At 33.8% G+C, this 144,179-nt stretch overlaps 17 protein-coding genes, 1 long non-coding RNA gene and 1 pseudogene across 20 annotated transcripts; 8 read left to right on the top strand and 11 right to left on the bottom strand.

Annotated features, from left to right (window-relative positions):
* Window positions 1–2,098: 2,098 nt before the first annotated feature.
* LOC11420167 (probable carboxylesterase 18) lies at window positions 2,099–3,484 on the bottom strand. Its single transcript, XM_003619690.3, has one exon. The coding sequence runs from the start codon at window positions 3,336–3,338 to the stop codon at window positions 2,316–2,318; it is 1,023 nt and encodes a 340-aa protein (XP_003619738.1). The 5' UTR covers window positions 3,339–3,484; the 3' UTR covers window positions 2,099–2,315.
* A 189-nt stretch (window positions 3,485–3,673) lies between these two features.
* LOC112422646 (protein FAR-RED IMPAIRED RESPONSE 1) lies at window positions 3,674–7,902 on the top strand. 2 transcript variants are annotated; one of them, XM_024785944.2, is made up of 5 exons: window positions 3,674–4,649; window positions 4,772–6,915; window positions 7,003–7,128; window positions 7,270–7,362; window positions 7,558–7,902. In XM_024785944.2, the coding sequence occupies exons 2-5, from the start codon at window positions 5,197–5,199 to the stop codon at window positions 7,606–7,608; spliced, it is 1,989 nt and encodes a 662-aa protein (XP_024641712.1). In that variant the 5' UTR covers window positions 3,674–4,649; window positions 4,772–5,196; the 3' UTR covers window positions 7,609–7,902. The 2 variants fall into 2 exon arrangements, with proteins under 2 accessions (XP_024641712.1, XP_024641711.1); XM_024785943.2 differs by having other exon boundaries at window positions 7,267–7,362.
* A 403-nt stretch (window positions 7,903–8,305) lies between these two features.
* On the bottom strand, window positions 8,306–9,391 carry LOC112422647 (uncharacterized). The gene is made up of 3 exons (XR_003013142.2): window positions 8,998–9,391; window positions 8,697–8,762; window positions 8,306–8,601 (listed from the first exon to the last, which is right to left on the bottom strand). It is a non-coding gene; the product is annotated as an uncharacterized lncRNA (long non-coding RNA).
* A 2,687-nt stretch (window positions 9,392–12,078) lies between these two features.
* LOC11408959 (probable carboxylesterase 18) lies at window positions 12,079–13,261 on the bottom strand. The gene has a single exon (XM_003619688.4). It carries the CDS (start codon window positions 13,184–13,186, stop codon window positions 12,164–12,166), a length of 1,023 nt encoding a protein of 340 aa, XP_003619736.1. The 5' UTR covers window positions 13,187–13,261; the 3' UTR covers window positions 12,079–12,163.
* A 9,048-nt stretch (window positions 13,262–22,309) lies between these two features.
* On the bottom strand, window positions 22,310–23,662 carry LOC11419294 (probable carboxylesterase 18). The gene has a single exon (XM_024786642.2). It carries the CDS (start codon window positions 23,653–23,655, stop codon window positions 22,891–22,893), a length of 765 nt encoding a protein of 254 aa, XP_024642410.1. The 5' UTR covers window positions 23,656–23,662; the 3' UTR covers window positions 22,310–22,890.
* A 15,610-nt stretch (window positions 23,663–39,272) lies between these two features.
* On the bottom strand, window positions 39,273–40,475 carry LOC11418357 (probable carboxylesterase 18). Its single transcript, XM_003619682.3, has one exon. The coding sequence runs from the start codon at window positions 40,443–40,445 to the stop codon at window positions 39,414–39,416; it is 1,032 nt and encodes a 343-aa protein (XP_003619730.1). The 5' UTR covers window positions 40,446–40,475; the 3' UTR covers window positions 39,273–39,413.
* Window positions 40,476–51,272: 10,797 nt separating this feature from the next.
* LOC112422832 (pentatricopeptide repeat-containing protein At4g02750-like) lies at window positions 51,273–58,157 on the top strand (annotated as a pseudogene).
* A 3,362-nt stretch (window positions 58,158–61,519) lies between these two features.
* LOC11420285 (CCR4-NOT transcription complex subunit 9) lies at window positions 61,520–65,650 on the top strand. The gene is made up of 9 exons (XM_003619675.2): window positions 61,520–61,696; window positions 63,338–63,409; window positions 63,590–63,679; window positions 63,894–63,936; window positions 64,017–64,123; window positions 64,708–64,803; window positions 64,984–65,174; window positions 65,303–65,372; window positions 65,525–65,650. The coding sequence occupies exons 1-9, from the start codon at window positions 61,520–61,522 to the stop codon at window positions 65,648–65,650; spliced, it is 972 nt and encodes a 323-aa protein (XP_003619723.2).
* An 11,774-nt stretch (window positions 65,651–77,424) lies between these two features.
* On the top strand, window positions 77,425–77,829 carry LOC11409078 (glutathione S-transferase T3). Its single transcript, XM_024786515.1, has one exon. It carries the CDS (start codon window positions 77,425–77,427, stop codon window positions 77,827–77,829), a length of 405 nt encoding a protein of 134 aa, XP_024642283.1.
* A 938-nt stretch (window positions 77,830–78,767) lies between these two features.
* On the bottom strand, window positions 78,768–80,271 carry LOC11422930 (probable carboxylesterase 18). Its single transcript, XM_003619670.4, has one exon. It carries the CDS (start codon window positions 80,106–80,108, stop codon window positions 79,077–79,079), a length of 1,032 nt encoding a protein of 343 aa, XP_003619718.1. The 5' UTR covers window positions 80,109–80,271; the 3' UTR covers window positions 78,768–79,076.
* A 3,929-nt stretch (window positions 80,272–84,200) lies between these two features.
* Window positions 84,201–85,229, bottom strand: LOC11415177 (probable carboxylesterase 18). The gene has a single exon (XM_003619669.1). It carries the CDS (start codon window positions 85,227–85,229, stop codon window positions 84,201–84,203), a length of 1,029 nt encoding a protein of 342 aa, XP_003619717.1.
* A 2,161-nt stretch (window positions 85,230–87,390) lies between these two features.
* LOC11422929 (pentatricopeptide repeat-containing protein At2g40240, mitochondrial) lies at window positions 87,391–88,392 on the bottom strand. Its single transcript, XM_003619668.3, has one exon. It carries the CDS (start codon window positions 88,390–88,392, stop codon window positions 87,391–87,393), a length of 1,002 nt encoding a protein of 333 aa, XP_003619716.1.
* Window positions 88,393–89,398: 1,006 nt separating this feature from the next.
* Window positions 89,399–93,347, top strand: LOC112422719 (uncharacterized). Its single transcript, XM_024786314.2, has 5 exons — window positions 89,399–89,551; window positions 90,698–90,952; window positions 91,420–91,904; window positions 92,024–92,255; window positions 92,538–93,347. Exons 2-5 carry the CDS (start codon window positions 90,703–90,705, stop codon window positions 93,008–93,010), a joined length of 1,440 nt encoding a protein of 479 aa, XP_024642082.1. The 5' UTR covers window positions 89,399–89,551; window positions 90,698–90,702; the 3' UTR covers window positions 93,011–93,347.
* A 1,797-nt stretch (window positions 93,348–95,144) lies between these two features.
* On the bottom strand, window positions 95,145–103,542 carry LOC11418356 (uncharacterized). Of its 2 annotated transcripts, none has more exons than XM_024786135.2 (12): window positions 103,402–103,542; window positions 100,958–102,227; window positions 100,190–100,197; window positions 99,648–99,829; window positions 99,046–99,106; window positions 98,840–98,938; window positions 97,403–97,497; window positions 97,046–97,159; window positions 96,580–96,647; window positions 96,243–96,353; window positions 95,621–95,852; window positions 95,145–95,503 (listed from the first exon to the last, which is right to left on the bottom strand). In XM_024786135.2, the coding sequence occupies exons 2-12, from the start codon at window positions 102,094–102,096 to the stop codon at window positions 95,393–95,395; spliced, it is 2,220 nt and encodes a 739-aa protein (XP_024641903.1). In that variant the 5' UTR covers window positions 102,097–102,227; window positions 103,402–103,542; the 3' UTR covers window positions 95,145–95,392. The 2 variants fall into 2 exon arrangements, with proteins under 2 accessions (XP_024641903.1, XP_003619714.2); XM_003619666.4 differs by having other exon boundaries at window positions 103,354–103,490.
* A 7,886-nt stretch (window positions 103,543–111,428) lies between these two features.
* On the bottom strand, window positions 111,429–113,256 carry LOC11410484 ((3S,6E)-nerolidol synthase 1). The gene is given in 5 exon segments (XM_003619664.4): window positions 111,429–111,794; window positions 111,908–112,165; window positions 112,258–112,396; window positions 112,537–112,755; window positions 112,853–113,256. Coding segments are annotated over 5 exon segments (1,314 nt in total). The 3' UTR covers window positions 111,429–111,500.
* Window positions 113,257–114,551: 1,295 nt separating this feature from the next.
* Window positions 114,552–121,636, top strand: LOC11422347 ((3S,6E)-nerolidol synthase 1). Its single transcript, XM_039827075.1, has 4 exons — window positions 114,552–114,755; window positions 120,515–120,785; window positions 120,938–121,313; window positions 121,411–121,636. The coding sequence occupies exons 1-4, from the start codon at window positions 114,552–114,554 to the stop codon at window positions 121,634–121,636; spliced, it is 1,077 nt and encodes a 358-aa protein (XP_039683009.1).
* Window positions 121,637–121,779: 143 nt separating this feature from the next.
* Window positions 121,780–122,779, top strand: LOC120576152 (probable terpene synthase 4). The gene is made up of 3 exons (XM_039827180.1): window positions 121,780–121,908; window positions 122,001–122,258; window positions 122,372–122,779. The coding sequence occupies exons 1-3, from the start codon at window positions 121,807–121,809 to the stop codon at window positions 122,663–122,665; spliced, it is 654 nt and encodes a 217-aa protein (XP_039683114.1). The 5' UTR covers window positions 121,780–121,806; the 3' UTR covers window positions 122,666–122,779.
* A 7,889-nt stretch (window positions 122,780–130,668) lies between these two features.
* On the top strand, window positions 130,669–134,355 carry LOC11420281 (extradiol ring-cleavage dioxygenase). Its single transcript, XM_003619657.4, has 3 exons — window positions 130,669–131,020; window positions 132,846–133,213; window positions 133,943–134,355. Exons 1-3 carry the CDS (start codon window positions 130,784–130,786, stop codon window positions 134,136–134,138), a joined length of 801 nt encoding a protein of 266 aa, XP_003619705.1. The 5' UTR covers window positions 130,669–130,783; the 3' UTR covers window positions 134,139–134,355.
* Window positions 134,356–134,810: 455 nt separating this feature from the next.
* On the bottom strand, window positions 134,811–143,809 carry LOC11420280 (vesicle transport protein SFT2B). The gene is made up of 6 exons (XM_039835175.1): window positions 143,455–143,809; window positions 140,658–140,711; window positions 139,485–139,558; window positions 136,682–136,799; window positions 136,528–136,586; window positions 134,811–135,546 (listed from the first exon to the last, which is right to left on the bottom strand). Exons 1-6 carry the CDS (start codon window positions 143,605–143,607, stop codon window positions 135,468–135,470), a joined length of 537 nt encoding a protein of 178 aa, XP_039691109.1. The 5' UTR covers window positions 143,608–143,809; the 3' UTR covers window positions 134,811–135,467.
* Window positions 143,810–144,179: the final 370 nt, after the last annotated feature.

The following is a 144,179-nucleotide window of genomic DNA, read 5'->3' as shown; positions in this document are numbered from 1 at the left end:
AGCCCGGCCCGGTGGGTCGGCGTCGTCGCGCACGCGTGTGGCTTATATAATTTTTGGCTAGCGCTCACTCCGTTCATAGTTATGAAAGCTGGTTGGTTTCATGTCTTGTGAGAATAAACATGAGTTTATGGTGTACCCTTAAAGAAGATCCAATTTCAAGAAAAGAAATTTGAAGGGGATAGTTTGATGCATCCAATCACAAAGGAATCAATAAAGAAAGATAAGAAGGAAGAAGGTCAGAGTATTATCACTTTAATAAAATTTCATTCCACAATACCTAAATCAACAATAGTAAGAGATTTTGGAATGGTGATTAATATCCATTTATGGTGTAAACTTTGAAAAGACAATTTTTGATCCGAGATTAAATATGAAGGAGAGTGTGAGAGTTAACTTAAAATCAGGTTTTACAGAAATCGTGCCACGATGGGATTGCAATGTGGTATGATGGGGCGCTGGCAGCGAATAACAGAAACATATTTTTCAGTGCAAATTTGTTCCAAATTTTAAGCAATACATGTTGTTTTTGTAATTTGAAATTACGACAGAGCTTATGAAGCTATTACCGGGGTGAGTCACGACCAGGTCGCTTTCTTTAAGACGTTTCGCGGCACTACCTGAGTTGTGCAAGGTAGACTAGTAACCGCGCCGTCTCCAGGATAAAACAGCCCAGATTCTAACTGTAAGATTAAAGGCTGCACTGCCAGAAATCTCTCGAGAATAACACCTCAGTATGGTTTCGAAAAGTTTCGAAAAACCACTCTAATATGGCACGTAGACCACTCGAGAAACCAAAGAGGGAGGAAAGAAAAAAACGGTTCGTCAACACAAACCGAGGGAGATGAGAAGGGGAGAAAACCAGAGAAGAGGATTCGATTCTTGGTTTTGGAGTGAAGAATCCCATTCCCGAGCTCTCTATTTATAGAGAGGTTTCGACCTCGTTTTCTTCGTCGACCCGGTTCGCGACCCGGCACCCACGACCCAAGCTTGCGCGTGTGAAAAACGTGTGAGACTTGGTCCTCCGCGTGCGGGAATCTCGGAGAGCAAATAAAAAATTATTTTTTTATTTTCTGAGCACCAAAAAATATATTTCTATAAGGCCCAGCCCGAGCCCGGCCCGGCCCGGTGGGTCGGCGTCGTCGTGCGCGCGTGTGGCTTATATAATTTTTGGCTAGCGCTCACTCCGTTCCCAAAAGTGGGTACCCCAAGGGGACACCCTTGGAAGTGATTTCCCACATATATAAACACTACTAGAGTGTGTGATCTACCCAATGTGGGACATAAAAATTTTCAATTCACACTTTACACTAGTTTCTACATCATTGTGTTTACATTCCAATGTCTCCTCATAACAACTAGTATACTCCAAGTTTTTGCCAATATACACTAGTGTTCCAACAATACATATTTTAGGTTTCGGTACACGAGTGAACTTCTGTTATTGAAAGATATTAAAAGATAAATATTACATTATTTTCTAGGTTTTCGAACTACTCTATGTCTGCTTGTACCACATCCTTTAGGTTTTGGTACACGAGTGAACTTCTGTTATTGAATTATTGGTTCTTCATCTTCTTGGTCCTCTTTTTCTTCATTGAAGAGGTAGACAGACAAAAGTCTACAATAAAGATCATCTGAGAGGGAGCCATTCTGATTCCTAATGGATGGATGATGGTGTCATCTCAGATGACGCCATGTAAAGGTGAGAAGTAAAGTATAACATTTTTTATATTCATTTTCAATGGAAGGTAGATTCGAATTTTTTAAAAGTAGGTTAGTTATAAAAAAAAAAATTATTCCAAAAGCAGATTGGTGATTACTACAAGAGAGAAGATCTTGGAAATAAACTAAGTCATACTATCATCTCCAACTGTTCTTGTAATCAAATTCTTCTTGATTTGAATGTTAGAGGATTCACCTTCCCAACCAACCTAACCTCGTCCAAAAGTCTTCTAGCCAAAATGGTCACTTCTACGGTAGTAGACTTTTGGACCACACAACCAAGTAATTCACTATTTTTGCACAAGGGTAAAACCTATATTAACACGTATACCAATTCCAAACCATAAAAAAACTGCTCATCATCTGGCATATCAAATTATGCAAACCCATATTTATTAAATTCAAGACATGTATACTTCCAAAATTTACCCTAAAAACATACTCATATAGGATAAAGATCACTCATATTATATTTATTAAACTAAAATAAAACATAAACATACCAACTTGTACGTTCTAGCTACAAATAATTTATCACAACTATGAATTTGTTATTATCATAACAATATCATTACAACAATAATCAATAATCATCATTTAGAATTGGACACTTTGTTGATAAAATCCTTGACTTGCATAATCAACTGAGTAGATTCAGGAAAATCAGGAAAAACATGAAAACCATGAACCATGTTTGGATATTCAATCAACTCAGCTTTTTTTCCACATTTTTTCAACCAATCATAATACCTCTTTTGCCAATCAATCAAAGGATCAAACCCACCAACAAAAACAAGCGTATCCGGATAATCCAAACCCGACAAATCCTCCGCGTTCGGCCCACATACATTAACCGCGCCATGATCCCGGTCCGATCCCTCTGGTAAAAACACTTTCCACATCCAATCAGTCCTTGCCACTGACACAAACGGCATCCCAACTAGGCGAATCTCTGCCTCCGTCCGTTCTTCTCCTCCGAAAAACGGTTGGATCAATATTGACCCGATAACACAGATATTCTGGAGCCCCGCTTTGCATGCCCTAACCGCAACATGGTGTACCAAATTTCCACCGGCGCTATCTCCGGCTAGGAAACATTTTGACACGTCAGTATTTTCCGGTAAAACTGTTACGTTCTCGTCAAGGAATCTCAGTACTGCTTCTCCGTCTTCATATTGCGACGGATAGCGATGCTCTGGTGCAAGTCGGTAGTTGACGGAGACAATGACAGCGGAGATTTCCCGGCAGAGTCTACGACAAACCGCATCGTAGAGGTTTGAGGAAGAAGAAAGAAAAGTGAAGCCACCACCGTGGAAGAAAATGACGACGGGAAGGGAGGTAGTTTTGGTGGAACCACCATCTTCGGTGACTTCTCCGGCAACAGTTGGAGTAAAGAGACGGAACCAAAGGTTGTTTTCGGAGTTAACGGTGACGTCTTTAGTGGAAACGCCGTTAATCGGAGTGGCGTTAGGTGAGGATTTGAGATCGAAGAAGTTAAAGAGACGGCGATTGACGGTGCCGTTTGCGCGACATGAAGAGTCCGTTAAAACTGTAAGAAGTGAAATTGTAGCGCGGACCTTCCAAGGAAGAACAGGTTTGGGTTTATTTGTGGACATTGAAATTTTGGGTTTCTTGATTTAGCTAAACTTAGAAGATACGTAATAAATAAACCATGCTTTCAAAAATAATAAATAAATTATAGAAGATAAGATGATGGATATTGGATACCTTATGATTTTGGGGTAGGTAGACGTTGTGGGTTTGACTAAGTGCGTGTTGATCGTTAATTTGGCAGCAAAAAAAAAAGAAAAAGAAATGAAGATTAGGTAATTGGTGTTTATGTGGTTATATTTTGATGTTATTCACTCAGAGGAGGAAAGAAAATTCAGGGGACAACCTCATGACAGGATGACTTTAATCATTTTAGAAGGTTTATTGATGATAGTCTATTAGCTGATTTTCTTCTATGTGAGAGACGGTTTACTTGGTTAGATTTAGGCAAGTGCATCAAGTTATTTATCAAATAAGAAAGTGTAAGTAGAGTATTGTATCATGTAAATAGTAGTTTCAACTAAACAATCCGCGTTATTTATTTGGGAACAATAAAAATAAATAATGATAAAGGGTTTATAGTTTTGCAATTTAATCTGTTTGCAACAGAGCAAAGTTTATCTGTTTTGATTGAAAAATGTTAGCGATAGTTAGGATTTTTTGAATCCCCTCTATTTATTTGTTGAAATGACTTAACAATCAAGTCATATTCGGCTTTTAGTGTTTTTTTTTTTATCCAAGTGATGAGTTTATTGGGTTTTACTACCTATCAGCTGTCGAGTTGCACCTGCTGATCACACGGGTAGGTACATGTGAGGTCTTACTCTCTCAGAGGTATGAGTTCATTCTCCTCCAACTTTCAGTTGCAACCATTACACCAGAGTTCCTACAGGTTTCAGTGTCCAGGGTTGTCACTCCTAAATTCAGAGGTATTTAAAACAAGGAAAATGCTATTTTGTACGGAAGTGTTGTGCAAGAATACTCACGGGAGCGTGAAAACTTTCTACTTCCACGCGCTACACTTTCTCTGTCCAACAAAAATAAGATTAAATTAAATATAAAACCTGCAGTTTGTAACTAAAAAAAAAAACTGCAGTTCAGCCAAAAAAAGAATGGAAACCCACGATCTCCACTCCCGCGAATCAGATACTCTTTCCTGCGAATTGTTTCCTCATTCCCGCGAATCAAATACTCTGATTGGAGTTCAATCTCATTTGTTGCGAAATAGCGTCGTGGTCGTTTTCTCATTCTTACGTCTTGCCTCTGTGAATTTGATCTCATATTCATCCTCACATAACTCTGTTTCTGCTTACTATCATAGCTTCCATTGATTCATAGCCTAAAGCAGAGTATTTCAGATTTCATTTCACTTACAAGTAAGTATTTTGTGTATTTGTTGTTTTTATATATCATTAGCAGGAAATTTGTGTATTTTGTGTATTCTGTGAATTTGGTCAATTAATATAGGTTTTTTATTTTATTTTATTTGTTGTATTAGTGCAAGAAGGATTTGAGTCTTGTGATGAATTGGAAACTAATGATTGTTTAGAAGCAAATGATACTTATGAAGAAGAAACACCTTGTGATGGGATGTCATTTGGATCTGAGAAGGAAATTACTGAGTATTACAGGAATTATGCTCAGCGGGTGGGTTTTGGAACTACTAAAATAAGTTCAAAAAAAGGAGATGAAGGGAAAATGTATTTTACTTTAGCATGCAGTCGATCTAGAAAGTATGTGAGTCGCTCAAAGAATTTGTTAGAGCCAAATCCTGTAACAAAAACGCAGTGTAAGGCTAGATTGAATGCGTTTATGTATTCAGACGGAACAACTAAAATTTCAAGTGTTTTTTTTTAGCATAATCATGATCTAAGTCCAGGGAAAGCACGATATTTTAGATCTAACAAAAATATTGGGGCTCGAATGAAGAGGAGGTTAGAACTTAATGATCAAGCTGGGATTAATGTGAGTAGAAATTTTCGATCCTTGGTCGGTGAAGCAAATGGGTATGAGAATCTCACATTTGGAGAAAAAGACTGTAGAAACCACATAGACAAAGTAAGACGATTACGACTTGGGACAGGAGATGCTGAAGCAATACAAAAATACTTTGTTAGGATGCAAAAGCAAAATAGTCAATTTTATTATGTAATGGACGTCGATGATGAAAGTCGGTTACGAAATGTGTTTTGGGCAGATGCAAGATGTAGGGCCGCATATGAATATTTTGGCGAAGTCATATCTTTCGACACCACTTACTTAACAAATAAATATGACATGCCTTTTGCTCCTTTTGTTGGAGTAAACCATCATGGTCAGTCGATGTTGCTGGGTTGTGCTCTGTTATCAAATGAGAATACTGAAACTTTTACTTGGTTGTTTAAGACTTGGTTAGAATGTATGCATGAACGTTCTCCAAATGCCATAATCACTGATCAAGACGGAGCAATGAAAAAGGCAATTGAGGTTGTCTTTCCGAAGGCTCGTCATCGGTGGTGCTTATGGCATTTAATGAAAAAGATTCCAGAAAAGTTTGGTAGACACTCTGACTACGAGTCTATCAAAACACTTTTGCATGATATTGTATACGATTCTTTTAGCAAAAGTGATTTTATGATGAAGTGGGAAAATATGATTGAGTGTTACAAGCTACATGACAATGAATGGTTGAAAGGGATATTTGTTGAACGGCATCGTTGGGTTCCTGCATATGTAAGGGACACATTTTGGGCTGGAATGTCAACTACACAACGAAGTGAAAGTATGAACTCATTTTTTGATGGATATGTGACCTCAAAGACAACACTAAAGCAATTTGTTGAGCAGTATGATAATGCATTGAAAGATAAAATTGAAAAGGAAAACATTGCCGACTTTCGTTCGTTTAATACGGTTATTGCTTGTATTAGTCACTTTGGCTTTGAATTCCAATTCCAAAAAGCCTTTACCAATGCAAAGTTTCAGGAATTCCAATTGGAAATAGCTTCTATGATGTACTGTCATGCATGTTTCAACAGATTGGAGGGTTTGGATTCAATATTTTCTGTTACAGAAAGTAAGAAATTATATGACAAGATGAAAGATATTGTGTTCATGGTGCTCTTCAATGAAAAAGACTTCATGTTAAAATGCACCTGCCACTTGTTTGAATTTAAAGGCATTTTATGTAGGCACATCCTTTGTGTGCTTAAGCTCATAGGGAAAACAGATTTCGTGCCATCTAATTATATTTTGGCACGGTGGAGGAAAGATATAAAGCGGAGGTATACACTTATTAAATGTGGTTTTGATAATTTGGCTGGAAAAACTGAATTGCAACGTGTTGATAAAGCTTGTGACGCCTTTTATGAATTTGCTTCAACAAGGATAAATAGTGAAGATGATTTAGTGAAAGTGATGAACTGGATTCAAAACATGAAAATTGAGTTACCATGTAATGAAACATCTCCTAGAATTATAGAAGAAGATTGTTCAGTTCAAAGCCAAGCTACCATTCTTGATCCTAAACTGGCTCGAAGTAAAGGGCGTCCTCCTTCGAAAAGGAAGACATCTAAATTTGATCAGATTGTGAAGAAGAAGCTTGCACAAAAGAAAACTAAAAAGAACAACCAAAATAGTAAAAAAACTCAAGGTCCTGAAGAGGTGAGTATGAAATTTATAGTATTTATTTATTGATATTATAGATATAATAGTTGACAAGTCTAATTTAGGATTTTTTTTTTATGGCAGGGCCCATGCATATCTAGAGGTCAAGAAATTGAATATGAAGTGTGTTACAGATCTCAACTTGGTGATGGAATTGGCACACAAGAGAGCATTCAAGTAAACAAAGAATATTCTAGTCGAGTAAATCAGGTGCAGATATAAGATTCGTTGCTCTATCTATTTCTATTTGATAATTCATATTCTAGATGATTCCATACTTTTATTTTAAAATGCACCTGATATTACATTGCATACTAAGCATCCATGTTTTCTATGTAAATATTTTAGCAGGAGCAGAACAATGTATGGAGTGGTGAAAATGGTAGTGTAAATACTGTAGCTCCCTTCAATCCAAATCAAGAACATCTTGGTGAAGAAAACAAGGTGCAAATATAGATTTTGGTGTTGTTTTATTTTTATTTAAAAATTAATATCATTTTGGTGTTGTTCAGATCTGTTACAGATATTTGTTTGAAGTTTTCTTATTGTATGTAAATGCAATCTATTGGTTTTTTATTGTGTGGGAATACAATCAGATTTTAATACAAAAAAGACCAATCCCTTTGTCTCTTTTTGAAGGAACGACACCATATGAAGGATCAACACAATCATCACAGAGACATAAGTTGAATGATCCAGCCATCAAAAGCCAAGATTAAGACACTGTTGTTACGAGTTTTTTTTTGTTTTCTGCAGTCATGGTATGAGGGTCTGCATGATTTGCAGTTTGGGTGATGATTGGCTTTTTGTTGTTATGCTGTATAGCCACATGCCTTTTGTTTTCCCTGTTTCGGCCTTTGGTGCCTCCCAGTGTTTGTTTTCATCAGTGCGTGGAGACTTGTTTGTTTGGATTTGTTTGTAAACTCTAGCCTTTTGCACTCCTTGTGCTAGGTTTTATTGAATGAATTAATCAGTTATAAAAAATGACACCGCTCTTTCAACTTTTTAGCTTTATTTTGTGATCAAACTGTAATATTTTTATTTGGAAGGAATATCATGTTATTGATGCCGAAAGAAATACTACTAAAGAATATTAAAACTTGAAGTACACAAATTGATGTTCCTGCACTTTTCATTCATTGACATGCATAACATAGACATGAGTAATATTACATTACATGGATAGTCTTAACACAGACTTCCTAAAAGCCAAATGCTCATTATTATTTTCTCTCTTTTTCCTGAAAGTCAAATGTTTGTCCTTGGATACTACTTGTGTTAGTTTCTACAATCACATGAGATACAATAGCAGGATTAGTCTGTAACTGTTTCTGTTCATCAATCCAATTTAAGCACCATCACAGTCATGGTGCTAACGATCAGACCTCAACATGTGTGTCCGCCTTCAAAGCATCCCACATCAATATTAACCTTCAAAACACCCAAAGCCGTCTACAGGCTGCATTGAACACTTCAGCAAAGGAAGAAGCATAATGCACTATACTAACAGCCTCTAAATCCTAAGCCACCTTTGTTTTTACCTCTTCCCAATCTGTCCCAGCTCGTCCAATAATACATATATGTAATTACAAGCCTTCACACAGTAACAATATTTCAGTTTGATATGGCCAACAGTGCTTGCACGCTTTCATTCAGTGCCAGAAGCCAACCATGATCAATATCCTGTAACCAAAAACATATTTAGAGCAGAACAAAACATATTTTACTAAGTTGGTATACTTCTAATTATTGTGATAATTAATCACTTTCTTTCTTACTAAGTTGCACTCCTTGGTTACGACTCCAGATGCTCCAATTGCATGATTGATCATGGTAATTACAGTCTACATGGTCATAGAAACAAGATGGTCAAAAGCATTAGTCAATCTCTTTTTTTTTCTTTTCTTTCTGTTTGATATTCTAACAACTTCGTTATATAACAGAGGCATTACAAGAGACAATAACATCATTCAAAGGAAGGGGATATCCAAACCAAGATTTGTTCCCTACTTGCATATCATAACCTACAAGTCTATGCGCTAAAACATTCAAATCTCTACCAATAAAGTTAACAGATACCTTACTAAAGGCATTCATAAGAGTTTTACAATCTGCCCTAATGCATTCCACTAAAACCAACACATCTGACTGCACAATGATTTCTTTTCTTTAATTCTTTGATCCTTCGTGTGCTGCATACACCAGCGGATGCCAAGAGCTTCAGCAATTGTAGGTTCAGCTGTCATTTGTTCCTTTTTGCAAGCTGAGAATGTAGTTACACCTGTATAGTCATTGAACACGCAGCCAGATGCAGTATAGCCATCCGAGAAACAACCTGCATCAACAGAAATCACATGAGCATGAGAAGTTTGAATTAACTCCTGTCGTGCGCCCTGCTTCCAACTCTTCGTCTTCTTTGAGACATCTTCATTAATTTCCACAACAAAATCCCTTGCTGCATTGGCTATCTCGGGGGGGGGGGGGGGGGGGGGGGGGGGGGGGGGGGGGGGGGGGGGGGGGAAGGGATTGAAAATAATTTGATTTTTACAACATGTTAAAATTGTACTGCATATTATAGTTAGACTATAACATTTTAAAACTGAAAACAGTTTGAAAAGTAATAGAAAGGAAGAACTTCTTAAGCATACTGTACTCCAAAAGTGGTGAAGAACTTCTTAATCACTATCCCCTGAATGACGATAAGAGCCTTGACTTTCTTGAGATCCCTAAGTATCAAGCACAACTTAATATTCCGCTGAAGCAGTGATGCTACAACTAGCTGCCCTGAATATTAAGTCAAGTCAATTAATTTACAAACTCCCCGAATCAAAACTATTGGCATGGATTAATATGCACTTCTACATTTTACGGTTGTTTTCTGAATGCGTAAAATAACATTGCAAAGGAATTCCTTATTCCACAATTACATATTAGCAACAACAAGGTTGTTAATACTATTCATCAACAATATAGGTTGACTCTATGTCACATAAGCTAGTATAACTCACATGTCCTTGGATCGTAACTAGACTCTGATACCATATGAAAGTAAACAATGCGAGAAAATGAGCGAAACATTTGTCATTGATCTCAACGGAATTATTGAATATTGAGTCAAACATGTCTTATTTACAAGATCAAAAAGTTGAACCAAAACAAACAAACCGTAACAGAAATCTAACCAACTGTGACAGATTGCTAGCCAGTAACTACTAACTGTATAACTGATCTACTTTTATTTTTTTTTTTTTTTTGATATAGCAGATCTAACATAGAGTCAACTTAATAAACAACACCCATAAGTCAGCAACTACTCTATGAATTGGCCGCGATCGTAAATGCATCTAGAGTGACTAATCATTATATTTTTTCTATTTAGTTAAACAATATGTAAATATTTATGAAACATTAAGAACTTGTTTGGATTTACCTTCAACATTTTTGAGACTGTTTTGGAGAACTTATGAAAATAGCTCATGTTCATAAGATGTTTTCAACTTTTTTTTATAAGCTCTTGAAGATAACTTCTGAAAACAACTTATTACTCATACGAAGACAGCTTATTCATAAGGACTTATCACGACAAACACTTATAATTTAAGCTGCAAATTAATTTGTTTATCCAAACAGGGCGGGCCTAAAGCAAATTCAAAATCAAACTAATTACAAAAGAAACAGAAGGAAGAAGAATAAATGAATGGTTACCAACACCGCCTGAACCACCAAGAACAAGGACAATTTGATGATGAGGGAGTATTTTGGTTATTATCAACAAGAGGTTTATGTGAGTCAGCTGAAACAGCTTTTGCGTAAAAGCGCTTATAACCGGAAGTCCGTTTAGAAGGGTAGTTATTAGGTAGTTGGTCAAACCAATGAATTAACATTTATGCTAACATAAATCTACACATACCAGTGGATTTACCATCAATAATTACATCTCCCATATCAAACTGTAAAGAAAGAAAACAGAGAAGATGGTAAGAAGGAGAAGATGACTTACCCCGAAGAAAAGAGAACTCGAATATGAAGCTATAGTTCCGTCGCGGTGGCCAGAGATGATGGAGTAGATGTGCTTTTCATTTCCAAACGGCTGCGGAAGGAAGAGAAACGGTGGCTGGAAAATAAGCTGCGGAGGAAAGAGAAACTGAAGTGCTATGACTGATTTTATCATTTTTTATTTTAAAAAACTACAGACACTGTAGCGCGTGGAAAATAAGATTTTAAACGCGCCCGTGAAATTTCGTATGCGACCGTCCGTACTAAATAGCAGTACTGTTAAAACAATGACGGATAATAGGGTTCCTAAATTCAAAATATCTTAAAAGGTTCACTTGCCTATTGAATCTTAGAAGGGCATTAGCACACTCTCCATCTCGATAGTTCTATAAACGGGTAACCCTATCTCGTCTTCTTTACCAAACCTCTAACCCTTGATCATAAACCAACTTTATCATTACAGTGTTTGTAAGTAAACCCCCCCCCCCCCCCCCCCCCCCCCCTCCCCAAGAGACACTGTCATCTTCATCTTCCACCGCATCACTTCGACAGTTGAGCTATGTTGACTTTGGATCACTTCCAAAATATTTCAACATAGTAATTTGTAAAATAGTCAAACATGATGATGTGAGAGGTCAAAAGCATTTTTTTTTTTTTTTTAACTAACATACTTTTGAAGAAAAACATCCAATCTACCCCACATTGAAAATGAATATCCAAAATGTCTACTTTTCTTTTCACCCTCACAAGAAACCATTTGAGATGGTACCATCATCCTTTCGGATGGCGCCATTCTACTACCTTTTTTGCTTCTTTTATTTTTAATTTTTTTGGATGATTAATTTATATTTCCTTCGTCATGGCTCCATATTATCATCTCCAACTGTTCTTGTAATCAAATTCTTCTTGATTTGAATGTTAGAGGATTCATATTCCCAACCAACCTCGTCCAAAAATCTTCTAGCCAAAATCGTCATCATCTACCTCTACCCCACAACCAAGTTATTAACTATTGTGCACAAGTTGGGTAGTAGCAACACCTATTTTAAATTTCTAACACGTATTCCAATTCATAAGCAAATTAATCATCCTTTGGCATATCAAATTATGCAATTAAATTCAAGACAATGTATAATTCCAAAGTTTACCCTAACAACATACTCATAGGTACGAAGATCACTCATATTATATTTATTAAACTAAAATAAAAACATCATAACAGTATCATTACAACAATAATCAATAGTCATCATTTAGAATTGGACACTTTGTTGATAAAATCCTTGACTTGCATAATCAACTGAGTAGATTCAGGAAAATCAGGAAAAACATGAAAACCATGAACCATGTTTGGATATTCAATCAACTCAGCTTTTTTCCCACATTTTTTCAACCAATCATAATACCTCTTTTGCCAATCAATCAAAGGATCAAACCCACCAACAAAAACAAGCGTATCCGGATAATCCAAACCCGACAAATCCTCCGCGTTCGGGCCGCATACATTAACCGCACCATGATCCCGGTCCGATCCCTCTGGTAAAAATACTTTCCAGATCCAGTCGGTCTTTGCCACCGACACAAATGGCATCCCAACTAGGTTAATCTCCGCCTCCGTCCGTTCTTCTCCACCGAAGAATGGTTGGATCAATATTAACCCGATAACCCGGATGTTCTGGAGCCCCGTTTTGCATGCCCTAACCACAACATCGTGTGCCAAATTTCCACCGGCACTATCTCCTGCTAGGAAACATTTTGACAGGTCAGCATTTGCCGGTAAAACGGTTACGTTCTCGTCAAGGAATCTCAGTACTGCTTCTCCGTCTTCATATTGTGACGGATACCGATGCTCTGGTGTAAGTCGGTAGTTGACGGAGACAATGACAGCGGAGATTTCCCGGCAGAGTCTACGGCAAACAGCGTCGTAGAGGTTCGAGGAAGGAGAAAGAAAAGTGTAGCCACCGCCGTGGAAGAAAATGACGACAGGAAGGGAGGTTGCTTTGGTGGCACCACCATCTCCGGTGACTTCTCCGGCAACAGTGGGGGTAAAGAGACGAAACCAAACGTTATTTTCGGCGTTAACGGTAACGTCTTTGGTGGAAACGCCGTTAACAGGAGTGGCGTTAGGTGAGGATTTGAGATCGAAGAAGTTAAAGAGACGGCGGTTGACGGTACCGTTAGCTCGACATGAAGCGTCCGTTAAAACTGTAAGAAGTGAAATTGTAGCGCGGACCTTCCAAGGAAGAAGAGGTTTGGGTTGGTTTTTAGACATTGAAATTTTGGGTTTTTTGATTTAGCTAAAATTAGAAGATACATAGTAATAAATAAACCATCCTTTCAAAGAATAATAAATAAGCCATAGAAGATAGGATGATAAACCACCCTTTCAACGAATAATAAATAAGCCATAGAAGATAAGATGATGGGTTTTGTCAAAGAAAGTAGATAGATAATGTGATGGGTATTTATTCTTGAGAAAAGCTAACTTATGCTATTAAGATACAAGTTAATGAATTAAATATGGTGAGGTGTACGTTACCCTCTTTTGTTTAGAGGGTAATTATTCTCTCATAATATCAACTAATCAAAATGTAATATACATAAGTAACATTAAATGTCAAATAGATTAGAGAAGGGTACCAACTTAGTTGGACACCATTCTTTTTTACTTCCTCCGACCCAAATTGTATGACGTTTTGGCCATTTCACACGTATTAAGAAATGTAATTAATATTGTGTGGGGAAGAGAAATTATGAGTTGTTTTACAAAATTATCCCTAATAAATGGTATGGAAAAGATAAATGAAATAATTGAAAGAAGAGAGAGTAATTAATAGTTAAGGATATAATAGGAAAAGTAACATTAATATTTCATTGGTATTGTAAAGCGACATATAATTTGGGATAAATTTTTTTTCCAAAGCGACATACAATTTGGGAGAGGAAGTATGTCATTTTACTCTTGATTTATAAAAAAAATCACTCCAACAACATAAACAATTTAAATTTGTGGTAAAAGAGCTTTTCAATAATGAAATAGATTCAATTCATATTTTTATACTAACAATTGAGGTTATTATTAGTAAACTATTTTTTATTTAAAATTAAATTGTGCATAAAATACATAGTTTTTTTACAAGGCAAGAGTAAATTGACATAAAAAAGAACAGTACCCAACTAAGTTAGTAACTTACTCTAATCTTTTGCCAATTGCTTATATATATTATTAAAAACAATGAAAAAATTACATATAAACTAGGGGGACATAAAACATGACCCAGTCAATCCATGTGAATCAACTCTTTTTTTTTTAGAGGAATAAATCTATTGCATTTCATTAAACAAGATGTGTTCAATACAATTTGGTATGGTAACCAATATTTGGGAGCTAGCTGAAGATAAGGCCGCCTTAGCTAAACTATGGGCAACCTCATTTGCTTGCCTCCGTACAAACTCAACACAAGAGTTTTCATAAAATTGACTAAAGAGAGTTTTACAATTAGAAATGATATTTCCATACTCAGTAGCATCATTATGACTGGAGTTTATGCTATCAACTACTCTTTTTGCATCCATCTCAAAGTCAACAGTTCCCAGTTGCAACAAATGAACCCAATCCATAGCAGATAAAAGACCTAAAGCTTCTCCAACATGTACTTCACACATAGGGCTGAAACAGTCCGTTCTAGCCAACACAAAGTGACCGTTCTCATCTCTAATGCACATCCCTACTCCAACCAGATTCGCCGTCTCGGAAAAAGCTGCGTCAATATTACATTTAAACCTCCCTAACCTTGGTTTTATCCACTTCACGTTGCTAGCTGGGTATTCTCGTCTGACAGTACTTCCTTGAATGGACCTTGCTGCCTTCCAGTCTTCTAACAGTGATTTGGCACGATCAAAAACAAAGCCTTGCGCATCAGTTACTTCTTTCCAAATCTTATTGTTTCTCTGCTTCCAAATACTCCATATAATACAGCCAAAAAGAGAAGCATCTTCATGTTGCAGTGCCTGAAGTGTTTTGAAGATAACTTCCTTGATATCCTGATATCCCTCTAGAATATGGTTGACAGAATAGTAAGCATTCCACATACTCCAAATATTCCTACTGCCAGCACATTTGAATAGCAGATGCATGCTGTCCTCTTCATCCAAATTACAAAGTGCACAAACATTAGTGCAATTAACTCCCTTGTCTCTCAGCCTTTTACGCGTCGGAAGACAATTCCTACAAATGCGCCATATGAGATTTTTAACTCTCGGTGGCACCTTGAGTTTCCAAACCAAATCCCATGCGCCTTCTACTTTGAAGTGAGATGTGTCCAATAATTCATTTAGACATAAGCGGTAAGCACTACGAACTGAATATTCCCCGTTATTCTCCTTTTTCCAGATGAGTCGGTCTTCACGCACTGAAGAATATAAGGGTGTCGCAACAATATGCTCCACTATTTGCTCACTAAAAATTGAATGAAGAAAGGGGACATCCCAACTCTTCTGATTCGGTAATAAACAGTCTGAGACTCGTAAGTTCGCCAAGGTAGTTGCAACATCATCAAGAGGGAAGATGGTGACATTGTCTTTCATCCAATAATTGTTCCAAACTGAAATGGACGTACCATCACCAATTTTCCATCTACTACCTGCTCTGAGAATGAATTTTGACTTACAGATACTTCTCCAAACGAAACTTGGGTTGTGACCTAGCTCGGCTTCAAGAAAATTACAACGCGGAAAATATCGAGCTTTATATATTCGAGCGATGAGTGTGTCTGGTTTTGTCAAAATTCTCCAGCCTTGTTTTCCCAACATTGCCATGTTGAAGGTGCCCAAACTTTTAAAGCTCATCCCTCCATCTTTCTTGTGCATAGATAATTTATCCCAAGACATCCAGTGTATACCTTTCCTATGTGATCCTGAGTGACCCCACCAAAAAGAATTCAACATACATTGGATCCAACCCTAATCAATTTTAAAAAACAAAAATACTACATAATTTTAAATTGTCTAATTAATAAGCATGTACTTTGTTAACTCAACATAACACATTTTATTTTTTTCATTGACAGATCCCACCAAGGATCAAAAGTGACGATATTTGAGATAATAGAGATTGGATAAAAAAATTGCATGAAAGAAAACGACATCCAAAAATTTATTATTAACATAAAAATAAAATAAAAAATTAAGCATATAACATCCAAAAAAACAAAATATTATAGTTCATCATAATGTTCAGAGTTTTGAGGGAGCATACAATGGGTTAGATCATCATAATATACTAAGAGAAACCCCACAACTAAGATTGACACCACATATGTACCCAAAATCTTAAGATATTATGCATATTGATTATCTCATTTATATGTTGCTCAATATATACTCTTGCATCCAATATAAAAGTAAACTAACGCATGACACATTAACATCTCTCCCATTAAATGTGAGACTTTTTGTGTCTATATCTGATGATATATGCAAATAAGGTCAAAATTACAACATTGTAAAAAAATATATGGGTTGGTCGTAGTTTCATAGAGTGATACTTTTGTTCCTTTCTTTCACGAGAAGAGAGAAAGTAAATCAGAGAAATAAAGAAGATGAAAAAGGAATTTGAAGATGAGAAAAATGAAAAGAGAAAAAAATAAAAAATAAGGAGTCTGTGAAGAAATTGCTGATAATTTTATGGATTTAATTTGTAGAAGAAATTAGAGACTACTGAATAATTATGCTACCAAAATATTAGACTCATTAAAAAAAATGTCACATCATTTAAAATGTCTAACAATCATGTATTTTGTCAACTCTGCAGGACACGTCTATATTTGTCCGTTATCAAATCCCACTAAATACTAAAAGTGAAGAACTTTAAAATAATAGAGGTTTACATCCTAAATCTAAATTTTAAAGAGAATAAATTAAACAAATGACACAAAAACTAGCAAAACCAAATCATCATAATGTTGGGACTTATGTGGGAACCTACATTGGGTTGTATCATCATATTAGTGTATTAGCAACCAAACAAGTATGATTGACATCACATCTTCACCAAAAGTCTTAAACATTAGGTATAAGGGTCATCTCACTTATATGTTGCTCAACATATATTATTGCATACATTACTGAATTTTAATTCACACTTGACACATTAACAACTATCCATTACTCCTTAAAAAAAAACCTCTTCATTAAGCGTCAAACTCTCATTGTTCGTTATTCATCACCATGAACCACTCCCATTACCCCCACAATGTTGAACTGAGTTATGATACCATTGTTGGACCTTTTGGAGGAGCCAACACCGATGTGGATTGACACATTGGAGAAAGAGCAGTCATACAAGTAAGAATGGAATCACATCTTCATCCAACATTTTAAGACTTAAGTATATAAGTTTTTCTCTTATTTGTTGTTCAACTTACGCTTTTATATTCAATGTTGGACTTTAATTCACACTTGATACATCACAATATTCTAGATTACTTCTCTTCCCCTGCACTTTCGCTCGCACCCAGCTGAAATACCCAAACCACCCCTAACGCAAGTGTAAAAATGTGTGCATATTAAGTGACGTTGCATGACTTAAGTCACCCATAGTTACTTAACTCACTTTTTTTAATTTATTTACTATATTCAAATTATTTTATTGACTTTATTCTAATTTATTTTTTCACTTTATTCTAGTTTATTTATTTTCTAATTTATTTGTTCACTTTATTCTAATTTATTTACTTTATTAAAATTAATTTATTTACGTATTTACTTCATTCTAATTTATTTATGAACTTAAAATAAATATTGATTCGAATGCATTCATTAAATAAATATAAATATAAATAAAAGGAAATAAACTAAATTAATATTTATTCATTAAATACAAAATTATAAAATAAAAGCAAATATAAATAAAAAGGAATGAATAAAATTGAGGCATATAACAACATCTCATTTTTTTGTCAAAAAAAAAACATCTCATTTTATTAATAGAATTCATAAAATACAATAATTGATACAATAATTTATTCAAATTCACTAAATCTACTTATTTTCTTTTTACTCTTTTGGGGTAAAAAGTGACCAATCATCTTGGGGTAAAATAGTGAGCAGCTTTCTTGGGGAAAATATATCATTAACCTTTGGGCTAAATTTAAATCTGGTTCTTTTTATACCCTAAGAAGATTCTTTTTACCCACGGTAAAAAAAATTTGGGGGTAAAAAAAAGTAAATTTAATCTTATCCCAATGGTTCATCACTTTCTCAAGTCGGCTACTCACTATTTTACCCCTAAGAAGTTTGATCACTTTTGTCCCGAGACTATTGAAAAAAAAAAAAAAAAAACAGAGAAATAGAGGGAGAGATGAGGACGGGGAGAAAGTGATATGGTGTGTGGAATTAGGGAAATATGGAGGGGTATTTGTAGGTGGGAATTGTAGTATAGGTTGTAAATACCATTAACGTGGTCAAAAAAACGTGTAAAATTTGGTAAAAAAAACGCGTGGATTGAATGTTGAAAAACTGACCAAAGATCAAAAAATGTTTGTTCTTCAGTTCTGACAGCCGGCCAACATGCGTGAGTTAACTTGCAGACAAGTCAGTGGTGCGTGACTTAACTAACGCAATGGCATTATTGTATTTTCAGTTGGGTGCAAGCGAAAAGTACAGGAGGAGGAGCAGAATTATATTCTCTCCCTCAAGTATGATGAAATTCTAGTTTACTCTTCAAAGCCCATAAAAAGACCAATTGATTGAAACAAAGTCAAAACACATATATGACACATGCTGAGTCCAACGGTAAAAGAATTAAAATTGATCATTATGTCAATCTGCCATTTTGAAGAAGAAAAAAAAATTGACATGAGGATAATTTAAGGTCATAATAGCAAATAAAATGTAGTAGTTGACAATTTCAAATCAAAAAACCGATCATGCCAAAATAATTTACATAAAAGAACAATTATGATATAGTATTATATTATTTAGTCGGTCATGGAAATCAAATTGTTAAAACCAATATAATCCACTACGAGATATTGATTGGGTTGTATGTATATAAGAACACAATGAAACATTAAGTATATTATGCAAAAATATGCTGAAATATTTCTATGAGCCAAAAATAATTATACAATTTCCAATGATGCATTATGGCTTTCATGCAAAAGTATACGATGTAAAATTACTTGAGATGAAAATTATTGTGAGTGTGTGATTTATTTTAATGAGAATTTTTTCAACTAATTACATAAAAGTTCTAATACAAATAAAAAACAAATCCAAAACTTGAAAGTTTGGATCTTGTTTTCCATTTTTGTCGTTGATTTTCTTTTAGGACCTCTTTTGTCGATCATCAAAACAAAATATTCTTGTCAAAATATATATTCACATTCCCCCTCTTTTTGATGATAATAAACATCTCATGGAGCCGGATGGATTTGCTCCAAGAAAGTGTTATAAGCACATATTTAGTCCTCCGCTCGTTATATGCAAATAATTAAAATTAACCCCCCTTCCGAAACATATAAATCACATAACTCTCCTCTCCCTTTTGGCATTATCAAAAAGTGAGAAAAAATAATCATGGCAAGACATATATTCAGAAAAATTTAAAACAAGAATAAAGAGAATTAAGTGAGAAAATTAAACCATTTTAGCTTTTCTTGAAATTGAAATTTCTTTTCGGAGAAGAACATTTGATAAAGTCACCATCATATATGGCAAATCTTTTGGTGATAATAAGAACTTTTTTCCTCCCCCTTCCATGTGCTTTGAATAGTCTCTATAATTAGACAATTTTTTTGTTTTTGGCATTCAATCACACCAATAAAACAAATTTAAGTTTTAATTTTTGTACCCAAATCATCTTGGGTCATTGTGAGTTAGTTATAGACAAAGTGTCATTTGAAATTCACTTTCTTCTCTCATTCATACCATTGTTCTTTCTAATATTACAAATAGAAGATGTATGATCTTCTCTTCCACAATAAAAATATTTAACAATAGGGAAACTTCAGGTTTTGTTTGGGAAGAAAGAACTTTCTAATAAGTTTTTCATGATTTTTTGGATGATAGCCCAAATCGGTTTTATTATATCCTCAATGATGTTCAAATTTTCTCTTCCCATTGTAGATTTTGCAAGTATGTTTTGCATATCCTCAATTTTAATATTCAAAATATTGCAATCATTACACTTGAAAATATTTTCTTTTCTATTTTTGCAAGAGGTGCAAGAAGAAACTTCACTTACAAAAACTTGTTTCTCTTTTAAAATCCGTGTTTTAAATATCAATTGTTGATTCAAGAGTGGTGATAGTTTTGTTTATAGGAAGAAACAATTTTTCTAAGCTTAGTTAATTCATCATTTAATTCTTTACAGATATTAAATAACTCATCATAAGTTAATTCACATTCAAATTCAAAAGAATTGATCTCATCTTCCTTATGGTTTGCCATGAAACATAAACATGCTACTTCATTTTCTGATTCATCATATAAGTTTGTGTCTTTGTCATCCCAAGCGATATAAGCCCTCTTTCATTTTGTATATATCTTTTGACTTAGTGGACAATTGGATTTTATGTGACCATTTTTACCACACTTGTAGCAACTTGGATTGAAGGAAATTCTTTCATTGATCCTAACTTTGAGAGCAAAACTTTTCTTCTTCTTTTCACCTTTTTGGCTTTCAACGAGTCGATTCAAATCAAGTTCATGTTCTTGCAATTTTCCAATTAAAGTTGCCAAAGACATAAATGGTAAATCTTTTGATTCACAAATTCCAGTAATTTTCGGTTGCCAACTTCGACTCAAGTATCTAAAAATTGTATTAGTTAAATCCTCATTATCAAAAGATTTTTGAAGATCAGCTCGGACATTATATATTACATGGATAAATCAATTTTGCATATCTTGGATGCTTTATCCCGATTTCATCCTAAATAATTTTTACTCATTAGTTAATGTGTTCATTCGAGCCCTTTTGACCTCGATCGTACCTTCATGGGCCAATTTAAGGGTGTCCGAGATTTCTTTGGTGGTTGCACGTTTGATACATGATAGAACTCATCAATGCTTAATGAAGTTGTGATAATGTTCTTATCTTTCAAATTGTATTGAACCTTTTCTTTTTCATCTTTGGTCGAAAGAGATCTTGGTTTATTCACCACTACATTATTGACTAAATAAGTGGGAATAAATGGACCATTTACTACAACATCCCAAATGTCAAAACCAACTCCCTCGATGAAAATTTTCATTCTCTCTTTCCAATAACAATACCCTTCACCATTGAAAGATAGGAGTATATTTATTGAACCGTTGTTTGAAGTCATCTTGGCACTTGAGAAGATTAGTCTTTAAACAAGATTTCAAGCTCCGACGCCACTTGTTGAACAAGCGACTTCAAACACACAAGATGAGGGGTGAATTGTGTTCTTTAAAAAACAGTTTAAATAAGCACTTAAAAATGTTAATAAAATAAAATAAAGTGCTTATAAAAAGGTTAAATAAATATAGAAAATGTAGATGTTGAGGTAAAGTAAATAACATATAAAGTAAAAGAGATAAAAGGATGAGGAAAAAAAACACCAAAAAGTTTACCCTAGTTCGACCCAAAACACCATGGCTACGTCTAGTCCCTAAAGGAAAAACCCCTTGAGATTTTCACTAACCAAACTTTTAAACAAGATAAACTATAGTAACCTTTACAAGATAGCTAGCACTCCCCAAACAAAATTATCCTTTATAGAAGAACCTTTAAACCCAAGATATATCACCTCTTTTGAAACCTTAGGATCGCACCTAATACAAAAAAGAAAGAATAAGACAATTAAAAGATTACACCAAATATGTAAAGGTAACAAATTGAAACACAAGTACTTCAAAATAAACTATGTAGTATAAAAGGCTCGTTTTGGTGCAAATATGACTTGTTAACAAAATGCTAACACAAGGCACTTATTTATAGTGCAAAAGATGAGTGTGTAAATTAAATCAGTCAATGTACACTACTAAAAAGCAAATTACGTTACTCTTCAAAGTTTATAAAAAAATACCAATTGATTGAAACAAATATATTCTAATTCATAAAAATTCCAATTTATCAAATTACGTTAATCTTCAAAGCCCATAAAAATACCAATTGATTTCTACCAAAAAATAAATAAATAAAAAATACCAATTGATTTTGTGGTAGCACCAAATTTTGGCACCCAAGGGAAATCCCTACAAAAGAAAGGTAAACACTTATCTTCTAATCACAAAACCAAGTAATCGACTATTTGTGACAAGTGGGATAGTATCAAAACTTATTCTAGGACGTATATGAATTCCAAACCATGCATAAGCGACTACTCATCAAATTTGGCATATCAAATTATGCAAACCCACATTATAAATTCAATACAAAATGTGAACACTAAACATATGTCATAGTCATTAAGATCACTCACATTATACTTATTAATTTAGCATTCTTCTTAAACTAAAACATCATAAACATGTAGCATTGCATCTCTATGTCTAGGTTCTAAATGTTAATAGTTCTTTCTTTTCCAAAGAACTCAAACCATTCTGCCGAAATTGACACCAGAATCTAACTTGAGACTTTGAAAAGATCACATTCTAAGATCTCAATGTAATAATATTATGAATTTATTATCATAATATTATTACAACAATAATCAATTATTTAGAACCGGAGACTTTGTTGACAAACTCCTTGACTTGCACAATCAACTGAGTAGATTCAGGCAAATCAGGAAAAATATAAAAAGCATGAATCATATTTGGATATTGAATCAACTCAGCTTTTTTCCCACATTTCTTCAACCAATCATAATACCTCTTTTGCCAATCATTTAAAGGATCAAATCCACCAATAAAAACAAGCGTATCCGGATAATCCAAACCCGACAAATCCTCCGCATTCGGCCCGCTTACATTAACAGCACCATGATCCCGGTTCGATCCCTCCGGTCAAAACACCTTCCACCACCAATCCGTCCTTTCCATCAACACCAACGGAGATCCCTCAAGTTTAATCTCCGCCTCGGTCTGTTCCTCCCCGCCAAAAAACGGCTGAATCAATACCAACCCGATAATCCGGATTTCCTGGAGCCCTTCTTTACAAACCCTAACTGCAAGGTGATGTGCCAAATTTGCACCGGCACTGTCTCCGGCGAGGAAACATTTTGACACGTCAGCATTTTCCGGTAAAACCATTTTATTCTCCTCCAAATATTTCAAAACAGCTTCTCCGTCTTCGTATTGCGACGGATAGCAATGCTCCGGTGTGAGGCGGTAGTTGACAGAGACAACAACAACGGATATTTCCCGGCAGAGTCTACGGCAAAAAGCATCATAGTAGATAGAGGAGGGGCAAAGATAGGTGAAGCCACCACCGTGGAAGAAAATGACAACGGGAAGGGAGGTTGTTTTGGTTGCACCACCATCTCCGACGACTTCTCCGCCAACAGTGGGTGTAAAGAGACGGAACCAAACGTTATTTTCGGAGTTAACGGTAATGTCTTTGATGGAAACACCGTTAACGGGAGTGGCATTAGGCGAGGATTTGCGGATGAAGAAGTTAAAGAGACGGCGGTTGAATGTGCCGTTAGAGCGACAACAAGCGTCGGTTAAAAATGAAAGAAGTGAAATGGTAGCGCGAGGCTTCCAAGAAAGAAGAGGTTTGGGTTTGTTTGTTGAGTTTGAGTGTGACATATTGTCCTCCTCATCTATCATTATTTTGTTGAAGACATAATAATCGAGTAAATAAATAAACTAGAAGATAAGATTATAGGTTTTTTCAAAGATAGAAAAATATAGATGATGGTATTTATATAAATAATATTGAATTTGTGATTTTTTTATGTTTTTTTGTCAAGATATTTATGATATTTCTATAGGTGACAACTAGGGTACCCATGGAAGAATGGTGGGTAATTTACCCCAACCAATACACATTAGCCACATAAGCACATTTTTAAGTGGTATCCATGAACTATCTTGACCCCACCAACAAATTGCTCATTTTTATTGGTTGGTGGGTAAATTATCCACCATTCTTCAAAGGTAATCTAGAAAAAACCATTTCTATAAGGTTTTTTTTTTTTGTGACTGTGATATTTCTATTAGATGGTATTTCTATAATCTTATAGAAATATTTATGATATTTCTATAAGGTTTTTTTTTTTTTTTTTATTGTGTGATATTTTTATAAGTCCTTGTGAGCTTAACTCAGTTGGTTTGTACAATGCATAAAATATGCAAGATCCATGGTTCAACTCATGGCCACCATAAAAAATAAAAGATGATATTTCTATTAGGTTTTTTTTTTTTTTTTTACTGTGATATTTCTTCAAGGAATTTTGATGGGTATTTATATAAACAGTATTAAAACTTTCAACAATATTTTGATGGGTATTTTGGAGATATTTTGATGGGTATTTATATAAACAGTATTTTGATGGGTATTTAGGAGATATTTGCAATATTTTATGGTTTTTTGTCAAGATAATGACAGTTTGATGACCGACGCAAGGTTCAGTCAACAACTAATGGTTTTCTATAGTTTCATGTTTTATGGTGCAATAATGACACTGTTCTCGCAGCTCCGTTACTTCTATCGCATCATCTTATCTCTCAAAGGTCAACTGACAATAATTACTTCTATCGTATCATCTTATTTCTCAAAGGTCAACCGACAATAATTTATCTCTCAAAGGTGTAAACAAACACGCAGCTCCGTTATTTCATGATGTGAAAGAGGAGACTAAGGCTTTGTTTGGATACACAAAGAAAATGAAAGGAAAGAATGAGAAAGGAAAGATTGTCTAAGGAAAGAAAGAGAGTAGAAAGTAAGATGATTATTTTGGTTGTTTGGTACAAGAGAAACTGGAATAGAAAGTTGGAGGAAAGAAAGACATAAATTTAGTAATTGACATTAATACCCTTAAACAAAAATAATATGTTAGGATATATAAACTAATTGTCTATAGTTTTAGTGGAAAAATAAAATTTGGATAAAAACAATGTGCTAACAAAACGATAGGCAGCATTCCTAAAAAAAAAAACGTTAGGCAGCAAATTATTAAAATAAAAAAAAAAGGATTAGCGTTCAATTGAAAAATAAATAAATGAAAAAAGACACCAACTGCATAAGTAAATGAATAAAGAATAAAAATAGGGTCATTTTGGACATTTTGAACAAATCTTAATATATAATCCTAAGGTACATTTGCAAACACTCCTTTCAAAACCCTAACCACACTTCATTTGGCGCTAACCACACTTTAATTAACCTAACCACACTTATTACGGTACTTCTACACTTTCATTTATGTTTGTAGTTCCAACACAAAAAACCCTTGATATCTTCCAAATCCTATCCCTATTTAACAGTATGCCCTATTAACAATTTACCTCACCCGCATCTCTAATTCAAAGGTAAAACAAAGTATGGCTCACAACAATGTTCAGACTCTCCTCGCATACCACAACATGACTGGTATTAAAAACACCTCCATCTCAATATGTAGCTTTACAACTATTTTCATTGCATCTAATTTACTTCAAACAATTGCAACATATTATTCTAAGTTGAGTGACATCTAATTCTATGTTTTAATATTTGATAGATGTATGAAGAAGAAGATGAACCAGATTGCTATGATGTGTTGTTAGATGTTAGTCCTAATGTGACACCTGAGGTATATTTACTTTAATAAAACATGTGAGAACTATTATACTTTCATTTTCATTCTACAGAGTGCATTTCACTTATATCTTTATAATCAAACAGAAGCGACTTATTGAGGACGGTGGTTCGTCAAAGACTGCATTTATTCACTCTTCAAGATGACGACATGCTTCTTTCCACCCAAAACACGCTCAACGCAACTGATGGTGAAGTCACTCCATCTAGCAAAGTGGTTCGAAAAATGTCTGCTGAGGTTGCTATTGGTGACAACGATGCTGCTCAGGTTGGGGAGGTGTCTGTCACTAAGCCTGTTAAGCTCAAAGCAGTGAAGATAGAACCAACTGATTAGGCTGTTCTTTGATTGTAGCAGTTGACTTTTTGAATCCTAATACTTCATGTAGTAGTACTTATGTAACAAATTATGATAATAAGTTTATCCATCTTCAGCCATCATTAATTAATTAAGTCTATTTTGAAAGCTTTTTATTTCGTGACGAATTATCTTTGATAAACATAGGTCTCTAGGTTCTAACATGATATCATATTCAATTATAATATGATGACTCGATTGAGTTTTGTTATCCCATTATAATTTCTTCATAGTTACTGATGTCTTTAACTGATACTTTGATCAAAATGAATAAATATTTGCAGACTTTAAAATTCAGTTCTTTCTACCCTAATTCCTTATGCTTCCATCCCAACCAACAACATATACACACATGATATGTAAAAATGTGAAGAGTATTTTGTGAAAGAAGTTGTGTCAGCTGGTATCTAAAATTACACATGTGAGTGATTCCAAACTATAACAAAAACATACAATTACATATTTTCAATGTAATAAGCAATAGGTTTAGGCGAAAGCATCATATCTCAGCCTGTTATATCATATGGTACATTAATTACAACATCACATAATGTATTGTGGTCCATGTTTCAGCCAAAATCATACCTCATATAGTACTAATTTTGGATACTATGTTGTATTGAGTTAATCCAATTATCTGATTTATCTAACGGCTTGGAACTAAAGTAGATTTCTTACTACAACTATATTTCATAATTACATATCTAAGGATTAATTTCCATAGATGTTTTGGAAATATGATGATAATTATTACTTGGGCACCTAAGTACTCAACAACCACACCAAATGATGATAAATGTTGTTTAGGACAAGGTTCATTAATATACACTGCGCTCCATGCCTTTTTTATGTTTTCAATGCAGCTACAACCACTATAAGCCAGAATTGTCTAGATAATGGATCTATTTATATAGAGAGATTGTGACCTCCATGAATTTTTACTTCCATATATCATATAAACAATAATCCATTTATAATGTATATGACCCGTGCGTCAGCACGGGTGATAAGTCTAGTCACTTATATTCCTCAAGCTTTCCGTTCATTGATGGGTAGAAAAGTTTCCAACGTGGGTCCCACAAAAATTCTTTCTTTCCTTCACCTTTTAGGGAGATCCAAACAATAGAAAGGTTTTCTTTCCCTCACCTTTCTCTCCTCATCACTTTCTTTCCCTTGAAACAAACATACCCTAAATGCTGAACATGGGGCACCACGATCCCCTTTGTAACGGAAACTCACGCATTATGTAACGCCCCGGATTTTGATCCAAGACATTATGCCTAATTCATTTTCATTTTTCTAAAAATGCCACTATTTTTTTTTATCATCAATAATAAATTCTTAGCAAAACATACAAAATTCTTAACATAATTTAATAAAAATTCTTAAACTAAATATCCTTCAAAATTATTTCTAAAATTACAATTCAATTAAAAAAACCCAATTTTGTCCCCGCACGCGCTTCAAAGCAAGCATACACTATGTCTTATTTGGTACCTAAAATGTTGGTGTAAGGGGTCAATTTCCTTATCCAAATTGGTTCATACTCAAAGCACAAGAACAATGTCATAAAATAGATAGTATCAAAACTTCTCAATCAAGAAAAAATAAGAAAAATACATTAAAGTCATATGCTTCAAGGTAAAGTTTACACACATTTCTTTTGCATTATAATAGTTTAATCAATTATCAACACATAAATGTATAACAGACCAAATGCAATGCAATTATGTGTAAAATACATGCTCTTAAATACTACATGATCCAGATATAATCAGTCCGCCACTAAGGGTCTGTTTGGAACAACAGACAGTATAGGAAAAGAAAGGTAAGAGGAAAGAAAGTTTCTTGAAACTTGAGCTTCTATTGTTTGGATCACCTATGATTGAGGTAGGAAAGATTGCATTTTGTGGGATCCACAGCCAAATTTGTTTCTGTCCAGAATTTCTAAAAAAGTGCACGGAAAGGCATTGTTCAATGAAAGGTCCAATATAACCTTACTTTGAATGGTGGGTAGTGCTATTTTTTTTTACATATCAATGAACCAATAAATTAATAATAATATTAATATTAGAACTTTTTTACTGTTATGTTTACCATTTCATTTATATATCCATTCATTTTTATTTTGTTATATTGTTACTTTTTTCAATTTTACTTGATGTCAAGAAAAAAAATATTGTTTAGTTAAAATATACTCCCTCCGTTTTAAAATGAGTGTCATTTTAGCCAAAAAAATTGTTTTAAAATGAATGTCACTTTCAGTTTCCAATGCAATAATAATTTTTTCTTTTCAATTGTACATTTCAATTAATACTATGTTACACTACTTCCAAAGTATTATTATTTCTTTAATGAAAAACAAACTAATAGTTGATTTGGATAATTTGATAAAATTGCTATGACATTTGACTATTTTATTTCATTTCTTAATTATGTGTGCAATTGGCTAAAACGACACTCACTTTAAAACGGATGGAGTATTAGTTCATTTTAATGTGGGGTATTTACGTCATTTACTAAATTTATATCTTTCTTTCCTTTCACTTTCTTATCACTTTCATTCATTCCAAACAACTAAACAATCATCTCACTTTCCATTCACCTTCTACCCACTTTCAATCCTTTATCATTCTTTCCTTTCACTATCTTTCCTTTTACTTTCTATTGTTGTCCAAACATACCCTAAGACACCACACAGAAATAATCTGTCACTAAGACACCACACAGATACATATGCTAATGCATAATCATGAAAAATGAAGACTAAATCCCGCCACTTAAACACCACAAAATAATATGATATTAACCCATCACTAAGACAACCACAAAGAAAATAATAACACATTATCATGCACATGACACAATAATCCTTTATGAGATCTTATTCCTCTTATCATTTCGGTTCCTCAACAATCTCAATTTATGTTCAACAGCCCAAAACATAATACCGATTACCGACACATTAAAAGAATCTAATGTTCATCATCTGAGTTTATCTATCAAGCCATTGCCCACGTATATTCATGAATAATAGACCACTTCATTTTATAGTCCATCAAACTTTCTTTATCATGACCGTAAAGAAAAATAATAATAAAACTATAGTTGGTTTGCTCTAAACAATAATTAGGTACCGTTTAGCCAGACTTTTTTCGATCTAAAAACTACTTTAAAACAAAGTTAAAATAAAGTCCGTTAAGGAAAAAGTTAAAGCCGTTTGGTTTCTTTATTTTTTTTTAGTTCTAAAGTTATTTTTAAGTAAAAAGTTGTTTGGCAAAATATTATACAAAATTTTGAATTTATTATTTTTTTAGTGGTGTCCGGAGTTCGAACTCGCAACCTTGCATATATTTATGCATTGTTTATATCAACTGAGCTTAGCTAGATAATAGTTTATTTTTTTTTTCCAATTATACTGTATAAAAATTTTTGTTATAAGAATATCATATTTTTGGTATCATTTAAAAAGTTTGTAAATTGGAAAAAGAAGAAAAAGAAAGAAAAATAAAAAATAGAATAAGTTGTCAAGGTTATTGGATAAATTGTTAATCACCAAGGGTTTGTAATGATTGGTAGGGAAGATTATGGATTTTAATTGTTGTTACGAAGAATGTTCCTCTATGATAGACTTTCTGATTTCAATTATCCCACTTATGACAGTTCTTTTGTAGCCCGGCCAAGTTATAACTCTAGAAAGACCTTTTGATCCATGCTTCTGTGCTTTTTGAGACGATATTTGGTTGGACAAATAACTTAATCAGGATGTTAGCATGATTGTTGGATGTGTGTTCGTTACCCTCATTAATTGGTATTGTTACATTCTATCTACTTTTAAAGAAGTGTGTTAGGTGTGGTTCATAGACAGTCATGTTGTGATTTGAACTTTGTGATGTAAATTTTGTGCTTAGGACTTGTTTCACATTCATAGTTTGTGCTTAGATTAGTGGAAGACTTCATGGTTGCCCGCGCAATTACAATTGAATTACCACCTGAAATTTTTGTGTTTGAACTGTTTGACACCGTGTTAAAAACCTTGTCCAAAGCCTTGTAAGTTTCCTTTTTGATTCTTTTGTTTGAGGACAAACAAAAAGCTAAGTTGGGGAGTGTTTGATAAGTGCTCAAAAGTAACATTTTATGTGTTAACTTAGGCAAATTAGAGACTTGTTTTGCAAGTTATATAAGGAAAAGCTACCATTTGAGTGTATTTTTTACCATTTATGCTTTACATGCCTGATTCTATCCAATTTATGTAGGAAATGACAAGCAAGGACCAAAAGAAGGAAGCTCCTGAACCAAGGTCAGTTCGCTTAAGCGAACAAGTTCCAGAGAGCAACCAGCATGTTCGCTTACAAGCACGCCTTCAGTTCGCTCATGAGAAAAGTTCAATTCGCTTAAGCGACCTATGGTTCGCTTAAGCGAACAAGTTCTAGAGAGCTCCAGGAAAGTTCGCTCCCAAGTTCGCTTGAGCGAAGTTCATCCAACTTCAGAAGATAAGGACCACGTGACAGCTCCTCAATGGTCAACATAAGATTCCCTGGAGGTTCGCTTAAGCGAATGTTGCTTCGCTTAAGTGAACGAGCACGTTTTCAGCCCATATAAATAGTTTTCTCTTCTCTTTCCAGATATTCCATTACATTTTTATTTACATTTTTCTGGTTTTTAGAGAGAGACTATGGCTTTTCTAGAGAGAGAAACACAAAGCAAGGTAGTTAGGAGTAGATTCAAGCAAAGATTTGTTGAGACATCATGGATCTTGTCATGGAATCTTCATCTTTTCTTCATTCTTGGCAAAGCTATCATAGACATATGTAGCTACATCTACTCTTGTGGTTTTGAGGTATTCAAACAAGCTATTATGTAATATTTTGATCATTTAATATATGGTTCTAGTTATTTATTCAATATTGTTGTTATTCTTGCATTTAATGTTTTATTGAGATTCAAAATGATATGGACACATACTTTTGAATCTAGAAATAGAATAATAATCTATCTTAAGTTATCACTCTCGACATGGATGTTAATATTTGATAATCACTTTTAATCAAGGACTTAATGCTTTTGGGTAATTTAATCGGTTGGGAAATCGTCGATTAAACTATCCAATCGACTTTGTGATCGTTTAAATGTTTGGGGAATCGATGTTTAAACGATCCCTTAGAAATAACGATATCATTTGGACACGAATGATATTGTCGAATGATTGTGATAATATCGTTTAAAAAGCTAGAATCCATTAATCGATCGAGAGATTGCAGCTGTTACGCTTGGTTGATGTCTTTGATCGCAAGCGAAATAGCCCTATCTCTTCTCGTTTTACTTTTATGTCGAATAGTTAAAAATAGTTTTACACAAACAAATAATTTATACCCAACCACTTAATATGATAAATATTGTGAAAATGCTTATGAAATACGCAACTCCATGCGGAAACGATCCTATTATACTTACATGTTAATAGTTTTATGACATGTAAAAATCTTACATCACATTCTAAAAAAAGTACTTTTTTTCGAAGGTACTTTATTGATATTGCGTTTGGTCTAGCTTTTCCTTAAAAATGTAGAGAAACTGAAAAAAAAGCCGGGTCAAACGGTACCTTAGTCACCCAAAGTTGAAAGTCACAACTGTTGCATTATAAGTGTGAAATGGTAGCAATCAAGTCACGATAGTAGTGAGAAAGAAAAGAAAATGAAAAATCAATTCAAGAAGAAAAATCAAGTCATGATACCTGATGTGATTATGGAAACAACACCGATTCTCACAATGTCTGGAATCAAAAGGACGGCAACGATTCACACGATAATTGGAAACGACAACAATTCTTGAATGAGAGAAATGAACAATCAAGATGAGAAGAAGAATGAAGAATAAATTTCACGTTATGTGTGTTCTAGATTTTGGAAGGGAACAAAATTTATGAACGTATATGGGGTGTGTTTGGTAAAAATAAGCTATAAGCTAGCTTAAAGCTGAAAAACTAGCTTATAGCTGATGTCTTATAACTGATAGCTTATACCTGAAAAGATGTTTTATTAAAATTGAAGTGTTTGTTAAAATTAGCTGTTGAAGTGGCTAATAAGTATAAAAGGACATCTCTCAAAAAAAAGTATAAAAGGACATGTTTATATATATATATATATATATATATATATATATATATATATATATATATATATAGAGGGTGTATCAAGTGAGAGGATATGTTATATATATATGACAAATTCTATGGTACACTAAAAAATTTGAGTGTACTGGTACACCAAATCATCACATTAATATTGAAACGAGTTGTTTTTTTTTTTTTTTTGAAGAAAAATAATTGTTTTCTATCATTAACAATTACAATAATTAGATCTTATTTATCAAAAGTGTCGACGAAATAAAATTTATTTTTTTTGAATTTTTGTTACATATAACAAAGAATATTGATTATTTTTTATGAGAAAATGTTAAAAATTTAATATGATTCTTATAAACAATGAAATGATGTTTTATAAAATATAAATATTGATAACTCTTATTTCATAAAATAATCGTTAAATTATAAATTTTTAAAGTAGGAGTACCGGTACACCGTAGAAGTTCCCATTAAAAAATAAGTTATGAACTTGGCTGTTATTTTTTAAGTCATGAACATGGTTTATTAAAATATAATTAAATTAAATTAATATGTTAAAATTGAAAGAAAATATAAAAGACTATCAGCTATAAGCTCAAAAACTACTTGAAATAGCTTCTCAAATAACGCTATAAGCTAGTGAAAAAGCTTTTTACCAAACACATCTTATTATATCAAAACAAGCTTATAAGCTAGTCCAACAAACTATAAGCTACCTTATTCGTGTTACCAAACACATCCATGATGAGTTGAATTTGATGTAAAATTTTAATTGTTACAAGCCCTATAATGTAAATTAATTAAGATTGTATATATAAATATAATTAAATAAAAATTAAAAGTTACCTTATTAAAATTGATTTTTTTTATAGAAAAATTGACTCATTTATTTGACATTTAATGTTACAATTGTATATTATATTTTGATTGGTTGATATCTAGAAGGGGTAAATACCCCCTAAACAAAAGAGGGTAATGTAGAAAAAACCTATAACTACATATTTTAATTGTTTTTCTTTTCAAATACAAGAATTGCTACCACTAATTAATAAGACAGCCCTAGCACGTAGTATGGATGTATGGAAGAAGAAGAAAAAAAAACCCTTACCTTGAGAGTTGTCTTCCTGGACACAAAATTTTCCCGAGACAAATAGTGGCTGTCATGAACTCTCACAAATATTGGTTCAAGGTTCCCTTTTGGTGCTACATGAATTTGAATTGATACGATTGGATTGTATCACTTTCAATCAAATGATAGCCTCAAGGCTCCATAAAAGATGCGATTGGATTGACAATTATTTGGCACACTTGAATTCCCAATAAAACAAAACCGTGGCCATATATTGGTTGGAGGGGATGACAATTGACTTCAGGTATTGTAAAGTAGGAACCAAAATAATTACTATAAAAATTGATCAATGAAAGTAACTAAATAAATAATTATAATAAATGAACTATGGATTCTAATTAATTAAGAATAGATAGTTACAATTATTATATCATTTTTTTAAAATAATTTTCCCACAAAATAAATTGGTAAATAAATTATAAATTGAAAATTACTTCAAAACATGGATAACATACATAAAATATTGGGTTGTTACACACTACCCATGACCTTAGTCGAGCAAAGGTTTAACATTGTAGGCGAAGTTGTTTGGCTAATAGGAAATAATTTTACCATAAATACTCAGTTCATATAATGTAATTGACACTTCTAATCAATCAAATCTATTTTGAATTTTTTTTCTTCTTCCTTTATATTTATTTTATTCTCTGTTGTTAATAGCAGACACTCCCGGCGCGGAGCGGCCAAAAATTGGCTGTCGCGTCGCAATGCCACCGCGTAGCGCGTTAGGGGAAAGAGGGTTTCACGGCCACGAAACCGTGGAGCAGAACGGGCCGATAGCAGGTCAAAGCGCCCGCTTTTCCGATTGGAGCACAAAGCAGTTGTGTTTTAGTTTTTGGTGGTTGTTTCCGGTTAGATCCGTTGGGGAGGAAGAGGAAAGAGAAAGAGAAAAGAGAAGGAAGAAGAAAGAGAATTAAGATCTAACGGTAGATCTTGTTTTGGTTTTGTGGTGGAATACAGCTGTATTTTCCTTCTAACAAAGTGGGACACACACACAACTCTACTACTTTGAATTCAGTTTTTTTTTTTTTTGGTTACACAGTTCCTTTTCCTTAGATTATTATTATTATTATATGTAGTAAAGTTTTGTAGGTATACGAGTTGTTTTTCATAATATTTTTCAATAAATATTAATAATTTTTCAATTATACTATAATATGAATAAATATTAATAATCATATTTTATTAGTCCTTTATTAATAACATAATGTTTTGTTTGTGTCCGCGTCATGAATTAGCGCCCTCTACGCATCTGCATACCGCGCCGCGTCAATTTTTGGGGTGGCCGCGCCGTTTTTTTCGCTTTGACAACATATATTTTATACATTTCTTAGTGTTGATTAAGAAACCCTAAAACATTTGTACCTAACACTCTACTAGAGAAGTTATGGAACCACAACTGAGTGACAAAGTTCCCTTCTCAGCGTCAAATCCTTTACGTAAAGGGAATCATAATTGAGGACGTTCAGCCAAACGTTGGCTAAATTCTTGAACAATCACCATGAAAGAAGTAGAGATTAGTTGTGTAAGATAGATATTTTAAATATTAGGATGGGTGATGAATGGAGTGGATGGAGATGATATGGTAATAATATGTCGAAGAAAATAGGGAATGGATGAAAACATATGTTTTTGTATGAGCATTGGTTGGGTAGAAAAGTGTTAAATTGTTGCTTTAGTAAATTACTTAATCTTTTTATTGATAAAATTTTTTATGTGACACATATGGTGATTTCTAGTGGTTTGGAGGAAGCGCTGAAGATGGAGAAGTTTTTTTTTTTTGGTGGGAGAGAAAGAGTTAGTTGAGGGATGTAGGGGTATGTTTTCTATTTTTTCTCTGTAGGATGATGTGGAAGATGCTTTGCAATGAGACATCAATCATCGTGGCATATACTAGATCACTGAAGTTTATGAGTTGTGGCTTTTTCAGCCTTTAGTCTTTCGATTTGTCAAACTCTATGAGTCAGTTGAGCCTTGTCCCTTAAGTGTTGAGTGTCTAACTTCTTTCTAATAGAATAATCTAGGCCTCCAACGGCCATTTCAACTAGCTCATCCTCAGGAACTTGAGTAAAACATCTAGCCTTCAGCAATCTGAATCTATTTAAATAATCATCAATATATTAAGGTGTTTTCCTTCTAACACTAGCCAATTCTTCCAAACTTATCATAGTTTGGCCCATGTAGAATTGTTCGTGAAATACCTTTCGAATTGAGTCCAATGCTGAAATGAATGTGGTGGAAGGGTAGTGAACCAAGTGAAGGCATTCTTTGTTAGAGAATTTGGAAAGAATTTTACACTCAAATTCTCATTATTTCCTATATCTCCTGCCTCAGTCAGATAACGTCCAATGTGCTCGACATTAGACTCACTAGTATCACCGGGAAACTTTGTGAACTTAGGGATTTTCCAACCCTTGGGAAAGTTCAATTTGTAAAACATACTCTAACAAAGGGGAAACAAAGTTTGGCCTATGTAACCCTATATTTAGGTCATTTTGAGTCATAATGGTTTCGACCAAATTGGCTATGTTATTGTGTGCCCCCAAGTTTTGTTGTTGGACATTCCTAACAACTTCATCTGCATCATAATTCCTATGTACCAAAACCACTTCTGGATGTGCCTGCATTACTTGTTCAAGAGGTTTGGGTTGAGACACATGTTGTTGCCTTTGAACTACATGTTCGACAACTTGAAAAGGTTGAGGATTTTTTATTTGTGGGATATTTTGGATTTGAGGAATTTGTTGATAAATAGGTTGTGGAGGGGCAAATAAATATGGTATTCTCAGCCATTTGAGTGGCTAAGGCTTGGTAAATTTGGTTTGTGCTTTGAATCAAAGGATTAAAACTGTATCAATTTATTGTGTTAACATGTTAACTATCTCATGATTACTCTCATCCATTTTTTACCTGAGGGAAATCATGGATTCCGTAGATAAGGCTGGTGGAGCATTTCGACCAAAAATGCTAAAGCTTGAAGGGCTTTGTATTTTTTGCGCCGCTGCCGGGGACTGTTGATTTATTTCAACAAGGCAATTGCGTTTTAATTTAGGATTTCTGCAATTTATTTTCTGTTTTAAAAATTATTTCTTGTTTGAGTATTCATTAATTATTTTGTATTGTGCAGTGCTACTAAGGTATTTTGTTGTTTATGCGAGGTAGACGTAATTCCAACGACCTCGAGTACGATCCTGAAATCGAAAGGACTGCAAGAGCTAACCGGAAAGCTGTCCGGTTGTCAAAGTCAGTTCCACCGGGTACACGCACACATATACCAGATCCGACACTTATTGAAACTGAAACAACCACCTCTCCTAAGTTACTCACAATGGAAGAGGGTAACCCACCATCAACAGGAGGCCTATGACCGGGTCTTTTGAGAGATTTGATGGGTCTGAGGAGGCTATGGATCACTACTTTGTTAACTATCGTAAAACTAGGGACTCATTCACAAGAATAGGTGCAGTATACCAATTAGGGGAACATATATGATTCGAAAGACCTAAACTCATCTCTCTCTTATTCTTTAAACCAATCTTTATTTTCTGTTATTGCTTATGCAAACAAACCAATCAACTGCCTAGCGACAAATTAAAAGAACCTTTATACATCCTAATTTACAACGTAATTGAATTATTGAGATTAAAACCAATCCTTATGGGAACGATATTTTTACTACTTCGATAGTATTTGGTACACTTGCTAAAAATCTATAAAGTTTTTGGTGTGAATGTATTTGCATGGTATGCAAACGTAGATGCATTATTACGCAAACTTGTCATCATAGAAATTGGCATACCATAAGGTTGTTTCCATAAAGGTTTTGCATGGTTATAAACCTATCGTCAAGTCTAGTCCTAACTTGAGGATAGGGAGATATAGGAATACTAGAAGGCACAAGCATACCAGTAGTGAATGGAGGCACAAAGGTCCCCATTTCTGGTTGTGTCACTGCATCAACAGTTGTTGAAACATTTGCAGAAGCGGTTACTCCCATTTCTATCGAAACTGGCATAGCCATGGTTGTCCCCATGGTAGTTGAAACATTGGCACCCACTGTAGTGGCAGGTGCATGTGTAGATTGTGCTTGTGAAGAAGACTGTGACGATTGTGATGATGCAGAAGTGCCACTATTGGTGGGTCGAGCCATTTCTTTCAAAGCCTTACCGGTTCTTAAATGCATGCACAGACAAATATCTTTCTAGAAAAAGGTTTACCAAACGTAGTTATAATATTCTCCGAAAATATTTTCACAAGTACACTTAGAAAAAATTTGAAAATTTATGGAAGTTTCTTCCAAAAATATTAAAAAATTGCACAAATAGGGTCTAACCGGGCGTGCCAATTTGTTTAACAGTTTTTTTGGTAAACTACAAGGGCTAGTTTTGATTATTACAAGTAGGATCAAACCATAAATCCTAGGACTTGTTGTGCAATCTTTTTCCAGAAAATTCATGAGTGTTCATCATATTCATAGGTTGCTTTATGAATACAACGGTTTTTTGTATGAAAGTAAAAGTTTTTCGACTGAAACAAGTAAGGAAATATGTAAGTAAAAAAGCTTAAGGGTTCAAATGCAGAAACTTAAAGAAACGTAAATAGCATTGCATTTAAATGTAAAGGTGGTTCGACAAATCAGTTTACATACATTTTGTATGACTCTTTTCTTTAGACGTCGGTACTTCGAGTGCTAGAATTCTACAAATGATTTGCGACCTGTTTTTCCTATAAAAAACTATTATTTATACATAGGAGAAATAACTATAAAATGCTAAACTGCCACAAGCTGCACTTTTCCATCGAAAGCTGATTGTCCCCCACATCTGCATGAGAAACTATTGCCTTTGAATTCAAATTCTTTTCTGTTTCGACAACAACCTCTTGACTTCAACCAAATCCCTCTCTGAATCACCTCTTGTCGAACTTCACAACTATTGAACTCTTTCAAATGATAAGTCCTAGACTGTATCGAAATATTCATGCTAGAGACAACATTTTAATACTTGAAAGAACAAAAAGTCAGCTCTCATTGATGACATTAATTGAGCGTATCGAAATTACAGGTTAACAAATTCATCAATGCTTAATGAAGCTGAGATAATGTTCTTATCTTTCAAATTGTATTGAACCTTTTCTTTTTCATCTTTGGTTCAAAGAGATCTTGATTTATTCACCGCTACATTATTGACTATATGAGTGGCAATAAATGGACAATTTACTACAACATCCCAAGTGTCAAAATCAACTCCCTCGATGAAAATTTTCACTCTCTCTTTCCAATATTAATATATACCCTTCAGCATTGAAAGATAGGAGCATGTTTATTGAACCGTTGTTTGAAGTCATCTTGGCTCTTGAAATGATTAGTCTTTAAAGAAGATTTCAAGCTCTTATGCCACTTGTTGAACAAGCGACTTCAAACACACAAGATGAAGGGTGATTGTTTTCTTTAAAAAACAATATAAATAAACACTTAAAAATGTTTAACCATATACAATAAAATGCTTATAAAAAGGTTAACTAAATATAGAAAATGTAGATGTTGAGGTAAAGTATATTAAGTAAAGTAAAAGATATAAAAAGATGAGGGAAAAGACACCTAAAGAATTATCCTAGTTCGGCCTAGAATATCAAAGCTACATTTAGTCTCAGAGAAAAAATCCTTTGAGATTTTCACTAACCAAACTTTTAAAAAAGATAAGATAGAAAAAAAACTAATATAATTCATATTATCATCCAACTATTTTTGTAAACAGAATTTTCAGTTGCAGTTTCATCTATCGACTCAACCTTGTCCAAAAATCTTCAAACCAAAATTGGCATCACCTACCTGACACAAAACAAGTACTTAACTATTTGTGAACAAATAGGATAGTATCAAAACTTATTCTAACACGTATATGAATTCCAAACCATGCATAAGCATAAGCAAATAGTCATCAAATTTGGCATATCAAATTATGCAAACCCACACTATAAATTGAATACAAAATTTGAACACTAAACATATGTCATTAAGCTCTAACTTGAGACTTTAAGAAAATTACACTCTATGATCTCAATGCAATACCACCTCCAACCTTGCTAATAGTTTATCAAACCTCAATTACCACACAACTATCAATTTATTATTATTGATGTTATTAATATTATCATAACAATATTATTACTACAATAATCATAATCTAGAATTGGACACTTTGCTGATGAAATCCTTGACTTGCATAATCAATTGAGTAGATTCAGGCAAATCAGGAAAAATATAAAAAACATGAACCATGTTTGGGTATTCAATCAACTCAGCTTTTTTTCCACATTTTTTCAACCAATTATAATACCTCTTTTGCCAATCATTTAAAGGATCAAACCCACCAATAAAAACAATCGTCTCCGGAAAATCCAAACCCGATAAATCCTCCGCATTCGGCCCGCTTACATTAACGGCGCCATGATCCCGGTTTGATCCCTCCGGTAAAAACACCTTCCACCACCAATCCGTCCTTGCCATAGACACCAACGGCGATCCATCAAGTTTAATCTCCGCCTCAGTCCTCTCCTCCCCGCCAAAAAACGGCTGAATCGATACCAACCCGATAATCCGGATTTCCCGGAGCCCTGCTTTACAAACCCTAACTGTAAGATGGTGTGCTAAATTTGCACCAGAACTGTCTCCGGCAAGGAAACATTTTGACACGTCAGCATTTTCCGGTAAAACCGTTTTATTCTCTTCCAAAAATTTCAGCACAGCCTCTCCATCATCATATTGCGACGGATATCTATGCTCCGGTGTAAGGCGGTAGTTGACAGAGACGACAACAGCGAAAACTTCCCTGCAGAGTCTACGGCATAAAGCATCGTGATAGATTGAGGAGGGGGAAAGAAAACTGAAGCCACCACCGTGGAAGTAAATGATGACAGGAAGGGAGGTTGTTTTAGTGGCACCACCATCTCCAGTAACCTCTCCGGCAACTTCTCCGGCGACGGTGGGAGTGAAGAGACGAAACCAAACGTTATTTTCGGTGTTAACGGTAATGTCTTTGGTGGAAACGCCGTTAACGGGAGTGGAGTTAGGTGAGGCATTGAGACTGAAGAAGTTAAAGAGACGGCGGTTGACGGTGCCGTTAGAGCGAGAAGAAGCGTCGAATAAAAGTGAAAGAAGTGAAATGGTAGCTCTAGCTTTCCAAGGAAGAAGAGGTGTTGAGTCTGACATTGTTATTTTGGGTTTCTTGATTTAGCTTAATACAAAATAAATGAATAAATAGATAAATCGTAGAAGATAAGATGGTGGGTTTTGTGAAAGATAGAAAAAGATAGATGATAGGCAAATTGTACACCCAACATTTTGAGTGTACCGGTACACCAAACATTACATTAATAATTAAATTGATTGTTTTTTGAAGAAAAAATAATTATTTTCTATCATTGACAACTATAATAATTAAATCTTATTTAGCAAAAGCGTCGATGAAATAAAATTTACTTTTTTTGAATTTTTATTGCTCATAATGAAGAATATTGATTATTTTTTATGAGAAAATGTTAAAAATTTAATATAATTCATATAAACAATGAAATGATGTTTTTTTTTCTCATGAGATCGTGTTTTTTAAAATATAAATAATGACAAATAACAACTTATTTCATAAAATGGTCTTTAATTTATAAATTTATGAAGCAGAGTATCGATACACCTCAATTTGTGAGGTGTACCGTAGAAGCTCCCTAGATGATAACATTTATTATTTATTATTAGGGTAATGTTAACTAAATACTCCAATCGTTTCAAAATATAAACAAATTTTATTTTTTAAGTTCACTCAATTAATGATGTATATGATTTATAATACTCCCTCCGTCCCTTAATAAATAATTTAGTTGACAATATGCATTATTGACTTGATATACTTTGACCATACTTTTCTATTAATTCACAAAGATAAATAATATCATGTAAGATGTTGTTGGATTCGTCTCGATGAGTATTTTTAAAATATTAAATTTTTATAATTTTTTTTAGTAGAGAATTGAAGATATCAAAGATAAAATATATGCATTGGTATGTGTGTCAGAGTCAACTAGGTCATTTATTTAGGAACGGATGGAGTATTGACCACATACATCATTAATTGATTGAATCTAAAAAGTAGTTAAAAATGAAATATAGTATATGTTGTGTTGGAAATTGTGTTGTGAATCTCGTAAAAGTCAATAAAATATCTTTTATAATTTAAAACTTTTTCTTTATGATTTTTTTAACTAGTGCTATGAGGCATTGGTTAAAATGATCCTTTATTATTATAACATTACAAACGTGTATTATAAGGAGATATTTGTGATTTTTTAAGTTTTTTTTGGGGTACAGTGATATTTTTTGTTTTTTTGTCAAGATATTTGTGATATTTTTATAAGTTTTTGTTTGGACCGGGTGATATTTCTATAAGGTATTTTTTTTACTTTTTTTGAAACAGATATTTCTATAAGGTATTACTGTAGGTGGTGGATATTTTTTATTTTTAAACAACTAGGTGGATATTTTAAAACACATGTATCACGTAAACCTGCGAAAATTAGCCAAATAAAGAGTTAGCCATATATACTACTAGATCACATTGTTTGGTTAGAGCATCCATGATGAAGACCCTCAATCTCAATCTTGTCTTAAACGAGTCTTACATTGACACGTCACTTTTTTATAGTTTTTTAATGATAGTACTTAATAGGTACTTGTCATACCCCAATTTTTGACCTAAGGTCCCACTGACACACGTCTCCGAACTCGGACCAGACTCACATTTCAGTGAAAAATTCGGCAGGGAGGTATTTTGAAATACCTCATAAAGTTCCGAATCGGGCCCTCTTCTCTCAGTCTTTAATTATTTATTTCCATCTTTTAATTTAGAACTCTAATTTTAATTTTAGTCCAAGTTAGACTAAATTTCTTTTATTCCCATTTTAAATTTTTCTTTTTATTTAAAACCAAAAATGTAGATATTATCCTTTTAATTAATTTTTCTTTTTTTTTTAAGTCCCAAAAAGTCCAAAAATCCAAAAGTGTCCAGGTTCAGAACAACAGCATCACGCGTATGCTGTTCCAGTCAAAATCCAGTTCACGCTTCCTCTGAAGCAAATCCAGTACGCGTTTTCTTTCTTTCTCCATCCCAATCCAATTCCCAGCCTTATCTGCAAAAAACCGGAACAGAAACAAGTCCCTTTTCTCCTCCACAAGCTACTGATTTTCTGCTCATTCTCAACAAACCCTAGTCCCAACCCAGTGCTATAAATAGAGACCTGCACAACACAAGAAAGAGAAGAGAGCACAGCAGCGCGCACAAAAAGCCAGAAAGAAACACAAAGAAAAACACGAAAAACAGAGGACGGCATCGCAACACAACACACAACAGAAGCCAGAGAGACGCGCATAAGAAGCAGAACCGCAACCGCACACACAGGCGGTAACAACATCGCAGCAAAGCCAAACAGCAAGCATACAGAAGCGACGCACACACAAAGGGGGTAATTTTCGCACCTTTTTTTTGTAGATCTAGAAATTTAGGTGTAGTATTTGAGTTTTGTGAGTGAAGAAACGAAGTTAGGAGAGCAAGCCGGTCTTAAAACCAAAAAAAAAATCAAAAAAGGAGAGCTTTTTAGCTCCGGCGCGGCGGCGCAGCCGCGATGGCTCGCCGGCCACCGCGCCGGAATCCCACCGGCCCCTCACCTTTCCGCCGGAGAAGGAAGAAAGAATAGAGAGAGTTTGAGAGATTTAAGGAAGAAGAGAGAGAAAAGGAAAAGAAAAATGAGGAAATTAGGGTTCACATCCTTTATATACCTCTCAAATCCGGGTCGACCCGCTAGGCTTAACCCATGACCCGCTCCGTTTCTATCTAGGCCCAAACCTGTTTTCTTTACTTTCTGCACACCCCATAATACTGCTACACCTCCCACCTTGTGATTGAACCTTTTATTTATTTCTTTCAAGTCTTGCATACATTTTATTTATCGTTTAGCATTGTAATTATTAATTTATGTTCTCTCATGCATGTTAGAATGTAAATTAGGCCTTGATGTAAATAATTTATTTACTTTTTCTTGTCATTTATTTTTTTTGCAGACCTTAGAATGTAAATAGGTTTTTTTGTAATAGTTTAGGTGCATGTGTGCGTGTGTGGGTGCATGCTCTACTTTTCTGCTTAGGTTATTACGTTTTATTTTCTTGCTCCGTTAGTTTAGCAATTATTCAAAAAAACAACAAAAACATGCAAATAACCAAAAAAAATCATAAAAATACTTTTTTAAAATAAACCTTGATCCTAAATCAAGTGATCGTCCTTTTTATTTTATTTTCTTAATCAAAATTGCAATCAACTTTAAATCAACTTCGAGTCATCTCTCTTTTAATAAAAAACACAAACAAATTCTTATTTGCCACTTGGCTTTTATTTTTAAAACCTGTTTCAAAACTAATAAAAAACACACAACCAATCAAATGTCAATTTTTACCCGGAACTACGAGGTTTTGATCCCTCACGGGTACGTAGGCAGAGGACCATGTCCTTTCAAACAATAAAAAATGTAGATAAATTAGGTCTCACTTTATTTTCTTTTTTTCATCATATTAATTCCTTCTTTTCAAAATAAGCAAGCAAGTTATAGCACATTGAATTAAATAAAACCAAGAGGTTCTCGTAGAGTACTACGAACATAAAGGGTGCTAATACCTTCCCTTTATGTAACTAACCCCCGAACCCTAAATCTTTTCAATATGGGATGTTTTGAACTTTTTTCCCTTTTTCCTTAAAAAATAAATGTTCAGTCGTGAAATAAATTAGTGAGTCAAAAGCTAATCAAATAGCCTTGATCTCCGAAAAATGACGCGACACTACTCATCAATATGCAGCTCATGTTCCTCCGCTTCCCGTAAGAGCTCCTCCAGTTGTCATGACTTATTCAACACCTATGATGCATACCATTCCACAAAATGAAGAACCCATCTTCCATTCAGGGAACATGGAGTCCGATGATAGAATGAATGACTTACGGGAAAAATATGATGAAATGCATCGAGAAATGAGGGCTCTCCGTGGGAAAGAAAAATTTGGAAAGACCGCTTATGATCTCTGTTTGGTGCCGAATGTCCAGATACCTCACAAGTTCAAGATCCCAGATTTTGAGAAGTATAAAGGGAACTCCTGCCCCGAGGAACATTTGAAAATGTATGTAAGAAGGATGTATGCATATGCTCGAGACGATCAGGTCCTCATTTGCTACTTTCAAGAAAGTCTGGCTGGTCCCGCCTCAAAATGGTACACGAATCTAGAGAAAACGAGAATCCAAACTTTTCGTGATCTATGTGAAGCTTTTGTGGAGCAATACAGTTATAACATGGATATGGCGCCGGACCGAAGTGATCTTCAGGCTATGACTCAAGAGAGCAAGGAAACGTTCAAGGAGTATGCCCAGCGATGGAGGGATACCGCTGCCCAAGTCAGCCCGCATGTAGAAGAGAAAGAAATGACCAAGCTCTTCTTAAAAACTCTCAATCAGTTCTACTACAAGAAGATGGTCGGAAGCACGCCCAAGAACTTTGCTGAGATGGTTGGTATGGGTGTACAATTGGAAGAAGGAGTCCGAGAAGGACGATTGGTCAACAATACCCAAGAAATTGCCGACTAGGTGGAGACAGGATCTCTCTTGCACCTTCCATCAAGGGGCACAAGGTCATGACGTTGAGCACTGTTTCTCCTAGGAAATTGAAGTCCAGAAGCTGATCGACGACAATGTGTTGCATTTCAAGAAATTGAATCCGAGTGTGTAGCTGCAATTGGGTCGACGTTTTGTCTTCTGCTATTCAATTTGTTTCCAGTGATGTGTTTGTTCGTTTATTACCTTTTCAAAAAAACATCCTTTCATCCCGCCCAGGATGAAAGTGAACTAGTGTAGGGCTTTTTGCTTTAAGATTTGTCATCATTAATAAAAAGGTCGTTTTGATCCCGACTTTATTTTCATTTTGTGCTTTTTCTTGGAAAAATGGTAATACAAAAAACCCAAAAAATAATTAATCATTCACAAATATCTGCATAATCATAACTTTTGTTTACTTGTCAAAATCAACAATAAATCATGCATTAATAAACCCGTTGAACACATTTACCAGGTACTCTCTTCCAACTTTGAGTTCCTTGTATCCGAAGCTGAAAGAGACATGGATGAAGAGACTCATGACAAGATCTCTCGCCTACTGGGGCATCTAGCCATCAAAGCTACCAAACAAAAATCATGAAGATAATCCAGAAGATGGCACTCACTTACAAAGACTAGTTCGAGGTGCTGCCATTCGCTTTGCTCGGATATCGTGCTTCAGTACACATTTCAACAGGGGCACCCCCCCTCTTTCCCTCAAGTATACAACAGGGAGGTGATGCTTCCCGCACGATCAAAGTCCCAACAATAGGAGTTATGTCAAAGTCCAAGCTTGAACAAACTTAAAATGCATGACGACCTTGTACAATCATGTCAAAAAAGTTTGAAAACAAACTTCCAACAAGAAGGTTCGTCCCCGTGAAATTCAAGAATGAGACTTTGTGCTCAAAAGGATACTATATTTCCAAATCAGACTCCAGGGGCAAGTGGACGCCTAACTATGAAGGATCGTGTGCAATAACTTCTCCAACTATGGATGACGAACTCGCACTTCCTATGAATGCCGGTGCGGTCAAGAAATACTTTATCAAAAAATAATAAAACTCGATAAGTCGCAAACCTTAAAGTACGGCTTAGGCAAAAATGAGCGTCTCGGTGGACTGAAAACCCAAAAGGGCGGTCCGGGCAAAAGTTAGAGACATGAACAAAAATGATTATCCTGATAGATTGAAAACCCGATAGGGCGATCTATGCAAAAGTTAAGGATCAAAAAGACAAAGTAACTGCATCCGGTCAAGCACAATCCACTTGGGGCATCCAGCTATCAAAAGACCTCCGACTCGAAGCATCTGCAGATCAAAGACTCGGAACAGGGGCATTCAAAGTTGTTAGGGAGAATAATGGTTACTGTGTTCAATGTACCCTCCCCATTACATTTACCATTTTTCCAAAATTTTCAAAAAAATCCGTGGAGCCATGCCCTTGGCAGGTCACCACTCAATTCATCAAACTTGAGCCTGTGCCCATTTATTTGGAACTCTCATTTATTCTATTTGCATAATTTCTTCTTAAAGCAAAAAATTTCAAAATACAAAACTTTTTTTTACATCTCTTGAAAAGTGTGAACAACAAACACATTCTCTTTGAACTCGTGAGTAGGTGAAGTATACATCAGCATCCGCCTCGAGAACGGTTACACTCCGGAAGAGAAACATGACTAAGTACTATGGAGAGGTCCTATACTTTGAACAAAATGCTGTCACAGTCAAAAAATACAAAAAATAATACAAAGAAGCTCGCTAAGTTGAAAACCTGAAAAGGCGACTTAGGCAACAGAGAGCGTCCCGGTGGACTGAAAACCCGAAAGGGCGGTCCAGGCAAAAATTAGGGGCAGAAAAAAGAATATATTCCCGGTGGACTGAAAACCCGAAAGGGCAATCCAGGCAAAAGTTAGGGATTTTTCAATAAAACAAAAGGCATGACTGCTGAAGCATACCAATGGAAGGACACTCTGTGCCGGTTTACAAATGGCGACTTCTTCCAGACTTCTTTCATCAACAATGGGCTCACCCCCCAGGAGGCATCGGTGGCTACCTAGTGCCAGGTTCTTACACCATCAACGGCTCGATTTGCTCACAATAATATCATCTCCAAGGAAGGTTGCCGAGTGTTTGTAATGCAATGTCGGTCCGACTCCCATCTTACCTGTCTTGTCTCGGTTCATCGATTCACGTGTCATGTACATTCATATATCCATACATTCATACAATCATGCATTCACCAATATTTTCACATAATCATACGTTTATGCGTACACGACATATGCATAACATCAATTCACACATAATTGCATCAGTCAAAGCTTACCATTGTGTCAAGCCGCAAGTTTCTACAAATGAGCGTCTTCCATTTCAACTTCAATTTCAAAAGTGTCATCCCCGGCGTAAAGCCGTGCTAGTTATGTCACTAATCAATGTCAATTTCAATTTCAAATTCAAAAGTGTCATCCCCGGCGAAAAAGTCGTGCTAGTTATGTCACTAATCAATGTCAATTTCAATTTCAAATTCAAAAGTGTCATCCCCGGAAATAGCCGTGCTAGTTATGCCACTAATCAATTTCAAATTCCGAAACGTCATCCCCAGTGTAGCTGTTCCAGAGATGTCACCAATCAAACATTTCAAGCGACCAAGTCCAACCAACGAACAGCTTGTGTTTTATTTCAAGCGACCAAGTTCCAACCAACGAACAACTTGTATCTATCTCTTTACCTTATAACAAGTAACCAGTTCCAACCAACGAACAGCTTATGTTTCAAGCGACCAAGTCCAACCAACGAACAGCTTGTATCTATCTCTTTACCTTATAACGAGTAACCAGTTCCAACCAACGAATAGCTTATGTTTTCATTTCAAGCGACCAAATCCAACCAACGAACAGCTTGTGTCTATCTTTTATCTTTATTTCAAGTAACCAGTTCCAACCAACAAACAGCTTATGTTTTTATTTCAAGTAACCAGTTCCAACGAACGAACAACTTGTGTTTATTTTTTTCCCTTCTTTATAACGAATGACCAGTTCCAACGAACGAACAACCTATATTCACCTTTATCAAGTCACCAGTCCACCAACGGACACTTGAGTTTACTTTTTATATTGTTTCAAGTCACCAGTCCACAAACGGACACTTGAGTTTACCTTTTATTTTGCTTCAAGTCACCAGTCCACAAACGGACGCTTGAGTTTACTCTTCATTCTCTCGCAAGTGTCATCCTCATTATGTCTAATCTATGTCATTTTGCCTTCATACAGCTATTTTCCAGATAGTAGACAACCCTTTTCCCCATTGAAACTGTATTCCCCTAGCAGAGTCGGATCCCTTTCTTCAAAGAATTTGGGTATCCCAGTGTTTTTATCCCAGCCAGGTCACCGTTGTCATCATGCATTCATAATTACATCATGAACATTCATAGTATCTTAGGTCAAAATTGGTGCACTTTTGTATTTAAGTCTCTTCGGCTCATCGAATCAAAGATTCCATCTTCAAATCTCTGAACGAAGAAACTTAAATAGGGGCATCTGTCATACCCCAATTTTTGACCTAAGGTCCCACTGACACACGTCTCCGAACTCGGACCAGACTCACATTTCAGTGAAAAATTCGGCAGGGAGGTATTTTGAAATACCTCATAAAGTTCCGAATCGGGCCCTCTTCTCTCAGTCTTTAATTATTTATTTCCATCTTTTAATTTAGAACTCTAATTTTAATTTTAGTCCAAGTTAGACTAAATTTCTTTTATTCCCATTTTAAATTTTTCTTTTTATTTAAAACCAAAAATGTAGATATTATCCTTTTAATTAATTTTTCTTTTTTTTTTAAGTCCCAAAAAGTCCAAAAATCCAAAAGTGTCCAGGTTCAGAACAACAGCATCACGCGTATGCTGTTCCAGTCAAAATCCAGTTCACGCTTCCTCTGAAGCAAATCCAGTACGCGTTTTCTTTCTTTCTCCATCCCAATCCAATTCCCAGCCTTACCTGCAAAAAACCGGAACAGAAACAAGTCCCTTTTCTCCTCCACAAGCTACTGATTTTCTGCTCATTCTCAACAAACCCTAGTCCCAACCCAGTGCTATAAATAGAGACCTGCACAACACAAGAAAGAGAAGAGAGCACAGCAGCGCGCACAAAAAGCCAGAAAGAAACACAAAGAAAAACACGAAAAACAGAGGACGGCATCGCAACACAACACACAACAGAAGCCAGAGAGACGCGCATAAGAAGCAGAACCGCAACCGCACACACAGGCGGTAACAACATCACAGCAAAGCCAAACAGCAAGCATACAGAAGCGACGCACACACAAAGGGGGTAATTTTCGCACCTTTTTTTTGTAGATCTAGAAATTTAGGTGTAGTATTTGAGTTTTGTGAGTGAAGAAACGAAGTTAGGAGAGCAAGCCGGTCTTAAAACCAAAAAAAAAATCAAAAAAGGAGAGCTTTTTAGCTCCGGCGCGGCGGCGCAGCCGCGATGGCTCGCCGGCCACCGCGCCGGAATCCCACCGGCCCCTCACCTTTCCGCCGGAGAAGGAAGAAAGAATAGAGAGAGTTTGAGAGATTTAAGGAAGAAGAGAGAGAAAAGGAAAAGAAAAATGAGGAAATTAGGGTTCACATCCTTTATATACCTCTCAAATCCGGGTCGACCCGCTAGGCTTAACCCATGACCCGCTCCGTTTCTATCTAGGCCCAAACCTGTTTTCTTTACTTTCTGCACACCCCATAATACTGCTACACCTCCCACCTTGTGATTGAACCTTTTATTTATTTCTTTCAAGTCTTGCATACATTTTATTTATCGTTTAGCATTGTAATTATTAATTTATGTTCTCTCATGCATGTTAGAATGTAAATTAGGCCTTGATGTAAATAATTTATTTACTTTTTCTTGTCATTTATTTTTTTGCAGACCTTAGAATGTAAATAGGTTTTTTTGTAATAGTTTAGGTGCATGTGTGCGTGTGTGGGTGCATGCTCTACTTTTCTGCTTAGGTTATTACGTTTTATTTTCTTGCTCCGTTAGTTTAGCAATTATTCAAAAAAACAACAAAAACATGCAAATAACCAAAAAAAATCATAAAAATACTTTTTTAAAATAAACCTTGATCCTAAATCAAGTGATCGTCCTTTTTATTTTATTTTCTTAATCAAAATTGCAATCAACTTTAAATCAACTTCGAGTCATCTCTCTTTTAATAAAAAACACAAACAAATTCTTATTTGCCACTTGGCTTTTATTTTTAAAACCTGTTTCAAAACTAATAAAAAACACACAACCAATCAAATGTCAATTTTTACCCCGAACTACGAGGTTTTGATCCCTCACGGGTACGTAGGCAGAGGACCATGTCCTTTCAAACAATAAAAAATGTAGATAAATTAGGTCTCACTTTATTTTCTTTTTTCATCATATTAATTCCTTCTTTTCAAAATAAGCAAGCAAGTTATAGCACATTGAATTAAATAAAACCAAGAGGTTCTCGTAGAGTACTACGAACATAAAGGGTGCTAATACCTTCCCTTTATGTAACTAACCCCCGAACCCTAAATCTTTTCAATATGGGATGTTTTGAACTTTTTTCCCTTTTTCCTTAAAAAATAAATGTTCAGTCGTGAAATAAATTAGTGAGTCAAAAGCTAATCAAATAGCCTTGATCTCCGAAAAATGACGCGACAGTACTCAATCACTACAATAGAGACCTCTAACAAAATGTCTAAATAGAACCCATCAATAACTCTTTATCATTTACATTTCAATAAAAGTAACTAAACAATGATTATTTTATTAAAAAGTTGTGTGGAGACCACTTAAGAATGAAGGTCTTAAGTGAGACCCCGAATCTTAAGAGACCGCTAAATATTTTTCCCGCAATGGTGAAATCCATTTGGCTATTTGCAATATCAGTTCACTTGAATTTCTTAACTTGGAATACAACAATTTGACCGGTATCATTCCACAATGTCTTTCTGATTCACCATCCCTTCGAGTTTTGAATCTACAAATCAACACATTTCATGGCACTTTGCCAAGTAACTTTTCAAAGGACAATGGAATTGACACTCTGAATTTCTATGGTAACAAGTTAGAAGGCCATTTTCCGAAATCCTTGTCTCGATGTAAAAATTTGGAGTATCTAAACCTCGGCAACAACAAAATAGAAGACAATTTTTCTGATTGGCTTCTAACACTGCAATATTTGGAAGTATTGGTTTTGCGAGACAATAAGTTACATGGTCACATCACCAATTTAAAGATGTAGCATTTATTTCCAAGGTTAATCATTTTGATATCTCTGGAAACAACTTCAGTGGTTTTCTGCCAAAAGCCTATTTAAAAAATTATGAAGCCATGAAGGATGTTACTCAAGTGGTTGGGGATAACAGTTTGCAATACTTGCCCGAATCGTATAGAATATACCGCTCAAAATACTCAAATTCTGTGACTGTGGCAACAAAAGGGACCAAAATGACACTGGTGAAAATTCCAAAAAAGTTTGTAAGTATCGATATGTCAAGAAACAAATTTGAAGGAGAGATTCCAAATGCTATCGGAGAGCTTCATGCACTCAAAGGGATTAACCTTTCCCATAACAGACTTACTGGTCATATTCCCCAATCCATCGGAAAGTTGACATACTTGGAATCTTTGAATCTTTCATCAAATATGTTAACCGGCGTGATTCCTTCGGAATTAACCAATATGAACAGTCTTGAAGTCTTGAATATTTTTTAGGATGGAATATTGATGCAGTAAAACTAAATCTTTCTAGTGCATCAGAAAAGGAATTGTCCTGTCTTGAAAATTATGCAGAACAAATGCTAATGTGGTGTGATGATAGCTTTGATCAAGACGAGACATTGTTAGATACCGGACCCGCGATTTTATCACGACAATGTTAAAGTAAAGGGATTAGGATACTATCTAATAACAACAAGATTAGCAAAATTGTTACTACCCGATTAATAATAGGAAAATTGTTTTAAAGTCATTGGTTATGCTAGGAGTAATAACAGCAAATTTAGTTTCATATGTAACTCCTTAGAGACTTTTTGTTCAAAAAAAATAATAACTCTTTAGAGACTTGCAAAGATATTAAGAAAATAATAAATGTTTAGAGAGTAAATTTTGGGGTTTGACACCGACTCGAAGAGTGCACTTTACTTTATCATATCATGTGACGGGCTACTGCATGAGATGAACATTGGTGCACTTTACTTTGAATGATTCTTTGTAATGTAGCATTATGAGAAGGCATTAATACAAGACTAATTTTTCAATTAACATTTGATACTGATACTGCTGGTATTGATGGATATGATGTAAGTACTTTGCTTATATAATCTTAGCATGTCTTATGTTGTGATTATATTGTTTAGTATTATCTTTGTTGGACAATAATTGTCATATTTGGTTAATTCATGCAAATTAATGAGAAGATGGATCCCTAGCATGGCTAATCTCGTCGGGCTAAAGAATTCAGCAAACTTAACCTTTTCTCCAAAGCCAAATTTGCCAAATATCAATTTTGATCCTTTTAGTTGACATAATTCACAAATTAGTCCTTTAAGTTTCGAAAGTTTTAATTAAGTCCTTTTAGTTTGATAGAATTATCAGGTTAGTCCTTTAAGTTTCAAAAATTTCAAATAAGTCTTTTTAGTTGATAAATTATTTCACTGTAACCCCTGTTGTCAGTCTCCGTTTATCTGATGCTGATGTAGCCATTAAGTTGTTGACTTGGATCAAAACACTACATTTTAAAAGCTTCAGGTGTTAAAACGCTACGTTTAATGGTCACAGATGATTATTTATAATGCTAGAAAGACATCTATTTACAACAACAAATGTCTTTCTAGCACTATTAAATAGCATTTATGGTGCTAAAATGATAATTTGTGACCATTAAACATAACGTTTTAATATCCTAGAACTTTTAAAATACAACGTTTTGATCTAAGTCAACAACTTTAACAGCTACATCAGCATCTGTTAATTATTAACTGATATTAGGGGGTAATGGTGAAATAATTTATCAACTAAAATGACATTTTTGAAACTTAAATGATTAACTTAAAATATCAGTGAAACTAAACGAATCTATTTAAAACTTTTAAAACTTAAGAAATAACTTGACAATACTCTCAAACTAAAATGAACAAATGTGATATTTAGCCTTTTTTTTTCTTAGTTTGGCAATTTGAGTTGCAACAATTCTTACTTTTGCACAACGAGGGTCCTACCTATCACAAAACCTCTAACCCAACCCTCATTCACAAACTAACTTATCTTTAAAATGCTTGCAAGTAAACCCTTCAAGAATCATCGTCGTCTTCTGCCATGTCACTTCAAGAGCTGACATAGGTCCACTTTGGATCCCTACAAAATTGTTTTTTTTTTGGGTTACACTACAAAATTGTTTCAGCATTTAATTTGTAAAACGGACAAACATGATGATGTGGAGGAGGTAAAATACAGATTTTTTTTTGGTAACAAGGTAAAATACAGATTGGCGATTACTAGAAGAGAAGAAATTGGAAATAAATAGTCATAAAATCATCCCCAATTGTTTTTATCTTCCAACCCAACCTTTGTACAAAAATCTTTTAACCTGTAAAGCACGGACACTCTTCGGATTAGGCATGTCTCTGTGTCAGACACGTGTCATGTCCAACACAACACCGATACATATAAATACACTTAATTATATGATTTTTTCAAATTATTAGCAGTGTCCAGGGGCGGAGCCAGCATACATCCAGGGGATGCAGCTGAACCCCCTCAACTTTTTAATTTACACCTACTATCCTATATTTTATCTATCTTGAATCCCCTCAAGTGTATATCCAGCACCATGCACTGCACCACTAGCCCAAAGCTTGTCTCTCTCACCTCATATTATATTAGTTTTCAATGCTAGCATGCACCCTATACCCACTTATTAAAGTATGTGTATGATATACAAATGTACGTATAGCTGTATGAATGTGTCAGATTTGGACTTGGACCAACATGAGTTGAGGATTGATGAGGAAGAAATATATAAATTCTGACTATTAAAATAGAGAAAATAAAATGGAAAGAGATAAAGCTAAAACATCAGGCACATGATAAATTTAAAAAAGATGGTTAAAACATATATTTAGTCCCTATAAAATTACATGTTTTTAAGTTTAGTTTATACAAAAAAAATTATTTACTTTTAGGACCTATTTGTATTTCTATTTTAGAGATTTAAAAAGTATCGATTTTTTGTAAAAAAAACTTTCAAATTAGGGACTATTTTACATACCGCAATAATATGTAGGACTAAAATTAGCATTAAATTTTATAGGGATCAAACCTGGTGTGTGTTAATTATCAAGTAAAATTCAAAAGTTCGAACCCCCTTATCCGTGCTTCATTTTAACCAAAATTGTCATCACCTACACCTCCTTCAAACAGTGCGCGTGAACTATAATCTGAGAGGGAGAAATTTAAATAACTTCAGTTTTTTAAGTTCAGAAAGCATGAGACCCATATATTGTCAAATGTACCAATTCCATTTCTATTCACATGCGCAATGGCCACTGCGACTTGGCTCTTCGTGTCTTCAATGCCATGCCTTACAAGAACTTGTTTGTTTTCCTTGAACTTAATGCTCATTGGCTACGTCAAAAACCGCAGACTCATCGATGCCCACAACTTGTTTGATTTAATGCCTCAAAAGGATCTTGTTTCATGGAATGTCATGTTGTCTGGTTATGTTTAGAGAGGTTGCGTTGACGAGGCTAAACTAGTTTTTGATAACATGCTTTATAAGGATTCCATCTCTTGGAATGGATTGCTTGCAGTGTATGTTCAGAATGGGAGACTTGAGGAGGCTCGTCGATTGTTTGAGTCGAAGGTGGTTTGGGAATTGATTCCGTGGAATTGTTTGATGGGTAGGTATGTAAGAGGAAGATGTTGGGTGATGCTATTAGACTTTTTGATCATGTGCTTGTTAGGGATGTAATTTCTTGGAATACCATAATTTTCGGTTATGGCCCAGATGGAGATTTGTTTCTAGCTGGGAGATTGTTTGAGGAGTCTCCGGTGCAGGGTGTTTTCACGTGGACAACAATGGTGTTTGCATATGTGCATAGTGGAATGTTGGATGAAGCGAGAGGAGTTTTCGATGAAATGCCGGGAAAAAGAAAGATGACATACAATGTGATGATTGCATGATATGTGCAAAACAAGAAAATGGATATGGAAGGGAATTGTATGAGGTAATGCCTTGTCAGAATGTAGGTTCCTGGAAACCATGATCAACGGCTATGGTCAGAACGAAGATATTGCTCAAGCTAGGAAATTGTTTGACATGATGGCTCAACGCGATTGTGCATCTTGGGAAGCAATTATTGCTGGTTAGGCTAAGACTGGTCACTATGAATAAGCTATGGACATGCTGGTGAAGATGAAAAGGGACGGCAAAAATTTAAATAGATCTACCTTATGTTTGCCTTAAGCACATGTGCTGGTATGGCTGCTTTGGTGTTAGGGAAACGACTTCATGGACAGGTGGTGAAGACAGGGGTACGCTATGTTGTCCTTTCCGCCCTTCACCCATTCCTTTTCATATCAGGAGCATCATGTGTTTACATAAACATCAAGTTACTTAAGTAAGGCCTGTACTAAACCTTTATATTTAAATTATTTATAATGTATTTGATTCAACCAAGATATTTAAATCAAGTTACTTAACTAATTTGTTTTGAGTCCCTTTACAATTTCAAACAATGATCATTTAAATATTTTATATCATCATTTTTTTCTCTCTGTTTTTAAGTTAACACATGTGTGACATTCATATTTCTCAATTAGTTTTTATAGACATATTTAAAATATTATAAAATTGTGTCCCACTAAATTTCAGAAATTTTTAACAAGAGATAAATTAAATATGAATGTTTTTAGGGATTCATATTTAATTCATTTTTTGTTAAATTTTTTGAAATTCTGCAATGGATATTTCTATAATGGGGGTTGTCTAATATGGACGAACAATGGACCCTCTTATTTTTAGTAAATTTCAATAAAATATTTTTTTTATTTTTTTATTGTTATAAAACTTTTTTTTCCCTAAAAAAGTAAAGCCCAACATTTTAACTATTCCTCCTTAGAGATCCATATTAGATTAACCCTTCTATAATGTACTTGATTGTAAAAATTAATTCAAAATTTTGAATGATATATATGTGTTCACATAAAAACACAAGCCAAAAATGTTGATAGAAAATATTTGAACGATCACTGTTTGAAGAATTTTTTAGACAAATTAAAATAAAATAAAAACCAATATATTTATAGATACAAAAAATTATTTAAGTCTGTATTATATAATATTATATTATATTATCATCACACATAAATAAAAGCAAAAGTAAAGTGATAAAACTGAATGCTTATTGTATTGTATCATTTCCACCCCGATCGATGGTAAAAAAAATTCTCCTCATTCGCTCTCAATGAAGAATGAATCTTCGTCTGTAGCTCCTCTAGGTGCTTCTACTCAATCAAGAACCATAGCTCAAACGATGACCTACATGGAACACCTTGTTATTGAACTCAACAATCCAGATCTCAAAGAAAACGCTCTTCGTGTCCTCTACAAGGTCCATACAAATCTATCTTCGATTATTACTTTTTTGTCTATTTTTAATGTCTTTCATTAAAATCGCAATTAATCTGAATTTTGGAAAATTTGTGTCTAGCACTAAATTTAATGTGCTCATGTTAAGTTGAATTTACTGTTGTTAGTCATTCTAAATAGTGGGATAGAAATTATGCGATGCATGCTGTGACATCGGAAAATCAAGAACTTAATATTTTAATTGTGTAATCATCTTCAACAATCGAGACCATTGACTACAATGATGTTGATGACATCAAACCAATTTATGATAAACTGTGCAAAATCACATTTAACTTTCTGATTATCATGGTTATATTCACAAATATTATTTTATATTTGACTTAAGAATTTAAAATATATTTTACTAATTAATGTTAATAATTAATAAATAATGAAATAATCCTGAGTTGATTTCTTTTTTGTCTGTCAGCGTGTATATATGCTAATAGCAAACGCCAACAAAGACCAGCCTAAGCAAAAAGAAAGAGTTCCAAGTCAAAACATTATTGACCCTTAACAAGAAGAGGGAGCAAAATGTTTTGACTTGAAACTCTTTCTTCTTGCTTAGGCTGGTCTTTGTTGGCGTTTGCTATTAGCATATATACACGTTGCTAGAAAGAAAGAAAAAAAATCAACTTAGAATTATTTTAATATTTATTAATTATTAACATTAATTAGTAAAATATATTTTAAATTCTTAAGTCAAATATAAAATATATTTGTGAATGTAACCATGATAATCAGAAAGTTTCATGTGATTTTACACAATTTACTTATGTATTTGTCTAGTTATGCTCAGACTGGATGCGTTTGATGAGGCTAAACTAGTTTTTGATAACATGCCTTATAAGTATTTCCATCTTTTGGAATGGATTGCTTGTAGTGTATGTTCAAAATGGGAGACTTGAGGAGGCTCGTCGAAGGTGGATTGGGAATTGATTTTGTGGAATTGTTTGATGGGTAGGAATGTGAAGAGGAGGATGTTGGGTGATGCTAGGAGATTTTTTGATCATATGCTTGTTAGGGATGTAATTTCTTGGAATACCCTGATTTTCGGATATGCACCGAATGGATATTTGTTACAAGCTAGGAGATTGTTTGAGGAGTCTCCGGTGCGGGATGTTTTCAGGTGGACAACAATGATGTTTGCATATGTGCAGAGTGGAATGTTGGATCATGCGAGAAGAGTTTTCGATGAAATGCCGGGAAAATGAAAGATGACATACAATGTGATGGTTAAGGGAAATGTGCAATACAAGCAAATGGATATGGCAAGGGAATTGTTTGAGGCAATGCCATGTTGGAATGTAGGTTCGTGGAATACCATGATCAACGGCTATGATCAGAAAGGAAATATTGCTCAAGTTGGCAAATTGTTTGACATGATGGCTAACCGCGATTGTGTATCTTGGGTGGCAATTATTGGTGGTTAGGCTCAGACTGGTCATTATGAAGAAGCTATGGACATGCTGGTGAAGATGAAAAGGGATGGCGAAAGTTTATGTAGATATACATTATGTTGTCATTTGAGCACATGTGCTGGTATGGCTGCTTTGGTGTTAAGGAAACAACTTCATGGATAGGCGGTGAAGACAGGGGCCTGGTATGTTGTCCTTTCCACCCTTCACCCATTCCTTTTCATATCAGGAGCAATTATTGATGGTTATGCACAGACTGATCACTATGAAGAAGTTATGGACATGCTGGTGAAGATGAAAAGGGACGGCGAAAGTGTAAATAGATCTACCTTATGTGGTGCTTTGAGCACATGTGTTCGTAAGGCTGCTTTCATGCTAGGGAAACAACTTTGTAATATACCACCCATCAGTTATTGGAGATTTTTCAGTCGAACGTTTCCAAGGGCGAATGCAAGTCTGAAATTAGCTTTGGCATTTGGAATTATGACCATACCGGCTGGCAAACCAATGCGTGTCATGAAAAACTTACGCGTGTGTGAACACTACCATAATGTCATCAAATACATATCCAAAATTGTTGGAAGGTTGATAGTCTCAAGGGATTCTCATCGCTTTTCCCACCCTTCCCATTCTCGCACGCCCTGCGTACTTTACTAAAATACCCTCTATCCAGATTATAAAATCCAGACACGTTTAGGATTGTGAAATCCGAAACAAAACAAAAACTGTGATGAGCTATGTCTGGTTCAATCTGGGGCAATAGAAGGGTGTAAGAACTTCCAAACTATATACTCCTAACAAAATATACATGTTCCAGATTATATATTTCGAAAGCCCTACTTTAAAAAAAAAAAGCGGGAAAAGTAGCGGGATATTTCGGATTACGTAATCCAGAAAGCTTGAATATATAAGGTTCACCAGAACCTAGCTGCAGTTCACCACCTTTCTCTCCAAACACTCCCTGCACCTCTAGAAACCGCCTATTTTGGGTGAAAATGTGATTTGGAGCAGCAATCTGGTCATCAATATGTGTTAACATCATCATTTTCGACTGAATTCAAAGGTAATGTGTATATAAACCTTCCCTCATTCGATTTCTAGGCGCTTTCCTTTTGATCATGTCAACAAATCTGTACTGGAGCTATTCAGATTACGAAATCCGAAAACTAACAATGTAGTTTAGAATATGTAATCCGAAAAGCAATAGTACAGAAACTATGTGCATTTTCGAACCCTGCTCGCGCACTGTTTCAGTAATGGATGTTCCTGTTGATGCCTCTATTGAATTGCCACCTGATATTGAACCTCATACTGTGTTGCCGGTTGTTTAACTTGAAGTTGTTGATGATCACGGAAATGCCAAAGTCGAGATAGTTCCTTTGGTGATGCAAAAGTAGATGATGCTCCTCCTCCTATTCCTCGTGTTGTTTGTATTGATCATGGAGAACATTTAACCACCAAGAAAAAGTTTACTACTCGGAATGATTTGTTGGAGTGGGTTCGAGGGAAAGCAAAGAAATGTGGATTTACATCCGTCATTGCTAAATCCGATAAAGGTGGCAATGGAAGAAGTGCATTCGTTACCGTGATATGTGAAAGAGGAGGTTCATACAAGGAGTACAAGAGGAAGACTCAGCGCAAAATTGTTGGTTCAGTAAAATGTGAGTGTTCGTTTCGGCTGAGAGGTTATTTGTTGATTGTTGGTGATTGGAGCCTCAAAGTTAGTGACGGTAAAAATAACCATGGCATGGAAAATGTGTTGAAAACTCAAAAAACTGTCGGACGTCTAAACCCAAATGAATGTGTGCATCTTTATGAGATGGTTGAGTCAAATGTTCCTCGAAGGAAAATTCTTACCAAATTAAGGAAAAGGAACAAAAACACTTCAACTACAATCAAGCATGTTTATAATGCTTGTCACAGGTTTAGGAAATCCATTAGGGGTTCGAGAAATAACATGCAACATCTCTTGAATTCATTGGTTGAGAATAAGTATGTGTATCATTGTAGGAATTATCATGATTCTGATGATGTCAGTGATATATTTTGGGTGCATCCAGATGGTATCAAGTTGTTTAACATGTTCTCTACGGTGCTTGTGTTAGATTCCACATATAAGACCAACAAGTATTGTCTTCCGTTGCTTGAGTTTGTCGGTAACACTTCTACCCAGCTGAAGTTCTCCACTGGATTTGCTTATATGATGTCTGAGAAGGAAGATAACGTTATTTGGCCTATTGAGAGGTGTCGTGAATTGTTGCATTCCAAATATCTTTACCCCAGAGTAGTTGTCACAGATCGGGACAATGCTTTGATGAATGTTGTGGATACCGTTTCCCTGAGGCTACTACTATGTTGTGTAAGTATCATATTGTAAGAAATGTAAGAGAAAAATGTAAGACGGATTTCAAAGTGAAGGATCTCAAAGGCAAGAATAGCAAATATATAAAGCCAAATTCAATGGTGAAGACGATCATGCGTGCATGGGAGGATATTGTGGATTCTGATATGGAAGAAACATATGTTGATAATTGCAGCCGGTTCAAAGTTGTTTGCGAAAAATGGCTCAAGTTTGTGGAATATGTAGAAAGTACTATTTTGGGTCTAATCAAGGAGAAGATTGTGAACTTTTGGGTGAATAAAGTCATGCATATGGGGAATACTACAACAAACATAACTTTTGAATGAACTTTTGGATGATATAAAAAAATGAATTATGATTGTGGTTTCCATAAAACAAAAAGTAAAACTTAAACTAAACTATATCATAGGGTCAAATAAGTTTTTAGTATCTATAAGCATATCGAAATTTGTTTTTAGTCCCTCTACAATTTCAAACAATGGCCATTTAAATATTTTATATCATCATTTTTTTCTCTCTGTTTTTAAGTTAACGCATGTGTAACATTCGTATTTCTCAATTAGTTTTTAGAGACTTATATAGAATATTTTAAAATTAAGTCCCCAAAATTTCAGAATTTTTTAACAAAAGATAAATTAAATATGATTTTTTATAGGGATTCATATTTAATCATTTTTTGTTAAAATTTTTAAAATTCTGAAAAGGATATTTTTGTAATGGCGGTTATCTAATATGGACCCTCTTATTTTTAGTAAATTTCAATAAAATATTATTTTCATTTTTTATTGTTATAAAACTTATTTTTTTCCTAAAAAAAGTAAAGGTCTACCTTTTTTTTGACTATTCTTTAGAGATCCATATTAGATTAACCCTTTTATAATGTATTAAACATGATTGTAAAAATTAATTCAAAATTTTAAAGGGTATATATGAGTTGACTTAAAAACACAGGCCAAAAATGTTTATAGAAAATATTTGAAGTACCACTTTTTGAAGAATTTTTTAGACAAATTAAAAACAAAATTCAATATATTTATAGATACAAAAAATTATTTAAATATATATTATTTAATATTATATCATATTATCATCACACATAGATAAAAGCGAAAGTAAAGTGATAAAACTGCATGCTTATTGTATTGTATCATTTCCACCCCGATCGATGGAAAAAATTTCTCCTCATTCGCTCTCAATGAAGAATGAATCTTCGTCTGTAGCTCCTATTGGTGCTTCTGCTCAATCAAGAACGATTGCCCAAACGATGACCTACATGGAACGCCTTGTTATTGAACTTAGCAATCCTGATCTCAGAGAAAACGCTCTTCGTGTCCTCTCCAAGGTCCTTATAAATCTATTATTACTTTTTTGTCTATTTTTAATGTCTTTCATTATACTCGCAATTAATCTGAATCTTGGAATAGTTGTGTCTAGCACTAAATTTAATGTGCTCATGTCGAGTTGAATTTACTGTTGTCAGTCATTCTAAATAGTTGGTAAGAAATTATGTGATCCATGTTGTGACGTCGGCAAATCAGGAACTTGATGTTTTAATTGGGTAATCATGTTCAACAATCGAGATCATTGACTACAATGATGTTGACAACATCAAACCAATTTATGATAAAATTATGATTATTATCTGACACGTGGATCATGAAATTTTATTCACTAGAATATCAATATTTAAGAAAACCCTATTTGTGTCCGGTGGCGGAGCCCTTCATGGGCTGGGGTGGGCCACTGCCCACCCGGAAAAATTAAAAAATCAACGATTATAATTTTGCGAGATTTTATGCAATTTTGTGTCGGTTTTATGTTTTGGTTGATCCAAATTCCTGCAAAGTGGTGTAGTGGTCCACCCGAAAATTTAAATAATTCAATTATAGGTCTATTTTGCGAGTTTTTATACGATTTTATGCCGGTTTTAGGTTTCGGTTGATCCAAATTCCCGCATATTGGTGTAGTGGCCCACCCGAAAAATTTAAATAATTCAATTATATGTTTAATTTGCGAGACTTTAAACAATTTTTCAATAGTTAATTTTAGTGGTCCACCCTGACATTTTTTTCTGGCTCCGCAACTGTTGTGTCCTCTTGAAAGTTTCTACCAATCTATCTGTAATTTTTTTCATTCTTATATTTTTAATGTCTTTCACTAAATCCATAGGCAATCTTACTCTTAAACGAGTTGTCTAGCCTTAAACTAAATGTGCTCCTCCTCACCATATACTTGAACTGATACACGTCATTGTGAGACCATACCTTTTATAATTTACTTGATTATACTTGGTTGTAATTCTAACATTTATATCTTGTGTTTTTTCCTTAGATATTTTTATAAAAAGAAAAATATTTCTATACAATGTAAAGCTTTGTTCCAGTTTTAATGTATGTTAGTCATTGTTAATTATATGTGAGTAATATCTTGTTATGTGTTATAGACTTAAAAGAGTTAAGATGTATTTTAGAAGGTTTGATATCATATCATTTTGTGTTTCATGAGCAATGTTTATATCATACTCCATGACTCTGAGAGGTATACAAATGGGGTAAGAAAGAGAGATTATTAGAAATAGAAGAGGATGAAAATGAGAGTTTGATACTTAAGATGATGGAAAGTAAAGAGAGAAACAATAGTGGTAAAAGGTGGTGCAATTATTTTATTTTTTTTATCAGGTAGCCTAATGGCTGAAGCTCACACATTTTTAATGTGGAGAAGTGGGATGTCCAAGGTTCGAACCCCGGCCCATGTATATATTATGTATTTGTCCCTACCAACTGAGTTAATCTCACGAGGACAAAGATGGTGCGATGATGTTGACGACATTAAAATCTACTTATATTAAATGGCTATTACTATCTCAAATGTGTATCACATAGATTTATTATGTTTTGGCATTTTTTATTACAATTTAGTTGATGATGTTTCTCGAACTTTTACAATTGAGATAATTTTGTATTTTCCTTCATTTATATTTCAGAGGAATGAATTATCTCAAGAACTTGCACATTTATTATGGAATTCTTTTGGCACTATTGCAATACTTTTACAGGTATGATATATATGAATGTAATTATATATTATATGAGCAATATTATTCTCTAACTGTTTTTAAATTAACTTATTAATACTATTTGTTCTTTGATAGTTTTAATTTTTAAACATTCATATGTTTTAAAAAGTGTTTATTGGTTGCCCTGCACACACTAAGTAGTTTTTTTTTTTCCTTCAGGAAATAACTTCAATATATTGTACTCTTTTACCACCGACTCTTACTCTAGCACAATCAACTCGAGTGTGTAACGTTCTTGCACTACTTCAGGTGAGATGAGTTTATTCTAACAAGTTTTGAATCATGTGTTTAGTATATGAACACTTTTATTATTATACCCCCAAATATACCTTAAAAACAATCATGTTAATTACAAACGAGTTCATCCGCAGATGATAAAGTCTTTTTTCTTGCTTTTCTTCATATATGAAAAATATGAAATTATTAATTCCTCTTACACTTTTCTATCATGTTTTTACTATAGTATTTGGCATCTCACTCTGAAACAAGGATGTTGTTCCTAAATGGTAACGTCAAGTCTTTTACTCATCATAATTACTCTTAATTTATATTTACATTATTTAAACTTACATTTTCTTGTTTGCAGCTAGCATGCCTTTGTATTTGTATCCCTTCCTTAAAACAAAAGAAAAGTCACCACAGTTTGAGTATTTAAGGTTTGCAAGTCTTGGAGTCATTGGTGCTTTAGTGAAGGTATTACATGAAAATAAAGTCATTTTAATTACAAAAAATATCGTCACAAAAAACTTACAATGTTTGATTGTGCCTTGAATGTTTCATTTACATAAAATTTGTACCAATAAATTATTGATCATATTCAAACAAAAAACACTAATCACTAATTATTTTTAAAACTATAGAAAGTAGCTAGTTATGAGCCAAATAATTGGTTGACTTGCAGTTTTATCATGCTCTTGGTGTGCTTTCAATTATATATATATTTTTTTTTTTTTTGACAGATTTCAATTATATCTATTTAAGTTTCAAATTCATTCTTATAAAAGTTTCATATATTTAGTATCTGAGAGTTACAAATATAACTTGTTAGGATGAATTCATATACGTCATTAATTAATTAATTTTTTTCTTCTATTCAAACTTTTACATGATTTTAGATTATTTTTTTTCGAGTTTGGCGGCATAGGATGGAGGTTTCTCGAGGTGCCAACCTAGCTGGGATGTCGATGATACCTCTTGATGTCTGTCCTCTCTTCTTGCTTATAAAAAAAAAATATCACTTGTAATAATTTCCTTTTGTTGATACTTGATATTCACAGGTTAACACCAAAGAAGTCTTGGGTTACCTTATTTTAAGTGAGATAATTCCACTCTGCTTGAGCAACATGGAGATCGGCAATGAAATATCAAAAACTGTTAGTTTCTCTATTTTTATTTTTTAAAGAGTATTTTGGTAAATGAAATTTTATTTTTTGCTATTCCATTCTTTAATTTTATGTGTTCCATTTTTGTTGGGTATGTGATTAACACCATTTCATATGTAAGTTATCTTGTTCTAAATTTAAGTATATATATTTTCTTGTTTATCTCTGTAGACTGCAACCTTTATATTCCAGAAAATTTTGTTCGATGATGATGGTTTGGCCTACGTTTGTGCTACAGCAGAGCGGTTTTTTGCAGTACGTCGAGTTTTGGACATGATGTCCGAAAGTCTTGACAAGCAACCTACATGTCGTCTTTTGAAGTATATTATTCCTTGCTATGCTCGTTTGTCTAATGATCGCTGGTTGGTTGAACAATTCCATCATCTTAAATGCTCTTGAATATGCATTTTCCCTTAACAATGTGTGCAACTAGTATGAATGCGTGTGTAATTTTCTAATTTCTAATCAAACTTCTTTCATATTAAAGCAGGGCTGGCATTGCATTAGCAAACTCTCTTCCTAGTGTGTTTAGAGACACCATTTTTCTTAATCGCGTTCGTGTAAGTATTTCCTTTCACATAACTATATACAAATTTGATTCATAACTTGTTTCATATAGATAGGATATGATTTAATGTTACAAGACCTGTTTTTATCCACAACAACAATATCTTTTGAAAGAGTTGATTGTCATATTTGATATTATTTTCAGGAGGACCCAACAACTTGGGAGTGGGTAAAACACTTGCAGGAGAATGTTAGAAAGAACCAGGAACCTTTAGTAGCAGGTGGAGGAGAAAACAATGATATTGTGGAGTCGTCAACATCGGGACAATGATATGTCGTATTGTATTTACTGGGCTTGCTACACTAGTACTTTATGGTGGCATTTAATTTGGGAAAGGGGAGTTGTTTCCCATCATGGGAAAGTTGATCTTAACTTTTGGATTAAATGAAGAACATGGTATTATTATGGACTCTTAACACTAGATATTTTTCAGACTCTCTCCTACCACTCTTCTCTCTCCTCCATCCCCACTTTCCTCTCTCCACCACCGTCTCAAACTTTGCATTCCAGATCTAAATTTTTGCAATACAATTTCAGTCCAGCCCATGATTTAACCATTCCTCAATTTTAATGTTGAATAAATAGTCAATGTTAAAATAGGCTGTATTTTCATCTCTCCCACCAAAGGACTTATTTATATATGATTTCAACATTGGCCGTTAAACTTTTATCCAATTATTCCTTAATTAGTCTACATGGTCAATGTCAAGTTGGATTGTGATAAAATAAGTAGGTTGTATTTTCATCTCTCCCACCAAATATCAATGAATGTACGGTTGCAGCACAAATCAATTTCTGGATAGTGGATTCAAAGTTACCTCCAGCTTTATAGATCTTCGTTTCAAAGATGCTTATAAAATTGTTGTCGCTATTAGTGATATCCAGAGGTGGTGGAGGTTACGTTACCATTTGTGGTGGCGGAGGTGACCACCGGAGTTGTTCAGTTTGCTGGTTGTGGTGAAAAGATGGAAATGGTAAAGGATGAAGACAAATGGAAAAATATAGTGTGGATAGACTATAATAAAATTAATGTTCCTCTTAAATCTAATGGCTGAAAATAACTTTCCCATGGTGGGAAACAACTCCCCTTTCCCAAATTAAATGCCACCGTACTTTATGGACCACTTATCTTTCTACTTGAAAACTTGAGACAAGCCAATAATTGCCTATATCATCATATATTAAGCTATAATGATTACTTTTAATTTAAATATATTGATTGGTTGTGCTAATAAATGTGTATGAATGATCAATTATGTAGTTCTTTTCATCGTTTTAATGAATGTTCAGAGTGCTTACATCCACTCTGAATGAGCAAAATGATAGATATATAAAGGACATGACTTATATATTGAATATCTTAAGGTTTTAGACGGCAATGTGGTGTTTCCGTCTCTTCTGGTCGCCGCTCTCCCGGATCTCCAACAAAAATAAATGGTAGTTTTTTACAATTTGATATAATTTATGTGTCATCTCTTAGCAAACGTTATTGGATATACTTTCCACTGGAATTAATCTTTTTCTTACGAAGGTAATTGTTGAATCTTCAGTCGCATCATGTGCTCTCTATAGGACACATGTGGAATCAACTTTCCACTTGTTTTTCTTTCTGAAAATGGTTCCGTTGAAGAAAAAAATCATACATCATGTACCTATTATGAGTGGAAATTGGCCTTGATTTTATATTGGAGCTAATAGAGTAGGGCGATGGGGGGTGAGTCTAGGTCAGACTATCCCTGGAAACAAGGACCTAGTTTTTGTCAACCCCACCCGGGAGTGTTCACTTTTCTTATTTTGAAAGTTTCCAAATGTTCTTTTCAGTTAGATTGCTTATCGGGCGGATGCTAGGGTGGATGATTGAAGTAGGTCATCTACGGTGGGCGAGTAATGTGAACCGTCGGATAAGTGATGTTACGATACACTATCAGTAGAATATACATCTCTCTCTCCATCATCATCTGTCTATGTTTCTGCTCCCTTTCTCCCAATTTATTTTAGTTACCAACTTTGGAATTTGAATCTTCCCTTTCTAAGATCTTATGTTACTATCATTATAGAAATATAAAAAGTTTTGATTTTTCATCCCCCCAAATTGTCCATTAAAAAATATATTGGAATTCCTACCATGAATCCTTGTTGTAGAATCCCAACTAAAACCTATTGACTTCTGTGTTTTCTTCAATTAAGTTCAGTGATTCAACAATGATGAGTATCTTGTCCGGATCAAGTTATTCTAGATCAATCATAGTCATGGATAATATGATCAAGTATTTATCTGTGATGGGAAGAGAGGGAATGTAAAGAGGATTTGGTTATGGTGTAGAAGGAAGAAAGGAACGGGTAAAGCATGGAAAGATGACAGAGATGGTGGAAAGAGAGAGAAAAGAAATGTATAATCTACTGATGGTGCATCATAACATCACTCATCCAACAGTTCACATCACTCATCCACCGTGGATGACCTACTTCACTCATCCACCCTAGCATCCGCCTGCTTATCGGAGGTGGTGCTTTCGGGAGGCCAAAGGTCATTTTTTGGCGACTCTTGTATCGTATCTCTTCTTTGTTTTATATATATAATAATTTTCTATTAAAAAAATACTTACACATTATCTTCACAGTTTGGTATGCAATTTATGCATGGCTACGGATGGTGTTGGTTATATTGAATAATCTTTCTTTTATTTTCTCAATACTTATTGAAACAGGTGGATGATGTTGAATCAAGGATATCGTTCATATTATATCTTGTGTTGTGGGCAATTTGAAAACTCTGAAATTACTGCATCTTCCTCTATAAGGCTCCAGATAATGTGGAGATGGTGAAATATATTAAGATGTAAATTTGTAAGTGATTTTGGACCAATCCAAGTCTCATCAAATGTCAATGCATCTATTGTGAATGAAGTGTGTATCATGGTGTGCATTTCGAAAGGAAACAAATTAAATGCTTATACGTTACAAATTATTTTTGAACATATATTTTTTTGAAAATAAATTAATCTATTTTAGATGGTGGCATGACAGGGTTATGGCTTCTGTGGTGGAGTTCCATCCGTGTTATGAAAAACTTGCCCGTGTGTGAACATTGTCATATTGCCATCAAGCACATATCCAAGATTGTTGGAAGGTTGATAATATTATGGGATTCTCACCGTTTTCACCACAATATTAAAGCATTTTTCATATTTTAATAAAGTAATTAATTTTTTTTTTTTGTATTGATATAAAGTGCTAATTTTAAAGGTTTCACTACTGTCTGTATGCACAAATTCTAGATAGCAAATGTGTAAAAGGGATCTTATTGCACAGAACCTATGAAGCACTAATATTTGCATTGTCTTCACCTATTGTATTGTATGAAACAAATATTCTTATTTGTTAACTACCTACAACAATACTACTAGGACCCTTTCATTTGAACAAGCAGCTCTTTAACTCCTCCGGCTCTGGCTCACTGTATTCTTTCTGCTTGTAGTTATATATATTGCTTTGCTAGACACAGGAGCCGAATAATTCTATCCAATGAATGAAGAATACAATGTAACACCAACTTCAAAACATTATACTTGCATGATTGATCTTCTTGGCAGAGCTGGCCGCTTGGATGAAGCGTAGGGCTTAAGGAGAAACATGCCTTTGAGCCATGCGCTGCTTCATAGGGAGCTCTGCTTGGTGCAAGCCGGGTATATGGAAATACTGAACTGGGCGAGGAGGCTGCTGAGATGGTTTTTAAGATGGGACCTCAGAACTCAGGAATGTATGTCCTCTTTTAAATCCATATGCAGCTTCAGGCAGATGGGTCTATGCTGATGAGATGATGAGATCAATGATGAGGGATGTTGGTGTAGAAATTTGGTGCCCAGGTGATTTTGGTGCAAAGATGAGAAATGTTGTTTTCTGTAATGTTATGATTAGAAGCTATTGAATTTACTTATATGTACTTGTAGTGAGTACAATATTAGAATCTAGGGTTTTGACTATTTTTGTGATGCCTTGAGAATGATCCTAAGAGGGGTATTTATAGCCCTTTGTGGGATTGTTTCAGCGTAACTTAATCCCCAAGCAAGTTGGGCCTTAAGTTACCAAGCTCTAGATGCTTCTAGGAGCTGGTTAAGGCGGTGCCTCTGGAAGAGCGTGCTTAGACCTCAAGAGCCCTTCTGGAGGGCGCCTAAGTCTTTCTAGAGGGCTTGCATGTCCTTAGGAATATATTGACGGTCCACAACTGTACTTGCAGTGAGTACAATATTAGAAACTGTTTATGTGATGCCTTTATAATGATCCCAAGATGGGTATTTATAGCTCTTTATGGGCTTGTTTCAGCGTGACTTAATCCCCAAGCAAGTTGGGTCTTAAGTCATTTTACCAAGCTCTTGATGGAATTCTGCTCTTCACCCAGCAAGATTTGCTCCTGCCCAGCATATTTTTCATTTTTACACATAGAGTGCAATTGAGACATTTTATCAAACACATAGAGTGCAATTTTCAAACAACTAAGAATCTAACAATTTCTAAACCCTAAACTACCACATTTCACTCTAAACAACATTTAAAGTACAATTCCTAAGTTAAATCATCACTAACAATCCTAAAAACTAACATGCAAGACAAATTTCAAAAAACCTAAAAATGTAAAATTTCTTCAAAAAAATCCAAAATTTCAACAAAAAAAATGGAATGGAGTAGAATAATCATCACTTACTTGATATTGTGGTCGAAATTAGCTTTGAATGGCGCAAGAATCGTGAAATTCGAATTTGGGGGTGAAAAGTTCGTGTTTGCTAAAACTTGAAAATGGTGGTTCTGTGTTGTTGTGTTTCAGTTATATGATTTAAGTTACGCTGCGTCAATTAACTGCCGCAACGTTACTTAAGTCACGTATCATGAACAACTTGCGTTAGTTAACTAACGCAACGTTAGTTAACTAACGTAGGGGTAAATTTGGAAAAATTGATTGGTGGGAGCAAATCTTGCTGGGTGAAGAGCAGAATTCCTCTTGATGCTTCTAGGAGCTGGTTAAGACGGCACCTCTAGAAGGGCGCGCCTAGGCCTCATGATCCCATCTGGAGGACGCCTAAGCCTATCTAGAGGGCTTTCAGACCCTTAGGAATATATTGACGGTCCATTATAAAAAGGGTGATTTCCCACTTTCGTTAGAGGTTGATTCATAATTCGTGACTTTTTTTTAAGTGTCTAAACATAGTCCCTGATAATTCAGGAATAGGTGATATCACTAGAAGCTTTCTTTTTATGATTACTCATATTTTTCGCGAAGGTAATCATTGTATTGATAGAACCGCAACTCTTGGTTTTCATATTGATGGGGTGCAATGGTGGAACTCCATTTCGTGTAATACCAAAGATGTATTTATTATGAATAGGCTTGATCTTCGTGAGTATAGATTTTATTAGTCATGAGATTTATTGTTTTTGTAGCTTTGCACTCCACATTTTTTCCCTTCACCATGGTTTTACTCCATTGGTTTTTTCTGATAAGATTTTTAATAAGATAATTGTCATTTAATCTCTTGAGTGCTATCTTGGATTTTGGTCAAGTCTCCTCAAGTATTTGCTTCATCATTTTCTTTTATTTTGGTCAAGTCTCCTAAAGTATTTGCTTCATCATTTTCTTTTATTTTAATAAATTATTTAAGGTGCTACAAATGATATTTGGTAGTTTTAGGGTGTCAACATGGTTGAGGTGTCAAAGTTATGATGTGAAGCTTTTGTACTCTAACTTTTTCTTTAAAAATTTGAAATTGGGGTAACAAATCAAAAAAATGGGCGCCAAAATCATTGTTTTTGGATTTTTTTTTATTTTTTTTTAAATGCAATGATAATTGCAAGAATGTGTCAACTGGGGACCGAACCCAAATTTAGACATTAGGGACTAAATCTTGTTTCAGGTAAAATATGGATGCCAAAGGTACATAACTTAAATACAACGTACCTTGTTGAATCTTTAAATGTAAGATCCTTTTGAAAAACTTCATCGTCACTCTTTGTAAGACTTTCTATGAATTTTCAACTTCATTAATTATTTATTTAACGAGCGCGCCGAAAAACTCTTTAAGAATTTCAAATTAAGATATCTTTAAAAAAACTCAAATATTTCAATTTCCAATACATTTTTTTAATAATTTTTATATTTCTTCTAATTTCTTCCACTATATTCAAATTTCATCCTAATTTCAACATGTTCACAAGCTTCATTTGTATTTAATCGATTTCTATGATTTCCTAAAGTCAAACCCATTCCATCAACGGGCTAGATAACTAATGAGCGAGCTATGGGGCCGTATTGACAAAACATCCTAATAGAATTTAGAAAAACTCTAACAAGTATTCCCTCCATTTCAAAAAACTTGTCGTTTTTGGAGAAAATTTGTGTTTCACATTACTTGTCACTTTTTAGTTTTAATGCAACACTAATTATCAGTATCTTATGAACATTGTTTAAGGATCTAAAAGAAACAATTTTTGCATAGAAAATGATGTAATTATGACTTTGATATACATTTGATTTGTATTTTCAAAACAAAATTTCTTTTTATGCATCCTTAAACAATATCCTTAGAACACTTTTTGTTAGCATGACCCTAGAATTTATCATCTAACCAACGCCACATTATGAAGATCAAACGCTAATCCGCAATCATGCTGAATTTCATCAGATAACCCTAAAGGTTGTCCTATAATAGGACATGTGCACAAGAGAAAAGTACACACATTTCTAATCACAAAACCTTTAACCCTCATTCACAAACTAACTTATCATCGAAGTGTTTACATGTAAACCCTTCAAGAATCGTCGTCGTATTCTGCCACATCACTTCTAGAGCTGACCTAGGTCCACTTTAGATCCCTACAAAATTGTTTTAGCATATTAATTTGTAAAACGGACAAACATGATGATGTAGAGGAGGTAAAAAAAACAGATTGGCGATTACTACAAGAGAGAAAATATTGGAAATAAATTGTCATACAACCATCCCCAACTGTTTTATCTTCCCAACCAACCTTGTTCAAAAATCTTTAAACCAAAATTGGCATCACCTACCTCTGACACAAAACCAAGTAATTGACTATTTGTGCACAAGTGGGGTAGTAACAACAATTATTCTAACACATATATCAATTCCAAACCATGCATAAGCAAACTAATCATCCGATTTGCCATATCATATTATGAATTGAAGTATGACGAAGTCAATTGGGAGACATATATAGGGTAGAAAAAACAAGGTTTAATTGTACTTTTGATTTTCTATCTTTTCAAAAGTTGTGATTTTGGTTCTCTAACTAATTAAAATATAAAACAACCCATTATGTATCGGATCGTTGGCAATTTTGGCCCCCAAGGCTACTTTTGACTTAGTCTTCGCTGACGTGGCACCCACAATGGACGACACGTGGCACCTCACTTAAGGGATGTGGATGTCATGTCAGCGAAGACTAAGTCAAAAGTGGCCTTGGAGGCCAAAACTGCCAAAGATCCAATACATAGGGTGTTGTTTTGTATTTTAATTAGTTAGGGGGCCAAAATCGCAACTTTTGAAAAAATAGGAGGCCAAAAGTGCAATTAAGCCAAAAAAACAAATCATAGTTAAAAATTGAGTTTCCCCATTTTGTGTATTCCGAGCGATAAGAGTTTGTCGGTGTTAGTTTGATGGATTTTCTTTGTGCAAAGAGTGTATTCACCATTGAGATAAAACTGCGGAACGTCTTAAAGAGACTTAGGCTGTGTTTGGTAACACAAAAAAGCTAGCTTATAGCTTGTTGGATTAGCTTATAAGCTCGTTAGAAGAAAACGTGACGTGTTTGGTAACAAGCTTTTTTCATGAGCTTATAGCGTTTTTTGAAAAGCTATTTCAAGTAGCTTTTTAGCTTATAGCTGGTAGCTTTTTATATTTTCTTCCAACTTTAACCCTATTAATTTAATTAATTATTTTTTTAATTAAACAAGTACCCATGTTCATCTTTATAACCGCCCCATTTTTTCCCTTAAATAAAATGCCGTTTTTTTTAAGGAGCACTTATATATATATATATATATATATATATATATATATATATATATATATATATATATATATATATATAATATTTTTTTATGGAAATGCTTTATATTTTGTTATAACTAACCTGTCGTACACCACACAAAAAATAACTAGCCTATTTTTTTTTTAAAGGAAAAAATAACTAGTTTATTGTACGTTGTAAAATTTTATATATTCTACCTCACATTTTGTTTCCACATTTCTCTTATTTTTGGGACTCATTAAGCAGAGATCAAAATTGTTAGTGAATTTTTTTTAGGATTAAAGGTCGAAGAATTTTTTTATGGAGACTAAGACCAAAAGTTTGAATATTTATAGGGACCAAAAACATATTTAACTATAATTAAAAATATTAAAAAATAAATACATTACAAAAAAAATGTGTGCGTCTATATGTATATTAAAAAAAAACATGTCCTTTTATGTCATTTTATATTTATCAGCCACTTCAACAGCTAATTTTACCAAACACATTATTTTTAATAAGCAAGTTTTTCAGCTATAAGCTATCAGCTATCAGCTACCAGCTATCAGCTAACTTATCAGCTATCAGCTAGCTTATAGCTTCTTTTTACCAAACAGAGCCTTAATTTGTAACTCAACCTAATTTTTCGACTAACAATACCATTTTTATGTGCATCGAAGATTGAATTTTTTCAGCAATTATTTGAGTGTTCGACAGGTGGAGTAGCAATTTTAAGTGTTCAAGAAATGTTCCAACACGTTGTAAACATGTCATATATTGTGGTCCCTAATTTTCAATGTTAGGACACCCATCATATAGCATTGCATGTCAAGGCTCTAACTGCTACAAATACTAGTAGTATATTAAACCTCAATTACTACACGGACGAACCCAATTGAGAGGCATTGTAGGCCATGGTACTTCAAACAATAAAAAAATAAATGAAATTGATCTATATAGATTATGCTCAGGCCAGTTTTTAAGAGTTGCAAACAGCTCTACCGAACTTAACGTCTAAAATTTTGGGGTCTAAATATTTTTTTTATATAAAATGCATATAAAAAATTAATATATATTAATAACGCGAGATACATTTCAGATAGTAACGCGTGGTCTAGTGGTAGAAGGCCGTGTTTGTTAATCCCATGGTCCTAGGTGTTGAGGATACCATTTTTGCAGTTTTAAATTATTTATTTTCCAGCTTAAATTGTTTTATAAGCATGAGAGATTTTGATTTTGGGCATAAGTTATTATGGATTTGAGGTGGTCTTTCTACCTCCAACCTATTGGATTATATATTTAGGCATGTAAGGTCAATGCAAAATTTAGGCATAATTTATTATCAAACACAAAATTTAGGCATAATTTATTATCAAACACACATAATTTAGGTATGTAAGTTCAATGCAAAATTTAGGCATAATTTATTATGGATTTCAGGTGGTCTTGGCATAATCCAATCCCTAATATTACTTAATTAACCAACAAAATCAATGTCCCCGTGAGCTTAACTCAGTTGATAAGGACAATGCAAAATACATGTACGGTCCGGGATTTGAATCCAAGACACCACCCAAAAAAAAAAGTCAAACACACATTTCCAATCACAAAACCTCTAACCCTTATTCACAAACTAATTTGATCATCAAAGTGTTGTAAGTAAACCCTCCAAGAGTCCTTGTCATCTTCTACCACATCACTTCACTTCAACAACTGACCTTGTTGGAACAAAATGTGTTTAACATTACCTTTTGAAAGTTTTGATGATAACAATGTATTAAAAATTGTCAATTGGATATGCTAATATTTGTTCAAGTGTACAGGACCATAGACAAAAATTTGATATTATTATTAGGTTATGGAAGAACAAAAGAGAGCTAAGGAATCAACAAAAAGGAAGCTTAAAGCATCTGAAGAGAAGTGCTCCTGAAGTCAAAGTGCTCCTGAAGTGATGACGTCATCAGAAACAAGTTCATCAGAAGCATCTCGGTTAGAAGCAAGATCACCAGAAGATGAAGTTCATCAGAAGATGCAAGACTTAAAGCTTCAAAAGGCTGTTCAATGGATTCAATCTCGTCCAAGCATTGCAAAAGACCAGAGGAGTGAAGTAGCGGTTATTTTGAAAGGATTTGAAAGCATTGGATGCTTGTTCTTTGAAGAGCGTTGACATAGTACAATTGTACGAAGTGTACAACCACTATCTCCACTACTCAGTTTGTGTCTCTGCTACAAGACAAGGATAACAGCTCTGCCTTCAACAATGTTCTTACATACTGGGAATGGATTTGAAATTGATCCTTCATAGGACAATAATCATATCAGGCAAAAGATCATTGGTGATTAATCAAAGCTTCAAACGACTCTATTTTGATGTGCTGGAAATTCACAACGTCTCTCGCACACCTCTATATAAAGGAGTGAAGACTTAGAGGATGGCAAGACTCTACAACAATTTGAAAGCGCCAAAACTCTGCTGAAATTGTTCTGCATCAAAAGTTCACTTAGAATTTCTTATCAAAGTTCATATCTTAGAAATTCTAGAGTCTTAAAGAGTCTGTATCTGATTTGTATTGTAAACACCACTGATTGTATATCAAGTGTTCAACCTCAAATAATTTTTTGTGTAATTTTGTTTGAATTTAGAAGTCTCTTGCAGCTGTGCTTGAGCATTAGAAGTCTCTTGATTGTGTTCAGGAGCATAGAAAATCTCTTGCAGTTGTGCTTGAGTAATTTAAAGTCTCTCGCTAAGTTTAGAAGTGAGCAGTTGTAATCAGATATTACATTTTAGTGAACTCTCCTTGGAAGTGCAAGGGGGACAGGACTACTTCTGGTTTGTGGAAGGAACCTGTATACTTGTTTTGTGTCTCTCTCTCTCTCTCTCTCTCTCTCTCTCTCTCTGTTTTATCCGCTGCATTTAGTCTTGAACATTACTTCAGAAGCAGAACTCTATTTGCTTCTGACCAGTGTTTTTCAACTTAGGAGAAAACGAAGAAAAAGCCAACACATTCAACCCCCCCCCCTTGTGTTTTTCTCACCTTCTGACCTAAGTCCAATAGCACCAATGACACCAAAGACTAATGACACCCAAGCTATGAAGTACGGATACAGACACAGACACCGAACACGACATAGGCACTGACACGCTGACACAACTAATAATTTCAAAAAATCACATAATTCAATATAATTATATATGTTGGTGTCGTTTCGGTATCTGACACTAGAGGATGACTAATCTAAAGAATATATGTGTTTCATAGCATCCGATCCAATAACCAAATTGTTTCAACATATTAATTCTTAAAACGGTCAAACATGATGATGTGAGAGGAGGTCAAAAACAGATTGCTCGTTACTACAAGTGAAAAGATATTGGAAATAAACTAAGTCATCCTATCATCCCCAGCCGTTTTTGAAATCAAATTTTTCTTGATTTGAAAGTTAGACTTAGACCATTTACAATGGACCTATTGAAAGCAACTTTAAAAATGAGGGGAAAGATGATGTGGATGAAAGAGGTGATGATGCAATTAAACATGTTGAATTATGTCCCGGTCAGGCCACATGGCGCGTTTTCGTTGGGCAAAGCCGGCAAGTGAGATGCATGCGCCGACAGAGAGAGTGGGGCGACCAAGTTTTTTCTATCTTAATCTTATTATTAGCTTTCTATTAGCTTTTCTTTTGAACTTTTAGTCTTTTTTTTAGTGAAATGGATCCCAATAATAATCATTTCAACACCCAGAATTCTTCTGAATACCTATTTAGCTACCAAAATCCAAACAATTATCAACATCCAAATCAATTTCCCAACCAACATCCTCAAAACATGCCTAATTTTTGGTTTTGCATCAGATTTCAACCATTCATCCTCTGTTCTAAACTTTAATCTATATTATAGATCTATGATGGGATATCCATCTCAAACACCCCAATTTAATGGTTATATGTCAATGGTGAATGAAAATTTTCAGAGTGTTGGTGAATTTTCTGAATTTTCAACACAAATAAATCGTGATGGAATGACAAGAGCTAATGAAGCCACTCCAATTCCAGAGGATTCAACTCCTAAGAGCAAGAAAACCCAGCAACCAGCATGGAACACTGAACAAAATTTGGTGCTAATTAGTGGGTGGATTAAATATGGAACATGCAGTGTTGTCGGGAGAAACCAGACAGATAAAGCATATTGGGGTAAAATTGCTGAGTATTGTAATGAGCATTACTCATTCGATTCTGCGCTCGATGTAATTGCATGCCAAAACCGTTTTAATTATATGAGCAAAATACCGAATAAATGGATTGGCGCTTATGAAGGTGCTAAACGTTTGCAAGGAAGTGCTTGGTCAGATACTAATGTTTTGGCAAAAGCGCAAGAATTATATGCATGTGGGAAGAATGTTCAATTTACTTTAATGGAAGAATGACACGCTCTCCGTGATCAACCACGTTATGGTAGTCAAGTAGGAGGAAATGTTGGCTCAGTGGATCTAAGAGATCTCACGACAGTGGTGCATGTGGCTCAAACTCTGTAGGATCTAGTGCTCGTCCAATGGGTAGGGAGGCAACTAAAAAAAGATAAAAAGAAAAACAAGGACGCTGCCTTGGAGGAGGTTGAAAAGGAGTGGATTGAATTCAAACAATTCAAGAAGCAAGAGCTTGAACAATTGAAAGAGTTAACCTTGGTGCAACATGAGAAAAACAAATTGATGAAGGAAAAGTGAAGCTAAGAAAATGAAGTTGCATCTAAAGTTAAGTTCCGAAGAGCATCTCGATGACCGGAAGAAAGAGTTGTTGGAAAAGTTGGAGCGTGAGCTGTTTGAAAATTAATTTCAATCAAATATAATAATTGTCAGTGTTGTCTAGTCCCCACAGTTTGCTTTAATAATTGTCAGTGGTGTCAAGTCTGTAGTGTGTGCTTTAATAATTATCCGTGACTTATTTCACATATACTATTTGAAGGTCTTCCTCCATTCGTTGGAATGTGTGCCCATTATTTCACATAATATTTGCTTTAATAATTATCTCTATTGTTTGCTATAATACAATACAATAACTTATTTCGAATCCGTCAGTGTACAGAACACAATGTACTTATATATAGAGACTCATATATACTTCCAATATCACAAATCTCATTCATATATACTTCAAATATCACAAAACTCATTCAATCTACTTCTTCCAATATCAAAAAAATCTTGTCTAAAAATCTTTTAACTATAATTGTCATCAACTGCCTCTAACACAAAATCAAGTAATTGACTATTTGTGCACAAGTGGGGTAGTAACCAGTAACAACTAACAACACTTATGCTAGTATATATATCAATTCCAAACGATGCATAAGCAGCTACTCATCAAATTTGGCATATCAAATCATGCAAACCCATATTATAAATTCAATACAAACTATCAAACTTCCAAAATGTGAACACAAAACATTGCAATTAAGAACACCCACATTGTACTCGTTAATTTAGCTGGATTAATCGTCCACCTTTAATGGGTCTGAAACCGATGTGAAAGCAAAAAAAATAAAAAAATATCCTAAACATCTCATATGTTGTGGTCCATAATTGCTACTAACAGTACATCAAACCTCAAATTACCACACAGCTATGAATTTATTATTATTAATATAACAATCATAACAATATTATTACTAAAAAAATCATAATCTAGAATTGGACACTTTGCTGATGAAATCCTTGACTTGCATAATCAACTGACCAGATTCAGGCAAATCAGGAAAAATATAAAAAGCATGAATCATATTTGGATATTGAATTAACTCAGCTTTTTTCCCACATTTCTTCAACCAATCATAATACCTCTTTTGCCAATCATTTAAAGGATCAAATCCACCAATAAAAACAAGCGTATCCGGATAATCCAAACCCGACAAATCCTCCGCGTTCGGCCCACATACATTAACCGCGCCATGATCCCGGTCTGATCCCTCCGGTAAAAACGCTTTCCACATCCAATCCGTCCTCGCCATCGACACTAAGGGTGATCCCTCGAGCCTAATCTCCGCCTCCGTCCTCTCCTCCCCTCCAAAAAACGGCTGGATGGATACCAACCCAATAACCCGGATTTCCCGGAGCCCCGCTTTACAAACCCGAACCGCAACATGATGTGCTAAATTTGCACCGGCACTGTCTCCGGCGAGGAAACATTTTGACACGTCAGCATTTTCCGGTAAAACCGTTTTATTCTCGTCCAAATATTTCAAAACAGCTTCTCCGTCTTCGTATTGCGATGGATACCGATGCTCCGGTGTGTGACGGTAGTTGACGGAGACGACAACAGCATTGATTTTCCGGCAGAATCTCCGGCAAACAGCATCGTAAGCAAATGAATCAGGGGTGAGATAGGTGAATCCACCTCCATGGAAGAAAACGATCACCGGAAGGGTGGCAGTTTTGGTGTCGGTGTTATCTTCTCCGGCGGAGTTGACGGCGGCGGTGGGTGTGAAGAGACGGAACCAAACGTTATCTTCTGCGTTAACGATAACGTCTTTGGTGGAAACGCCGTTAACAGGGATGGCGTTAGGGGAAGATTTGCGATCTAAGAAATTAAGAAAACGGCGGTTAACGGTGCCGTTAGAGCGACGTGATGCGTCTGATAAAGCGCTTATAAATGAAATTGAAATGCGAGATTTCCAAGAGAGAAAGGGTTTGGGTTTGTTTGGTGATGACATTGTTGTTTTGAGGTTGTAAAGAAAGTGATATAACTAAAGAGAATAAATAATCGATTATTCAAGATAAGTGATTTTTTGTTGTTATAAGTTTTTTGAGCCGTATAAATAATGAAGGAGGTGCCGACTAGATGAGTTTTGGTTGAGGAAGGAAAGGAAAGTGGGGTCTATGAAGAATTTGTTGGTCATTTATGGATTGTGATTGAATTGTTTCTTTTTTTTTTTCTAGGAAAATGATTAAATTGTTTCTAACTAATGATTTTGACTCTTGCGTCAGATTTGTACTAGTATTAGTCAAGATTCAATTATGAGTACATCTAAATTTGTTGGCCTTAATACAGTAATTTTATTTTTTTTTCTTTCCAATTTATGATTCTTCGATTAAATTTCTTTTTAAAATATTGAATTATTGTCTACAACTTTGTTTTAACACTCTCATCAACTATCAACGATTTATTGGCTGCGATTGCATCCTCCTATATTCTCATTTTTTTTTTTCATATTTTCTTTATGTGTTATTTAAATATCGTTTACTTTCGTCTTTTTTTGAAAAAAAACCTTAATGTTCTCAACTTTTTGTATATTTAATATTTCTTATAATTTTAGATATCTATTAATTTTTAATACTATATCTTATAATTTATTAAATATCTTGTATAAATTATGCATTTTAAATTATTTTTTTCTTCACTTAATTATATTTTCAACTCAATCCGTGGTTAAGAAAATCAGTAATCCCCATAAAAAAAAGTCACTTGAATTAGTCTGACGATGTTAACTTAAGACTTTGAAGTATGCTTATTTTCAAGATGTTCGATTTACTTCAATGTCAATTCATGCGGACTAGTTTAACTTCTTAAAAAAAAAAAATCCATAATTTTTTAATCATTATGAACTCAAATAATTTAATAAACTTATAAGCAATACTAAAGTCCCCACGTGTAACATAACTTCATCCATTCTTCCTAATATCTTTTAAGAACCACACAAGTTAGATTATGGTTATCTATCATACTACAAACAAACAAACAACAAGTTAGATTATGGTTATCTATCATACTACAAACAAACCATTGTATGTAATAAGCATAATAAAGACCGAAGCAGAGATCCATCCGTTCATTATTATAAGTAAAAGTTCAATTTTTAGATTTATTCAATAAATGATGTATATAGTTTATATATAAACCACATACATCATTTAATAAATGAGTAAATAGTCAATTTCCCCCCTAAAATTGTAAGTTTCATCAATTACCCCCCTGAAATTAACAAAACATCAATTACTCCCCTGAAATTTCACAACGTTAGTCAATTTACCCCCTCCGTCAAATTTTTCTGTTAGTGAACATGACGTTTTGCAAATACCCCCTGAAGTTTTGCACTTATGTGCAAAATGCCCTCCAAACTTAAAAATTTTTTTTTCTTAAAAACAAACAATTAATAGTTAAATATCAAAACTAACTATTAATTTTGGAATTTGGTAAAACTACATGCATATATACATCAAAATAGGCTCCAAAATGGGGAAAAATATGTATTTTTTAAAGTGACAGTAATGGGATGATTTGTGGATTAATATTGGGGTTGTGTAGTTTAAATGGTTTGAGCAAATTCTTGAAGGAGTTGGAGGAGTTAAAAGACTAAGTTGGTGAAGGAGAAAATATAAATTTAAATCTGATTATTAATTTGTTTATAAACCTCTAAAAATAATAATTTGTCTATTAGAAATAACCATTATTGTCACTTTAAAAATACACATTTTCCCCTATTTTGATGTATATATGTCTGTAGTTTTTCCAAAATCCAAAATTAATAGTTAGCTTTAATATTTAACTATTAATTGTTTGTTTTTACGAAAAAATAATATAAATTTTTAAGTTTGGGGGGCATTTTGCAAATAAGTGCAAAACTTCAGGGGGGGGGGGGGGTATTTGCAAAACGTCATGTTCGCTAACAGAAAAATTTGATGAATGGGGTAAATTGACTAACGTTGTGAAATTTCAGGGGGATAATTGAAGTTTTGTTAATTTCAGGGGGGTAATTTACAATTTCAGGGGGGAAATTGACTATTTACTCTTTAATGAATTAACCTAAAAAATCAACTTTTGCTTATAATAGTGACCGGAATGAGTAAAAGAGAAATATATTAGCAACACACACTTTTCAATATACTCTCTTTAATTGGTTAAAATTCACATGGGTCTCCAAACCATGTATGTCCTAAATTTGGTGGATCACATATGAATTTTAACCAATCAAAGAGAGTGTGTTGAAAAATGTATTTTAGAATATGTGTTGCTAGCATTTCTTAAGCATAAAAACATTTTTGAGAAATATTGCTGACAATAAATTCCAACTCAATCTCCAATTACTAGAACTATTATACCCTTTTCCATGGATATCTTAATCATCAAGACCATGTCGAGAAAGAACATCAAAAACTAATTTTTTAAGAGTGATGATAGTCACAAAGTTGTTTTTGTATACATCCGTTTTTATCCATGAACCTCAAAATAGTAGTTATTTTCTCCCTTAGAGACTCATCATGTTATTCATCAACAATTATAACCTCCTAGAACATTATAGGTTTGAGGAGAGAAAAATAGAAGGAAAATCCAATTGCGATTTTCTAAAAAATTCTAGGTGTGGTCAATAGCAAAGCATTTTTTTTGTTTTTGTTTAGGGAAAGCATGTAGGTGTATATTGAAATTTACTAGTGACAAGGGAGCACAAACCAATTATCAACCCACATAACCATATTGTTATTTGCACCCTTCTGTAAATCAATTTCTCACAGATGCATCAAAATAAATAATTAAAATAATAATAAGACACTTGTTAGCATTTCCCTTAAAATAAATAAAAAGGATAGAATAGAAATCTAATTAACTAATTAAAAGCACATAGCTATCACTCAGATCAGGACGATTAATCGCTTGATTGTTTAGGACTCACGACTTGTTGAGCAGCCCTCTTTCCCTTCGACACACTTGCAAATTAAGTTGATGAATACGAGCTCAAAGTTTCAAGAATGATGGATAATATTCTTGATCATTAGAGAACGAAGATCAAGTCTCAAATTCTTCATAGTCGCACTATAATTTTGCTTTATATTTCTTTTAAAGAAATCAAACTAGCCATCAAATTGGTACCAGAAAGAATCGAACTGAGAGTTTGAGAAAAGCACACTCCAAAGTCTCAAACCAACTCATATTCTTTATATTTTCTATCTGATCTTACTAAGATTAAATTGCATTTTGATAAAAACATTGTGCATGCTGATGATATAAGCTTGACAATTTTCACAACCTTCCAATGCATTATATTTCATTCTAATTTCAACATTTTCACAAGGTTTAATTGTATTATATTTCAACCTAATCAATTTTGATAGCATTCCATTTTGTCATAATCTTTACAAATATTCTAGAGCACTATACTACCAATGCGGAAAACGATCAAACATTATGATGTGAGATGAGAAGGCCATAAGCAACACTTATTCTGACATGTAATCAATTCCAAACCATAAGCAAACTAATCAACAGATCTATCATATCAAATTATGAAAACTCATATTCTAAATTCAAGTATAAACTTTCAAAATGTGAAACATTGTCATAATAATAATGAAGATCATTCACATTGTATTTAAATTAATGCCCTTAAGGCATTGGTTAGCATTCTCCTAAATTAACATTAAATGTTATTTGCTTCTTAAAAAAAAAATATTGAATGTTATTTAAACATCTAAAAAACTTAACAATACATTTAACATCGTATAAAAATGCACCACTTATAACTATTGATCTTAAATAACCTTTCTCTTTATTAAGCAACATCATAAACATACTACGTACCATATGGTGGTCCTTAATTTGAAATCTAGTTAAGTTAATATTAAAAACTATGACACTAGTTTTTATTTTACATTTATTCCAAATGAAATTTAAACAACCACTCGAGGTTATAAAATAAACACATATCACTAAACTACAACATATCATGACCCAAGTGGGAATTTATTATTACTAATTGATGTTTTTTTTTGGAGAGAATTAATTGATGTTATTATAATAACAATAATCATCATCATATAAAATTGGAGACTCTATTGTTGATAAAATCTTTGATTTGCAAAATCAATTGAGAAGCCTCGGGAACATTAGGAAACGCATAAAAACCATGCATCATGTTTGGATATTCAATCAACTGAGCTTTTTTTCCAGATATTTTCAACCATTCATAATACCTCTTTTGCCAATCATATAACCCGTCCAACCCACCCACAAAAACAAGCGTATCTGGATAATCTAATCGGGATAAATCCTCCGCATTCGGCCCACTAACATTAGCTGCGTTGTGATCTCGGTTCGAACCCTCTGGCAAAAACACCTTCCACATCCAATCTGTCCTCGCCATCGAAATCATCAACGATCCTTCAAGGCGAATCTCTGCTTCTGTTCGCTCCTCGCCACCAAAAAACGGTTGCATTGAAATCAACCCGGCTACCCGGATTCTCTGGAGCCCTGCTTTGCAAGCCCGAACCGCAACATGATGTGCCAAATTTGCACCCGCGCTGTCTCCAGCTAGGAAACATTTTGACACATCAACATTTTCCGGTAAAACGGATTTGTTTTCGTCAAGGAATTTCAATGCGGTTTCTCCATCTTCGTATTGTGTCGGGTAACGATACTCCGGTGTGCGGCGGTAGTTGACGGAGACAACGACGACATTCAATTCCCGTGAGAATCTCCGACAAATGGTATCATAGGATAATGAAGCGGGAGACATAAACGTGAATCCTCCACCGTGGAAGAAAATTACCACGGGAAGGGATGTGGTTTCGGTGTTACTACCTCCTCCGGCGCTGGCATTGATGCCGGTGGGAGTGAAGAGACGGAACCAAATTTTACTTTCGGCATCAACAGTTATGTCTTTTGTGGAAACACCGTTAATGGGAGTTGCTTTAGCCGATGTTTTGTTATCTAAAAAGTTGAGAAGACGGCGGTTAACACTACCATTAGATCGACATGCAGCGTCCGTTAAAGTCATAATCAATGAAATCGAAAGGCGAGTCTTCAAAGGAAAAGGGAGTTTGGGTTTTTTTGGTGCTGACATTGTCAAATTGAGGTTTGTGCGATGTTCTATGAACAAATTGGATTATCTCCTTCACTTTTTTTCGTTCTTATTTTCTCTCTTTTGATGAAAAGGTGAAGAAGGTTAGAATGATAATAATCAATCATAGAAGATTGAGTGTAATTTTCATCGTTTATTAGTTGGTTGTTTTTAACCATTTACGGGAATAGAAGAAATTATGCGTTCGAGAATTTGAGGATAGAAATGAACGACGTCAAGCTGAATTTCTTGGTCTTTGTTGTGGAAAAAAATAATAGACTTATTTTTGATAAAATTGGAAAAATAAAATAAAGTGTTTTGATTGTTTTTGACTAATAATATTTTTTTGTCTATTTATTTAAAAATGTTTCTTTTTTTGTCTATTATGGCTAATGATTTGACTACTGGCTAGAAAATAATTATGGACATTTATGTTTATTTAAGTGAATAACAAAACTAAAAGAATTTCTACTCGAAAAACAAAAATAACCAAAAGGATTTAAGAAAATTCATTTTGTAAACAAAAGAAAAATTTACTTCATTTTTTTAAAATTTGAAATCACTCTTTGCTTCATTTATCTCATTATAGTGTTTATTATATGTCTCGATATATTCGTTCCTTTAATATACCAAGACATTACAAGTTCTGATCACTATTATAAGAAAAAATTTAATTTTTATATTCATTGAATAACTTATGTATTTGATCTAGACTAGATATATTATTTATCTAATGAATCTAAAATAATTTTCTTCTTACGATAGTGATAAGTTGTATTTATAAACGTTATTTTCACTTCTTCACCAAAAAAAAAAAAATGTTATTTTCACTTTAATTAAAGGTGTTTTAGTAAATGTGATTCATTTTATTATTGAAATCAACACAACTAATTATTCTTTTTTAAAGGAACAACTAATTATTCACTTAATTCCTAAAAGAAAAAAAACTTATATTCTCTTACTAAGTGAAAATCAAATGGAGTGTTATAGTAATTGTTAATTAAAAATTTACTTCTAAGATCCCCGGATCATTTAAAATTTCATCTGTATTGAGAATTCTCTTATTTGGATCATTTAGAATAGGAGCATGCATTCTCATTAATCTAGTCTTGCTAATATACTATAACTTGATGTTTTGTTGGAGTCTGATTCATGTCTTTATTTTATGCCTCTAGTAGAAACAAGACAAGAATTGTAGAATTACTCAAATAATAGTACATGTCAATGCATACTCTACAATCTTAAAATAATTTTTGGCATATAAGCAGCTCTACAAAACTTAACAAAACACCAAACAACAATGTTCAAAATTAAGAAAATCTCATATATGTTTTAGATAAACAAATTTGCTAATTTAGAGAAAGAAATAAATTCAAACGTGATATAAATTTCCATATACTTTCCATTGCAAGATTTATGTACAAATTCTAAACTTCATTCCTTCATCTAAAGCCTACTCCAACAATTTATCATCATTTTCAACTCCAACAAAAACAAAAATAGATAGCAACTAAATTAGTAAAATTGTTACCTTCAAATATTCATATTCACTCAACAATGACATAAATAATGCCTTAGTTATTGATTAGCACCAATGAATTCATGAACAGAATAAGTACTCACTTCTCTTTTAGGAAATGACAGAACAGAATCGTATGTTTACAGCATCTTCCTATATCAAAAAATTCTTCTATAACCTCTTTCAATGCTTCATTAAGGAAAATAGAACAAATAGTAGCCCTTGTAGACATGAAGCCATAAAATTTGAAACAAATGCCATGAAGACATGATAATCAATCTGTAATGTACAACCAGCCAGAGAGTATCCATTTTGCTATACTCAATTCCTAAACTACACAGACATGACACTAACATATCGACATAGATAAAAATTTGCAAAACCTGAATTAATTGAATATAATCAAATGTGTCAGTGTCATGTTGGTCCCAGACACATGTCAGACACCAGACCCACGTTCCATCAAGTGTTGCTAAGGAGCTATCAATCACAACTATAACTCTATTATCAATCTATAAAGCACAGACATGGACGTGAAACTCTTATATGTGAAAATTTTAAAAATAAATTAATTGAATGTAATCACATATCTCAGTGTCATATTAGTCGCAGACACATGCGTTGCTAGAGAGCTATCAACCACAACTACTCCAACAATTTATCATCATTTTCAACTCCAACATTCATATCATAAAACTCTCTCACATTCTTACACATTTTCAAACCCTTTTCATCCATTTCCCTCAAAACCAACATAGCCTCTTTCAACTTACTCATCCCCATAAGCTTCCCACCCAAACAACCAAAAAGCTCACAATCCAAACCCTTATCTTTCCCACTAAAACACCTCACATAACTCAAAGCTTGTTCAAACAAATCCCTCTTCACCAACGCTTCGATCACAAACATATGCGTCGAATACAACATCGGAGCTCCATCATCCACCATCCTCCTCACCAACACCATAGCTCCAACCACATTCCTCTTCCTACACGCGCCTAACACAAGCGCGTCATAAGTTCGCGAATCAAAACAAAAACCCTCCTCCTCCATCGTCCTCAAAACCGTAACCGCCGCTTCCACATCACCAACATAACAATAAGTCATAAGAAAATAATTGTGTGCCGTTAAGTCTAACGGCACACCAAGTTCAGACATTACCTCGACCACGCGTTTAGCCTGGTCGAGTGACTTAACTCTAGTTAAAAAACTTAGTATTGGATGAAAAGTACATGCTTTAAGTTCATTATCCATGTCGTCCACACGCGACATGGATTGGACTACAGTAAGTGCGTCCTCGATGAGGCGAAGCTTACAGAGGCGCGTGATGAGTGAATCAAACGCGTTACGGCGCGTGAATCCTGGATTGAGACGAGAGAGGGTGGTGATGAGGTTTTGAAGAAGGGATGGTGTGAAGTTTGAGTTGGTGATGAAATTGAAGGTGTGTTTGGTGTTGAAAAAGCCGTGTTGGATGCGTTTGTTGAGGATGGAGTGGAGGGAGGTGAAGTCGCCGGAGGTGGCGAAGTTGGCGGCGAGGGTGTCGTAGGAGGTGGCGGAGGTGGGGGGAGGGGTAAGGTTTGAGAAACGGCGGAGGGTAGAAAGGGGACTATGGGAAATGTTGTTGAGGTGTTTTCTGAGAAACGACATCGTTTTTGGATTTGGAGAATGTGATTGTGATATGAAAGGGATGAGGTTTTGTGAAAGGGTTTAAGGGGCAAAGTTGTGAAGTTGAACGAGTATATGGGATTTCTTTTGCAACAGAATGTGTAAATTGAAATTCACACCGAACAAATTATTTATGGCAATTAGTAGTGACCCGAATACCTGTAACCATTCAAAATTTAGTAATTATTTGTTTTAAAAATTAACTATTACAATTTTTAATGAATTTAATACACAATTTTTAATTAAAAATTTATTATTTAAAGTATTAAAGAGTGTTTCGGAATCACTCGTTAACATTTCTTTTTATTATTATTATTTTTTTTGGTAGAAGAATTTTTTATTATGATAATAATTTCTAATTTGCTTTAAAAGGTTTTTAAAAATAAAACATATGAAATCAATAAACCGTCAATTTGGTCTTTAAACCATCACAAACTCTTCAACTTAGATTAAAACTATATAATCAACGAAATTATTATCTTTAAACTATGAAAAATGCATCAATTCAATACTTAAACTTATTTGTTTGTGAAAATTTTAATACTTAAACTATGTTGTTGTAATTTAAAAAAAATGGTACATAATTTGTGGTATAAACAAACTCATGATACAAATCCAACACCAACAACATAATTAAAAAAAAATTCAGCATCATAATTTATATCAACAACGCTAACATAATAAATCCAACAAAACAAATCCACCGATATATCAAACAATCAAAATAAACTCAAAAACACAAAATAAATCTCAAAATAAATTCAACATATAAAAAATAACTAACAGACGAGTTTGTTTAAAAAAAAAAATGACGAGTTGGCAGGCCGGCCGACCCCATCCTATCCTATTTTTCGACGAACTAAGCAAATTTGATTAACCAAGACAATTTCAAAACTTCGACTCAATCTGAAGAAAAAAAAATCACAAGCTAAACGGGTCGGTCCAGCATATGGGGCCATTTTGCCCCCCTCCAACAGTATATAAACGCGTAAAAACTAAAATACTCACAAAACGAAAACGCAGCGTTTTTGCACTTGCAACTACATTTCCCCACTTTGCTTCACTCAAAAACAGCACTTAAAAATCTTCCACAGATTCCCATTTCAAAAATCGAAAAACTGCAACAGCATTGTGCGATTTGGTACGACCCTTTTGCTCCTTTTCTATTTCTCATAATTTCGTATCAATTCCATATCCAAAATGAAAATAAAGTTCCTTTTTTGACCCATTTTAGATTTTTATTTTATTTTTTTATTTTTTGCATTTTTGGGGTTTTTTAATTTTGTTTTGTTTATTATTGAGAATTTGAAGTTATTGGGATATGGGTATGATTATTTGTGTTTTGGGAATTTAGCTTTCTGAGGTTTTGAATTTTTGTGTGGTTTTAGGGTTTTTGAATTTTTGATTATTATTGTTGAAAATTTGAAATTATTGGGATGTGGTTGGTGATTATTTGTGTTTTGGGAATTTAGCTTTAAATGGGTTTTGAATTTCTGTGTTTTATATATTGGTTGCTATGATGTGTATGCAATGTTATGATGTGCTTTGTATGCAATGTTATGCTATGCTTTGTTTGCTATGAGAATTTGATTATTTTTTTTAGGGTTTAGGGTTGGTTATTTGTGTTTTAAATTTTTGGGTTTTGATTCTTGGTTGCTGTGTTGTGTGGCATTGTGTTGTTTGTTTGCATCGTGAATTTGAAATTTTTGGGGGGTTTTAGGGTTGGTTATTTGTGTTTTAAATTACTAATTTTGATTATTGGTTGATATGATGTGGTATGTTATCATATTTTGTTGTGCTTCGTATGCCAATCAGTTTTTTTTTTTGGGGTAATGTTTTCGGGCTGGTTATTTGTATTTTGGTAATTTTCCTCTAACTTGGGTTTTAAATTTCTGTGTTTTGATCTATGAAGCATCACACCGGATACAACACTTACACTTTGACACTGGTAATAATTTGAGTAAGTGAACTATTTGAATGTAACCACACGTGTCGGTATTTGACTTGTGTCAGACACTGTGCACACCTTCAATCTGAAGTGTAGGTGCTACATACATAGGTTTTGGGGTTGGTTATTTGCGTTTCAAATTTCTGTGCTTTGGTTATTGGTTGCTATGATGTGTTATATTATGCTATTTTTTGTTTGTTTTGAGAAATTGAAATTTTTGGGGGGGTTTAGGGCTGGTTATTTATGTGTGTTTTGATTCTTGGTTGTTATATACTGTTTTATTATGCTGTGTTTTGCATTAAAAATTTGAAATCTGAATGGTTTGCTATGTTTTTGCAGTGTTAATGGCTTTCGATGATGAGGATGGTTCTTCAGGCTCAGGAGATGATGCGAACATGTTAGACGGACACAAGCGTCAAGCTAGTGTTCCAGCTAGTGGTGGTCGGAAGAGGGGCCGAAAAGCTTCGGGTGATGCCATAGTGGATGCCATGATGCAGATAGCAGCTGCTTCAAAATTGAGGGCAAATGCAATTATGAAGAATGAGGACAAATTCTCTATAAGCAAGTGCATCAATGTGTTGGATGAGATGCAAGGTCTTGATGAAAGGATTTACTTTTTTGCTTTGGATTTGTTTGAGAATCACCCTAATGCCCGGGAGGTTTTCATCTCTATTAAGAGTGAAAAAAGAATGCCATGGTTGCAGGGAAAATTTTGTGTTTCCTCCATTTGAATTGTTTGAGAAAATCGTCCTTTTTTGTTTTTGGTTACGAATGGTCTCATACCTTTGTATAGTTAACTAGACTGCAAAGGAATGATGTTAGTCTTTGTATAGTTAACTAGACTGCAAAGGAATGATGTTAGTTACTATAACTAATTTGATTTTGTGCTCAAAGCCTATGTTAATCAGTTTATATTTTGAATTTCTAATGCAATCATTTCTCTGTTTTCAAACTAGATTTGTTTTATGCATGATTGGAATTGGAATGTTTTATATCAACTAGATGTATCAGAAAGACATGTTATCTTGTACATTTCGTAGTTTTGAAGTTTATCTTTACAGATGCACCAATCAGCATGGGTGACATTGACTTGGAATTGGATGAGATGGAACTTGTTGCAGCTGCTGCTGGATACTATTATTATAGCTCTCTGACCAAACAGCCTTCCCGTTGTTTATCACCCAGGAGACGTGGATTTATGACAGAAGTGCTGAATGGACACGATGACTTTTGTCGTGAAATGTTGCGGATGGACAGACATGTATTTCAGAAGCTGTGTGGCATTTTCCGCCAAAGAGCCATGTTACGTGATACTTCTGGTGTAATGATAGAAGAGCAGTTAGCGATATTTTTAAATGTCATTGGCCATAGTGAACGTAATAGAGTGATTCAGGAGCGGTTTCAGCACTCGGGCGAAACCATTAGCCGACATTTTAATAATGTATTGAAAGCTATTAAATCACTATCGCGTGAATTTTTGCAACCTTCTGAGGATACAACATCTCCAGAAATTCTCAACAGTGCTAGATTTTATCCATATTTCAAGGTCCGAATGATCTTTTTTTAGCTACTTCTTCTATATTAGTATGATCTTTTAAGATTTCCCTGTTTATCACTCTATGTGCTACTTTACTGACTTTTCCCATCTCCCTACTATTATTTCAGGATTGTATAGGAGTAATTGATGGTATGCAAATTCCTGCACATGTTCCGGCCAAAGATCAATCTCGATTTCGCAATAAGAAAGGCATCCTATCTCAAAATGTGCTTGCAGCTTGCACATTTGACCTTCAGTTTATATTCATTTTTCCTGGTTGGGAAGGTTCTGTCAGCGACTCACGGGTGTTAAAGGCAGTCCTTGATGACCCAGATCAGAATTTCCCACAAATTTCTCAAGGTTCGTTAGCATTATGACTGTGATCTTGAATTCATTATATGTCCTTGTTAGTTATCTGTCTAGTACAAACACGTTTGAATGTTTGATTAAAGGCGTGTCTGGCTTCCGACATGGTCGACACTGACACGTGTATTACATTCAATTAATTAATTTTGTCAAATCATTATCAATATGCACTTGTCAATGTCGTGTTTGGTGTCCATGTGAGTTTGTGTTTCATAGGTTGTTACACATTACATTAAAAATAACTATTAATTTATTTCCTTTGGATTTGTTTCATAGGAAAGTATTACCTTGTTGACCAAGGATACTTAAACACAGAAGGATTTCTTGCTCCTTTTCAAGGTGTGCGGTACCAGCCTTATGAGTTTAGAGGTGCTAATCACCTACCAAGAAATGCAAAGGAGTTGTTCAATCACAGGCATTGCTTTCTGAGAAATACTATCTTAAGGTCATTTAATGTGTTGAAAACTAGATTCCCAATCATGAAACTTGCTCCTCAGTATTCTTTTCAGACTCAGCGGGATATAGTCATAGCTGCATGTGTTTTGCATAATTTCATCCGCCGCGAAGAAAGAAATGACTGGTTATTCAGTAGTTTAGGGGGGACATTCGTGGATGAACCATCAGATCTCGACGAACTTCCCGATGTTCAATTTATTTCTTCGATACAAGAACAGAATGCATTCTCATTACGTGAATCAGTTTCTGCATCTATGTTTGACGACTTCTTGAATAAATGGGACAAGTGGTGATACTGGACTGAGATATGTCGTCGTCATCGAATGGCGCTCAATTTGCGGATTTGTTGCAAATGGCCCGATATGATTCAATCATTTGCATTTTACTTATGACCAGTATTTGATTTGAAGTTAGGTCAATGCTCAATGTTAACATGAAATTTTGTATAGGCTCTGCATATAATGGTCAGTGACAGTTTTATTGAGATGAGATTGTGATGGAACCCTGGGTAGATGCTGATATAGTTGTGAATGTCTATGTTACAACAACCTAATTGCATTACTATGCAAAAGCTTTAACTGGATTTGTGAAATTTGAAATGAGGATGAACAGTGCTTCTTTTTTATTTTATGTTGTGTTGCATATGTATATAGTTGTGAATGTATATGTTATCCTATAATGATGCAAATGAAATTTGATGTGAAAAGTTTAGAGAAAATGTAATACAGGTTACAGAAGAAAACGTAATACATGCATATGCTTTTGATGTGGCTGTGGTTTTATTTTATGTGAAGTATGCATATAGTGTTTTGCTGTGAGCAGGGATGGCCATTTATATTTCTCTCCAAATGTTTATTTCATTTTATTTCTTTTTCACAGAAGTGCGACAGAAATGTTAGTTACATATTTCTAACAACACTTTTCAATGTATTGGCTCTCATACCCAATGTGAGATTCATTTAATTTAGTGGGATCTAATTAATTTCTACCAATAAAAAATGTACTGAAAAAATGCATGAGGTGGAGTAGGAAGAACTCTAACTAAAGGCTTGAAAAGGCATGTTTGAACATGTAGTTTTTGTGAAATTTGTCCTAGGAGTTTAGGGCATTGGTTCAAGAAATAAAAATAGAAATGTTTAGTTGGAAAGTGATGAAAAGTTGTGAATTCAACTTTTAAAGTTTAAAAATTGTAGTTTTCCTGCTAAAAAAATGTAGTTTTCAATGTAAATTTATTACTTTTATACGTCCCAAATTATACAATGTTTTGATCATTTCACATCAATTAAGAAATGTAATTAATGTTGTGTGAGAAAAAGAAATTACAAATAATTTTACAAAATTATCTTTCATTAATGGTACATGAAAGATAAATTAAAAAAATGAAAGAAGTGAGTAATAAATAAATATTGTTGAGAGTATAGTAGGAAAAGCAGCATTTAACGCTTTATTGGTATTGTAAAACAACTTATAATTTTGGGACAAATTTTTTCTCCAAAATAACTTATAATTGGCAACAATTTTTTTTTTCTCCAAAACAACTTATAATTTAGGACAATTCTTTTTACCAAAGAGATTTATAATTTGAGAGCCAGGGAGTGCACAAGTGGTATAAGTAGTGCATGACACCCAACTTTTGTTTACTGTTATTGTTGGCAATTTTGAGGACTTCTCTTGATTGTCGTCTCTTGGTCAACAATCCATGAAAATCATTTAATTCTTCATATTCTTTTTGTTTTGGGATCTGAAATGAGGAAGAGTGAAGGTGATGTATTGTAATGTGTGTGAATTTAAAAAAGTGATGAAGAAAACTGTGGATGTGTGTATGAATCTGATGGGTAGCCACATCACTTGGCTTACTTCAGTTTACTGCCTTACCAGTTTTCAGTTTCCACACTAATGGTGGAAGATAGGGGAATAATTTGGTGGAGAGTGTAATATAAATGTTGTGAATAATACACAAAATCCTACTAAAACAAAAGTTATGTGCAGGACTTCCATTCAAATTTATGAGAGCCAAGTTTAAAAAAGGGCAACCTGGGACACTAAAGCTTCCGCATACGCAGGGTCCGGGAAGGGGTCCCACCATTTGGTTGTAAGCAGCCTTACCCTGTTTTTTATACAAGAGGCTGGTTCGAGGACTTAAACTCGTGACCTTTCAGTAACATGACATCAATTTTACCAGTTGTGCCAAGTTTATTCAGAAGCTAAACAATGAAAGCGGAGAAACATTTATGGTATTTACAGAGTTTATAAGAGATATCACATCAAGCTCTTATGATCTTGAAGACTACTTCATCTGTAACAATTCACACTGCTTACACTTGAATTCTTCCATTGATGAGTTCTAATAAGCTCATCTCATCATTGTTCAATAAACAAGCATCTTGTAATTAACTAAACTAACAGATTATGAATGCAACAATGACATCAATGGAAGTAACGAATCACTAGTGCTATTTCAAACCGAGAATTCCAATACAACATCTATAATTTACAGGGAGGGGGAAGACTCCCAGATAAAAGAACATAAAGTATTTTTTATTGAGAACAGAAAATTCTAGCAGATACTATCTTTTTTATAATCTTTGAAGTATACAAATGAATGCATTAGATCATCGCAACACCGTTTTCTTTCTGCATTTCGACCCCCATTTAAAAGAAAACAGGTGAATGAACTAATTCATTGACATGAAATGCACCCTTGAAAGGGCATATTCCTTTCCTGCAATCCAAACACCAGCTTGAGACCATAGAATATCTTCCCAATCTATATTTTCCTCTAGCACCTACCAACAGAAAATACAGAATGTCAATAATTATTGAACAAAAGGAGCAAATATTTGCATTTTGCAATTAATTCTAATAACATTACTTATGTATCAAAACAATTGATTCAAATATACCTCTACATGTTCAAGAGGCAGGGGGATGCCAACTGTGTGCATCACTTCCTGGGGTAGAGGCTTCTTACAACGAGACCAGCGAAATACATCAATCGTGACATTATCCGAATCAACTTTTTCACCATTTGTGGAATGCATGTGATGATTTTGAGACTTTCCTATATCTGAGTCATGCAACTGAATTGCTGGTATAGCTTTGACCATTTTCTCTCCAACAAAACAGAGCTCATATCTACAAATAATTGATAATGATGAGAATTTCTTCATGATTTCAACGATACATCAGACTTCAAGAGGACCATGGAAACAGAATAGCGAGACTATTTTTCAAGACCGACATCATGGATCCTTTTTAGATTTCCATAAATTAAACAGGCAATCTTTTATTGTAAAAAAAAACATTACAAAACGGCAATGACATTAATAACAGTGAAACTTGGATCAAATGGATACTGAGAAGCCATTAGTGAAAGAAGACACAGAATCCACAATGATTTCAAATTTATAATAATGCAGTTGAATCTTGCACTTGATAGCTTATGAAGATAAGCTTTTTAAAAGGGAAATAAAATACAGTTGACATGACATCACTAATTTTGGTCAAGAATCTTGTTAAACATACCTGCATGAATGTGACTCCAGATACAGAACTTCTCCCTTCTTCAAGCGAGCAGATGTATAGAGTGGCCTTTTTAGTCCTTTGTCAGCAACAATGCTGATACTATACTTGATCCTGATGATTATTATAATAATATTATTATTAAATACTAAAAACAAGCTACAAAAACAAAACTGTGGCACCCTCTATCCAACAGGGGGAATAAGAAACATTATCATCCAAAACAGAACATAGCTTCAAATATTTAAAAAATTCCATAAGCTTGGTTTTTGTTTTTGTTCTATGATAAAACACAATATTACTATAGTAGACAATACTTCGCCAACTAAAAGCTACATACCAGGGCTCATTGCAGAGGTTGTACTGAATCGTGACTTCTCTTACAAATCTTTGTTTCCGCGATGTATTCTGAAGAACAAATGAAACTAAGTTAGGTTCTGTTTGTGCTAGATTTTGGTAAAATTGATTATGAAATAATTTACTTGAAGAGAGTTTCATTTTGAAAAAATGAAGTTGAAAAAAATGACTAGAGCTTAGGAATGATGTTTTCAAGATATGTTAGAAGAACTGATTTTGTTTAGATGATAAAGTAAATCACTTTTAAATTGTAAATGTGAAGTATTTTTAGCAAGTCCCTTATACGAAATCAAACAAAAACTTTTTCCACCTTAAAAATTCCAACAAGCACACAATTTTCCTCACTGCTAATGACAGTTTGGGCATCACACAAACAGGTTATAAGATGATGATGTAGAATGCTATTGTGAATGCAAAAAAAATTGTTTAATGGATAATAGTGGACAAACCGAAGCTGCAGCCCTGGTAGTTATTGCCCGCTCAACAGCCATTGGTACAAGGGTGGGCTCAATAGCTGATGTGTAAGTATGGCATGGTTCAAGATCAATAGTTCCACCACTTTTCTGAAAACCAAAGAAATAAAAACAGTCTGAGTCGCAATGTTTTTAAAAATTAATTAATGTAGTTATCTATTCTAAGTAAGAACGAACATCTTCGTACAAAGACAGGTATGAATGTGAACATGTCAACAGTACAGACCGAATACAAGCATCTAGAGTAGACGAAGTTGCAATGAAAATATGGCATAATTTCAGTATACAAAAGTTCAAAGGATAAGGGATTTCACAAGGCCTTTTTTACTCTACCTTCACAATGCAACACCACTCAACTCTAAAACTACAACCAGTTGAAGCACCCCAAGCTCGGGAACGCACATTGTTTCTCAGGGTGGATATATAGCCTGATAATGCACAGAATCAACAACTTTAGATTATCCGAATAGAGCTTAAATGATAAAGCATATCAGTGACTGCAATGAAGGGAAATCAACAGAACTAGTCGATTACTCAATGGAGGGAAATCAAAAGAACTACTTGATTACTCACTATGAAGAAGAAAATAATATTATATTGACATTATGCAAAAAACAATTAAATAAGTTCCAAGAAGGTGCTTGGTGCAATAGATATCTCCTTTTTATGATACAAGTACCTCTATCTTCTTTTGATACATCATACATGGACTACTTTAAAAGAGTAAACTCTTTCCTATAAAATTCAAACACCAAGTCTCGACTTCATTGATAACACTTGATAAAAAAAAGGACCTGAATGCTGTTCGGTTCCAAAAAACCGTTTTTCTGTTATCATTTACATTATCAGTTTTAATTACAAATGCTTCACCCTGTTTTCACTATTTTTTGTTTCGAAGTTTTTGATAGAAATAAGGCAAAACAACTTTTTATATTGTTTTTACCTGTTCTTTGTAAACTAAGGTAGCATTTTGGTAATTAAAACTGCAAAAAGGAAATAAAAAAGAAAAACAGAAATGAGAACTTCATAGGCTCTAAAGGTCCCTTTTATTTCTAGTGTTTCATGTTTTCATTTCCACTTATAAAATAAAAATTAGAGAAAATATTTGGAAGTTTTTGAAAATGTATTCTAAACTAGATTTCTGAAAATTCTGAAAAATTTCAAAACATTGTCTTCAGCATTTCCTGAAATGCATTCTCTCTCGTTAGCTTCCATCTGCTCTCCATCAAAATTAAAAAGGAAAATCCATAGCCATATGTCATTCCGGCTGTTTTTTATCTTTCTCCTTTATTCTGCTGGTGGAACTCAACACAAAATTTCCACTTAATATAATCTTAAAAAACATTAAAATTGAATCAAGTTTCTTTTACTCGTCACGTAAGTTATATACTGACTGATTCATACTATAATAATTTACCATAAAGTTATTCCTAGTTAATACTTTAAGGGTTATGCTAACAAGTACCCTTAGGGTACTAGTTAAGAACTCAAAAATAGAAATGAATTATAAATTTGATGTAGAAAAAGTTCATTTTAAAGTTTCAAGGTGTTGAATACATCATTCCCAAGATAAACTTTCTCTTTTAAGCTTCTTAACAAGTGCCCTTACCTAAGGGCATTTGTTAGCATTTCCCATACTTTAACACTGGACACAATAAATGTTATTGAAGACAGCAGTGCCAGTGTATCAGTAGATTTTTTTTGGTGACCAAGGGTATTAGTAGATGATGGAGAAAAAGTGCATCTTTATTATGATCTAAAAGGACATACAATCTTGCGGAGGTAGCACCCTAATGCATGTGCGCAACTCTTGTATGGCCGAGGGAGGACGAGAAACTGTTGGGCGACAGTAACCGGTATGCATGAGAACTGTCCAACAAAATTTTCACATCAGTACTAATTTCAAGTTTTCAACAAGCCAACACTGGTCATTTGCAATCAAAAGCTGGCCGCATGCTTTCTGTAATAAAACTTACCAGCAACAAGATCTGAGTCATATGTGTACACATCAGTCCCCCATAGCTGGGCACCTCGGACCTAAATATAAAAAAGTTAACTCTCAAGAATTGGTGTAAGAAAAAAATGGCAAAAAAATAAAATAAAGACTTTCATCTCAACAAATCATTTTATGAACTCAAGTACTTCCGCATTCTTCCCAAAGGTAGGGAAGAGTCAATAAAAATTGTCCATGATAATCACACAAAACGTTATAAAATGGAATTAAGATTTGCATTCATGCAAGACATAAGATAAAGCAGACCTTGAAAAGTATAGCAGCGGAAAATGACATGCAAAGTGATTTTATATGAAACATAAAAGCAGAAATCAATTCAAGAACACCATCATGAGCTACTGAACTAAAATTCTCAAACTTCTCTTAAGCAAACAACAAATATAATTGTTACTTACTTAGTACCAGATTACAACAACAGAAGAAAAGAAGAAACAAACCGAAATGAAGCAAAATAAGAACAAAGGAATCACCGGCAACAGGAAGCAGTAAAAACAGTCATAAATGTACCATGTCCCCAAAAACGAAGGCACACATCTAAATTACGATAACAAAGTTTGATCTTACTTGGTGATTTGTAGCAGTAACATTCTCAGCTGGTATCCGAATTTCAAGAGTGGGGCCATCATTAGAGGTTTCAGCATTTTTTTCAGCTTGAGATTGTGATGATTCATATTCCTTCCACAACTTGATCAGTTCTAGCACACTTTCACCAACTTTATATGTAACATGTGATACTCCTGCTTTACCTGAAATAGCAGAACTTACATATAATGGACAAGCAATTGAAATAATACAGATATCTAGCTCCAATATTTTTCATTCCACCAATAAGTACTATAATTGACAAGCATATTATAGCATATTATATATATTTTTTTTTTGGGTACAATTATAGCATATTATATTAATACCCTACCACCCAACACAGGACATTCAAAAGGGAGTAGTACAAAGGAGATGAGTAAATCTGAAGGAGAGAGAATATCATTGTAAACCAATTGGCTAAATAAAGCGGTGCCTGTTGACATCCCAAACTAATTCATGAAAGCACGAATCTACAAGATGCCTAAAAACTTTGAGCTACTGAACAAAATATGAAAGAATACCTTGAGACCTGCAAAATAAGTGAAAGGAAGTAATTATAAAAATAAAAAATAAAATAGAACAAAGGACAATTAATCAAAAAACCAAAACAGTAGGATTAAATCAAAGCATCAAAGAAGAGGCATCGACTTCTATTAACAGGATGCTTCAAGGCACAAAGAGTAATGCAGTATAGAGGAATAAAGATATCAATTTGACACGAGAAACAGCCTAAACTAAGTTCTTGTCAGTGTGCAACAGTTACCACATTAAGATATATATATACTTTGACAGCTAGATGTAAGTCTGTAACTAGATTTTGTAAGTATTGTTTTTTATTATTAAAATAAGATATTAGAAGAACTTGCGATACAAAAAGAATACACATTACTGATACACCAATATAAATATATTCTTTTTAAGGTGTTTACTTACCGACACTGATTTGTATGCTGAAAAATTCACCTATTCTAAACATTACACGGTCACTTGTTCTTCCTACATATTTTAGGCTATGAAAATATCCATGAACAATTGTTGACTAATGTTGTGATAACCCTATGAAATGCCTTAACTTGCAAAAAAGTAGACAGAGTCCTCTCATGAAAATTGAGAAACAAAATAAAAAAATGACTTAAAAAATATAAACTTTATAAAGTCATTCTAGACTTTATAACTAAAAGATACTGAGTACATTGTATATATTAAAAGCGTATTTGAAAAAAAAATATATATAATGGATAACTAACTTCTCACAAATAAGTAAATGAAAAGGTAGAGGAAGAAAATACCCTTCATTGTCTTGGGCGTGGGGTCCAAAACGAGACTCAAGATTGGCGACAAGAGGACTAGCTCTCGATCTTTGTATCCTCTTACGATGCTGAACATTACAACTATGGTCTTCACTCTCTTTCTCTCCGGTCTCTTCCTCACCAGCAAATCCATCTTCTGACTGCTTCTCAGATTTAAAGCGCTTATCAGGTCGATCTCCTTCTAAATCATTGTCACGTTCTTTCCTCCTATCTCTAGTTTCACCATCAACAGTTTTACCGCTGTCAACATCTTTGTGTTTCTTCTGTTCTGGTAACACAGTTTCGTGCTTAGGAATTTTTACTGATCCATCAGCAACTTCCTTCTCATTATATGAAACTTCTTTCTCCATTCCATTCCATGATTCCCTCTTCATGTGTTCTTTTGAAATTTCTCTGTTTTTTGGAATATCTTTCTTCTCCTTCTCCAACTTTTCTGCTGCTTGATCTTCTTTGGCAGATTCTTTGTTTTCACCAATGTTATTGTTAACTTGTGTACTGTTTCTGCGATCACTTCTCTCTTTTTCCTTGTCTCCCCAACCTTGATGTTTCCCGTCAATTCTCTTTCTATCTTTAAATCTATCCTCACTTTTAGAATCAATTTTGCTTTCACCAACAGTCTCATGAGCTTCCAAAGAGTCCCTATCTTTTGTGGTTGGATTCTCCTTTCCAACTTCTGTTGGTGTATTTCCATGTGACATATGCCGGGAATCCAAACTCCCACCAGGAGAATCACCATATCTTTTTCCCCTAAAATCTTTCGAGTCTTTCCAATTCAAGGGGCTGCTAACCAAACCAAATGTGACCTTGTCTGTCTTAATATCACCTTTTGTATCATTATGACTATCCCTTTCATGTCTGGTGCCCTTGTTGCTGTCATCTCCTCGACTTTCAAGACACACATCCTTCTCGCTACGGATATCTCTATTATCCTTCAGATCCCTTGATTCTATCCTGTTACCAGTTCCAATTGGATGATCTGCCTGAGAATCATTTGAAGATAATGGCATGCGATAAACTGAATGAAGAGGAGATCTTCTATCCGCATCACGACCTTCAACACGAAATGTCTTCGCCACCCGAGAATCCTGACCTATTTCACGAGGAACGTGGTGGTCCATCGAAGCTAATGAAAACAACTTTGAAAGTACCCCTGAATCTTGATGAATTCGCTTGAAGACGTCTCTCCAACTCGGTCATAAACCTCAAAACTAAATGACGTGACACCCAAATAACCCTTGCTTGTCAGTAACTGCAAACCAAGAATGGAGACTATGTAAGGTCGCAGTAATTTCTCATGCCAAAGCATTGTCCATATGCAAAAAGGTCCATTGCATAAACAAACACAACAAAGAGGAACAACGATAGAGTGATCAACAAAACAGCAATTGATAAAGCAAAATCCTCAACATACTCATCATCAAATTAACAACATACAATATCAAACATCAAACTTTACTATAAATGTGTTTTAAATTTAATACTTATCATACACTGCACTTAGACTCAGTACGAATACAATTCAAACACTATAATTAAGTTTAGAATGCCAATTGGCCAAAGTAAGAAGTTCAACAACAAAAAATGAGAAAATAGAAGATGCACTGACAATGTAAAATAGTATGAGAATCTTGTACACTACCTGGTCCTATTTGTAAGCAAAAATCCACTTTTTAGGTTCGCTGAATAACCGATGTATGTGGTCAATATTATAGATTAGATACATCAATTATTCAATGAACCTAAAAAGTGGTTTTTTTTGCTTATAATAGTGACCGGAAGGTATATTCCAAGTCAAATATATTTTGAAATTATTTCTATGACATGGCAGATTGATGGTTTCTTATTGGATATTTTACACTGTCGGTGCATGCCAATTAAACTAAAAAAAAAAAACTATCTAGCCACCTATGTAGCACCAACACTTTGTATTAAAGATATGTTCAATGTCTGACACCAACATGACACTAACACATGTAATTACATTCAATCAATATCATTTTCTCATAATGTTACCGAGGTCTATGTGTCAGTATCAGTGTCATGCTCGGTGTCTGTGTATGTGCTTCATAGCTAGCCACGAACACATTCACACACACAATCATAATTTTTTTTTCAACATCACAGAACTCTAATTTGAAAGATACCCAATTAAACAGTTATATCGAATGAAAATAAAATCAAACCCAATTTAACACATTACAATGCCAATTAAAGCATTGAACAAACAATTGAAGTGCAGAACATAGAAAAACCTCAGAAAAACAGAATCTATAATCATAAATTTCGAAACAAAACAATATGATGAAAAAGATATTACAAATGCGAATGCATTGGAAAAAAGAGAGTAAAAGAAAAAGAATCGAAGAAAAAAATACCTAGAAATTGTGCAGAGTGAAAGAAGAGAATAGAAGAGAAGAATAAACCTTGAATAACGGCGAGGCGAGGCGCGTCTTTCTTTTCTCTTTGTGCGTTCTTTTTGTGTTTGTGTTTGTGTTGTGTTTGTGTGACAGAGTTATATTTATATTGTTTTCTTGGTAGCAGTAGTTTTTGGTGATAAAATGTTCGAAAATTGATGTCGGACACATTTCATAAGGGCTGATGTACGTAAAATACGTTTTTATCCCCTTGGTAGAAATTCAAAAACGGCTACAGTTAACTGTCGAGGAAAATCTCGGTAGTTAACTGTCGAGGCATGCTGAACATAAACAGAAGCAGAAACACAAACATGTTAGTTTCTAAACTTCTCTAAAATATTCTCAATTTCTCTCCAATTTTCATTAAAGTTATTTTCACGAATTGCAAGCAAATCAACCGCAAATTATCACAAATAAGTTGTATCAATCATTTTAATGATAATGTTAGTTTGTTTAGGTTTATTTTTAAAAAAAAAAATAGAGTAGTTTGCATGTGGTTAGTGTTGATTTTAAAATTGACAATTTGATAATTGCATGTGTAGTTTATGAATTGATAAATGAATGTAGTTGTTGTCTATGTTGTTTAAATGATAATGTGGCTTTGAATGGTGGCAAATGAACACAATTTGAATATGTTTTATACTTTGTACACAAAGTGTTTGATCAAATGTCTCAATGAAAATTATATTGATTATTTAGTTAGTTTAGGTTATGGAAATGATAGAAATGATGTTAATGATAGTTTGATTAGGTGTATATTGATTTTTTAGTTAGTTTAGGTTATGAGAATTATGATGGACACAAATGATTAAGTGTATAGAAATGATTCAGTGTATGTTAATTATTGAATGATGTTTAGGTTATGATGGAAATGATTGACACAAATTTTATAGTAATGATGATTATATTGAATGATTTTAGGTTATGAAAATGATGTTCATTGTTGTACTTTTAATGTGTTTGATTATGTTTATGTTTAGTTTAGGTTTAATGTTAATGTTTATGTTTAGTCTAGGTTTAAAGTGTTTGATTAGGTTATGGAAATGATGTTAATTTTTTAATTTTTTGTGTAGATACGGCCGATCAGGACCCCATTGATCTATCTAAGATGATTGGTGGTAGGCGTGCGATGACCCAAAGCCACCGGAAGGAGAGGCAAAACAGGCACATCCCAAAGCGGGGAAAAGGTCAGAGGGGAGATGGTTCAGGGACTTCTCAGGCTACACACCTAGAAGAGTCATAGGTTGTTGACCCGTCACAGCTTGTTGACCAGTCTGAGATGGAGTACCTGAATTATCAGGATCAGGTACACCACGATGTGACTGATGGTGGGTATGACCATGATCATATACTAGAGCAGCAACAATATGAACCAAACAATGATGACATTGCAGCAGCGGCTGTCCCGGAGGTGTTACCTGTGGACCCTCCCTTTCTTGAAGGACCGGAAAACCTATCTCAGCTGCGCTCTTATGCCAAGCATGTGGCATTGCCGCTTTTGTATAATTCATAGAACATAAGTGTAATTTTTTTAAATGTTTTTTCTTTATGTTTAATTATTTTCTTTATATATGTGTTTGTTTAATTATTATATCAATTTTTATATGTGTTTTTTTTAATTCTTTTCTTTATGTTTAATTATTTTCTTTATATTTTCTTTCTTTCAACTTTTATTGTTTTCTTCAGGTTTAATTATGATTTAAATTGTTCTTGTTATGTGTTTTTTTTAAGTTTTATATGTGTTATGTCTTAAATTAAAAATATGTGCGGAAAATTAAATTTGTGATTTTTATTTTTGCATTTGCTAAGTTTTATTTTTATTAGTTAAATGTTTACATTGTTTAAACTACATTTATTTTTCTATTATTTAAGTGTCGTAAGATCCGTTATGTAAAACCGATTAATCATGGCGCTAAGATTTTGAGTCTCGGACGTCCAAACGACAATAAGAGATGGTTTTGGGATCCGCTTAGGGAGAGCGAGTTACATGATTTTGTTTTCTTGTGCTACGCCACTGTGCCTCATGCTTTGCTGATGACTCTATGCGAGAGGTGGCTTCCCGAAACCAGCACTTTTCACATGCCCATGGGGGAGATGACCGTGACTTTGGAGGATGTCGCATGTCTTATGCATCTTCAGATTGAAGGGCGGATGTTGGGCCACCGAAAGAAGATGTTGAGACAGGAGGGAGAGGCACTACTGGTGAAGCACTTGGGTGCGTCGAAGAGGGAGGCAGAGAAAATTTGCAATAAAGAGTATGGTGGGTACATTAGTTATCCAAAGCTGAAGGAATTATATACGACTAACCTTGGTAGGGCTAACATTTTGGCGAATACAGAGGATCCAGATGAGCTGGAGTTGGATAGGGTTAGGACTTATTATGTGAAGTATTACCTTATCTACTTGGTTGGAAGCTTGTTGTTTGGGGATAGAAGCAACAAACGCATCGAGTTGGTCTATCTGACGACCATGGAGGACTGCTACAAAGGGATGCATAATTACAGCGACTAGCTGAGGCCTGTTTGCCTGGAGACAGGCAAATTGGGGGAAGTGTGACACTGCTCACTGTAAGAAAACTTATATTTATTTTTTTGTTAACTTTTATTTTTTTGTTAACTATTATTTTTTTTGTTATATTTTTTGTGCGTAATAATTTATAAATGTGATTTGTTTGGTTTGTGCAGGCATGGTTTTTGGCGCACTTTCCTCAGTTTTATGTTGTTTATCCAAACATCAACTATGTTGAAAACTTACTGGTTGCGGCGAGGTGGAAGCTTCAGAAGGGTCATGGAGAGGGGGTCACATATCGGTCATTGCTTGATTGTATTACGTTTGATGACGTATGCTGGAGGTCGTACGAAGAGCACAGTGACTTTCAGGCTTTCGAGGAGGTATTCTGGTATTCAGGATGGATTATGTGCGGTGATCGTAGGGTGTACCGTCACTTGCCCCGAGAGGGTTTTGAGGCAGTACAGATACGTCCAGACCGTCCCTTAGACATTCGTCGGATGTTGTAGAGCTGTCACCGACTGAGATTGTGCATGTTTTCGTCGACTTCCGCACTCACACACTTAAGGCGGCCGATTGGGGTGAGCATGCAGGAGAGCAGGCATGGCGTATGGCAGATGGCTATGTACGATGGTACACCGTTGTGTCTCACCCTCAGATTTTGCCACTTCTTGTAGGAGATATTCGGAGGCCTCCAAATGAGGAGCATAGCAGTGGGAGCGGTACAAGGCGAGAAGCTTGCCTGATACCTATGATATGGTTACTGGCGTTATTGCCCATGCTGATGAGTTTTTGGGTCAGGAGGTGATGAGCATGACACCTCAGCAGTTTTATGCGGCCTTGCATGATGTTAGGCAGCAGATTGCGCCGATCATTACTTGGAGGCGAGGCCAGAGGCCGAGGAGGAGCCACCAGCAACATCAGCAGGACCAGGACCAACAATAGTTTGTTTTTTAGGACTTGTTTTTTAATCTTTGTATTTTGATGACATTGGTTTGTATATTCGTATTTTGATGACATTAGTTTTCATTTCATTGGGATATTTTACTTTGTTTAATGGTAAAAATGTTGGTTTAATTAAGTTGTGCATTTGCGCCAATATTTGTTTCATGATTTGAACCATTATGCGTAAAAAAAAATAAGTACATATGTTTTGTTTGTGTTTGAAATACATTACAGGTTTAGGAAATGAAGCTACTGCCTCTGTTTTGGCTTCAGGACGCTTCGGCAGTTTACTGCGAGGAAAATCTGGGTAGTTAACTGTCGAGGAAATCCTCGGTAGTTAACTGCAGTCGGTTTCGTATTTCCTCGGCAGTTAACTAACGAGGGGTTATTTTGATATTTATTTGTGTTTCTCCGCGTAACAAGATGTGTCAACAACAATTTTCTAAAATGTTGGCTTAAACGCATTATTCACCTCTAAGTTTGCAAAGGTAACATTTTTAACTTTCTTTTAATTTTTTTTGGCAAATGTGACCCATGTTTAGGAAAATATGTTATTTTGGTCCTTTATCTTTATAAAAAGTTACGATTCTGACCCCTGTTTTTGGGACACATGCCGTCTTCTCTGCACTTTGCAACGTTCAGGGGCAAAAATTAAATTTTTCTATTAGAGGATCAAAATCGCAACTTTTTAAAAGTTAAGATGTCAAAAATACACTTAAGCCTAAAATATTTCGTTAATATTATCATATTATTTTTTCAAATATATTTACTTATTTTCATATTAAGGCTTATAAATACCTACTTACTTTCTTGCATAACAAAATAAAATAAATACCTTCTTACTTTTACTTTTGTGAGACAATTTTGCTCATATATAAAAGGAGTTATTATGAGCATTGAGAGACAATTTTAAGGTCAAACACTATTTTGACTAACAAAGTGTATATTTAAATACTATTTTAAAATTTTGATACATTGAGAGAGGTTTTTTTTCTAGATTACCCTATCTTGTTCCCTTGTGATATCAACCAATCAAAATGTAATATACATTGACAACATTAAATGTCAAACAAATAAGCCAATTTTTTCTATAAAAAAATCAATTTTAATCATAAGGTAACTTTTAATACTTTTAATTTTTATTTAGTTATAGACAAGATTACATTAGAGGTCCTTTATCTTATTTATTTGTAACACTTTGGTCCTTTATCTTTATTTTTTTTTCCGTTTAGGTCTTTTATCTCTCATAAAAGCACATATGCATCATTTTTCTCATTTTTTTTTATTAAAAAAAACATAATTTTATTTTTTAAAATATATTTTTATTAAAAATGAAAAAAATTCAGAAATATGATGAAGATGTTCATCATCTTCATCTTCTTCCTTTGAATCTTCATCATCTTCATTGAATAAAAAAAAATTCTACACAAATATATCTCCAAATATCACGAATTAATGTTATGTTCACCTCAAATCTTCTTTTAAACACAAAAATGAAAATCCTATAGAGAAAGAGATTTAGTTTCATCGCAAAAAAAAGATTTAGTTATATAAATTGTCACACCGTATATTATTATTATTATTATTATTATTATTATTTAGGTGTTCAATCTTAATTAATTTACACTACATGACTGACTTAGAACAATTAAAATTTCACATCAAATTTGTTTCATTTGAATGTCCTTAAATTTATCAATTACATTCATAAAATTTCTTCTTCCCATTTTGGTTGTTCAATTTATCGTTCCAAACTGCAGCATTTTTCAATTTTGGTGAGATCGTTGTCGTTCATTTGATTCCAAATATTGTGAGAATTGTCGTTATTTCCAGAACCACGTCAAGTATGGCGACTTGATTTTTCTTGGTTGTGAGGTAGTTAATTATAATAATTGAGTAAGTCATCCGCCATACTTTGAGGACTACTAGCAGATGTTGCCGCTTCAATGTTGTGGGAGTTTGCTAGCATTTTTTTTCGGTTGCTGCTGAAATGGTTATGTCATGAGGCTTTTGTTCTTTTGTTTGAACTTAAAGGTTTTGGATGATAGTGAGACAGGTCTATGCGTGTTAGCAGATTTTATGAGGTTGCCTGCTTAAATAAAAAAAAAGTCACGATACCTGACTCGGTTCTAGAAACAATGACAATTCTCAATATAATTGGAAACTGCAGCAGTTTGGAACGACAAAATTGAACAATCAAAATGAGAAGAAGAATTAAAAAGAAACAAGAATTGATTAATAGGGAAGAATAAAGAAGAAGAAATTTGAATGAAGAAGATGTTTTTGTTCTCATGTTCAGGATTCTCAAATGAAAGAAATTTTATGAATGTAAGTGATGAATTTAAGGACATTCAGATGAAAGAAATTTGATGTAAAATTTTATTTGTTATAAGTCTTGTAGTGTAAATTAATTAAGATTGAACACCTTAATATAATTAAATAAAAATTAAAAGTACTAAATGTTACCTTATGATTAAGATTAACTTTTTTATTTTTAGAAAAAATTGATTCATTTATTTGACATTTAATGTTGCCTATGTATATTACATTATGATTGGTTGATATCATGAGAGGGTAATTACCCTCTAAATAAGAGAGGGTAACGTAGGCCTCACCATTGAGAGACCATTACAACTATTGGTTATATATTCGGAGAATAAAATGACTATTTATCTTTTTTTTTTAACTAAACAATTATATTTATATTGTATTGTGTCCTTCTTTCCACAATTTATGTTTATAGAGCGCTAATGTTTGTAAATTTTGAAAGATGTTTTTATGAAAAATTTATTTTTATTTTGAGTTAAAGTATATGTATAGATGTTTGTAACTTTTAAATTTTTTTTTTGGTTACAAAGGAAAAAGGAAAAAAAAAACTAAGGTCTCACAAACCGAGTACCATTAGCATCAGCAATTAAAAGGGGGCCTAAATCTGTAGGGGGGTTTCTACAAACTGTGAGGTCGGCATTGTTTCTAGCACCCGTCTTTGCAAACCAGTCCGCACAAGAATTACCTTCGCGGTAGATGTGAGATATATGCACCTGCCAATTACGTTGCAGCAGCTTACGCAACAAAACAACCTCATTACCATAAAGATGATATAATGTGTTTGCCTCCATTAAGGAGTCTAATAGTTTCCAAGGAATCAGTAAAACATTGAACTTTCCGGTACCCCTCTTCCCAACACAACAACATACCTTTAAGCAAACTCATCAACTCGGCATACAAGATATTAAAACTAACAAATCGTGTTTATATTTTTAATGATATCAATAATATAACCTTATTATATTTTTTTTTAAAGGTATGATTAGAATAATAAAAAGTGAGTCCAAAATCCTATATTTTTTTTAAAAGCCTATTTTTTTTTACGAGGCTATTCTCTTTATAAAAAACATGAAGGTGCAAGTTAGCAAAAATGCACCTTTTTATTTGGGCAAAAAATCAATATCCGTAAGTGTAAATCAATTTATAAGTAAAAGATAGTTTAGTAAATGTCCCTCAAGCTATTTGTTATAAAATAAAAGTGGGACCAAGTTAGAAATTTTCGGACAAAAAAATCAATATCCATCGGTGCAAACCAATTTAAAGTAAATGATAGTTTAATAAATATCCCTCAAGCTATTTGTTATAAAATAAAAGTGGGTCTAAGTTAGAAAATTGGTGCAAATTAACAAATATGTTTTTAATGAAAATTACTAAAATAACTCTCAAGCTATTAGTTTTAAATAATAAAGACGAAAGATATTTTTATCCAAATAAAAAGGTGCACTTTTTCTCACCTGGAAGAAACAAAAAAGACAATGACATGCTTGAAGTACAAAACATGTAATAGAAACAATATTTGGAATGATGGAGTGAGTGTAAATTAGTGAGGTGAGTGTAAAAAAATTTGATAAAATTGATAAAAATGAGTGTATATAATCAAGTGGGTGTAGGTTACTAACGTACACCTGAGTTTTTTTAAGTGGGTGTAGCTCGCTAATTTACAACTTAGTGTTTTTAATGTGTAAATTAGCAGCCCTATATATATTGTTTTATTTATTTATTAAACTAAGAGCTCCTAAAAAATTGAGTGCAGCAATACACCATATCGTTAAATTAATAATTAAATGAGTTGTTTTTTTTTTTGAAGAAAAATAATGTTTTTTTTTTTCTATCATTGACAATTATAATAATTAAATCTTATTTACCAAAAGTTTTGAAGAAATAAAATTTACTTTTTTTGAATTTATATTACTCATAATAAAGAATATTGATTATTTTTAATGAGAAAATGTTAAAAATTTAATATGATTCTTATAAACAATAAAATGAAGTTTTTTTCTTATGAAATGATGTTTACTAAAATATAAATATTGACAAATAGCATTTTATTTCATAAAATTATCGTTAATTTATAAATTTATGGAGCAAAAGTACCAATACATCTCAATTTGTGAGGTGTACCGTACTACCATGTATTAGGTATAAGATTAAGAACGTCCAAATTGCAATGCATATAGTTTCATTATAGTGTGTAGTCCCAAAAGTAGATCCGATAATAACAATATTAATGAAATAACTTAAGAACCATGAAAACAATAATGCCCAACTGAAATTACAAATCAATATATGTTGTACATAAACAACAGATTACAATATTTGAAACTGTACTAATTGCATCCAACACCAACATTAATCAATAACTTGACATGTTCCTAGAGATTAGATAGGCTAGGGTTGCTCTTATAGTGGTACATGAGGGGAACCATTCTTGCAGCATTGATACAAAAATTGGAAAATGATGATGAAAACTTATTTGCAACCAGAATTTCTTGATTGAGACATTTCCATTCATTTGAAATCATGCGAGCAACATGTCTTTGCACGTCTTCCCCGGAAATATCTTGGTGTTCACTCATGAAGCAATCAAGATATGACCCATCAAGACCATTTTGATCTCCACTCTACATTCATCCATGGATAATAATTCTTATCATTAGAACTTTACATTTAACAGTTGAGTAATCGGTAGAACAATATAATCATCCAAGATATATTTGGGAGACATATTTCTTACCTTAGCTCCTTCTAAATCATCAGAGAGACGAAGAATTTTTGCCACCGAATATATGACATTTGGAAAATTTTCATCCAAGATATCAACTGTCTCCTTTGTTATACCATTAACATGATCCAACAAGAAGAATGCATGTACAAGCACAACATGGACTCCGGTGCTCACAATTCCATTGTTCAAGTAATCCTCTGCCCTTGGCAAATGACTAGAATTCAACCAACGAGCCTCTTCCATGAAAGCGTTCAATAAGCGTATCCACTGTTTCACCCAAATAGTTTTATATAGACTCAGTCATTTGAAAAAATAATTTATATATATGATAAAATATAAAAGACGGTTAGTTAGTATACCCATTTTTTAAGAGTGTCTATAGGGTTGAATCCATGCTTCTTGTAGACCTTTTCAGCAAAATTATTGGTAATGTCGTAAAGTGCATTCAAAGATATTTTCATGAAGTTTGGAAGTTGCTCAGTGCCAGTGATTTCCCACCTGAATCAAAAATCATTTCATAGTAAGTGTAGTCAGAGTGATACATCAATATAAAATTTGTATATCCATGCAGAGGTATACGTGTGTGTATATGTATTAACTAACAAATGAGATGTATATATTTGTTCAAAATTTAATACCTGTTAATAGCATCTGTGAATATTGTAAGTTGATCCAATGTCCCGTGAACATCGAAAATGTCGTCAATAACATAAATCAAAGAGATGGGTTTTGTGAGCTCAATCCTTTGTTCTGAAAAGTTTGGATCTGTAAAGCATGCCATGGGCCATGTGTACCATTTCAGAGGTTGATACTCTGAAAACTTCACCTCCTTGGCTAGTCCAAGTTCTTTCCACCATCTATTAATTGATGGAATAATTACGTTAGTGACCCCTATGTAAAATTTGAATTATTATAATATAAAGTCTAACATATATTTTGAACTAAAAAACATACTTGGAAACTTCAGTGGTCTCATTCTGGTTCATGAACCTAACTATGCTGGAGTTGATATTAGCAAGTTCCTTTAAACATATCAAATCCTTTTCAGCCTTCAAATTATGGATGAATATGTTTCTATCCATAAATCTTGACAAGCCATAATGAAGTGGATTCTGAAGAGCGTTTGCAACATATAAAGCTTCATTATGTTCTTGATTTCTTGACAACCATGCATGTAAAAGTTCCCAACAGAGGTATCCTACATCGTTAAGATGATCTTCTCCTTCAATACTTAGTTGCGATGCTTCGTAAAGGGCAATGAGACCTTTCACATCCTCACCATGTTTTTCTTCAAACATTCTTTTGTTACACTTCAAGCTGTCAAATAAATCTACACAAAAAATGTGCCTTACACTCATACTTGTTTATTTTCTGAGGCACTTTTGATCTATCTTAGTTTGTTGCATTAGTTTAGAGTTTCTATTGAACATCCAAATCCAAATATAATACTTTTTTTTTTTGACAAACCAAATATAATACATTTGTTTAGCTGCACATTGCAACATCACATTTACCAGTTATATGTATAACCATTAACTGAAAAAACACAATCTATATATCATCTAAACAAATTTTTGCTCCTTACTAGATTAGCTTGATCTTGGACAGCTCAAAATTAGGCCTCAACACAATTGTTGAAATCAAGTTCAATGCACCACAAAAAAAAAAAAAAAAAACTTCACTACAGCCCTTGAATGTTCTTGAACTAAAACACACTTTAAAAGTTTAAATGTTGTCCATTCAATTAAGCAAGTGTTTGGTTGCAATTCAAGACGTTTTAGAGATGCTTTTCAAGTGTCAAAAAGTAATTCTAACTCCATAAAATTATATTTGACATTTTTTTTTGTTTTGTTGAGAAAATAAATTTGGCGCCCATCATGGGGTAAAAGAGTAAATAAAGTGTTTATCATGGGTTCAAAGTGGACCACCGGAAGTAATGATTTCGGGCTATGGAAGGTTAAGATGAAAGTGGTTTTGACACAACAAAAGTGTGTGGAAGCATTAAAGGGTGAAGCTGCGATGTCGGCTACCTTGACACAAGCGGAGAAGCGTGAGATGCTAGACAAGGCAAAGAGTACCACTTATTTTTATGTTTTGGAGACAAGGTTTTAAGGGATGTCGCAGGAAAAGCTATCGTGGCATCAATGTGGGCTAATTTGGAGTCATTATACATGACGAAAACTTTGGCTCATAGGTAACTGATATGGTGGAGTCTAAACCTATCATAGAGCAATTAACAAAATTAAACAAGATTCTTGATGACTTGGAAAAAACTGAAGTGAATGTGGAAGATGAAGATAAGTCTTTGTTGATGCTATGTTCTTTACTCAAGTCTTTTGAGAATTTTAAGGAAAGAATCCTTTACGAAAAGGAAGGAACCACTACTTTAGAGGAGGTCCAAGCAACTTTGACAACCAAGAAGTTAACCAAATTCAAGGGCATGAAGGTTGATAAAAGTAGTGAAGGCTTGAATATTACAAGAGAAAGGAGTGATCATAGAGGAAAATGCAAAGGGGGGAAGTCGAAGTCTTAGTCTAAGTTCAAGGGGTTTGATAAATCAAAGTATCGATATTTCATTTGTCATAAACATGGTCACTTCAAGAAGGATTGTCCTGACAAGGGAGGAAATGGTAGTTCTTCTGTTTAAGTTGCAATGGCGTCCGATGAAGATGGTTATGAGAGTGCGGGTGCATTAGCGATCACAAGTTGGGAATCAGAGAAGAGTTGGGTCTTGGACTCAGGGTGCTCTTATCACATGTTTTTGGGAAAGGAATATTTTGAGACTTTGGATCTAAAAGAAGGTGGAGTTGTTCGACTCAAAAATAACAAGGCTTGCAAAGTCCAACGCATGTCTACCGTTCGTTTAAATATGTTTGATATCCATGAATTCATTCTAAGGGATGTGAGATAGGTTCTTGAACATAAGCGAACTTTAATTTCCATAAGCATGTTTGATAGTCTAGGTTATTGTACTAGGATTGAGCATGAGGTTTGTAAATTTTTTGCATGGTACATTAATTAGGTTATTGTAAAAGGTCTAAGATGAATGGTTTATACATTTTAGATGGTTCCATTGTAATTGGTCATGCATCATTAACTACTGTAGCATCACATACAAATTCTAAATTGTGGCATTTAAGGTTAGGGAATGTCGGTGAACGAGGTTTAATATAATGAGCTAAACAAGGTTTGCAAGGAAAAGATAAATTGGATAAGTTAGAATTTTGTGATCATTGCATACTAGGTAAACAACATAAAGTGAAGTTTGGAAGTGGCATGCATTATTCTAGTAAACCCTTTGAGTATGTGCAATGGAATATTTGGGGTCCTTCTAAGACAATTACTCATGGGGGAACCATTCCTACTTCTTATCTATCATTGATGATTATTCTAGGAGGGTATGAGTATTTATTTTGAGAAACAAAGTTGGCACCATTGAATGAGGAAAACTTAAGAGTAAAAACGAGAAGAAAAACTATAATACCAAATTGAAGAGGTACCACCTAATAGCTTCTTAGAGAAAGTGGCGATGAACAACCATTTTTCATAAACTTCTTCTTGAGCAACAACGATGCGACAAAATATAAACATGGGTCATACTGATACCAACCTTATATCCTAGTGGCACATATCAATGTGTGAAGGGTTTATCTACCACCAACCTGACCTTTTTTTTTTTGTGAAATCTCAGGTTTAAATTTGGATCCCGAATTTCTCTCTCTCCATGTGTGTGTTTATTTCAATATGTGTCACTAGAACAATAGCAAATAAAATAATTAACTCATTTTAATTAAAAGTGAGATATCGAAGTTATCAAACCGTGATACTTAATAGACCAAAAGTCTATTTTAGCAAAAGATAAAAGACTCGAATAAACACTTATTTAATAAATGATTAGGTATATAATCCGTGCATTACACGAGTTAGATTGTACTTGATTAAATTTGTACAAATAAAAAAAATTAGTTCCCTAAAAAAAAAAATTAGTTGACATCACTATAGTAATTGATTAAATTTATTTAGAAATATATGTATCATGAGAAAAAGTCGATAGGACCATTGTAATTTTTTCCCTTATACCACATGCAACGATTTAAGTTAGAGTAATATAAGTTCTCATCACTCATTTTAATTAAGGATGACTAGAAAATTACATTTTATGACCATGATATTATTTTGGTAGAAATCTAAATGTATTCTACTTTGATTTCATTGTTATTTCCTGCATTGCCTTTATATGTATTGAGTTGGAATTCTTAGAGTCGTATAGACAAACATTACAAACAAATATTTAAAAGAAATAAGAAATAACATCCTATCCTATATAAAAGAAGAAATCGAGCAATGTAAACAAAAAGGAGAACTAGAAAATTACATTACCTAACCATTGGATTATTTTGGCACAAAAGGTTTGATTTTTTTTATCAAGTAGTTTAGTAGCTAAAAATTCACATTTAAGATGAATAAGTGGGATGTTTAAACCCTATATATTATGCAATGTCCCTATCAACAGAGCTTGGTAGAGAGGTTTGATGATTATCAATGAATTGCAACAATACGACAATAAACTCTATTAATATATGTGTTCAAGGCACTAAAGCAACATTGTGATTGCACTGAAGCATAAAACACCTTTATGTTCATTTGATTTCCTTTTTATTTCCTTCATTGCCTTCGTATATATTGAGTTGGAATTCTTAGAGTCATAGAATTTAAATTAGCCATAACAACCTAACAATAAAAATTTGGCATTAAGATTGAAAGGCCGGTATACCCTTTTGTACCCGGTTGGTATAACTGATGGCGACTAATCAAATCTAAATTTTAGTTTGTTTCATACATGCTTTGGAATTTATATGCACACTTTGTCATATTCATCTTTATCATCTTCTTAATCAAGTTATTGCAGCAGACCCCTAACACAGGTTCTAACATATGCTGGGATTCATACCAAATCTTTCGACCTCATAGCTCAACCTTGTTTTAGTCTAGCAAAGTATCGGGGTGTGGAAGCTAGTAAATTATTTATCATTGGACGGTTAATTGGTTTGGGAATTAAAATACAATTTTTTTTTTTTATTCCGTATAAATATACCACTTTTTTAATTTAGATCCTACATATTTTATTCTTAATGGAATTGGTCCATGTAAATGTAGAATTTTTAAATTTAATCACGCAAAATAATGACTAAAATAAATATTATAAAGACCAAATTTAATATGAAAATCTTTGGCTTATTTATGTAATTTGTCTCGGCAAATATGCGTCATTTGAGTTTTCATCCCAGAACTTACTAACCTTTTCATACAATCACTACAATTACGGAGCACTTTAATTTTGGTCTTTAATCTCATTTTCTCGATGATGTGGACTATGATTACTGATGTGGCACACACTGATTGTATAACCATAATAGTGACTTAGTTAAAAAGACCTAAACGATTCATTTTTCCCTTACTGAAACCAACTAATAAGGAAAAGATGCCTTTTCCCTTCTTCTTTTTCTTCTTTCATTGTCTTCTCTTTTCTTTCCTCTTCCTTTCTCTCTCCACCACACCACCACCAGCCTCTCCCACTTTCCTCTTCCAATCTACATCCTACATCACGAGACCATCCCAAATTCGAAGGATTCATTTCCTGAATTCCAAAATTCAAATATGTTACTCTCTCGAATTCCAATCCAAATTTGTTACACCATCCACAATGAAGATGTCTTATGTCTATAAGCATTGGTACCTCATTGTGGAGACATCTAAAAGAATACCTAATGAGAAGAGTGTTTCGTATAAGCTCTCTTTCTCTCTTCCTTTGTGGGTCCCACCAGCGACAGAGCTAGAAATTTTATAGAGCCCGGGCGAAAAATTTATCGTAAATTCACATGTGACATAATATATAATAATAGTAATAAATCAAAATAAAAGAGGGTCGTCATTTTTTCTACAAAAGTACAATTTAAAATAAGAGAGATGAAATATAATCTGTCAAAAACGTGCTAAATAAAATTAGGAGGTAAATGTCATTCCGAGACCTCTTTCCGGTTGAATGTTCGAATAATATCAACATCATCAAGTAACTTGAATATCTCCCCCTCGGTGTAACATATCATCAAGTCATTTTACCACACATTGTTGATCTTGTTGCGCAATTTAGTCTTCACAATCTTCATTGCTGAAAAAGCTCTTTAAACGGATGTTGTCGACACCGGCAATATCAAAGCCAACTCAATGAGTTTGTAGACCAATGGAAATACCAAATGTTTCTCAGTTTGAACCATCTACATAGTCAAACTTTGAACATCTACACAAGAAGAAAAGGAAGCATGCCTTTTTCACTTGAAGGACATAAGTGTCAAGTTGCTTCCTTATTGTTCCACGGTCATCATCAGAAAAGTCTGCATGATAAATATCAGTAAGCGGAGGAAGCTTATCAACATCAAACTTGTAGAAAGAATTCTTGGGGTTAAGACATGAGAAGCAATCAAACGCAATGTTAATTCCTTCACTAAAGCGGTGATCCATCTCCACACATATTTTGTCAATAGAAACATAAAAAATCTCGGCCCGATAATGGTGAAGATTAGTGGCAATCCTCCCTTCTAGTCTTGAACGACCCCGAACCGGTATTTCTTCATCTATATTTGACACCGGAATACCTTTAGCAACAAAAAATTCTTGTACTTCAACAAATAAATTATCCCAACTAGGGGTGGGAATATGCTAGGCTGAGCTAGGCTTTACATGGCCTGAGCCTGACCTGCCATATTTTTTGAAGGCCTAAGCCTGGCCTACGGCCTGTCATTGGCTCACCTTTTAGGCCTGAGTCTGGCCTTCGGAAAACCTGATACGACCTGCTAGCCTGTCTAAAAGCCCATTTCATATGAACATCTTTTAATAAGCAATGTGATCTGGGTTAAATAGACTAGCAAACCAATATATCAATTAGATTAAATTCTCTTTTGATAATCAAGATAAGTATTTAGGGAATTTGACTATATATTGTATCATATTTTAATTCTAGTTTATAATAATACATCTAAATATGTACAAAATTAATATACTAATAAACTTAAATTACTGAAAAATTAACAAACTTTTATTTTAATTTAAAGTACAAAATATAATATAATAATAAATAATATTATTCATTGAGTCAAAAAAAAAATATTATTCATATTTTCTTAAATAGGCCGGCATAATAGGTCTAAGAGGCTTTTTGAATGGCATGTGGCCTGACCTTTTAAGCTAAATAGGCTACTAAAAAAGTTTAGGCCTTCTCTATTTAAGAAAAAAGCCTGGCCTGGTCTGGCCTATCGTAGGCTAGGCCATAGGCCCCTGTAGGCCGACCTAGCATATTCCCATCCTTAATCCCAACCACTATCTCTCAATGTGGTCAACCGAACTTTGACGACATTATAGTGTAAGCTATCAGTAAATCTTAAGAAATTTCATCCAAAGTAATAACTATATAAAATTTTAAAATAATATTATAATCATCACATTTATTTTCCGAAGCAAATAATGCAAATGTATTGTATTGTTAATAACTTTTCTCAAAACAATTTGTCAAAACAAAAAAAACAAACTTTTCTCAAAACAATATACTTAATATTTTTAGTAATAAATTCATTACCTCCTTCATAGAGAAAATTAAAGTTTTCGCCGCGTAACCTTTCGTCTTCAACGGTTCCAACAAAAAGTATTCATTATCATCAACACACATCACACTCCATTCTTCATTTATCCTGTTTTAGATTAACTCCTTTTTCTCCGTGAATTTCTCATTCAACCAGAAATTGCCTCTTCAGTATCTTTCTCAAGTCTTGTTGAAATTCGCAAGTGGAAAAGGCGGAAACTTGTGTTTTCTTTTTCTGGAATCTAAGCGCGCGCGTTTCTTCTCCGGTGATGTTTGCCCAATAATTTTTATAATTAGTGTGTTAATGGGTTTTTGGGTTCGATCTAATGTGCAAAAATTATCGATATTGAATACTTATTAGGTATTAATATTAAAAAATTATAAAGAAATGATGTGTACACATAAGATCCACTTAAGTACCCAAAAATAAATAGCTCTATTGTGACCAAAACTTTCAGAAAAGGAAGAAGAAGTTTCAGGAAGTTGAGGGGCGACGGTGGCCAAATTGCTTCTTGACAATGTAATGGAGTATTATATTAATTAAGATCGATAAGTGCCTTACGAAACGTGTTCTCCTTTAAACGTGTTCTCGTTTAAACTAATTATTTTTATTTAAAAAACGTCAGCAACATACTATACTATATCAAACATTTGCAAACTATAACTAATAATAAATTAATAATGTGTTACAATGGGAATATGCTGCAAGAAATATGCTAATCTTCAATCATAATCCTATAAATAGCTCCACATATCATTTCCCATTTCTTCAAAATAATCAACTTCCAAAGTTATACCGTTATAGCAAACCACTTCACATCTTAACAATATCTCCAACTATAAACATTGAATCAAGTCTGTTTTACTATCAAAGCATTAATTTCCAGAATGGTAAGTATTTTAATAGATATACATATGTTCTGAATTTACAATATATATTCATATTTTAATGTTCTGATCAATATGCACTTTTACATTTTCAGGATGTTACTTATGTCAAACAAGCTTTGATATTTAAGCAAGTTTATGAGAAACTTGTTAAAATCGAAGATCCGATGGAGTGTTTTTATTTGATCGATATCATCCAAAAGTTTGACATTGAACACTACTTTGTTGACGAGATCAAAGCGGCTCTTGAAAACTTGCATTTGATATTGAACACCAATCCTATTGATTTTGTGAGTAGCCATGAACTCTATCAAGTTGCACTTGCATTCCGCTTGCTCAGACAAGGAGGCCATTATGTAAATGCAGGTATGTTTAAAACGTACCCTCTCCACGCGCGCGCGCGCGCCCACACACACACACACATATATATATATATATATATATATATATATATATATATATATATTACTGGGAGTATTTAGTTAGTAATGTAGTGACTAACTATAATTGTTGTGTAGATTTATTTGACAGCTTGAAGTGTAACAAAAGAATGTTTGAAGAAACACATGGTGAGGATGTGAAAGGTCTCATTGCCCTTTACGAAGCATCGCAACTAAGTATTGAAGGAGAAGATCATCTTAACGATGTAGGATACCTCTGTTGTGAACTTTTACATGCATGGTTGTCAAGAAATCAAGAACATAATGAAGCTTTATATGTTGCAAACGCTCTTCAGAATCCACTTCATTATGGCTTGTCAAGATTTATGGATAGAAACATATTCATCCATAATTTGAAGGCTGAAAAGGATTTGATATGTTTAAAGGAACTTGCTAATATCAACTCCAGCATAGTTAGGTTCATGAACCAGAATGAGACCACTGAAGTTTCCAAGTATGTTTTTTAGTTAAAAATATATGTTAGACTTTATATTATAATAATTCAAATTTTACATAGGGGTCACTAACGTAATTATTCCATCAATTAATAGATGGTGGAACGAACTTGGACTAGCCAAGGAGGTGAAGTTTTCAGAGTATCAACCTCTGAAATGGTACACATGGCCCATGGCATGCTTTACAGATCCAAACTTTTCAGAACAAAGGATTGAGCTCACAAAACCCATCTCTTTGATTTATGTTATTGACGACATTTTCGATGTTCACGGGACATTGGATCAACTTACAATATTCACAGATGCTATTAAAAGGTATTAAATTTTGAACAAATATATACATCTCATTTGTTAGTTAATACATACACACACACGTATACCTCTGCATGGATATACAAATTTTATATTGATGTATCACTCTGACTACACTTACTATGAAATGATTTTTGATTCAGGTGGGAAATCACTGGCACTGAGCAACTTCCAAACTTCATGAAAATATCTTTGAATGCACTTTACGACATTACCAATAATTTTGCTGAAAAGGTCTACAAGAAGCATGGATTCAACCCTATAGACACTCTTAAAAAATCGGTATACTAACTAACCGTCTTTTATATTTTATCATATATATAAATTAATTTTTCAAATGACTGAGTCTATATAAAACTATTTGGGTGAAACAGTGGATACGCTTATTGAACGCTTTCATGGAAGAGGCTCGTTGGTTGAATTCTAGTCATTTGCCAAGGGCAGAGGATTACTTGAACAATGGAATTGTGAGCACCGGAGTCCATGTTGTGCTTGTACATGCATTCTTCTTGTTGGATCATGTTAATGGTATAACAAAGGAGACAGTTGATATCTTGGATGAAAAATTTCCAAATGTCATATATTCGGTGGCAAAAATTCTTCGTCTCTCTGATGATTTAGAAGGAGCTAAGGTAAGAAATATGTCTCCCAAATATATCTTGGATGATTATATTGTTCTACCGATTACTCAACTGTTAAATGTAAAGTTCTAATGATAAGAATTATTATCCATGGATGAATGCAGAGTGGTGATCAAAATGGTCTTGATGGGTCATATCTTGATTGCTTCAAGAGTGAACACCAAGATATTTCCGGCGAAGAGGTGCAAAGACATGTTGCTCGCATGATTTCAAATGAATGGAAATGTCTCAATCAAGAAATTCTGGTCACAAATAAGTTTTCATCATCATTTTCCAATTTTTGTCTCAATGCTGCAAGAATGGTTCTCCTCATGTACCACTATAAGAGCAACTCAAGCCTCTCTAATCTCCAGGAACATGTCAAGTCATTGATTAATGTTGGTGTTGGATGCAATTAGTACATACTCATATATTGTGATCTGTTGTTTATGTATAACATATTGATTTTGTAATTTATACTAGGAAATATTGTTGTCATGGTTCTAATGTTACTAATTTCCCATCTGTTTATTGGCACTCAAACCTTGTACTTCAATGAAAATATAGGCATTGCAATTGGATTTTCTTAATCTTACTGCTAACTACACCATTAAGGTCATCTACAAAATAATAGTGAAAGTAATGGCGAAAGTAATCTTACAGCCAACCTTCAAGTTCCTTAATTTGGCCCATACAATAGAAACAATGAAAATAATGGCGAAAGTGAAGTGTGCCACGTTTCTATAAAACCTTAGCAATAGAAGAAGGAAACCAATTATAAAAGGTAGTAGTATTATTCAAATATGGAATAACAAGTTATTGAATCATAAAAGAATGAAGTTATTAATTAAATCAGGGCTCTAGTAATAAGCTGAAGATGCATTACTAAATTATGAAGGTGTGCTTGCAAAAGCACAATATTAGATACTAGGGTTCAGTATCGTATTCTAGGGTTTTAGACTGATTATTGGATGCCTTGAGAATGCTCTCAAGGTTGCTATTTATAGTCGATAGAGGGTTGGATAAATCCTCTATTTTAGGCATTTTAGTTATGGGGATAAGGATAATTATCAAGGGATAAGGGCGACTATTAGAAGTTCTATCCTGTTCTAGAATGTGCTTATAGGCGGTGCCTGTAAAGCGCCACCTTGTCCGCTTGGGCCTTTTGGAAGGACGCCTATATCCATTTGAGCCCTTATGAAGGACCTTGTTTCTAAAAGCTTTGGTTTTTATTGCATCGTAGGCGGGTTCCTTTATATCTGAAGTAAGCGTGCTTGCATGACGCCCTTCTTTGCTTAATCTCACCTTTGGCGGGCTTGTTTGCATTCGAAACTTGATTTATCTAAAATATAATATTACTTCCGAACTTTGACGTAATCAAGTATAGATAAAGGAGTCTTAAATATTATGCAATCATATTCAATAGGAACTAAATACTCTTTGTCTTCTTTAATTCACCCATATTTTATACTCTTCATCCCATTCTTTTTCATTCTCCTACTAGATTTGAAATAACCTTTTTACTTAATTATTCTTGTTCTTCTATTAAATTGGAACCGGGTTTTCTATTTCATCCTACTTCTTCTCGTAAATAAGAGTTCTCTACTTCGCTATTTGAGCTACCTCGCTTCGCTACTTCCCTGAGTTCGCTATTTCCCTATTTGAACTTCCTCGCCCACCTCATACTTTTATTTTATGTTCATTCTCTGTCTCTTTTTAACTTGAAACTAACTCGCTTGATATCTTACTTCCTATGTCTTTATTTCCTTCTAGGTCTTTATGCCCAATTTTATTCTTCTATTCGGGCCTATTTGTCTTTATTCTAACTTGTAGTTACTTAGTCCGTCAGTTATGTTTTTACTAATCAATTAGTTAGTTCAGTTTGCAAAGTAAATGGTACATGCATAGTTTTAAAACTCGGCTCGGTCATCGACTCGGCGGGGGTATTGGGTCAATGGGTCAATGGTCGAACCACTGAGTCATTGGTCGAACCGCATGACTGAATCGGAACCACTCGGATGACTCGGTTAGATAACTCGGTGCTTAGATTAAATTTATATAGTTATTTAACCGGATTAACTCGGATTGAATTGGTGACTCGGTCACTTTAGAAACTAAAATAATTAATGAGTGTTGTAATTTAAAAAAGGTTTACATTTAAGGACAAAAATAAAATCAAATGGGTGTTTAAATATATGGACGAAGAGAGTAATACATATTCAAATAAATATAGTAAAATAAAACTATTCTTTCAAAAAAAATGTTTATTAAAATATTTGAGATGTCGGACAATAATATTTAAATGATAAGAGTGAGCTTGGTTCCTTAAAATAAAAAAGAGTGTTTGGTTCCCTTTAAAAAAATAGAAACGTTTACTTGTATAATATATTATGAAGATAGAATAAAAAATAAAAAGAGAATACATGTTCTTATTTTTTATTTATAAGAAAGACAAAATACAAGTTATTCAAAAAAAATGACGAAAATACAAATTATGCAAAAAAAAAAAAAAAAAGACAATACAAGTTCAAATGTGAATGGAAAATCAATATGGTATTTTGAATTAATATATAATCAATATGAATCAATATTTTATTACAACAAACAAAAGTGGTGTAGTGGTTCTTAGTGTCTTAGTGAATGCATGTGCGCCTGTTTGAACCCTAGCTGCACCAATTTTCATTTTTTTGATATATAAAACAATTGTTCATTAAAAAAACCGGTCAGCTCATTAAACCGGCGAACCGGCGGTTTTAACCGAGTTTGTCCGGTTCATGCCGGTTCTCACCGGTTTAAATGCATGACCGATTCAATATGTCAACCGAACCGGTTACCCCTCCGGTTCACGGTTCGACCGGCCGGTCCGGTCCGATTTTCAAAACTATGGGTACATGAAAGGGGTTTCCATGAAAGAGAGGTGGGTCACTTGGACCACTTAAATACCAAGGCTTTCCTCAACAAAATCCCTCTCACACGACCTTTTAACAATACCACACTTTACTTCTGCCACGGGGTACCTATAATAGTTAAATAATTTTCCTAATGATGGAAATTGTTTTACAATTTAATTTAATAGATAAACTTACAGTTGTATTATTTTATTTCATCTCCTATTGAAACTAATTCTTCTGCTTAGTTACGTTGTTTTCTACTCGTCTTCTTTTTCCTATTAAATTGGAACTAACTCGCTCGTTAATTCAATTGTCTTATGATCTACTCTCTTCCTCCGCCTATTAAATCATAACTAGCTTGCCCAATTAACTATATAATGGTGTACCCTTATTTAGCAAATAGCTTAGACTTGAAGAGCATAGCATTGTAATAAATTGTATCTATCGCCATACTAGTTCGTTCTTGTTGATCTAAAGAATGATAAATATCATATGCAATCGAATTAGGCATGTCTCCGGAAAGATACATGCAAATGAGTGCTTTGAACAATGAAGACCGTGGTGACAAAGTGATGATATTCGAAGACCTACCGAAGAGTGAAGAAACTTATCTGGCATCATAGATTTGCTTTGCCTTTTTGTTTCCCTTTTCCATAGCGAGTGTGAATTTTGACAATTCTTCATGGTTCAGCTGGATCATAACAATGCTTGCAAATATCCAAATGATAACTACGATAAAAAATAGCGTACGTGCGAAAAGATAGAACCTGGATATTTTTCTTTATATGATGTGTTCCGCCTGCGCGCGGTGTTCTCTGTATTTTTTGTGCTGACCCAAGTCACTCGCACCTATTAAACTATCCTGTGCTTGTATGCACTAAAAGATTAACATATAGAGATCATCCATTTAAGCTAAATCTTGCTGCACCGATTTAAGAAAACAATTCCACTTTCTTTTAAAAGAATATGATATAGGAACCAATTATTTTTATTATGTTTTTTATTTTTTAGTAATGGACTTCATACTCAAAAACCTAAAGTGTTATCATTTAAACCTGAAGTGTTTCCAAAATTGTGCAAAGTAGATCCAATAATTGTGAAATAGATGGTGACAGCAAGACTGATATGAGAATGATGCATGTGCCAACATAAAATCCCTGGAATTGGATGCAACCAATATAACCAAACCTCAAATAAATGTTTCTAAGAACATTTAGCTTCCAATATGCACATAACCTGTAGCTTCCAATCGTGGCTTCCACAAAAAGGGAATTAATAATAGGTTAAGTCACCCAATCAATTATATATCCTGATTTTTTATGCAAAGGAGGCAAGCAATTTGGCAATTTTAAGAATTCTGCTCACGCTACCTACAATGTTGTCACAAGCCTGCACTTCGTTTGGTATGGATTTTGGAGCGGTTTCTTTTCAGAACGGAGGCGTCGTGATCGGATGATTCGGTCATCGTGTGGCGATGAGAGATTGAAAGGTGGTTTTTTGGAAGCTGCGGCTTGACCCTAAATCACGATGAAGGGTACGATTCAGGGGTTCTGGTTTATGTGTTATGAATCGCGATTACGATCCAGAGGTGTGGCCTAGGTTAGTTTTACCGAGGTTCCCACAGACGGCGCCAACTGTGCTTGCAAAAAGCACGATACAATATTAGATACTAGGGTTCAACATCGTATTCTAGAGTTTTAGACTTATTATTGATGCCTTGAGAATGCTCTCATGGTTGCTATTTATAGTCGATAGAGGGTTGGATAAACACTCTATTTAGGCTTTTTAGTTATGGAGATAAGGATAATTATCAAGGGATAAGGGCGACTATTAAGAGTTTTATCCTGTTCTATAATGTGCTTATAGGCGGTGCCTGTAAAGCGCCGCCTCATCTGCTTGGGCCTTTTGGAAGGACGCTTACATCCATTTAATCCCTTATGAAGGTTGTGTCCTATAATCGGGTTTTCTCGGTCTAGAAGGAAAATGTCTAAATGGTGCCAATTTATTTAAGGTCACGAAGTACCATCAACAATTTTTTTTTAATATGACAGTGATAGCAGTAAGTTGATGAAGAAAAGTAATAGAAGTGTAGCTTATGTGCATGATGCGAGGATGTTGCGGTCTATGCGGTCCATATTTAAAACACGTGAAATCACATATACATACGTTCACAAAAAAGCACAAATTAAATAAAAACAACATACACCAAATCAATTCAGATTATATAATTCGAACAACAACAACCTGGTTCGAATTATATAATTTGAACAGCTTAAGTGTCCAGGAAAAAAAAAGAATCGAGCCAAATTAATCTAAATCGGAGCAATGTTACCTTAGCTTGTGTTTGATGTTTGAAAAAGGTTTGAAATGTGATGTTTTTAAGCAAAAAAAGCCTTCGACAATCATACAATGTTGGGTTTTCAGATTTAGGGTGGTGAGAGAAATTTTTGAGAAAAACTTAGTTGTTGAAAATGAGGGATGTTTTTTTTTTTTTTTTTTTTATTTCGTGTTATATATAGGAAGTGTTTAAATTATATAATCTGAAATAGACGTTCCGATTATATAATCCGAGCAAATGGCATTTTCGGAATAAAAAAATAGGACGCACGAGAAACACATATAGCCATTAGATTTAAGTCATCGGTTGAGATAGTGTTTAATTAATATGCACATGTTTCCTTTTCATTTAGTTTCACGGTTTCCCCACGCGCCATTCATTTCTTCGTCTCTTTCAACTTGCTTTCTAATCTCTATAACTTTGTCCATGTTCTGGATGTTAAAGCATGATTTTTATTTATTTTTAAATCTGCAGAATCAAACGTAGAGATATACAAAGGCATCTCACATCTGGTTCATATAAAATAAAATCTTCACTGTACTCTTGAAATTGAAATTGAAATTTCAAGGCTTCAGATCAATGTCCTATGATATGCCCTTTGAAGCTATGGATAATTGTTTTTGTTCAGGAAGCTTCACGTTTATAGTTCAAAGGAAGCTTCTTCATGTTTATGGTGGAAGACCAAGTTGATAAGGAGATTTATCCAATTTCATTTACACAAATTATGATTAATTTAAGAAACATATTTTTTTTAGTTACAGAGTTAATTTGAGATAAATATGGATTTTCAATTTTGATAGAATGAAATTATCAAAACCATCAAAAAGAGAACTTTAATCTAGCGTGTAGGTTATTAGTCTAGATTGTTGGGAGGAAAGCACACAAGAAAATCAAAGAACAAGAACATAAGCTAACGCAACTTTAATCTAGAGTGAGAGAGAGAAGAAGGAGGAAGAAGAAAGGGCAGGCAGCAAGCACGTAGACCAACCAAAAAAGTCACGTGCATTGTTTAAGTGAACCTTTTAATCTGGACTGTTCATTTTCATCCAAGGGTCATAATATATTCCTCTCACCCTCTCATTATAACACTTCCTCTCATTTGATACATCCCCTATATATATATATATATATATATATATATATATTAGGATCAAATGACACCATGGTGTCAAAATTAGTTTGACACCAAATCTTATCCATTCATTTGATTTAATCCAAAGGCTTAAAACTATCACCAAATTAATTAACATACACCAAATACTCTCTATCACCTAATTAAGAAACATATCTATCATCATTAATTCATAATCAAACAATCTCTTCTTGTTTTTGGTAGATTAAAACCCTTTTTATTTACCCCTATTTTTTTTTCTTTTGGCCATAAGCACAAACTCAAACTTTATAATTTTTATAAAATCATGATAAATCTTAATTCAGTTAAATATGAGACACGATAAGTCCTCTAAAAAAAAATTAAACCTATGAGTGACAAAATAATCTAATTAGCATGAACAATTCAAGAATCATTAGTCGAGCTTGTTGGTTTTTTTAATACAATTTAATTAATTATTAAAAAAATATGAGTATATATGAGATAAAGACAAAGAAATATCATTGATGGTGATGATACTCAAACAACCATAGGTATATGAGTTCTACCATTCATTTTATAAAAAAAGTTTTGAAAATAAGTTTGAGTATGATTATAGAAATATGGGAAAATTTATAAATTTGGGGAAATAAAAAAGAGGAACAAATAAATTTGGGGAAATAAAAATGAAATGTTTGATTATAAATTAATGATGATAGATATGTTTCTTAATTAGGTGATAGAGAATATTTGGTGTATATTAATTAATTTGGTGATAGTTTTAAACCTTTGGATTAAATGAAATGAATGGATAAGATTTGGTGTCAAACTAATTTTGTCACCATGATTGGTCCAAATGGTAAGGATTTGAGTCCCTTAAGCATATAGTCGGTGGTTCGATTTCTAACTCATCCATATGAAAAATATCTCATCTTAGGGTCCCACAGATTCCTTGACAGAGGTTGGTCATTACTAAGAAAAATGATGAAAACTTTATATCAACTAGCGAAAAGACGGGCACTCACGTGCCCGTTTTTCCGCTCTTTTTATTGCGCTGACGTTTGAAAATTATGAACAGTGATTTTTTATGAAATTTTGATTTTGACTAAAACTAAAAATATAAATGTATGTTGATTTCAAGTTATAACAAACCAAATAATATAATAAAAAAATAATCTAAATTCTTTTTTTTAATGACACCAACAACGATCTTTATTTCCTTAAAAACAACAACAATCTTTATTATAAAAAAGTTCTTTAAGGGGTATAATTGAGATAATGAAAAATTAAGTATAAATATATTCATCTAGTTTGTTACACTTTTTAAATGATAAACAAAAAAAAATCGAACATATATATATATATATATATATATATATATGTATATATATATTCATACCGTGTTTGTTATATTTTTTTAATATTTAAATTTAGGGTTAATAGGTCTTTATCCCATGTAATATAGGTCATTTCTGATTTTCCCCTGTAAAATTTTTATTTTGATTCACTCACTGTAAAATATTTTTGTTTTGATTTACCCCCCTAATAGGCCAAACAAAAACCAATTTTTTTTTTCAAGAAATTTTTCGTTTTTATTTGGCCTATTAGGGGGTAAATAAAAACAAAAATATTTTTTATAGAGAGTGAATTAAAATAAAAATTATACAGGGGAAAACCAGAAATGACCTATATTATAGGGGGTAAAGACCTATTAACCCTTAACTTTATTCTTATCTATTTATTACATGTGTTATTTGTATTGAAAATTAAAAGCATTTTTGAAAAAAAAATTCAACCCAAAGGAGCTGAAAGGGATAGTTTTCTTTATATATAGTATAGATATTATAATTAGGAAAAAAAAATCAAACAAAATGAGACCAAATTAATGTTCTTAATCTTTTTTTAATGATAAATATTAATAATTAGTTGTTTGAAATAAATATTAATAATTAGTTGTTAGATTAGTAAGATTATCAAAAATCTCCAACTCCTTCTCTTTAATTGGTCCGGATTTGTTGAATGACAGACAAGTCCCTAAAGTTAGGCTGCTAAAAAAAAAAAAAAAATCCCCTACCTACCTTACCTACTTTATTTATTAGAATCATTCTTTTTCTTTTTAACACAAATTTGCACGTCTTCTACATTCTCTTTATCTTATCATCATTCTACAAACAATTTGAACAAAATTCAAACTAAAGAGAAAGAGAAAGAAGCAATAATGGCATTGAAGGATACATTTTACATATCACATGGATCACCAACGTTGTCAATAGATGATTCCATTGAAGCAAGAAAGTTTCTACAATCATGGAAAAAAGATGTGTTTGAAGAAAGACCTAAATCTATTTTGGTTATTTCTGGTCATTGGGACACCACCGTACCAACCGTTAACGTTATTCAGACAACCAATGATACCATTCATGATTTCTATGGTTTTCCTAAACCCATGTACCAGGTTTCTTTCTTTCTTTATTTATTTATTAATTTTTTTTTATTTTTTATTTTTTTGTGATTTATAGGATGATTATAGATTCTCAATATTTAAAATAATAATTTATTATTTTACTTTTCTTTATTCATTATATCTATTTAAAATAGTATTTAGTTTTTTTATAAGGGAAAATAGTATATGGTTAATTAATTAAATGTGGGCCAAAAAAATTAAACAGGTATCTAGTCTAGATCTGGACCAAATACATTGATGTTTCTAGAGTTATGAGCAGTATCTTTCTTACATTTTTGTTTTTTTTACAAGTTGTATTGTAGCAAATATAAGCGTGTTATATATTGGTATAGATCCTCTCCAGTCGTTCCCACGAGTTTATCTCATAATAAAGATAATGCATAATATATATATGGTTTAGAGTTCAAACTCTAGACACAAAAAAAAAATCCTCTCTAGTCATCGAAAGATTCGGTGGAATCCCAACCATTGATTCAGTGAAATCCCAAATATAAATATTAGATCATGATTGACATTGGACCTCCTCCTGTGTAGCATTCATGGGAGAGAATCTCAGTTCGTCATATATTCACTTAATTATTTTAAGAATGTTTTTTGTTAAGTACCTTATTGATTAGACTCATCACAGTATGTATACTTCGTGAGCTTAACTTAATTATTTTAAAAAAACACCTCAATGGTAGTTACAAATCGTTCATCACTTTTTAAATCGGTTTAGCCAATTTAAAAAGTGATGTGAACGGAAGTTAACTAGTGGGGAGGATATTCTCAATAGTTTGAAGTTCATGTGAGTAATTTGCTAGATATTAAAGCGTAATCTTCTTTGTTCACTTAAGTGAGACGAGCCACCTGTAACATGACAATAGGCATGAAAAATTGTTCATCTCACTTCTAAATTTGCTCAAAAACAACATCAGTGGCAGTTAATTGTTGTTCGGCTTTTCAGCGGTAGTTAAATGTCGTTTGACACTTTTCAGAGCGGTTCAATCAATTTTTAAGTCGGTTTAACCGCTCTAAAAACTGTCCAACGACAATTAACTGCCAATGTGTCCAACGACAATTAACCGCTCTAAAAAACAGCAATTTTTAAGTCTTAAAACACATTGTCATTCTTAAACACGTTCGACTTTAAAGGATAATAAATTGTTATGTAATCATCAAAGCTAACCGAACGTGTTTAAGAACTAGCTTTAAAGGATATGTATTTTCAGCGAGAACTAGTTTTTTTTTCCTTACATCTTTTAAGACTTAGTTCTCACTGAAAATACATATACTTTAAACTCAATATTATGCAAAATAATTGTCTATAAGTAGGGCTTGAAAATTGCAACCGCATCAATTACCTTTCTACACAATTATGTCTTGAAAGCTCAACCTATTGATAATATTCCAAAAGAATGCTATGTTTTTCCTTTGACATGAGATTACATTATGCATATGTTTGATGTTCTTAAACACGTTATATTTACAAGGCTAAATTACACCAGATTTGAAGTTTGTATCAGATTGGTCCTTTAAGTTATTTTGGTCACACATTTGTAAACGTTTTTGATTTAGTCCTTCTGCCACATCATCATTTTTGTAACTTTTGGTTAATAGAAGGACTAGATTAAAAACGTTTACAAACTTAAAGGACTTATGTGTGACCAAAATAATTTAAATGATCAATCTGTTATAAACCTCAAACTTAAAGGACTTATGTGGGGCCAAAGTAACTTAAAATCAATATGTTACAAACCTCAAACTTAAAGGACCCTGGTGTAATTTGGCCTATACAATATACCTTCTCTCTTATATTATATGATTCCTTTACCAGCTTAAATATCCAGCACCTGGAGCTCCAGAATTAGCTAAAAGGGTGAAGGAACTACTCAACAAATCCGGTTTCGACCGCGTCGATGAAGACAAAAAAAGAGGTCTTGATCATGGTGCTTGGGTTCCACTCATGTTAATGTATCCAGAAGCTGACATTCCAGTTTGTCAGCTTTCTGTTCAATCTGACTTGGATGGAACTTACCATTATAACTTAGGAAAAGCATTGGCACCTCTTAAAGATGAAGGTGTGTTAATAATGGGTTCTGGAAGTGCTGTTCATAATTTGGGAACACTTAATCCTCGTGCAGGTGTTGCTCCTTGGGCGTTAGAATTCGATAATTGGTTGAAAGATGCTCTTCTTGATGGAAGGTTTGTACCCCTTTTTCTGTTTTGATGTTCGAGTTTAAAGATTACATATGCGTGTGTTTGGTTCTGCGGTGACGAAAATTAGGTTTGGTCAAAAGTGAGTTGAATTCGAAATGTTTATGTTTGTATACATTAACTTAAATATGAGATGAACAACGAATTTGATTGAAAAAAAATGTTTGGAGTAAAATTTACAAATCCTTGATTCGAGTTAGAATAAATTTTTAGATGAAAAAGAAATTTCAATCGACACCACTCATATGTCAAAAGAAATCGATTTTGTGTTTGAAATCACTTTTGGCTCTCCCTATCGTGAAACCAAACGCAGACATAGTTGATTTTGTTGAGGGTATTAACAAGGTTTTGAAAATTGTTAGCGACTTCAATTCTTGCTTGTCAAGTCTTATGATGTCTCCACAACCAAGGTTTCAAAACAGTTCGTGACTGCAGTTATGGCTGCATCATGCAGCTTTTTTACGTCGTGATCACATTGCATATTTGACCACAAATCCACAATATCAAGTATTGCAATGCAGTCTTGACTAATACGATCGCAAATTAAAAGTGTGTCTGATCAGCTGCGTCAACTATATTGCAACGCAATTTTATGCGATATATAAAGAATCAAAACGCTATCATATCTAAAAACATCGGGTGCTAAGTATATGAATTTGTATGGTTTGGTTCTTCATGGATTGGTTGTGAATGTTTTAATTTGAATTGCTTTTGTAGATATGAAGATGTGAATCATTATGAACAAAAGGCGCCGCATGCGAAAAAGGCTCATCCACATCCAGATCATTTTTATCCATTGCATGTTGCTATTGGTGCTGCTGGTGAAAATTCCAAGGCCAAACTTATACACAGTAGTATTAATTTGGGAACTCTCTCTTATGCTTCTTACCAGTTTACATCAGATTCCAGCTAAACTTGTATTTTTATACATAAATTCAGTTTTCAGTTACATATACTATCAATGGCATATACTCTCAATGTACGGTTATTCAATATGTATCTATCAAGATCTGTTGCTTGGAATTAAGTTACTTATGTTATTTGTGTTTGTGTTGTGAAGCCCTTAAATGTAAAAATTGAATTCTGAATAAAGAAATTTGAAGTACTTTCCTTATTGTTGAGATGTTTGATGATTCATTTGTTCAGCTCTCTTTGTTTGGTTTCACTAAATGTTCACACAGTTTGAGGTTGGAGTTGTTGTTTGATAGCTAATATGAGTATGTAATGTGACAACTCTTGATACAACCTTGAGATTTTAAGTTCTTTCACTTTCAAAAACTATTGAAGAATGTAGTGATTTCAACACTCATTCTAACATTATATTTTCAACGTTCTCTCTTATTGGGTAAAATTTTATGCAGATCTCATTAGTTCACGCATAAAGTGGTGAGATTTACACAAAAAAGGTTCCTGACAAATGACTCGTGTGAGCTTGAGATTAGGAACGTTCGCGGTTTGGTTCTTCGATTTGGAAAACCAAAACGGTCTTTTACAACTGTTTGGTAAAAGTGAATTGAACGATCAATGATTATTCCATAACCAAATTGGTACAAAAGTTCAGTACACAAGTTATATGTTTCCAAAATGAATTGAAACTACCTTTACAGAAACCTGAATTGTACCTTTTCAAATCAAATTGATTCTGTGAACCAAACCATACAAGTTGCCATTATTAAGTAATGTACTGTTAAAAATAACAAAAATCAAACCAAAACCAGGTATTATAATGGTTAAAATAATCATAACAGAATTGAACCGTTAAAACAAACTGAACTGCACCAAAAAGAATTCAACTGTTACGGATTGTTCACAATTTGATCTAGTTCTCTTTGTGAACTTCTCGTCACAATTCAGTTCTTTTCGATATGTTTTGGTTCAGTTTAGTTCATTTTATTTTTTATTTTTCTAAAAAAGTCCTATTCCAGACACAGTCGAGAGCACCACTGGGATTTCATCATTTGAAAACAACTTAAAGGAAAAAAGAGCAAAGAAAGGACATGAGGTCGAGAGAAACAAAACTCTTTACATTAGCTAATCGACAACATTATACAAATGCACAAGATTTTACTTCTACCAAACAAATAGAACCTAGACAAGACTCCAGAAAAGGAAAGGGGCAGGCAAGGTTGAATCAAATCCATCCATTCGTATTTCTACGACAGTATTTCTTCAGGATTGCAAGTATACTCAGTATCATCAATGCAGTTCAACATAGAATGCTATAGCCTTTTGAATGAGTAACCTAAAATTCGGTGTCAAAACATGAAACCATGATCTTTGAAACCATGGACCTCGCAAAAGGGATGTAGCTCAAGCTATACCTGTCAATCAAAAAATCAGAAATACCAAGGAAGAATTAGAACATTGTACAAGGAGTGGAAACAATCATTAATGTTACATTTGGATAATCATATTGCATGCTCAAAGACGTATCATATTTTATGCTGGAGTGAGATAAAGATTAACTCTAATATGTATGCCATGCATTACAGATTTTTATTTGTTTTTCAGCCTGAATTTGTTATTGTCATTATATTCTTTTAAAATAAATAATACACAATAAGAAACATATCAAACAATATTAAAAGTTAGTACTTTTTGTTCTTTTACAAAGGCTTTATAAATTTCTGATTAATACAAAAATCAACTAGTTCAAAGTATAGATGTAATTTTGATCAATTATTAATGTAAAGCTATTATGCAATATCATCCAATCACATGCTACTGCATTGTTAAAATTCTTTTCCTATAATAACAAGTGCCGCATCTACTTTTGATGATATGACATTGGATACAAGTTTGGGACAATATATCAAAATTGAAGTATCAGTGTATCTTTCTTTTATGATGAAACAAAAAATTTGGAGAAGGTGAAGATTATTATAAACAAAAGTGGCACTAATGATCATTCTAAAATCCTCCATTAAGGAGATTTGAACTGTCCCTCCTTAAGATTATGCAATAAAACTCTTACCACTGAGCAGACATGTTTAAGTGTATAATAATTTACATAACATAAAACACATTAGTGCAAGGTTAGAAGCTTGTGCCTTGACTCAACAGTGAGTACTTAACGAAGCTGAAGCGGAAAATACATTATAGTAATTTCAGTTCGGTACTGCCATACTGGCCATATAGCATTTTTTCAGGGCATATGTGCTAATTCAATTTACACTAGGATCCTACATAGCATACTCCTTATTTCCTCACTAGATTCATGAGAACTAACGTGTGCCTACATCACACTGAAGGTACTATAAAAAAAGGTTACATGGAATGCATTTGGAAAAATTATGACATACCAAACTAGTGCCCCAAACTCCAAGATAATCGCAAGAAATGTCAGTAATTTGTTATGAACCTGCTCAATTGAAAACAATGAAATAATAAGCTATTAAAAGAAACTATTTTCTGTCAGAAATAAAACAAACCTTATGCAGATGCAGTTTGACTTACATAAAGTGCACAAAACAAGGCAATTATCATACTTGCGATGTATATGGCTGTTGCATAAATACGAACAGGATCAAGCATCATCGATACTTGCCTTTTAGGACCTATGAGGAATGCTGTGCTGCCATAAAAAAAGACTCCCACTTAGTATTTGAAGAAAACCAAACAGATATGAGACTAAGGATAAAGGATAAATAATCCACAAAGTCAAAGATTTGCTTTTTCAATCCATTCTAATTTAAAATGCCATGAGTAGGAGTAGGATGAAATGATGTGTAACTAGCAAACAGTTTATACAGCAAAAGACAGACAATATTTATTGAAAGGGAAAAACATTTGTTCTTGAACATATAGCACCAAAGGGAAAAATATCATTTCAGTACCAGCGGTCTCGCGACCAATCAATCTGGCTATTACACAATAGCCATTCATCCAGAAAATTGAAAAGTGTTGGAAATTCTGCCTTAATTGCGGTCCGCCCCTAGTCGCCTAAATTGCGCCCTTTGGTTAGCCTTCATTGCAGCCTCCAACACCTTCATTGTGTTGGCTTTGAGGGGGTGGATTTAGTCCCACATCGGATAGATAGCACTCTTGAGAAGAGTTTATAAAGACGAGGCACTCCTCACCTTACAAGCCGGTTTTGTAAGGATGAGTTAGGCCCCAAATTTCAACAAAAAGGAATGAATGCAATTTACAGGTAGAGATGCAGGCATCCAGGGAGAGGACAACATCGAAAAAGATGTGAAGGCTCCTAGAAAAGTGTTTAATGGGAAAGTGAAAAGACATGACGGGAAGGGAGAGAAAATACTAAGAAGAATAGAGTCGCGTCTCTGATTGTCCATTAAGAAAATGTTATGAAAAACTCATCCAGAACCTTGTGTGGAGCACCAATGTCCATGTATAGATCCTGTTTGATCTAACTTATCAATGACAGGCCTCTCCAACAATTGTAAAATTGTCAAGCCAAGTTTTCCCTTATCCATTCTCATTTCCATATTTTGCAAATCATCAAAACATTCAAGATTATTTTCATTGCACTTGGCAATAATCTCTCACACGAAATGAGGAAGTGGACGCAGAGTCATTGAGCTCAAATTCCTTGTGTCTTCAATTGATTAATTATGCAAGTTAATCAAATGGTGATTCAAGGAACATGAGACAATGACAATGTGTCATCTTCCTCATTTGACAATCAAGTTGATTGTTAAGTTCAACAAAAATAGCATTCAACATTTTGATCAATTACAAAATATGGGATAGAAGCTGAAGGCAAATCTACTAGGGGTAATAGTTTCGCGAACGTTAGAGATTGGTAAATTTATTGTTGAGCTTAATTTTATTTCCAAAATAAGCTAGGAGGTAATGAAAATGAGATACTTATATAGAAAAAAGAACAACACGTGTCTAGCTTAATTTGCAAAGTGAAAAGAATGAAAGATTGATTCACGTTCATCGCCATCTTATTAAGTGGAAAGAAAAGTGGTGGGTGTTCAAGAGAGGTGGAAACCTGACTATGGAAACTCATACCAAATTACAGAGGTTCAGTGGGTGACAGAAGATCCACCTTAGGTTATTGCACATCCTTGTGTGGGAACCTTGTTGCTTGGGTAAGTAAAAAGGGCTTGCCAACAATACAATTTAGTCAACTTACTTGCAAGCTTTGAATGGTAGATATTCATTCACTATCTAGAGGCAGTGGCGGACCTTCTCGGGAGCGGAAGGTAGCCACGGCTCCCCCCAAATTTTTCCATATTTTCTTTATATACTACTACTGCAGTGCTCACTTATGTGATTGTGATCATCTTCTCCCTCACGGCACCCCCAAGTTCACTTTCTAAACCGACCACAACAACTCTTTCTGGCCGCCGCTCTCGAATTTCCGGTCGCCGCAGATTCCAAATTCAATTCCTTTCCTTCCTAAAGCTCTTGTGCCTTCTTTTTTTCGTTATCCTATCAACGACAGTGCGGGATTGTGATTTGGTTTCTGGAAATTCACAATTGTAACTTGAGTAAGAGAATGAAGTTGTTGAGCGAAACTCATTGAAGAAGATGAAAGTGCTGGAAAAATTATTGAGTTGGATGTAAGAAGCAGATATGGGGGTAGAAGATGACAATGGAGATGGGTTACGATAAAAGCCTATCCATCATGCTTCTATATATCTATCTGCAAAAAGCACAAATGCAGTGTTGTGGGTTCTCAGCGTGTTTTATTTTGTGTTATTTCTCATTGTATACATATTTTTATTATTTTTTATTGGTTAATTTAATATTGAATTTTTATAAAATATACATATCTCTGATCAACTTCAATGGTCACATATCAGTGGTGTTTGCGGCTCCCCCTAACATTTTGAGCAAGATCCGCCACTGTCTAGAGGGGAGTGTTGTCAATAATCACTGTAGTTAGTAGGAATTAGTTTGTATTTGTTGTCACAATCTCAGTTGTCCGGTCCATTTAGTTATTACTTATATTATATTTATAAATATAGATCACCGATTGTACTCTTGACACAATTTAAAATAATATTCATAAATACTTTTTCGACACGAACGGTAGTATTGTACTCAATAATTGTCTTCTAAATATCTTCATAGGATAGTATTGTGATTGGTGATGTAAGAAGTAATGGAACATAATTCCTCCTACAAACCGTCCCAAAAAAAAGCCCATTTTCCAATAATGACCATAGCAATATAACAACATTCTAAAAATATTTGACACTTGCGAATGGAAATTGGAAATCAATTGAACTAGATACATCATCAAAGTATAAATATAATTATAAAGTTGTAAAACAGTGCATACCTTCCAAGTGAAAGCAAATTGCCAAGAGTGAATGTTATTCCAAACTTTATTGGTTTGAGAAAAACAAGCATAGACTGTAAGATGGGAGGAAATGCCATTAATTAGTGATTATTCATCTCTCCCAATGTAAGTTTGAGTTAAGAAACTAATATACTATGTAAAGATATAAAGACCAACCAACATTTGTTGATTAATGGTGAGAAATCAATATGAGAATTTCCAATTCCCCCATTATATTCTAATTGTAAATTTGAGTATCAAACTCTGAGAGTATAGAAGTTTATTATACATGTTCTACACTAAAACTCTATATAGAGAATGGACCACCACCGCCTAGTTTCCAGCATCAATAAATTTTTTAATAAAGTTAGAATAAATCACAATTAACAATCTAGTGTTGAATGGCATCAAAGGAAGCATAACTAGAGGAACCATTTAAAACTCCATTGAATAAAATTCTTCAATGTCAATATGAACGTAATATATTTATTGGACAAAGTTGGTCAGTAGTGGAAGGTGAGACTTGACACAATAATGGTAAAGGTTGTTGCCTTCTGTAAAGATATTGCTGGTTACAGGTTATAGATGTAGAAACATCATCTCCACTCATGGGGGATAAGGCTTCATAATTCTTACCTTGCCTAGAGAGCCTAAACTGACAATGTAGGAGCTTCGTGCATTGGGTGTCCATTTAGTATTATTGGCTAGAAGTCACGTAGAAATTTTGGATAGTGAACTTGTATAGTCAAATGGTATATTAACTAGATGATATTTTGGATCTAACTATCGCAAATGACAAGCTTTGCAAGTTGAGTTTGTCACAATCATGTTAACATGAGAGAAAACTAACATCGTACCAACCTTAACTGATGTTCATCAATGATTAAAAAACACATTAGAATATAAAATTGTTTTTCGAAAAAGAAAAGTGAGTCCGTCTTTCTTTACATAACTCTTACTATGTTATGAAGCACTCAAGAAACTTGGAACAAAAGTTACAAAGAAATAAAGTTGTCAAAGTCTTGCAGAGTTGCAGGTACTCAATTACTCATGTGAGGCCATAATTAAAGAAAGGATCAAGCTTATTCCACATTGAACTGGAGAACAGTACATATTATTTATTTATTTATCTAAATTCTAAACTAAAAAGAAAAACAATGCTGTCCAACTTACCAATAGTGTACAGGTTACTCCAGCAGCAAAGCATATGGCAAAACCATATAGTCTCTGGTCAAAAATAGAGTTTGTCAATCAAATTGTGCAAGATAGTATACATAAAGGAACATGTTGAATGAATCAATTATCAAACAAACATTTCAAAATGACAGAATTTTGCGTATGGAAGGTTGATGCATAATTTAGTTTAAGAAGTCTAGATAATGGAACATGTATCAAAAGGAGATGTCTAAAAACAGCCTAATAGCCCTAATCAAATTTTTATTTTTTTATTTTTGGAAAAGGCCCTAACCAAAGAATTAATCAACTACTGTAGCAGGTCTCATTTGAAAACATTTAGAAAAGGCCTTGTATATATTATTTCCTAACAATTACAAGTAAGGACAAGAAAAAGAAACCATTATGCTTCCTAAATTCTTATGTTTTGTTTGTCTCAGTCTGTATTCCAATAAAACCAATCTAACACCACGCATGTTTGTGTTGCTTGATTTGCTTCTTAGGAACCTCAAACTACAATTCTCCAACAGACTGCATCCTCAGTTAATCAGTACATAAACATTCCCAACGAAATGAAACAAACTCCACCTATCCAGTCTGTTTCTCCTTTCAACAAATCTTTCCTTGATTTCATCTTTTTATGAGTGAGTTGTAAACGTATGATGTTTCTCTGTAATCCACTTGTAAATCATTACCATTTATAACCTAAAGCGTATAAGTTATCACTAAAACAGGAGATTCTAAGTAGGATTATAAGGCTGGTGAAAGATCGTAACACGACTCGTAAGATTCTACCGGAAGGCAAAATTGTAAAATTATAAATACACAGACAAAGGTATACAAATTATAATACATGAACAAAAATCGGATAATTGTTTTAGTTAATATTGCATTATTAAAAAGATTCTACCGGAAGGCAAAATTGTAAAATTATAAATACACAGACAAAGGTATACAAATTATAATACATGAACAAAAATCGGATAATTGTTTTAGTTAATATTGCATTATTAAATAGAATTGTATAAGGTTAGTAAAAAAAAAAATTATACCAAAAACGATAGGGATAAATTTATGATACCGTTTTTGTCAACAAAAAAAAAAATATGATACTGCAAAAGAATATAAGAAAAGTGTCGAGCTTTTTTTTTGAGCAAAATAATACCGTAAAAGAAAAGTAATATTTCATTAAAAAAATAAAAAATATGACAAGTGAACCAACTCAGGGAGTCACCAACACTCCATTATTGAGTGCTATCTGTCCGTCAAAATCAAAACAACTCAGGGACTCATTAACTTCCCATCATATACAAACTGAGACACCAACTCGGTGATTGAACTTGGTGGTTAGTTCTCCGCAAGCAATCAATTTCTCACCGAAAATCGCCTTATTCTCTTCTTCCCTAAAAAAAGCTTGTTCTTTTTCAACCACAGTGGACAGCTATAGGGGTAATAAGGTCGTTCATTTTACAAAAATGGTATTTTTCAAAACAAAAACAAAAAATTGATGTGAGGACGAAAGGCCCATGAGAAATGGTGGTGGCCCAGCCTGGAGGGTGTTATGGTTTAGCAGCAAAACATGCGATCTTTACCACAGATTCCCTTCCAGCAATCTTAAGTGTATTGGATCACGATTTTATGACAGAGGATCATAAGATCGTACAATCCTACAACTCTGCACCTGATCTTGACCATTGGAAATAGTAAACAAAAACTAATAATAAAATGTCTATAACAATATAATCTCTATTTTCTCCTATTTCGTTTCTCAATCCCGTATCACCTGAGGGGAAAAAATGTTACCATATCTTCCTGCAAATTAATACTTAGCTATTTAGTTACAAAACAAATACTCCTAAGGGGAAATACGTAACTATTGTTCCTCAAGAACATCGTAAATCTGGTGGAAACAAAAGAATAAAATCTCAACGTTACTATATATCCAGTATAGCAGCATTCCTCATGTAACACTAATATAAACTTCTAACTCACCTATTTTCCATCCTAATACAACCTACGGCTCCTGATCTTCCAACACTAACTATGTAGCAGAGACACTTGAGACTAAAGGCATAAGCGTCTTATCTTCCAATAGTAACTGTGTAGCATCGGTACTTCATATTAGAGGCGTGTTGCACACGTGTCAATGTCCGACACCGACACTAGTGACGGCCAACTTCATACGATTACTTATAATTTTCTCAAATGTTTCATAACATTACGTAGCAACGACACTTCAGATTAAAGGTGTGTCTGAGTCTCAAGCACATGTTGATGTCTGATACAATACTAACACCAAAATGACAGTTATGACTACATATAATCACTTCTATTTTCTTAAATTATTATCGGTGTCAGGTGTATGTCTCATTGCCTCATAATAAATAAATCAAATCAAAATAACAACTTCAAAATTGACAAAAATAAAGAATCAAATACCAAGAGATTACAGTGTCAAATATCTATATTCAAATCAACACCTAAATAGTAACTACGCAGCACCGACAATTAAGATTGGAGTGTCCGAGTGTGGGACATGTGTCATGTCTTACACTAGTGCATGACACTGACACTTGTGACTACATACAATCACTTCTATTTTCTCAAATTATCGGTGTCAGTGTTGTGTTGTGTCGTGTCTGGTGTCTGTGTCGGTGCTCATAATACAATAATCCAAATCAAAATAACAAAACAACTTGAATTTGAAGATCTATACTCAAATCAAAACCTAAATATTCAATTTCTCTGTTAAATCAGCTACGATGGAATTTGAATAGAAAATAGAGAAAAAAAATACCTGTGTTCTCGACAGAGTACAGTTGCGGTTGAAATCATCCATGAAAGCAAAGGAGCTTTCGTTTTCCAATGCAGCAGCTTGTGCCTCTTCGTCTTCCACTTCCATTCCCACCATTATTTTCACTTTCTCGAAAGCTTTGTTCATTTTCTCCATCGTTTTCCCTCACTTTCTCGAGAAAATGAGAGAGAGAGAAAGAAGAAACTATGGATCTGTGGTTTATGGGAAGAAAAAGAGAGTTTTGTTAAAAATTTGATTAAAATTAAGTAATGAAATTGCTTAGATTTTAAGGAATTTGGGTTTGGGAATTTGATTGAGATGTTATAACGACTCACTTCACTCAAACTAACTTATTGACAAAAAGATCTCTCTCTACGCGACATTAAAATACTTTTTTTTTTTTTTACAAAATTAAAATACTTTGTTATTATCGTTATATTAATCATTCAATAACTTTATTTATTATCATATTAATCATTATTAGTATTTATTTATTATCATTGCAATCCTTATATGTAAAGAGTTGTTGTAAGTATTGAGAGATTATTTTAGTGTTAGTGACTAACAAAATGCACATTCAAAAACTATTAAGAAATTTTGATACATTGAACGGCTTTTATGACTATTTGTTACACATTCAAGGACCAAAATGACTATTGCCTTTATTATTTTTATTTGGAAAATGTCAACAAGTGCCCCTGGGGTTAAGGATGTATGGATTGTGGATT

Source organism: Medicago truncatula, chromosome 6 (genome assembly GCF_003473485.1).
Source record: "Medicago truncatula cultivar Jemalong A17 chromosome 6, MtrunA17r5.0-ANR, whole genome shotgun sequence".
Classification (NCBI taxonomy): domain Eukaryota; kingdom Viridiplantae; phylum Streptophyta; class Magnoliopsida; order Fabales; family Fabaceae; genus Medicago; species Medicago truncatula.
Note: the sequence above shows the minus strand (reverse complement) of the source record. Positions and strands in the feature narration are given on the sequence as shown.

Coding starts and splice junctions, on each gene's coding strand:
- LOC11415177 (XM_003619669.1), bottom strand. CDS start 85,229: ATGTCAGCACCAAAAAAACCCAAACTCCCTTTTCCTTTGAAGACTCGC.
- LOC11418357 (XM_003619682.3), bottom strand. CDS start 40,445: ATGTCAGACTCAACACCTCTTCTTCCTTGGAAAGCTAGAGCTACCATT.
- LOC112422646 (XM_024785943.2), top strand. CDS start 5,197: ATGAAGAGGAGGTTAGAACTTAATGATCAAGCTGGGATTAATGTGAGT. Junction 6,916..7,002: donor AAACTCAAGGTCCTGAAGAG/GTGAGTATGAAA, acceptor TTTTTATGGCAG/GGCCCATGCATATCTAGAGG. Junction 7,363..7,557: donor ATCTTGGTGAAGAAAACAAG/GTGCAAATATAG, acceptor CTCTTTTTGAAG/GAACGACACCATATGAAGGA.
- LOC11422929 (XM_003619668.3), bottom strand. CDS start 88,392: ATGTCGTTTCTCAGAAAACACCTCAACAACATTTCCCATAGTCCCCTT.
- LOC112422719 (XM_024786314.2), top strand. CDS start 90,703: ATGGCTTTCGATGATGAGGATGGTTCTTCAGGCTCAGGAGATGATGCG. Junction 90,953..91,419: donor TGTGTTGGATGAGATGCAAG/GTCTTGATGAAA, acceptor TTATCTTTACAG/ATGCACCAATCAGCATGGGT. Junction 92,256..92,537: donor TTTCCCACAAATTTCTCAAG/GTTCGTTAGCAT, acceptor TTTGTTTCATAG/GAAAGTATTACCTTGTTGAC.
- LOC11420281 (XM_003619657.4), top strand. CDS start 130,784: ATGGCATTGAAGGATACATTTTACATATCACATGGATCACCAACGTTG. Junction 131,021..132,845: donor TTCCTAAACCCATGTACCAG/GTTTCTTTCTTT, acceptor TTCCTTTACCAG/CTTAAATATCCAGCACCTGG. Junction 133,214..133,942: donor GATGCTCTTCTTGATGGAAG/GTTTGTACCCCT, acceptor TTGCTTTTGTAG/ATATGAAGATGTGAATCATT.
- LOC11419294 (XM_024786642.2), bottom strand. CDS start 23,655: ATGATAGATGAGGAGGACAATATGTCACACTCAAACTCAACAAACAAA.
- LOC11422930 (XM_003619670.4), bottom strand. CDS start 80,108: ATGTCATCACCAAACAAACCCAAACCCTTTCTCTCTTGGAAATCTCGC.
- LOC11420167 (XM_003619690.3), bottom strand. CDS start 3,338: ATGTCCACAAATAAACCCAAACCTGTTCTTCCTTGGAAGGTCCGCGCT.
- LOC11420280 (XM_039835175.1), bottom strand. CDS start 143,607: ATGGAGAAAATGAACAAAGCTTTCGAGAAAGTGAAAATAATGGTGGGA. Junction 136,800..139,484: donor AATTTGCTTTCACTTGGAAG/GTATGCACTGTT, acceptor TTTTTATGGCAG/CACAGCATTCCTCATAGGTC. Junction 135,547..136,527: donor GAGTTTGGGGCACTAGTTTG/GTATGTCATAAT, acceptor TTTGATTGACAG/GTATAGCTTGAGCTACATCC.
- LOC120576152 (XM_039827180.1), top strand. CDS start 121,807: ATGAAAATATCTTTGAATGCACTTTACGACATTACCAATAATTTTGCT. Junction 121,909..122,000: donor TAGACACTCTTAAAAAATCG/GTATACTAACTA, acceptor TGGGTGAAACAG/TGGATACGCTTATTGAACGC. Junction 122,259..122,371: donor ATGATTTAGAAGGAGCTAAG/GTAAGAAATATG, acceptor GGATGAATGCAG/AGTGGTGATCAAAATGGTCT.
- LOC11418356 (XM_024786135.2), bottom strand. CDS start 102,096: ATGGACCACCACGTTCCTCGTGAAATAGGTCAGGATTCTCGGGTGGCG. Junction 96,648..97,045: donor CTACCAGGGCTGCAGCTTCG/GTTTGTCCACTA, acceptor TTTGTTCTTCAG/AATACATCGCGGAAACAAAG. Junction 95,853..96,242: donor CTGGAGTCACATTCATGCAG/GTATGTTTAACA, acceptor AATTATTTGTAG/ATATGAGCTCTGTTTTGTTG.
- LOC11422347 (XM_039827075.1), top strand. CDS start 114,552: ATGGCGTCCGATGAAGATGGTTATGAGAGTGCGGGTGCATTAGCGATC. Junction 114,756..120,514: donor AAGTCCAACGCATGTCTACC/GTTCGTTTAAAT, acceptor TTACATTTTCAG/GATGTTACTTATGTCAAACA. Junction 121,314..121,410: donor GAGACCACTGAAGTTTCCAA/GTATGTTTTTTA, acceptor ATCAATTAATAG/ATGGTGGAACGAACTTGGAC.
- LOC11420285 (XM_003619675.2), top strand. CDS start 61,520: ATGGAAAAAATTTCTCCTCATTCGCTCTCAATGAAGAATGAATCTTCG. Junction 63,680..63,893: donor ACGTTCTTGCACTACTTCAG/GTGAGATGAGTT, acceptor TTTTTACTATAG/TATTTGGCATCTCACTCTGA. Junction 63,937..64,016: donor AAGGATGTTGTTCCTAAATG/GTAACGTCAAGT, acceptor TCTTGTTTGCAG/CTAGCATGCCTTTGTATTTG.
- LOC11409078 (XM_024786515.1), top strand. CDS start 77,425: ATGACAAGAGCTAATGAAGCCACTCCAATTCCAGAGGATTCAACTCCT.
- LOC11408959 (XM_003619688.4), bottom strand. CDS start 13,186: ATGTCTAAAAACCAACCCAAACCTCTTCTTCCTTGGAAGGTCCGCGCT.